A 144,179-nucleotide genomic window follows, 5' to 3' on the forward strand; every position below is an offset into this window, starting at 1 on the left:
AGGGAATCAGCAAGAAGTACAGTTGGGTTTCACCTTACTACATTTTTTCAGGCTTTGGGGAAAAAAGAGACATGAATTCAATGGCCTCTCTGTTTGCCTTTTCCCACCCCCCTGGCCCATGTCACTGATGTAATAAAAACTTAGCACCTCACTCTACAAACCTCGCCTTGCATTCAATTTTAAAAATCAATGATCTGGAAGAAACTGTAAAAATCACTTGCAATAAATTTGCAAAGGACATGCAGACTGCTGGGGCAGTAAAGAATGAGGACAGGTCACTTACACAGAGCAATCTGGATCACTTCATGAGCAGTATTTTAATGCTGGTAAAATACAGTGTATATTTCTAAGAAAAAAAAAGGTGGGATAATAAGAGGAAGATGTACTGCATTCTTGAGAAAGACTCTGAAGAGGACTTGAGCCATAAAAGTCAGCATCCAAGGCAACATTTCCACAAAAAAAAGGGATAATCCAATTTTTGAGGAAAGAGGGGAAGAAGATTCTATTCAGGGTATGAGGATCTTGTTATGTCCCTACATCACTATTGACATATGGCTTGTAAGGCAGATGTCACACTTCAAAATATTTCAATACTTGAGGAGCACAGAGAAGAATGTGAAGATTAATTAGTCTTGAATAACGTTGGTTGCCACAAGAAAGTTAAGGAATTCAGTACATCTCATCAGGGAAAAGGTTAAAAGGGACATAATCATGATTTACAACTGCACACGAGCAATTAGAAAAGCTGATACTACAGAGATCAATATAAGCAATCAAATGCATAAAAAGACCAAAATAACTTAAGGTGGAGCTAGAAATGCAAATAGAAAATCAAGTGAAAAATGTACCTGAGGTAATTAAGTACTGCAACAGGAGGTATGAGTGAATTCTCATCACTTTTAGATTTAATATTAAATGCCTTCCTAAAATATGTCTGTTCAGTTCGAAACAAAGCCACTGAATTGAACAGAGAAACTGAAATTCAGTGGCCTGTTGAACTTGCAAATAAATCCTCATTATGATGCCTTCTTGCCTTATATATTTATGAGATTTTTTGGGAAATAACAGCTAAAGGAGGCGGATTACCAAGAAGAAGGGATTCTTTTTTGCCAGGGCACAGCAACATTTCAGGCTAGATTTAAAGCTAAATAAACTGCAGCTGCATTTTGGAAAATATGCCTTTTTTTCCTTCCCTGTTTTAGCTTTCCTCCTTCTTGTTCAAGGTTGCACAATCCACTTAGTTGACTGATTTAAATACTCATGTAGTTATTTTTCAGTTTTTCTGTTCCTATTTAGACACCATTCACAAACCATCCACTTAAGTGACTTACTTATTGTAAGAATGACTAAGGTTGTTTCACAGGGAAAATGGGATGTGATTAAAAGAAGAATGCACAAGGACATTCTAGAAACGAAGGGCTCTAATCCTGCAAAAAGCTTTGTAAATGAAACCTCCCTCTCAAGCCTCATCCCAAAGAGCCAATGAACTGCTAGGGGAAATCAGCTGATACCTTTACAGCTGTGCAGCCAAGAGCTTAGCAGAAGACTGAAAACACATAAACAAATTGACCATACACACAGTATCTCCTGGAGAAATGGTTAAGCACGCAAAGCCATCTGCACTTTAGAAAAAGCAGTAATTAATGAACTGTATGCATACAGCTATGTATACTGCATATGTATCAGTTGCTGATAGGACTCTCTCAACACATATCTGAATACCAAGAGGAAAAAGATCTGCAAGCAGACCTTTGCTCTTGGATTACTTCCAGCATCTGAGATACATGCATCAACCAAGGAAAGTGTTGGTTATTTAAGCTGTGGATCCAGAACAGAATCTTTCATATGCAATGGATGCCACAGGTGCTACAGAAAATGGTGATTTGTCAGATGGAAGAATATCAGAGTTCAATATTTTCACCTGAGGTACTTGCTGTCTATTATTTCAGCAAGAACAAGCAGTGAAAAACAATCCTATGTGGTTACCAGTAACACTTCCATGTTTACAAACCAGCTCATGCAGGTAATCCCTGGTCCATTCGGACAGCACATGCACCAGAAAGAACTTTGGCAATCCCACATTACATTGACACAGCTGCTTCAGAAATTCATAAAAGTTACAGAGCTGTTCAGGACAGCACAAGAACTTTTCATAGTATATGATCTTATAACCAGTGGTTCCCAAACAGCGTGGGAGAGGTAAGAATATTTCAGGTGAAGCCAAGCAGAGAGACCAAGAAAATCAGCTTTGCAAGATCTGTGCTGTGTGTGAAATTCCTGCTTCAACTAGTCCCAAGGAGCCGCAGATGGGCTAAGCTGAGGGACTGGTAAATGGCAATGGTAACATCCCCGCTGCAGGGACACTGAGTTGCCCTGAACACTGCCAGTTTTTCAGGGACAGAGTATTGAACCTCTCTTTTCAGAAGCAGCACTGTTATTGCAGACAGAGAACTCCCCCCAGTTGCTAGTGCAATTATTTAGATGTTAGCAATAATGAATACAGCTGAGACTGCAGCTACCAGTAATGTCCTGGTTAAAAAAGAACCCAACTGTAGCCCCAATACTTATAAACTACATGCTAAAATCTACTTTTACTCAAGAGTCAAAGTAGAAGGCTGAGAAAGTTAAAATTCCAGGGGCTCTTCTAAGGTAATGATGATGTCTATAGCTGCAGCCATGATCTAGGGTCTAGCATTTGGGTGACACATTTCTGTCTAGGGATTGGTACCGGTTTGGTTTCAGCCTCACTCTGGTTAGCCACTGAAATAGGATTTCCATGGCCAGCTGAGCTGCTTTTTCTACAAGGATCAATTCTGCGAGGAGCAGCAATGGGTGTTTGAAAAGGCTGCATTTTTGTAGTTAACTTTGAGTCAAAGCAAGAACTAGAAGCAGATGTGTGCTCAGACTTCTCACCGTTTTCCTTGCCTGGCTGCTCTGTGTTCACTTGGGCTTTTGCTCTGTATGGTGATTTATCAGGAGGTGGAGGTGGAGCTCTTCTTTTCTTTCCTCTGCTGTCATTAGGACTTGTAATATCTCTTTTTGGGCTCAGATGTGTGTTCTTCTGAACAATCATCTCATGAGATCCATCAAAGAGTGAAGCCCATAAGGAAGAAACAGGCTCTTTTTGCTGGCCAAGCAGGTACTCACCATCGCTCTCTTCGATTTTTCTATGTATGATATCAACTAAGCCCTCATGTTTCACTGGAGAATCAATGCCTGTAATTTCCAGGGACAGCAATTAACTCGGATTAAAATGCTACCAATGATTTTACTGCTACCTATTTTGTTATTACTATCCAGAATACTAAACTGCATTAACTGTCTCATGAAGTCTGGACTGCTATTAAGAGTATTAATGAAGTGGAAAAGATTACATATGCTTTCAAAACAAAAACCAAGGGGTTTCTTTAACTGGCATTGAGGCAACAGGGTAGGCACTGAAATTTCTTTCCAAGCAAAAGCAGAAAAAATAATGTACTACTAGGAAAACTATATGTACTAGATAGTAAATATAGTTTGTTATATACTGCTCTGAAAATTTCATTTCAGAGAAGGCCCATGAAAGTCTACAACTAAATATTCTTCTGCTTCCAGCCTGGAGCAAATGGGACATCTTTACGTGGGTCCTTTTTCCTTTGTGTGCTTTAAGACTGTCTTGCTCCATTTCTTCTCCCCTCATATTTTCTATGTATACTGCAGCAATACTAGCCTCAAACAACAGCAGTATCTTTTCTGTTGCAGGCCACGAGTTAATGATTTTCAACACATTTTCAAACACAGGGCTTTACCTATAAACAGGAGAAAACCCTGGTGTATATTAAGAGTGAAACAGTTTGTGTTGTGCTCCTCACTGATGTACTTGAGTACCAGTAGAATTATGCTGCTGTGTTACCTTCATGAAATTTCTATACAGCTGATTTACTGCCTCACTGCTCTGTATTCATAGTCTAGATAGGACTCTCTTGACCATTCAGTGCTCTGACGCACAGTAACTGAGTGACCCACATGGCATTTTGAGCATCTTCACAGTTCCAATCTCAAGCAGCAAGCAGTCAGGCATTTATAGCTGCACAGTGTTTCTTCAGCCAATACTGCCCTGGCTCCATTAACACAAAGCAACCTACTTTTTCTAGTCTGTAAATACTATTTCTGTAATGAAACTATCACAATAATCCTGCTGCATATCATTTTGCTCTGTAAAAATAAAAGTCTCAAACACATGCTAGCTAGATTTTCTGGCATATTTCTCAACATCATTACCAAAGACCAAACAATTAGGTAAGTTATGTCAGGTAAGCCTTTAAATAGCATTAAGAACAGCAACCTGACTTCCTGCAACTAGTTATTGGTCTGCAGACTGGGCTATTTTACCTTTACATTTCCTGAGCTTTCATACTACCATGAATGTTTATTTCTAGTGACAGCTTTTTTGAATGCGTTCAAGGCTCCCTAGTTACAGTTCAGATTGCAGATTTTTTTTGGCTCAGAGTATAAAAACATATTCATTATTTGTGCTATTACAAATGCAGACTTAATATGAATTCCTTGGTATGCAATTATGTTGCTGCTTCATTGTCTGAATTGTCCTTGAAAAACTCAGTGTTTCAACATCAACACCAGAAGCTATCTGAATGCAGACAATGTTGTTTCTGTTACCCTGCAACTTGAAAAGATAAATCCCACTTACTCATATCGTGGTAGACGGAGGTTGCTTCTTTTGTCAAGAACAAAGGTGGTTTCCGTGGTGACATAATCTCAATTTTCATAAGTTCTTCACAACAGTGTTTCCACTGGCCTAAGAGAGAAAAGAGACAATGACTGGAACCTAAACACTTCAGCTTAAAAAAAAAATGAAGTTATTAGGTTGTGCTAGGAAACTATGTCCAAAGCAATGCTAAACAGTAAGCATTAACTTTTGATTTGCAGGAATGCACAAGATGTAATTTCAACTCTCCACTCATTCGCTTAGCATAAAGGTAATAAGCTACTACCTTTAAATTAAGTATTGCAGCAGCATTGTTATACCATGAAGGTAAAGTATCATCACTTGCCTTTGAGTCCCCAAGCACAGCATAAATTCATATGAAAAACACTATTTAAAGAAGTACTAATTTAAGGCAAGGGCAGCTTCATGGAGTTATTGGGGATAAGCTCCAATATACTGCAAGCTGTATGTTATACAACTATGTTACAATGTCATAGTAGAGGAATGTTCTGTCTTTACTGGAGTATAATTTGCCTTTTATCCCTTAGCAGACAAGAAAACCTCTTTTTCTATTAATAGATTTTGACCTTAAGGAAAACAAGACACAGTAAAATTACTTTGTTCATACCAATCATTCCGAGTTTTCTGAGCACATTCATTTTAAGGGAATTCTAGAAGCCGGGAAGAAAAAAAAAGGCATTTACGTGTCAAGTGATCCATTTTTTCTGAACCTAAGGAAAATGTCTCCAAAAATCCATGAGCATTCTATCTATAATGAATAAGAAGTAGTTCTTTTACCCCACTCTATGGCTGATTTAGAGATGATGCCCGAACTTTTGCTTGCTGTGTTTTTAATTGATAGACTCAGAGCTAGGAAGGACGACAAACACAAACTAGAACACTGAGTTTCCACACTTCAATTCACTAATTTTAATGGTGTGGCCTCTGACTAAAGACAGCTATTTCATTAATTCACCTGGTTCTGTTAACTGACCTGATAAAAATTACTATCAGGAACAAACTATAGCTTGTCAATGACACCATAATAACTGACAGTTGTTCTCTACTCTTAATAACGCTGTGGGTCAAACTACTAAAGCAGAGAGAAAAGCTGAAGAGAAATTAATCTATACAGTTCTTCTGACAAAGATTGGTGTTAAATAAGCAACAAAGTATACTACTTCAATACTGTTTGTATGTGAATTTCATCTCTAATGTAAGAACACTGTTGTTCCAGAGGCCAGCCAAAGGATCAGGCTATCAGTTCATCATCCCTTTTAGATCATCTGTTACCAAGCCTCATGTACAGCTTTTGCCAGCTTCATGTAATCGGTGTGTACGTGCACGGCAACTGGAGCGTGGCTAAGTGTGTACCCATGTGACAAAGGGTACCAAAACCTTAGCTTTAACAACAGCATCAAGTAATCCTATTGCAACAAACTGCAATTTAATTAACCCATAACAGTGTTGAGCAAGGAAATCCCATATACACGTGCCCACCTGCACAGGCTGGCTGAGTCTACACCCAAGCCAAGGTTCCAAATGCATACAGCATCCTCACCACTTCCTACTAAAGTTTCTGTGCCCAAAGGTTTCACACTTGCAGAATCCCATAAAAGCAACACACTGCTGGTAGGATGCCCAGGCAGATGTGGACTCCTCTTGCTACAGTTTAGGAAGAGACGGTGACTATTTAGCAGTCTGTAAAAAAAATATCCAAAACACTGCTGGAAGAGACCAAGTTCTCTGGAGACTGATGAGTACATTCTGCTTCTGTTTCCCTGCAAAAACTCAGACTGAATGAGTGGACTTTGCTTAGGTCAAATATTTGCTTTCTAACGGCTCAGACCACCACCCAATATTATCCCAAAGAATATTTTTCTTCTCATCGCTGCAAACAAAGGCTTATGAGGCAACTCCAATTCAAATTGTTCAAAGATCACTTTGATGTTACACAACACCCCACTTGGAGGGCATACTGCCAGCACTGCCTGCTTACTTACTCAGATCATAAAAGTGCTGCCAGAAAGCCTCCATCCACTTATGAAGTTCATCCCTACTGTCAGTAGTGAAAAGTTGTGTCACAGCCTCTCCAGACACAGGGTTGATAACAGAGAAGTTATTTGTTCCCCTCTTGGAGTCCTTATCCACAGCTCGAATTCTGGTTTCCTAGAAACAACAAACTCTAGTCATGAGTTCCTGCTTCAGCTCCATGCTGGTATCACCACATGGCCAACAACAGTGTAAGAGAGGCATCATTTGCCTTTTTATCTAATTCAGATTAATTTCCAATTAAAAAATAAAATGAAACCAAGAAACTAGTGTAAAGAACTGCTTATGAAAGCTTTTTTTTTAAAGCTATTAAAATAGCATAAAATATGAAAAATAAGGGAACGAAGCACAATTATTGCAGTTTAGTTCTGAACTAGCACAGAATTCTAGAATGGCTTGGTTTGGAATGGACCTTAGAGATCATGTACTCCAACCTCCCCACCATGGGCAGGGACATCTCTCAACTAGACTTGGCTGCTCAAGGCCTCAGCCAACCTGGCCTTGAAAACCCCCAGGGAGGAGGTGGCATCCACAACCTCCCTGGGCAGCCTACTCCAGAGTCCCACCACCCTTGTACTGAAGAACTTCTTCCTAAGACCCAGTTTAAACTGTTCTCCCTCATCTTCAAACCATTCCCCCTTGTCCTCTTGCAGTCACTCTCCAGCCTTCCTGTAGGATCCCTTCAGGTATTAGAAGGCAGCTCTAAGGTGCCCCCAGAGGATTCTCTTCTCTAGGCTGAGCAAGCCCAGCTCCCTCAGCCTGTGCTCGTAGTAGGATGTAAGTTCTGTGGTTCCCCTCCCTCTTCACCAGCTCATCTCACACAGCTCATTCTTCTCCACAACAGTTTAGTGAATAATCTAAAATAAGAGCATGCAGCTCCTTCGCTTTGAGCTCTTCAGCTGGAAAACCACATTGTTATAGCTACTATTTAGGTCTTCTGCTGTATTTCTGTGGGCCATTGTTTATGCAACTTATCCTAAACTTGTACCTATTTTATGTTCATCTTAGTGAATCAGGACATTCAGGGCTAATACTACAGTGACAGGCTATTTTAAAAGAAACTAGTCTACCATTAAAAGAGGATTTTGTAGCTGTTACCCATGCAGTCTGCTAGAACAAATTTCCAGCATGATAAAACCACATTTTGCTCTAACACTGAAAGAAAAATCCTATTTGTCATTTCAAAACAGACATTTTAGTTTTTCCTTCATGAAGAAGAGCTACACAGAAACAATTATATATATGTATAAAATATCAGCATTCTATCAAATCTCTTTAGCTAGTGTTAGAAAGGGTCTCAGATGAGACAGCAACACTGTTTCAGAAAAGGTTTCCCCCTTCTGTTCAGGGATGCAGACTAGATCCAGTGGTATTTTCACAGTATCTAAGTTCAGTAAGAAAAAGCACTTTCCCCTTATGAAGTGAGTTTTGTTTGTTGTTTTTTTCATGGGTAAAATACTGAAAGATTTTAGTAAAAGTGTGGTAAAACCCCACTAAAACCAATTCAGAACACAACCTGTCACCGTGGCTGCTAATCACAACTTGCTGAACAAATTAAAGTAATTAACACTATTTTATTCAAAAACTAAAAGCAGGAACCCTGGGAATACCTTTGCATGTACAACTCAACCTGACTGAACAAGCAATGGCCTATTACAACACTGCTCTTAAAAGGCCTTTTTGGCATACCCAGGAGAGCAGCACAATCCCAAATCCTGATGAGATGATGAGTTTTGGCACCAGGGAGTCAGCCAGCACCCTAGAGCTGGCCAGGACGCAGAGCCTGGCGGGACATGAGGCTGCCCAAAGCATCACAAGATACAGTGTCCTCGGGCTGGACAAGGGTACCCCTGGCACGGGGAGAGACACAGGTTTTGAAGGAAGCCAACAACCAGAGCCAGGGTGGTATGTGCATGTCTTTTGTCTGGATGGACAGAGAGTCTGATCACAAAGGTGGCCTCGGGGCCGCCTCCAAATGCACTGGGGACAGATCAACCGTGTTCCTTTTTACACAATTCAACCACGTGTCAAACATCTGCTAAAGATGTTAAACATACACATCGAGAAATTCAGTTTACACATGGGCTCTCATGGGGATAAACCTACTTCTGACACTCAGAAAACCAGAAATTACTCTACAGAACATTCCGCAGATTTTAAATGCATTACTGAAGTAACCATTTAAAATACCAACAGCTGCTTGTAGCAGATCTGATGGATATGCTCATTGAAATTCTTCTGTCTAAAAATAGGAGATGAAGTAATTCATCCGTAAGTGCTCTATATCCCATTAACTCAGGTAACCATAGATACCAGCAAAAAAATTAAATCAAATAGATTAACATTTGACAGGTAAGAACTTCAAGCATACCATACACACAAGTTTATTTAATGATGTTTGCTGTGGGTTTTATCCCACAACTGTGGCATTATTCAAAGGAGATAAATCCTCAAGTAACAATCTGTATCTGATGCTAGAATATTTAAGGAATGATACAAGATGCTATTATAGTAATGGGCTGATGAATTTAGCAAGCTTGGATGGGTTACACTACGTGTCCAGTTCTGCTTATCACCACCACCAAAAAAACATCTAAAACTTCTCCAAACAACAAGAAGAGCATTTTAAAGTACCATGTGATAATAATGCTCAGACTGTCACAGTCTTACAGACAACTGAATCGACTCTGCTACAGCTATTGGAAAATTTAGAACAACCACTGCATTGGAACACAGGAAAACGAGTAGAATTTTTGGGGAAGCTGTAGCCACCTTTACATTTTATATGCCAAAGATTGTTTGGTTTAGGTGTTTTTTGAAAGTGAGGGAAAACTTAAAGGGAAAAGAATAGAATTGTTAATTTTAAATGAAATAAATAGGAGCCTTCCTCCACAGTTTTCTCCCTGAATCAAAAGAGCCCTTTCCCTGGTAACACCTCTGAAAAGCTAATCTTTTAAGATAAAAAGAAAACAAAAATAATAGTAATTAAAAAAACCCACAACACCAAAGAAAAAAAAACTTTTTTACTGCTGAGCTACCCCATTCTCCTGCTAAGCCAACCCTGACACACTGTGGAGCACTGGTTATAAAGATTATTTTAAGACATCAAAGCAAAGTTCTTGAGAAATATATTGAACAATCTATTTGCCATTCTATTTTAAGATTAAACAAACTAAATCACAGACTGGTTTGGGTTAGAAGGGACCTTTAAAGGCCATCTAGTCCAACACACCATCCAGTCAGCAGACACATTTTTAACTGGATCAGGTTGCTCAGAGCCCCATCAAGCCTGACCTTGAGTGAGAAGCAAAGAACACTCCTAAACTCATCATGGGTACTTTTTGCATGGGCAAAGTCTCTTCAGCAAAGAGCAGCACAACGAGTAATATTCTAAAGGGGGTTTAGTTCCTTCATGTTTTTATACCAAAAAATAAACCAAGAAACACAGTAGGGAAAACAAAACAAATCTCTTGATTTCTGTTGTAACATTAATGATTCTCATACAGTGTAGTTTAGGCAAGCAGGTAAACAACAACTACATTCCAAATGATGGCTTTCAAACACGGTCAAGAACTCTGATCAATATCGTCTTGCTCCATCATATCCATAGCTGCACAGGAAGGTTGAGCAACAAAGTGCAATTTAATTAACCCATAACAGTGTTGAGCCAGGAAATCCCATACACACGTGTCCAGCTGCAAGGGCTGGCTGAATCTACACCCTAGCCAAGGTTCCAAATGCATCCAGCAACCTCACCACTTCCCACTAAAGCTTCCATGCCCAAAGGTTTCACACTTGCAGAATCTCATAAAAGCAACACACTGCTGGTAGGATGCCCAGGCAAATGTGGATTCTTCATCTTCCAGTTTAGGAAGAGATGGTGACTATTTAGCAGTCTTGAAAAACATCATCTGAAACACTGCTAGAAGAGACTGAGGGTGAACTCCCCAGTTCCCTTGAAGTTATGCTGCTGCAGCCATCACTACATTTTTTCAACTAATTTCTCAACAAGAAGTATCATTGAAGGTAACCCTCTGCAGAATGTCAGCTTGACTGTGTCCTTTCCCTCCTACTACACTGTTTAGCAACCAGGCCATGAACCCTGAGCCCATGGCTGCAAACACTTGCTTTTCTTCATCCTGTTCACAGCAATAATTAGCACAAATAGGGAGGTAGCTCTGGGCCTGCTGCACTGCATGGCACTAGAACAAAGACTGCACTGCCAAAATATGCCAGGAAGGAAATCACAGGCCTCAAGCTTCAGGTATAGATGGCACAAAAAAGGGCCAGGACAGAGTGTTCCAAATGCCGAGCAACTAACGTGAAAAGCTGGCACAGGCACCAATTTGCTAAGCTATCAGGTGTAGGCAAGACCTTTATTATTAATTTCAAACTAAAGAAAACTTGTAAAAAAATTCAGGAACTGGCCCATTAGGAGTATTTCTTGTTCAAATTGGATTCCAGCAAATTTTCTTTGCTACAGAAAATATAATTTCTCTTTTCCTACTTAGTTGTGCAATATAATACATTATAATCACATTTAGCTGGAACAATAATAGTAGCACTTGCATAATAGGAACTGCAGAACCATTCTTGCTCAACAGCAGTAGCAGTGAAGTCATCTAAAGTTGAAGTAATGACGGCTGGTCTTAATGGCCTCTTCAAGTCTCAATTCAAAAGAAATGGGAAATAAGGCTATCAAGTGTGAATATTTTCCAGAGAGTTTCTCATAAATCCAGATGATTTCTTTACTTTTCAGAAAGTATCTTTCGATTACACGTAAAAGATCAGCTTCCTATTACAAATGAAAATACCACATATGCAACCAGCACAGATTTCAGCTAAAATGTCTGGAGATGATGTTCCATCTCAACTTTCATTTTGAAATTGCTGTTTCTATAACAACATGTAGCAGACAAGCCCATGTGATTAGTTTGCTTTCATTTAATCTGCAAGAGAAATTTCATAACAAAGGAATCAAAAAATATCATCAGGCATTAAGTTATTTTCAAGACAAAATGTTTAAGGAGTAAAGTACCCAAATACATTTTAAATTCCCATTTTGTCCCTGCTTTTAATTTAGATTGAAGAAGGTTTCACTATTTCTCCAGCAGTCTAACTTTTTTTGGTTCAATGATATAAGTCACATGATCCATGTACCTTCTACATGTCAGCTTTAAAGATGCTCAGCAAACATGGACAGTCCCCCAGCAAAGCCTTATCAAGCTAAATTTTAGGTTCTAAGTGTACTGGTAATCTGGAGGAGCAAAATACCTTACTAGAATATGGTTAATTTTAAAAGAAAAGCAAAGCTAGGCTATTAACCAACAGATGTTTGAGGAAAGATATGAGCTAGCCTGATAGGACAATATATTACCCTCATGTTTTAGAATATGGATTTAGTCATAGGATCACAGAATGGGTTAGGCTTCTAAGGTTCCTTCCAACCATCTACTCCAACCTCCCCACCATGGGCAGAAGCACCTCTCAACTAGACTTGGCTGCTCAAGGCCTCAGCCAGCCTAGCCTTGAACACCCCCCAGGGAGGAGGCATGCACAACCTCCCCATGCAGCCTACTCCAGAGTCCCACCACCCTTGTACTGAAGAGCTTCTTCCTGAGATCCAGTCTAAACCTACTCTCCCTCAGCTTCAAACCATTCTCCCTTGTCCTATTGCTAGACACCCTTACGAAAAGTCCTTCTGCAGCCTTCCTGTAGGATGCCTTCAGGTATTGGAAGGCAGCTCTACGGTGCCCCTGGAGTATTCTCTTCTCTTCTCTAGGCTGAAGAAGCCCAGCTCCCTCAGCCTATCTTCACAACAGAGCCCTCTGATCACCTTTGTGGCCCTCCTCTGGACTCATTCTATAATTTAGTAAAGTTTACTATTTCTTAATAGATATTGTGAACGGCTGAAAAACATAACGATGGCAAAGGCTGACTAACACAAGTAAAAGTGACTGAAGAGGTAAGCAAGTAAACTTTCTTGAATATATAGTATATATCACAGTTGAAACATTTATTTAATGTAAATGCATAAACTAGTGGACAAAAAAAAAAAAAAAAAAAGAAAAAAAAGAGGCTTGGTTAAAAGCTACAGGAATCAATTTAATTCTTAACATACTACAAAAAGAAGTCCTAACATAAACAGATCACATTGTCACACCTAGTTTAAATGTTTGGTCTCACTCTAGGTGAGAAGGCAATCATATTTTCCAGAAACTCTAAAGCTACCAAAGCTGATATTGCTGATGTAAGGAGCAATTCTCCATTGCTCTCTGTCCCAGTCACAGCCTAGCCCCTTTCTTGTACCACACACACATCTGCATAGCCACACAGTGAACTGGGTAAGAGAATTTATTAAAGGGAACCACAGTTGAAGCAATCCTTCTCCTGACCCCAAAATGAGCTAATTTCAACCCACATCAGTTCCCTTGTCCAATTTGTCAGTCAGCTGCCCTAATGCCTGCCCTGGCATAAAGCAGCACAGCAGCCTGAACAAGTGACTGGACAAGAGGAATGCTTCTTTCAGAATTAGTGTTGGCATCATGCACTCACAGGAGTACAGCAGCAGAATGCAGATCGACCTGTGTTTAACACAGTTTCCAAATGTGTCTGTTTACTTATTTAATACCAATGCAGCTGTGCTGGATTGAAGTATGTCAATTGCAAATAACATTCAATTCCTCTGCTCATCCTTATGTGATATAACTCTTAATGACTGCGCCAAACCAGTTGTTGAAAGCATCTGCTCACTCTAATGCTCCCATTCTAGAAGGTCCATCCAATAATATTCCTAAACCAAATACTTAGATTAAAATTAAATACTTAATGTTACTTTAGCCAAATAGTAACATTTTGTGTTTTAAACTCAGCCTTTCAATCAGGTTATGAAAAGCAGCAATGTCATCCTACAGAACAGAACTTGCAAAGCTATTGTGCTCTGTACACCACAGTATTAAGAAAAGCAGCTTATTTTAAGGCACTAAAATATTTTGAACCATTTTCCAGCTTTCCCAATTAAGACTGTGGCCAAGTAACACACAAAGACAAAAAAGCTTTTGTTAAAATTCCACCTTGCTGAGGACAAAAGTCTACCAGGGAATTGCTAAGGGACTGTAAGTAATACATTTCCAAGGGCTGTCATATGGGCCTGTCATATAACAAGTTATCACTTTTCCTACAGAAAAACATCCTCCTTTTCACGTTTCTTAACCAGTCTAATGCAACAGAAGGAATTACAACCTTAAGAAATGTAATGTCCTTGCTAAAAAATTCTGTGGCTGCAAATTTCACTGGAGCAGCACAAGACACACACCAGCAAGCTTAGAGCCTGGGTGACTGTAGGTAAGTCAAAATCAGCCTCTCCCAGAATAATCAAAAACCCCAAACAAACAGGAAAAACAAGCCTCATATAAGTGATTTTACCTTGTTGATGGAAACTGTCAATGCTGGCTCCAACTTGGCCTCAATTTCTTCTGGTGAATAATAACAAAAGAGTTTGCCACCTCTTAGTATGCAATACAGCCTCCTCCAGCTAGTCAGACCTTCTAACAGTTGCTAAAGGGAAGAAACAGTCAGAAATTGCCAAACAAAATACAAATGAAGAGCGTGTTACAAGGTATGTGCAGATCATAGAATGGCTTAGTTTGGAAGGGACCTTAGAGATCATGTACTCCAACCTCCCTGCCAGACTCGATCAGCCCTATGTGATCAAAACTGGACCACACTGAATTCTTTCCTCAAGACTCTCTCTGAAGAACAGTTCTGAGTCACTGATTCTCAAAATGTTAGTAATACTTTAAGTGTCTTTTGGTGTTTTATAGTTTTCCAGATTTATTGCCGTGTGACACTAAAAATATAGAACCTGCTGGTTAATATATAGAACAGAATGCAGTCTAGGACTGAAGTCTACATTAAGAAACAAACCACCTTTAGTAGCTACAGAAATTACATGATAAGAGAAATAACAAGAGTATATCACATAGAAAATGCACAGCACAGTCAACAAATGTCAAAGACAGACATTTGTCTACAATTCCCACATTCTGAAAGGAAATTTCCGAACAGTTTTCATAAACGCATTCTAGTTTCACCACCAGTTTAACGCCTGTAATTCAGCAATCCTGACAAATGACCCAGCCTCTTTGGCCCTCTGCTACCACCTTCTTGTTTCCCTAGTTGTGCAGTGAACCAAAATAGAGAAGTAAACTGAGTTCACATGAATAATTTTTGAAGGGATATGTTTAAACATGGCTCAGTTCACCAGCCGGATTCACCATGCTGTGATATGAACTCTTGTGCTAGCACAATCAGAGGTAAATACAGGGATGAGAGTCACAGGATTATTAGGAGCACTGCTGTCAGGCATCAGCCTAAACCGATTCTGAAACAACAAATATTCTTGATCTTTATGTAACAGCCTAAATAATTCTATTGAAAAGCACGCCAAGGAAACATTCATTTTTTTCACACTTATCCACTGTTTGTAAATGCAGCTGTGAGACAGAATTTTCCCCTTGCTCTAGGCAGAACAGGTAAAAATAACAGTTCTCAAGAAACCACTTCATGTAAAAGCAAATGTTTTAACAATAGACTCTTAGTGACAGCTATTAAGAGAGGATGATGTAAGCACAAGCAAAGTCTTACCCGCTGATTAAGAAATCCTGCCATCATATCCATAGTCATGCAGGAGGGCTGAGCAACTAAACGGCAACACAGGTTTCCATACAGGGGCAGCCAGAAAGAGGATTCCTCTGGGGGGGAGGAAAGACCAGGCAAAAGAAAGATAAACACTTCATTCTGAACTACCTTGCCCTAAATATATAGTTTAGCTTTCTACATTCATTTTTACATTATAATCATGAACACAAATAAGCTTTCTTATATTTAAAGACAAGGATTTCATCCTGCAGCAGTAGACTACAAACTGATTTTTAGTCTTCAGTAAGTTTTTAAATTTAAAAAATAGTAATAATTTCCCAAAGAACTTCAAGTAAAAATGGAAATGCTGTTCTGCAAGAACAAGTTCTTCTTACATAAAACATAGCTTTTAAATCTCATTTCACAGCTAGAAACATTTTGAAAGATGAATACATTGGCTATCTTAGTATGATCCCTGAGCCCATCCCACTGTGGCACACTGCTACAGGTGAGCCTTTTATCCAGGCTTAGATTTGTATCTACTTCCATCTTCAGGACTGGAAGAGCATTTAGGATTCTGAGAAGTTTCTATCATATTGCAATATCCCTCCTCACCCAGATCTGCTATGTAATAGGGTTTCTCTTCCGTAATATGAAGCAGGTAACACAACATTCCATTGACATTAATGTGTCTTTGGTCCTGTTTTAGAAATGCTTGTAATGAACTAAAATATCCACATATGTCACTTCTGAGCAGATAGAATTAGCTAAATTAATGACAGAAAAAATAATTTGAGGAATAAATGGTATAAGTGCTAATAAAGAAAGGCTTACAAATATCAAAGATACTGAGAATTATTCATCCAACCCTTCAAGAAAGAAATGCCCCATAAATCTTAAAATCTGTACATATTCAGAATTAATGAAGTGTAAAGAATCAAATTCTCTTTGAGGTCAAGTTTACCCAAGTACGAAATAAAGTTCCCAGAAGCTTCAGTGAAATACAGTGAAAGTCCCATGTCTCAAATTCATAATTAGAAGGTGGCTTAAGGGAGGGACTACCCTTTGAGAAAATAATGGACCAAGTATCAGAAATCATAATCCTGCTACTTAAAACATTCGCTTCAGTTGCAGCATAAACATGTGTCAGCGCCTAAGCTGACTGCTGCCAACTTGTGCCACACTGCAAGCATGCATGCTTACGTCCCGTGTTAAATCTGGGCCTGAAACAACCCAATGGAATCAAAGCTATTTTTTCCTACTTTCCTTCCAACTACAGAGGAAAAAGTTTTTCTTCATTCTGACACCCTTCCTTGCTTGTAAGAAAGAGGAATAATTGTTATATAGCTACAACTCACAGAAGATTGATATGCAAATGACCGAAAAAAAAAATCATAGAAGAATCACATTTTCATCTGGACTTGAAATTTTACTCAACTTACAGTTTGTTCAGCTGTGTACAGATGCCTGTTTTAGAGAGGTTAAATATTTTATTAAAGTTGTTCTATATTAAGTATCAAGAAAAATAATCTCTTTAAGTGCTTTAGTTTACAAGACAGAGAAATGCAAAATGTTACTGGGTTTTTATTTCCTTAAATTGGTACCATATGTACTTACCATTTCCTGTAATGGTAAGGTTGTGGGTTCTGAAATTGTCCTCAGCATTCTCCAGTCCCAGTGTGGTATATGCTAGCAAACTGTACTTTGCTCCACTAAGTGTGAAAGAAAAGGCATGTTTTAAGACATTTGTATTTCATGTTGCTCAGGCAGTAACTCAAATGAGTCTAGACATGCCCGAGGTAACACATCTTGGTACAAGGGAACACCACAGAGCAAGGTAGCGCTTGTCAGTGACCACAGATTGCCATCTCACAACCTCTTCCCACAGAATTCCCCTATCTCAGGTTTTCCTGGAAAACCAACACTGCCCCAGTCTGTTATCTGCATGCTAAGTATTTATCTCCTGCCTCCACCCTGTGTGTGTCTCCAGTTCCTTCCCATTCTACAACTTCCAGGCCAATACCACAAGGCCCATCAGGTGGCTCTTTCCGTAGCCACCTCTCTTGGACCTGCCAGCCAAGAAACTTCTCTCATAGAGTCATAGAATGGCTTATGTTGGAAGGGACCTTAGCAATCATGAAATCAACAAGGTTGGAAAAGACCTCAGAGACCATCAAGTCCAACCTATTACCTAATAACTAACACCTTGTGACTAACTAAACCATGGCTTTAAGCGCCACATCCAATCCTACACTCAGCTGCTCAAGGCCTTATCCAGCCTGGCCATGAACACCCCCAGGGAGCAGGCTTTTGCCTACAATCTGGGGTCCCATTCACTGCTGAGCTAGTGGTTGTCAAACCTAGGCATAAAGGCTGTGCTATCCAACCTCTCCTCACCCTGAGTATGCTGAAAGCATCTCCCTCCTCTAGTCAGACACCAAGTAATAATTTTCTACCTTTTATTACTAGGCCTAAATCATCCAGATTTGGTAATAGGTTCAAAAATTGTAATAGGTAATAGAATGGACAACATAACCTTTATCTGAAAACACAGGTTAAAAATTAAAAGCTTTTGTATTGCTCCTCCATCTTGCTCTGCTCTCCTGCTTTGCTTCTGCAGGCTATACTTTACAAAGCAATTTTTTATATATGTGTTTTTAAATAGCATCTAATGGCTTTATTTGTCAGATGCAGAAAGATGGGCAGTAATCCCACAGTTTTGTAGCATAAAGGACCCTCACACTTATTGTGCTTACAGGTTTCAGAACGTTATGTCTTTGTTTTGGATTTTGCCTAGGGAAAAGAAAATCACATTTACAATTCAGCACAGTGCATGTGGAATGCAAGTCTTGGAATAAACTAGTATAAATTTGGTATATGTTTAACCTTTTCCCCAAAATACTCTTCAGACCAAGTAACAGATTTACAGTTCAGTAATGCAGTAAGAATTTCACCTGGCTAACAGCAGTTTAAACAAAGCTCACAAGAAAACAAACCCCTTAAAATCACTAACTACTCCCCCCAACAAGATCAGGCATAAGACCCTTAAAGCACCTTCAGGACAGCACAAGATAGCTCAGTGGTGTAAAAGGTAAGAAAACACTACTGAACTAACATCACTGAAAAATAGTTTTCTATCATAATATTTTCCAAATATTATTTTTCCTCATAGCACAGTGGGAACATATGGTTTTAAAATCTTTGTCTCTGCAGAGGAACAAGGCAGATGCCTACCTTGCCCTAAACCTAATGAAAGTGGAGGAGGAAACGTAGCAAGTTTGTTGGCTGGGAAGCCTATTACACATCTGTATCACAGGAATAACAAGAAAATTAAATGTGATATAACATTCTGGGTGAGAAATCACTGCTGTGAAACATTTCAAGAGGGCCATCAGAACAAAAACTCCTCAGCATTTGTACATATATTCCCTGCTAGACTGTTCCCTAACAAAAGATTCTCCAGTGATTATGTTCTGCCATGCAGTTGAGCAATACATTACGGTTCTATTTAAACTGCATGCAAAAGTTCAGCTTCTTCTCACAGATAAAACTTCTGCGCTGATTTTAAAGTTATTTTTTTCTAAAGTATGACTAATTACAAGAACCATGCCAAAAAAAATAGCTACTTCACTTTGAAAATATGCCTCACAGTAACATTTTCATTCTAACATACAAGTCAGTACTTTCAGCCAGCTGCAATACAATTTGGAAGTTTATCTGCAAATATTTTTCACATTTAACTGCCTAATCAGGATTGCTGGCTACATTTTGCCTCTACATTTCACAGAATTAGCCAACTACCTTAAATGGCAGTGTCTGTGTGTAACAAAGAATAATCTGCCTGCTGCATCTCATTTAGTACTTTACATATCCATAATATTTTTCCATGTAATAACTTTCTTTAAAAAAATTAATCAGCTCATCTCCACAACATGCCTGTGGCAAAGGCTTGTTGTTACATCTGTTTACTGATCAAAAGACAGATACCAAAGCTGCCACACTGGTGTGGGAAGGTATAACGATATCACCCTTTAAATCAATGTATATTAATTAATACAGCTCAGGTTTCAAAATCTGCTCTGGAATACTAATGTTAGAAACTCCAAGCTTAGTTCACTCATCCAGATACACAGAATGGAGGATTTGTGAGTAAAAAAAAAATCAATCAAATATGCTCCCTTTTCAATCAGACCTTAAATAATAGCAAGTAAAAGCAGATATAAGCTTCATGTACTTAAAAGAACCCCGCTGTAAAAGCGAGGCCATTAGATTATGTACTTCTAGCAAAATATCACTGTGAATTTACTGATTCAAACATACAACGTGGAAGCTGTGCCTCCAGCCCAGGGGAGAACAATACATAAAAGGCAATAGCAACAAGTCCATGTGCAGTCCAGTTCTGCAAGTGAATAAACATGCACTTCAGGGAGTCTCTCCAATGATTTCTCCCAAAAGCAACCTAGTTTCTCAGGAATTCAATGGTATAACTGCTCTAGTTTCTTTCTATGACAAATGTAAAAAGCAAAAAAATAAAAATTAAGAGAGAACATCTAAGCAGGCAAAAGACCAAAAGCCTGTACCAAAATGAAAAGAGAGATAATTAAGAGTAGAGAGAGTATTAGTATAACTGAAGTTAATCAACCTAAGCAACCATTTAAAGCACTTTGTCACTAGGCTTTTGCAAGAAGTTGCAAGGCTGACAGGTTCCTCACTAACCAGGGAGATTTCTAAGCCAAGACATTTGACATAAAGGGATCACAGAGTTTTTGGAAAACTGAGAACTTCACCCTTGTGTGTTCTGAAAAGAAAAAGGCCTGTACAAACGAAATCTACAGAGAAAAGGTGTTCATATAATACAGTAAGTTTCCTTTTTTGTTGCAGTTTAATTTCACCAGCTGGACTGGTAAAATTCGCTGGGAATACTTGAAAGATCTCTTGTAATCTTGCAATCTTTTCCTCTTTATAAGGGCTACATACCAAGGTCTTATTAATATAAATCCTAAGGGGAGCCTATTAAAAAAAAGACCACTTATTTTCTGCCTATAATAACCCATTTCATTCCAAGAATCTTTTTTAATCACCTAGCAAAGCCATCATTAAACACATCATTGTTCATTTAACTCTCCCAAGAAAGCAACAGTCACCCTGAGATGCTTATTTACTGTAGAAACAACAAACTTCAGGACGGAGTAAAGCTAAACACAATTACAACTGAGAAACCAAAACCAAAACCCAAGGGAAGAGGCAGCTGGTTAGATTGTCTACTGATGCTTCTTCCTTAGAAGACAGGCAATCTATATTCAAGCAAGTGTGACCAGCAAATAAGCTAGTAGTTGTATCTGAAGCAACTTGCATCTAATGACAGTGTGTCATAGCATAACTGGAGCTTGTGGAAAGCACAGCCACCTGAGATAATGCAGACTGAAAGACACGCTGTCATTAGCGGAAACACTCAGGAAAATTAGCAATAAAAGTTGCTCTGCCTCTTCTCCGGCTAAGATCTCTTGGATGTATGATTTTGATCAAAACAGTAGCATCAGCATACAGTAATATCTGTGTCACAAACACAGAATGTGCTTGAACGTTTCCTTTTAAAACCCAGGCTTTAAGGAACCCTACAGAAAGACTGGAGAGGGACTCTTCATATGGGTGTGTAGCGATAGGACAAGGGGGAATGCTTTTAAGCTGAGGAAAAGTAGGTTGAGACCGAATCTTAGGAAGAAGTTCTTCAGTACAAGAGTGGTGAGGCTCTGGAATAAGTTGCGCAGGGAGGTTGAGCACCCTGGGGGTAATTCAAGACCAGGCAGGACAAGGACTTGAGCAGATGGGTCTAGTAGAGAGCTGCCCCTGCCCATGGCAGGGAGGTTGGAGCAGATGATCGCTAAGGCCCCTTCCAACCTAAGCAATTCTGTGAAATTAGACTAACACTGCACTCAACACATGGCAAGAATCAGGCATTGATTCTTTACTGTTCCAACTGCCAAAAAAGAAAGTAATTCCTTGAAAAAAATTGCTTTCTAGAAAAAAAGATAAAATCAATACGATCAATATTTACAATTTAGGTACTTGGCCTGCTTAACTCCAGTGGAAGTAAAGTAGAGAAGGGAAATACTAGTAGGCAGTTAGCTTCATTTAAAAACGCATGGAAGACTTAGGATCACTTTTGAAAGGAAACAGGTGAATTACTGGGAATAGCATTTCTTTCCACAAATACTGAGAACCAGTAAGTAATTTTAAAATGTTCAGTACTGAAGTCAGTTAAGAAAACCTCTGTTTTTAGCTTATAACTGTAAAATGCCAGTGACAGTACAGTTTTATAGAAAAGCTAGCAAGTGGAATAGCCTCTGTAAGAACAGCAAACAGTTCTGCAGCTTCATTAGGGAAGAGACTACAAGAGAGGTTTCTCCTCTCTACATACCACACTTACTATTTTGTACAACCTGTAACTTTCAGACACATCTACCTGTTTGTCAAGTATGAGCAAAACTGGCTAGGAGGAAAAAAAAATATATGGGGGAGGGAGTAATGGGAAAGGGAAGAGCCTATGTAGATGGATAGAGGGACACAGACAGACTGATTGTGTGAGCTTGGTTTGCACCAGAGAGCAAACTAAAATATTCTAGAGTTTGTAAGTAAGAGCAGATTTACCAACTAGCTAGCTGGTAGAGCAGAAAGATACAACCTACTTGTGTGGTTTAAGATCAGAACCAGGCCCCAGGGCTGAGTGACACGATTGGAATTCACATGTAATTTCTAATGTTTTATTTAAATGATCACTTTCCTGGCAACTTCCCCAAAATCTACAATATATTTGGCTTATTTCTATTTGTAAAAATAGAAATCCAGAATATCAATATATATGGCTTACTGAATTACTGGGTCAGCAGGCAAAAAGGCTTCAGTGCTGTCTTCTTCCAGCACAGCTTTGAGTTTCTTCCCTGTAGCTTTGCTGAGGGATGTTTTAAGCTTCTTTGCTAGTTTCTTTGGAGTGTTTGTTACATATAAAGACTCCTCTGTACAGCAACTATACACTTCAACCTTCACCTGGAAATCTGGTCTTGCTTCATCACTGAAAGGAAGCAGAAAATTTTAGAGCATTTGTTAATAAACTGAGCATGCAGCCAAGGAATGCTGCTGCTACTATACATGTTAAGTAATGTCTATTTCTAATCAAGGGAAGAAATTCCATAGGATTCAAGTGAAGACATACAGTAATATGGAATTAAAGACTAGAGTACACAACAGTAACTTACTGTTGAAGTCATGAGATGGATGTTATAATTAAACCATAAACAACTGCAAACAGGAAATTCAACGTTTATGTTAAAAACTGAAAAAACCCCGTGTTATGGAAATACAGAGGCAAGACATTCAAACACACTTCAATCTGCCCTCTGCTGTTACACAAGAATCACATGATTGAAAACCTATCCATGCCTATGGCACTAAATCAGACTGAACTGTTTTAAAGATATCTTATTGCACCCCAACCCCTTCAACATTACCCCAACTCCAAAAACCTCCTAGCTCACTTAAAAACAATAAAATTTGTCATTCATAACTTAACTACCTACAGCTGCATTCTTCTGTCTGCAGCCCATGCTTTCCCTGTCTGTTTTCAGTTCTACCATTTCCCTTGTTCTCAAGCTTAGTCATCAAACCAGAAGCCTAACCTAATTTTTCAGGTACAAATAACGTCATTACACACATGCCCATAACAAAATCATCCCAGAGGCTTTTATCTTGGAAGAGACGAGGCAAGTTGCAGTGCCTTGTCTGCTTTTGTTGTAGTATTCCACAGAAAATTGTAATGGTCAAGTCTCCTATCTTTGAAGAAGCTGATTTCAAGTTTTGCCCCCGAACTTAACTTGAACAGGTGCTTAAGAAAGTTTAAAATCAGATTTAAAGCTCCATTCTCTCTCAGTCACTCAGTTTTCAGGATCTTGATTTAAAGTTTTCAGTAGTTTTAGCTTTCCAGACAGCTGTCCTCAGGAGTCTGAATCTAAGTTGCTAATATAAAAAACAAAGCAGTGGAAATAATAATAATTAACAAAAAAGCTAAGTACCTCTCAGGGAATCTCTTAAAAATCAGAAAGCTACAAAAAAGTACATGAGCACACCTTTCTACTCTTTTCCAGGTTACTTTTAAAGATAAGTGAATAATTTCCTGTCTAGTATTCTTCAACTCTATGGACAATGGCTGCATATAGATATAAACAGAGTATGAGGTGTGGGAAGAGACAGTACCCTGCTGTACAGAATAACAGGTAAAGCACCGAGTGCAACATTTGTGACTATACTTTCATAATGGTTTCAGGTTTTAGTATTCATTTAATTCTGTCCTTAAGGTATGTGTTTGTTTATCTCTTTATGTACAGGAAAAAGTTTCAGCATAATAAAAATGAAAAGTGCAGGTGGTACATCTACAACCAGCAACATACCACAAGTGGGAATCCACCAGCCACTAAAATTAACAGGACCTCTACTGATTTCATTGTCCCCAAAACTTTGTTGACCACAGCCAGTCTTATTCACAGTCTTATGCACTTTCAAAAGAAAATAGCAACATTTGTACTGCATTCAACAGAAATAAATTATACTCACAATATTGTCACATTTTCAAAGCAAATATCTGTTATTGTTTTATCCACAATAGCCACCTCTGTATCAAAAATCTCAGATCCCATTCTGAACAAACAGAACACTGCATAGCGCTGTGATCCTGGAGAGAGCCAAAGAAATGTCACATTAGCCATTAATACATCACAATACTAAATGCTTCCAGTAAAAAAAGCAGAATCATAGAATAGTTTGGGTTGGAAGGGACCTCCAAATCTCATCTAGTTCAACCTCCCTGCAGTGAGCAGGGACATCGTCCACTAGATCAGGTTGCTCAGGGCCTTGTTGAGCTTGACCTTGAATGTCTCCAGGGATAGGGCTTCAACTACCTCCCTGGGCAACCTGCTGCAGTGTTCCACCACCCTCATGGTAAAGAACTTATTGCTAACATCCAATCTAAGCCTACTCTTCTCTCATTTTAAACCATTGCCCCTCATCTTATCATTGCAGGCTTTTGTAAACAGTCCCTCTGCAGCCTTCTTGTAGGCCCCCTTTAGGTACTGGAAGAAATGGTAATTCAGATCTCCAAGGAATTACTCTCAAATTCTTCTCACCATAAATTTTCATCCAAGGATTTTATGATAACTGAAATATCAAAACTGAATAGGTAGAACAACATTCACAGAAGGGAAAAAAGCCTACTTCTGCTCAACTTTTTTTTTCTCTCTGATAATCAGGTGTAGTTTGTGCTGGCAACTTCAGAAATGTCGGCAAAAATGTAATTTGTTTAATAAAGCCAAATTTAGGAAAAAAGAAAAACACTAACATTTGATCCAAAGCCTGTATCATTTTATGAATGTACTATATAGGATTAGACTATTTTTGCATGCTTAGCCCCTTCGACCCCATTGAAAATCAAAGTGAAATCAATGCCAGGTGACAGCTGGAACGGATTTAGGGTTAATCTCCGTGACGCAGCAAAATACATGTACTTGAAGACTATCCAATAATACACTCAACACCAACAGACAACTTTCATTTAAGCTTGTCACTGGAAACATCCCCCAATATACTCTCTCAAGTGTAGACAAGACACAGAACAAGGTGTTTAATCAGAAGTGTCTCAGCTATCCATCTAATAACAACAATATTTTGTTGCTTCCTCTGGAATTCCTCCTCAGGAGAACTTTTTCAAGATTAGGAGTTAGATGTATAGAACCACAGGACTTCAAACAACCAACAACTTCAGGTTAAGAGCAGCTACACATCAAACAGTAAAATACAGAGCTACTGAAAGGTCAAAGAAGGGGCTGAAGTAAGTATGGACCTCCCCATCCAGTTTAAGTTTACAGGCATAAGCAATTGCTTATCACAGTAGTTTACGGCATCTTACATACTTTCTTTATTGCTGAAGTGATCAGAGCCTTTCCACATCAATGGTATTCGGATATCTAAAGCAAGGGGAAAAAAAAGGCAGGGAAACTAAGTTAGAGCCAATATTGTAGATCTGTGATCAAAACAAATTACAAACACACTCTCATTTCTTTTCCTAATGTTCTGGATGTAACAGGACTTCTATCCATAACAGCACAACTATTTCAATTCTATTATCTACCCATGTCAAAACAAAATTCATCAATTAGTTCAACTTCAAGTGTCATTTTCTTTCAGCATTCATGTTAGGATAAAGAATATTTTACATCTCATTTGAAAGTACCTGAGAATACATTTCAGAGTGGCAGAGTAACATAGTTCTGAGGGGTACTCTCAGAAGGCAGAGGTTCTGGGCCCATTATCATGCAGAGATGCAAACTGAAACTGCTTGCCTTGTACTGGAAACCACTCATCCAACTGCAAGAACAGAAACTTCCTGTTTTAATGGAAAGACTGGGATACTTACACTGCAAACACTTAAGTCTTGTTTTGCTAACCACAGGGAAAATATCACTTGTAATCACATTCCCAGTAAGAATTGCCTTAGCTGGCATAAAAAGAGTTTACAAATCTTTTTTGTTTTAAACTCTGAAATATCCTTCTACTTCTGAACCATAGTAAAGAGGCAATTACTGAAACATTATTTTAAGTCATGCCTGTCATTTTAATAACAGAAAAGTATTTTCTTGAACAAATTTTTCCAATTTATCTACTCAGTCCAAAACAGCACTGAGTGACATTTTCCTCCAGTTTCAAGGACTCAGCTTTAGGCATAATGTTTCTTATTAGCCCCTTGTTAAAAGACAAATGCAGTAAGGGCTTTATAAATCCAACCTTGTTTTCTCAAATGCTAGTGTTGTTTAAAAATACATGCAATATATTAAGTGACACATGATGGCAGCAGTGAACAGCACTAGCTCAATGTCCTTTGGTTCAAATCTTCAGTATCTTGTAGAAAGGAGCATTGCTGACTCTAGTGTTGATCTCTGTACGAGGCTGATGGAAAAATCCACATATAGTATGCTAAAATGAGGTATTTTGGCAACCTATTGTCATGTATTCCTACAAAGGCTTAGCCACAAAACTTTTTGTTGGTTTAAGTGAAAGTGCACATAGTCACTCTGTTTCAGAAGTTATATTACATTAATAAATGCAAATTTAAGTTAGTTTTTATCATATTATGGGACATCTTGTGATACATGCTGTTTCAATGTGAAAACCTGCAAATTTCTCTGGTTTTAAGTGTTCATAAAAAGTAATTTTCAGCAATGAAATATGTCAGGATATAGATTTAGACTGCCACAACTCCCTAAAAATCAATACATCACCATCTTCTGAAACTGCTTTTCACTTCTAAAGATGCAGAGTAGGCATTTCTAAAAGTAGTTCGTTTTTTAACATAAGGAAACAGAAACTGTTTCATTCAAACGGTTACAAAAGTCTCTCTCAAAATTGCAATAGCTATGTGTTTATCTCTGTCAGAGATAAAGAACAGAATGTCTCTTTCTTAAGAGACAAAGGTCAAAAATGTACATAAATATGCAAAAATAGTTACAATAAAAGCCTTTTTTTCACTTTTAATCATGGCAAACTCTAAGTGACAATTTTAATGTGCTGGATACGTCTTGTTACCAATTTGAGAACTAAAGATTACTTTGTATGCCCCTTTCAATATCACCCTGGCTGAAAAATTTCCACCTTAGTCAGAAAATCATCAGGATAGAGATAGCCAATGGCCTGAGCAATTCTAACATGATACTTGTAAACCAGTTCTCAATTCATTCTGGACTGAAAGAGCTGCTATTTAGCAAAAACAATTTTCACACCCCCCATTATCAGTTACCATTAGCTATAAATCTGCATGGATTCAAATTGGATATATTCAAGCAATACAATTAATCAGATTTAAAGGCAATGATTCCTTTATAAAATTACTTTCGATTATGATTATGCTTTTTGATAACACTCAATATACTGTCTTCGAGCATAAATGGCAATTTATTCACACATGTAGAGAAGAAGTAAGTAAAAATAATAGAAGTGTGAAAATCTGTGGATTAAGGAATGCACTCCCCAACACGGTCCCTGACATACAGTTGTTTTCTGTATGAGTACATTCCTCAGTACTCCTGCAGAGCTCTTCCTGAACTTTTGGTGTTTGCCACATGATCACACTTGTTTTTTGCTAATAGCCTAAGCTTCTGGCATGCACCATACCTGATGATGTCCTAATATATTTAGAAGAAGATAGATTACTTTCCCTTAAAATATCTATTCTGCATCTTCAATTCTTAAATTGCATGCCTGTCACTACACAGACCACTCGCTCCTCGTCTCCAGCCTCTCCCAGAGAATTCAGTCACGACATGTGATTCACGCTGCTTGCACTCACAACACATTCTCGAACAGGCAGGGAACCAGCATATGCACAGGTGCCTCCCAAGCATGCAGGGCAGCTCCAGCAGCAAATCCACTGACGGCTGCCATACAAGACAGAAGAAACGTAGCATGCCCCATTTGCTACACAAGGACTGGGAAAGACAGGGGAAGAATAAGAGGACATTACAGACTTGAACATAGTGCAGCTGTGGAAACAGACAGAACCTGATTTGGCATGCTAAATGGACACAGGGGAATAGGTCAGAGGGTAATGCAAAGAGGAACCAGACTGGCACATATTCATGTCATCTAAGAATCTCCCAGTCACGTATCTTGTCCAAGGGCTCCTGCCCTTGCCACGCATGAACAAACCTGTCCCCACAATCACTTCAGTTGAGAGCATCCCTGCCCATGGCAGATAGGTTGAAGTATATGATCTCTAAGGTCCTTTCCAACCTAAGCCAATCCGATTCTATGTACTCCAGTTCTCTGCTTCTCAAGCACAGAGTGGAAAATAAGGAGCTAATAACAGGTGATCTACAGAAAGCTAAAACCTCTCAGCAGAGGCCAAGAACATTTAAGCTTTCCTGCTGTAAACTGGACCAGGCTCAGCTTCCTGACACAAGTATCTAAAGAGGGGTAATGCATGGCAGCATCACAGCACTCACAAACAATTCACCATGTGTTCACAGTGAAGTAACTGAAGCCACTTTCTCTTCTTCACTTTGATCTGTATGCCATATTTCTGAGGATCATAAACCCCAGTTTGAGAAGCACTATGCTGGTAACAGGACAGACTCATTAACAGATAGCACATAATAGGAAGTGGTATATTTCAACCTCCTATTCCCTTGTCACATCAGAAGAAACTAGCTAAATATTTCATGTCCTAAACAAAATTTTCATACTAAAATTAGAGTCCTTACACAGTTCTGGTTTTCTGAAGGTAACAAACATCTTCACTGCAGATAACGATAAATCTGAAGAAAGGTGCAACCACAGCACAGACAGGCAAACAGATGCCTTTCATCCAACTACCATAAGGAGGGAAGACAGATACACAATCTGCAAACAGCTGTGCTGGCAGAAAACATTATTGAACCATGTGCTCATCACTCTTCTACTAGGAGATACCTTGCTTAAATATATGTCAAAACATGCAGAATTAACTTAAACAGTTTCAGTAGTGAGCCCTTCTACACTAGTTTATTTTTAATGAAGTTAGGGAGTACGCATAGATCTGTTACCAAACATGGAACAGCCACAATGAACGGCTACAGGAATGCTGAAGATAGTGCCACACACCACTGACAAAGGCAAACAAAATGATAAATTCAGTGCTTAAGTTTGAGAAGAGGCTAGGACACAGTGCACCAGCCCACTGGAAATCACTTTTAAGTAGTCTTGTTACTGGTTTGCACTGTTTGCTGTAGTCATGCAATCTGCATTAACTAAGTAACATTTGAATACTCCTTATAATTCTGCTCGCACTTTGTTACACACAGACTGGATGATCACATCAAAGTTTTCTTTGTGGGGAGAAAAAAAGTTATCAGCACATTTACATATATTTAGCTTTGAAATTTATTCAGTGTTCAGTGACAAACAGAAAAAAAAATATTTCCCACTGTAAAAGTACCTGAAAGTAAAATGGAAACACTAGGACAGGATCTTCAAAGGCACATGCCTGACTTAAAAGCACAAGTCCCCTTGAATCACAAGAGGATTAATGTCCTGGAGTCAGACACTTTAAAAATACCATCTTATTTGTATAACCTGACTTACAAGTTACTGTCCAGCCAATTAGCTCCTATTATTGATTACCCAGCAGCTTACTTGATATAGCAACCTTTGCTCTGCATGCCACCCAGTCTTTTGTCCCATTTTCTGAAGACCTGTCAAAGAGAAGAAAAATGAGGAGATCAGTGCACTTACAACTTTTAAAACTCAATCTTTTAAACATTAAAAACTGTCAGGATTTTTATATTATAACTAGTTTCAAATGTTTTTCTTGAAAGTTAAATTTGGTATCTCTGGTTTAAGACATGAGTCATTAGATTCTTGCAGATAATCTGGAAGGAAAGTACACCATCAATTTTCTTAATTCTCTGGAAGATTTTACTCCAAAGCTTATTTAACCTGGGTATTAAAAGACAAGGAGCTTCATCTTCCTTGTCTTTTCCAGTTCTAACAGGACTAAATACGCTATCAACTGTACTCCTTCTATGTACAGCAATGAATAAGCAACTTAATTACTGGTTCTCTTACTGGTTAGAGACTTGACTCCTCTTCTCTTAATGGACACTAATTACAAAACGTTGCACTGTTAATGATCCAAGGGCTGGAACACCTCTGCTGTGAGGACAGCCTGAGGGAGCTGGGGGTGTTCAGCCTGGAGAAGATGCCAGGGGGACCTTAGAACTGCCTTCCAGTACCTGAAGGGATCCTACAGGAAGGCTGCAGAGGGACTTTTCATAAGGATGTCTAGCAACAGGACAAGGGAGAATGGTTTGAAGCTGAGGGAGAGTAGGTTTAGATTGGATTTTAGGAAGAAGTTCTTCAGTATGAGGGTGGTGTGACTCTGGAATAGGCTGCGCAGGGAGGTTGTGAATGTCTCCTCCCTGGAGGATGCTCAAGGCCAGGCTGGTGGAGGCCTTGAGCAGACAAGTGTAATTGAGGGGCATTCCTGCCCATGGCAGGATGTTGGAGTAGGTGATCTCTAAGGTCTCTTCCAACCTAAGCCATTCTAAGATTCTATGGTAATATTGTGATTTTACACACAGACAGACCATTTGCTAAACAGCCAGAGTCATCTTCAAACTGAATCAAAACAATCTGTAGATACTGAGCAACAACAGAATGTTCTCCTTATATCTGCCACTGTCCCTAATCAAATAAGAGCCAAATGAAAATTTCTAGCTGCTGCCAACATCCTGACTTCCAGTGGCAGTCAGAGTATCTTCAGAACTCACACATTACAGATCTACATAGTAGTAGGGACAAAATTCACTTGAAAACCCCAGAATTTTCTCTCTCACTCATCATCATTTTATCTGGATTAAGCTTTAACCAACACTAAAAATACTGAAAAAAGAACTGCAAATGCACTGCCACCTATCAAAGATATGATCTAAATGGTAATGATATGACTTTATAGCATGCATCTCTTTCCAATGACCTCCACTGACATTTCGAGGGGCCCCTTAAGAGAGAACCCTAAGCAATGCATGATAGACATAAATCAGGTAAACATCACAGCTGACTATAAGAAAGCAATACAGCTCTTCAGGTGTATCTTCAAATCTCTCTGCCCTGTGATGGACATATGCCATCACTATTCTCCAGTCACTAACATCAAAGACCATGAGTTAAGTAAATCAGCACATATACATACTTGATTTTATTGCATCCTTAAAAACATTAATAAAATATGAGTCATTGTAAATGTCTTCATTTTAGCAAAAAAGGACCAATACAACTGCAATGATTACAGAATACTACACATTGTGTTAGTTTTCAGAATCAGCTTTTGCAATAGTAACTGTTATAATCAGAAAATGCAGCTCTTCAATGGACTTGTCCTGTAAGACCATGCTTCTGAAAGCAAAATGCAGCAGGAATGCTCCCTGCAGGTGCAACAAACTGGAGCTAAGCATGTATTCAGAGAGTTTCTATGCTGAAGTGCAATATAGCATTTCATTAAAGTAACAACCTGAGAGCAACAGATTGACATGGCACCCAAATGTTCCGTTAGGCACAAAAAACAGAGCATTATTCAGATAAGCTACCTATATTTTAGCTCGTTCAAGAGTTACAATGTGAGAATACTTTCAACTAAACTGAATTTTCTTCATGTCTACTGTCGTCTTTATTACTTTGCTGTAGTTATCAGAAGTGGCCGGCAGAGGGTACCAATTAACCATGATGATCCCATCATTAAAGAGACCTTAAGAACAGAAGAATGAACAACAGAAATAGGTGTATTCTGACTTGGAGAGTTTTGTTTTGTGCCTTCAGACTTGGTTAGAGAATTTTTTTATATACTAAAGGAAATCAAGAAAAAATGTTTATTGTATTGCCTGATATTCAGACATATCCAAAGAGTAAAATCTACCCACAAAAATCTGACTTCTATTTAATTTTCTAAAATAAAAAGAAGCTGCTCAAATGGCATTACAAGTAATGCTTTAAACAGAGCACATCTGTATGGGGGAAGGGTTTAAATCCACTTTCCCAGATGGGCTACTAAGAATCCACGTAAGCAAAAGCCCACTTCACAATGCTCCAGTTGAATTTGATCTGTAACTCACCGTTCTGCAGTTCTGCATGAAATCGACTCTTCCTTTTGGCTCTGAAGCTCTGCCCTGTATGCAAGTATACGAGCATTACAAACCAACAGGTTTTTAACTGCTTGCAAGAGCTGGTCTTTCTGTGTGCTCACTGCAAGTAGTCTGCAGATGCCTTCTCGCATGCGGATTTCAAAGTTAATCTTCTCTTGGATGTCACATTCCTAGACATGGGGAAAAAAAAAAAAAAGAAAAAGAAAAAACCCACATGACTAAACAAAAAGCCAAACAGTACCTTGCATTTTTAATGAGCTCTGCTTATTTCGCAGTGGCACTAGAAAATCCCAGGCTTTAACTGTATGTTGCCATTACATGGTTACTAAATGTAAAATGAGTTCTCTCCTCAGGAACAAGAGAAAAACACAAGATGTAACAGACCCACTATATCCAGTACACATGTAAACTCCAAACAAGGCAGCAACATCAACTCATCATAGCATCTGAAAGTCACTAAAAATTTAGGTGCATCAATGTGTCATTCATAGAGTAGTAACATACGGCCCCCTCATAGGGTCACTCAGAGGCCTAACTGAACAAAGCTTATAAATTCACTTGCCAGAAAGTTTACAGCTAACCCTACCCAAATAAACTCTAAACTCAGGAAAGTATCTGAAATATTTGAAAACAGAAATTCAGTCACATTGCTTCTTTGGCTATCTTAAGGGTTTAAAATAAAGTTGTTTTCACTTCTGTGACCTACCTACTAGCCGCCTTCCAGGGGGCCTACAAAGGCTGCAGAGGGACTCTTTACAAAGGCCTGTAGTGAAAGGACAAGGGGTAATGGTTTGAAACTAGAGGAGATTTACACTGGATGTTAGGAACAAGTTCTTTACCATGAGGGTGGTGGATACACTGCCCCAAGTTGTCCAGGGAGGTAGTTGTGGCCCCATCCCCAGAGATACTCAGGGTCAGGCTCAACAAGGTCCTGAGCAACCTGATCTAGTGGAGGATGTCCCTGCTTTCTGCAGAGGGGTTGGCCGAGATGACCTTTGCAGGTTCCTTCCAACCCAACCCATTCTATTATTCTATGATATAAAACCCAGATAACTCCAGGAGGAAAAAAAAAAGGAAAAGAAAAAAGAAAAGGAGACTATCCTAATACTTCACTGTTACAAGCCATGAACTTGAAAGTCAGACAGCTGTGGTGGCTTCAACACTGCACAAAGATCATGCCCAGCCTGGTGGAATTATAAACATTTCTGGGAACTCAGCGTTTTCCTACCTACTTCAGACAAAACATATGTTTGAAAATGTGTGTGATTCCTCACTTGACTTCAAAGAAGTCAATCTTTGCCAAGCCAGAAGATAATTAAGGTGAAGATCATAGACAGTTTGCTGTCTCCCAGGGGTTTGCTAGGTGCCACTGACTGATACATATTTTATTGTTATGTGGCCACCCCTGACCAAACCACATTATTTCTGACACTTAAAAACCAGTGTTGCCCCTGGTTGCAGGGCTGTATTGCAAATATATACTGCAAGTGGGTGATGACTGACATTTCTCCAACAAGAGTGTCCAAGTTACCTCCAAAACTAAAAGCATCATGAGGTTGTAGACAGACGGATGTTGGTCTCTTCTCCTAGGCAGCCAGTACCAGAACAAGAGGACACAGTCTCAGGCTGCACCAGGGGAGGTTTAGGTTGGATGTGAGGAAGAAGTTCTATACAGAGAGAGTGATTGCCCATTGGAATGGGCTGCCTGGGGAGGTGGTGGAGTTGCCGTCATTGGAGGTTTTCAGGAGACTTGATGGGGTGCTTGGTGCCGTGGGTTAGTTGTTTAGGTGGTGTTGGATTGGTTGGACGTGATGATCTTGAAGGTCTCCTCCAACCCGGTTTATTCTATTCTATTGTTTTATAGTCCATCTGAACTCAAAACAAGTGTTTTGGGGATGGATCAATAAACAATTGAGTGAAATTCATGGTACAAGAATTTGAATTTAGAAGTTCAGTATTTCTGCTGGTAGAAAAGTACTGGCAATGGCCCTGCCTTGAGCCTCTAAAGAGCACATAAAGAAGAGGGAGCTAATTTCTCCACAATCAAAGTACCTGAGAAATCCAGCATGCATGAAAGGGGTAATGAGGATAGTTTTCTCCTTTTGTTGGGGCTCACTCTGTCATTAGCTGCCTTTGCCATGAGGAAGCAGTCATAAGAGGCAGATGGAAGCTCACCACACAGCCACCATCTATTCCTTCCCATCTTTCCAGGAGTAGGTTTTATTGTTTCTAAAGACCTCATACCATAAAATAAAAGACATGTGAAGTTTCCACTACTGTTCCATCTGCTTAGAGAACATTCTTCTTCCCAAACCATCCTTTGTTGCCCTAGAGGAAAAGTAGCTTCAGTCCATAAGCCACTCCCAGCACAGCAACACGGTCAAGTTGCAGTACTGATCTACACAGCATCTGAAAGGGAGCTCAGGCACCTCAGAACACTATTATGCAAACTCCAGAGGCTACCAGAGTCCTTCAGCAGTATGAGATTCTCATTCTATTTTCCTCCTCTTCTGCAACCACATTCTTGCTAAAAGAAGACCTAGAGACATACAAAAGGTTCTTCTGCCCCATGTGAAGAGCCAGAAAGTCACTAAGCTCACATATGCAAACTTAGTCTCATTTTCCTCAGGTTGTAAAGGCGGTGAGTCACCCACCCAAGGTGATGAAAAGCCCAAGCTTGTGTGATCAGGCAAAGCAGAGGGAAAAAAATAAATTAAAAAAAAAATAAAAATCTATGTTCTACTGAATTTGCTAGTGTTTAAAACAAGTCAAAACAACAGCTGTGAGAACACAGGCAATGACTAGACACCAATGTGAAGGAGGACACTTACAAGGCGCAGAGGACTCTCCAGAAAATAAAAGCTCTCAACCTGAGGCCCCATGAGAAATGTTTAGAACATGCACAGGCTACTATAACACAGGCTTTTGGGCACCAGTGAGTTGCTTAGTGGTGAACAGCTCCCAAAGCTCCTATCAGGCATGTTTTCCATAGATGTTCCACAGGCATTCCCTACAGTGGATATACAAAGGCCTGGGACCCAGTACACCACACACTACCCCAGTTTTCCCCTTCAGGGATTTGCTTTCTAAAATTTCAACCACAACCAGTGTGGGATAAAGCAGCACACCAACACCCACATCCCCAGCACCTGCTTCTCTATCTATGTTTTCTCCTCTCCCTGAAGGCAAGAAAAAAGCAAATAGCTTTCATCAATCATCCTTTATTCTGAATCAAATTTTACACAGCTATGAAGAGCTAAGCAAGACCTACACCTGCCCCTAAGAAATAACTACTTATTCTTTGAACCTAAACTAATATATCAGCTGTTACAAAGCTGAATTTCATCTCAGAAGAGTGAAACAGTACTTCCCCTTAGCATTAGGGTAAGAGTCCTCTGCACTGACCCAGTATAGACCATGGCTCCTCTCCAGGTCTGTCACCTGCTATATAACCACAGAGAGGAAATAAACTTTCCTAGTTTGGGGCATTTGCATATATTCATATCAGGACTTTCACAACTACACAAAGGACTCAGTTTGATGCTATGTCTCAGCCAGGCTCACATTAAATATTCTGGACTAGCATTAAATGGCTGCTGAGTCTAGCTTAAATAATCACTGTATAAAACTCATCTGAAGAAATGATTTAACAGCCTGATTTGGAACATATACAGTTCTTCATGCCTACCAAAAAAATTGGTCAGCTTCTTTCCTCCCCCCAGTACCTTCTGAAAATACAAACACAGCATCTGGACTTGAAGCAATGACACAGCACTGTTTTGCCATATGGTGTCTACTAACACACTGCTTCCATTGTGGTCTCCATCCTTCCTGCACCAGTGGCAGTGTAACCCAGGCAGGATTACAAACAGCTGCTGAGGTTTTCAGCCTCACACTCAGGAACTGCCTAAACAATGCCTTCAGAAAGAGTCTTTCTATTCCCCACCCAATTATCCCTGGAACATAAGAATTTTTAAAAGATTTCTAGTTTTATACAGGCGATAAGAGTCACAACAGACAAAAAAAACCCCAACACTCCAATAATAACAGCAAAGAAAAATGACAGACACTGCTGAGGGAAGAACAGGTGGAAGTTTTACTTTAACTGATATTTTAAATACAGGCTTTCAGAAGTTTATTCCTAGGTACATTTCCAATTTATTACTGCATCTAAACCCCATAGGCCTACTTACATGTACAGTAAACATGTAGTCAGGCAGGGAGTATAGTTGTAAACCAAAGGCTGTGAAGTCACGATTGGGGGCTTCTCTAGCTAAATACAGGGAGAACGGTTTGTTGCAGCTGACGGCAGCAGCTTTACAGAGACAGCTGAATTCAACTAGCCCAGGGGTTTAAGTGATTCAAGGTTTACACAAACCTCATTAAAAGGAAACAAAAAATCAACAGCTAAGAGATTAAAGAGCGAGAAAGAATCGGGTCCACGCTCTATGACACTGAAGAGGGTGTGCAGGGAGCTCAGCGATCGGAGCACCGTCACCTTTGCGCGGGCAGCTGGGTGGCTGGACCCGGTTTCCTCCCACAGCGCGGCCGGAAGGCTGCCCGGCCGCTGAACCGGGCCGGCCCCGGCACGGCAAGCAGCAGGCTGCTGCGGGATCTGTTCCCCACCTCCACGGGCACTTCGCATGCGGAACAGGCACGCCGAGCTCGGGGTCAGTGCAGGCTCCCGCCCGCCGAGGGTCAGCTGAAGCCGGGCAGCGCTCAGCACTCTGGCCCCCGAGCAGCTGCAGAACGCTGTCCGCTCGCAGCAAGAGCGGCCGTCAGCGGCAGACACCTGCACTGGGCTGCAAGCGGCCGCATTCGCCGCCGCCGTCTCTACCCCACACCGCCTCCCCACCCGCCCGCGGCTCACCGGCTCCTGGCCACCGTCGCCCGGCACAGGCCGCGGCCGCATCCTCCTCAGGTGCGCCGCCGTTCTTTTGAACGGAAATTTTTCCCGCCCCCAGCAACGGCCGCCGCGGCTCCGCCCAATGCCCGCCCCTCCCAGGGCTCGGGAACGCCCGCGGCCGTCGGTCGGGCTGAGGCATAGCGGCTGGTGGCGGTGGGAGAGGCAGAGGCAGCTGTCCTGCTTGTCACTGAAGCCCGCGGATGGCTGTGCAGAAGCGCGGCATTAGCTGTTACTGACAGCATTATTAACTCCACGTTATCTGGCTAGAATAACGAGTGTTGAATCATAACGCCCAACACCCTTCATGGCTCCCGGTTCCTTTGTCCCCGTTCATTCATTTCCCCGCGGTGGGCCGATGCCTTTCTCTAAGATGCCCACTGTCCACAGGAGCTGGAGCAGAGGCCCGGAGCCCTCTTCCAAGGGCTGCACATTGCACACGGCTGTTCAGAAACACAGCGAACATCTTTAATAATGTCCTGGGATTTCTGCGGTTCCTTTACTTGCACATCTTTTATAGGATGGTACTGCAATACCTGTGCTAGCTATTGTGAAAAATAAACTACTGTGCAAGAGCTGTGCTAGCAGCATGTATTGTGAAAAATAAACTTATGTATTAAGATTAAATTACACTAATTATTCTTTGGATTGACTTGAGAAGAACTAGAGCCATCTCTCTGCTGCTGATAGTTCTGCAGCTCTGGCTGTCCTCATCAGATCCAACAAGTGAGCCAAAATCCATCCCTCATCCCTGATTTCTTGGCTTTTCTCTCTGAATTCTTTCTCTGCAGGTGATGGTCACAAGCACAGATCCTCATTACTTTGCACATGCTTGTCAACATTTGAAAGAAGTAAAATGTGCTGGAAGGAGTGAGATTATATACAGTGTTGCTAACAGCTTTCTACAGAAGACAGAAGTCTCCTGGCTAACATATGCTTATTTAAAATATACAGAAACGTAGTTAGAAGAGAAAATCAGAAAAGCCTTGTTGTTTCATCAGGATTTCATATAGGTGCTTGGCTCCTGACATTTACAACGTGGGCACAAATGCAGGGGATTTCCCTTCAAGAAAAATCTTGAACTTCTGCACCAAAGTGGTGCTTTCCTTGGTGGAAAGCAGAGCCCTACTTCCCTCCAAAGTTCTCAAGTCTCACCTTAAGGTAGAGACGGCAGTGGGAGTTGTTCAGCAGTTCCTGCCTCCATCTTGGGCCATGTTCCTGTGGCATTTAGGTATTCAGGAAATACCTTCATCCTGAAAGCTTCTGCGTACCGTTGTCAGGACACATGCCACAACTGGCAAGCCTCACCCTACATTACATGTCCATAGACTCACTTTCTAAGTGTAAGAGTAGGTTTGACAGAGATTGAAAGGGAAAATTCCATGTAATCTTACTGCTTCATGCATCCCATGGGGAGCCTTGTATTCCCATCTCTGCTAGAGAGCTCAGAATTTCAGACTCATCAAGAGAGAGCCACCAAAAGACAAGAGAACACAAGATGCCAAATCGAAGTGCCCTTTTGCTTCACAAGAAGGCACGTCTTAAGCTGTGGTCTGGCTGCTCTTGAATCAGTTGGGGATGGGACTACAGCCTCAAAAATCTCAAAGTACTTTTCTAGACTACAGAGAAAATTAGAAACAGGAACATTCCTGGAACTGCAACCAAACAAGTGGAAGTCTCAACTGAATTGTATTATCATTGAACCAATGACCAAAGTAAGTGAGGAGGAGATCCAGGCTCAACCAATGTCAATGGCTGAAGCTCTTTGCTGGAAATGGCAGCATAAACAAATAAGGAAAGAATCACTGTCATTCTGCCACATTAAAATTCATTCACCAGCTCACAAGATAGTGTGCTACCACAGAAAACCAATACAATGGGTCACAAAGACACACTGAAACAGTTTACACCCAGCATCATCCTAAGCAGTTCAGCACCCTAGAACAAATTCACTGTTTCAGGTTTTCCAGAAGCATCCCCTGTGGCACTACCAAGAACAGCTGTTTCAGGTGTGCACCAAAAGGGGTTTGTCAGAAGCTAGGGTGGCTATGCAGGTGTGATAAAAATCACTGCCAAAGGACAGGTTATGCCCCAACCTATTTCAGGCAATCCGCATCTCTAAAGCCATTTTTGCTTGTGGTGTAGACAGCTCCCAGGAATCTGTGGCAGCTTTCCAAGAATTTTAGATGCTAATTAGCATGGGTTTGCAGTACAGTCTGTTCAGCAAATCCTAGTCTTAATAAGTCCCAGAATGTGACTACTAATAACATAAAGAGCCCATGCCTGCAGCCCTTAGATGTTCTTACTGACATTGACTTGAATTGGAACCCTTAAGAAATCAGTGGGAGTTAAATGTGTAGACTCAGCCCTAATTAACATGAAGAGCATCTTCTCAAACTCAGTATATATCTGCTCCTGAGATGGTTCAAATGCCCAGCTTTTCCACTACATTAGAAACATGTTGCTGCAAAGTCTGGCTTTTCATGCTCTTGCACCTGCTTCTGCTTTGGTTCCCTTTCCATGCACCTCCCAGAGATGTTAATTTTTTTCTTTATAAAATCAAGCTTCACAATTCAGTTGCCCTGTCAGATGCTTAATTAAAAAAAATAAACATTTCACCGAACTTCTAGTCCTTTCTCTTAAGGGAATATGAGACTGAGGGTTTAAACAGCATTTCTGCAGGTGGTATGTGAGATGAGATGTTCTCTCCACGCTCCAAGCCTCATTGAAACTATGCTGTCCTGTGTTGCAGCATGCATACTAACTTGAGGAAGGCTTTATGCCATCTACATTTTCCAGAGATTTAGGATTCAGCTAGCAACTATTCTGATCCCTAATTTAAGAGTAATTCCAGCACACAGCTACAATTAAAAAAAAAAGGAAAGAAAAAAGAAAAAAAAAGCAGCACTGTAACTGTGTTTTCTTCTCCAGACAAGGCTCCACTGAAGAGCAAAGAAAGCTAAGGCACAACCCACAAAACAAGAAAAATCCTGCCGAGTCACTGCTGCACTAATGCAGAGGAGCCAGAATAGGGTAGGGTGAACTGTACAGGGGATCTATATCCAACCTTCAGTTTCTTAAGTGAAACATTCATTTTTTTTCAGATGAATCACACCTTCACATCATCCTTTTATTTGCCACTGTATTTGCATTGCAAAGCATTTGGCTTCCTTGTAGTATTAGGAAGACTAGATAGCAGAGGAAAGCTCGTTGTCTATCTAAATCATTCTTCTGCTGAGTGTTACATCAGCATATTATTTTAAATGCTAGGCCCATCATTTTGGTTTAGCAGGTACAAAATGTCTACACCTACTCTTGACAGCACTGCAATATTTTTCTTAATTTCTTAGTTCCCACAGCTTGCTACACCTACTCCTTGAATATCATCAGAGCATGCCAGTAGAAATCTATTCAATTCCTATTCAGATTTATCCTAAATGGAAATATACAAAGGTTTTGTAGTGGTCGTGTGGAAAAGAATTGTCAAGACTGTTTTGTAACTGGTTTCTACTTATTTCATTTTAAACTGAAAAGCAAACTGTAGCCATTGATGGCATTGATGTTGATTACCATGACATGAGATCATTATAGGTTGGTTAAAAGGGCAAAGACTATGGAATCTAGAGTCTTTACCTGACCTCTTACTGAATCCAAGGTTAAGTTAAAAGACAAAATTATTAGCCTTGGTAGCTCATCATTCCAACCTGCTGAGGTCAGTTGAAGTCTTTCCATTCACTTAGCTGAGCAGAAGGTCAATATTCGGTTCTGCAAAACAAATTAAATACCTTACTGTCATGCACTTCTGCATCAGTTTTGATTGGATAAGGTGAAAATTAATCATCTGGCCAACAACAGTAAGCTGAAGCCTAACCCTATCAAGATGAAAGCAACAGCAAGAGAAAACTTGTAGGTTCCATTTTACATGGCTGAGCAGTGTGAAGCAGGCACCTTCTCTACGTTAGTTATGGAGTCAGTCACTGAAGACGTCATCCTAAAACATGAAGGTGCCTAAAATAACTAGGATGGATCATCCTTCCCTTTCTGTGATAATTAGACACAGAGACCAGAACACCTTACAATAAACTCTTATCATTTAAAGTGTTCTCAGATTAATTTTACCCTTAAGAGTTTGCTCATCTGCTCAAGGCCTTTTAAGATTCCGCAGTCTTCTCTGAACTGTTCTAATGCTCCAAATGGCACCGAGGCCACCTCTCTGTGCAATGGTATTAACACAACACTGACATCAGGTGCTTTTTTTTAGTTATTTCACAGTCCTGTAGGATTTCTAAAAAGAAATTATGAAAGGCTGGAAAAACAAAAGGAATTGTTTTTCCTTTTCCCAGCTAGGAGTCTAGAAATTGGCTCCACCCAGTAGTCCTGATGTCAGCCCGCTCTTGAAATGTCTCCGGGTTAAATTACTGTAGCCTCTTTAAATCACCACACATGAGATAAATGCACTCTAAATACATAACAGAAATACTAAGCTACAAAATCCATCCCCATCTGAATTGGAAAAACAATTCACACCATTATGAAAAAGCAGGGGCTGAGTAGCAAAGATGAGTAACAGTTTACTTGAGGTTGGTTTGTCAGAGATTTCTATCGTCCTTCTAACTATTTCATGGCCTGTTAAATGAGCTGAGACAACACTTCATGCCACTCTTGGCATTTAAAATTATGAATTATGGTAACAATAGAGAGCACCTCCTGTTTTTACAGAGAATTGAATCTGGACGAATAAAAATAACTAGTTCTGCCTGGATGCATGCATGGCTTACACACATGCACACATTTATTTGTTTATTTTTAAAACCAATTTGAGTTTTAGGAAGCTGTTTCTAGCACTTGATTCTAACCGTCTGTTTGTACAGTGTCATCAAAATGTAATCAGGCTCTCTAAAGAAAACCAAACAAAGAGCAACTAAATTTTTCATAACAGGTTCTCTAAACAGCTAAGACAGACCCAGAGTGGAAGTTATCCCAGTCTGGTCTGGAACAGAGAGGAACACCTTTTGAAAGATAATTCCCAAATCATTTGTGCAAACAGCATTTGTGCATTAAGGCCTGCACTAGGTAGTCTGAACCGAGTTAAAATATCTGCTATCTCTCAGAATCAGAGAATCATTTAGCTTGGCAAAGACCTTCAGGATCATCAAGTCCATTAACCTTATTCTACCAAGTCCACCACTAAACCATATCCCAAAGCACCACACCTACATGGCTCTTAAACACATCTAGGGATGGTTTAAAAAATCATCCTGTTTCAATGCCTGACAACCCTTTCAGTGAAAACATTTTTCTGTTGTCCCGTCTAAACCTTCCCTGGCGCAGTTTGAGGGCATTCCCTCTTGTTCTGTCACTAATTAATTGGAAGAAGAGACTGACACCCACCTCATGACAACCTCCCTTCAGGCTGCTGTAAAGAGTGATGAGGTCTCCCCTCAGCCTCCTTTTCTTCAGAATCAACATCCCCAGTCTCCTCAGCTGCTCCTCTCTAAGACTTGATCTCTGATCTTATTCTCTCCCTTTTCAAGAATGTCTTTCCTGACCCTGCCCAGCAGCAATCTCTTCAACACTGACCACCCTACTTGCATATACAAGCATTAGATTTTGTGAGGGAAAATGGGAGCAAAAGCAAGCAACTACCTAATATGCAGACCACTTTTAATTAATTTATTTCATATTGTGCACACTCACACCTCAGCCTTATTTTTTTTTCTTAAATACTCCTGCTCTGTCATAGTCTCTTTCAGGCCTGTATCAACTTCCATCTTTAAAATACCAGCCCAGAAGGGAGCTTTGAAAGGCATGAGTGGGTTGTTGCTCCTCAGCTGCCCTTTGTGTCACTCAAAGTCCCTCTTCAAACATACATCTCTCCCCACACTTCTGGTGAGGGGCATGTTCTTTCACACACGTGTTGTTACATCTGCCTGCTACACAGACAAGGACATGCTCCTGCTGAAGTGATTTAAATGGGTGATTGGCACCAACAGGCACTGAAGCACCCAGAACTTTGTTGGCAGCTTTCATGGAGGCAGCACACACATTCCTGATCTGAACAGGTTTTTCTCATCACTGCTCCAGGCACACAAATTTTTAGGCGTTCCTTCTAAATTATCTTACTACGTGGCACTGCTAAGTTGGTGAAGAACAACTACATCTTTGACCATTTCAGAGGTGATAAATTTCATACATAATTGGCACCATACTGGTTTGTGTGCTGCCAACTGAATTTTACTGGAGTCTTCTTGGTAGCTGGCTTAGAAAGCCATCCATAGCAAACAGGCTTCTCCGGGCTACATCTCTGAGCAACCAGATTTTTTTGAAGGGATGAATCGTTCTCTTGTTGCTAGTGGTTTCCACCTGTGGGCATTTCTAAACTAAATTTATGGATCTAACCAAATAGTCTGAGTTCAGGACAAAATGTTTCACCAGAGAAGACGAAGCTGACAATGTGCCCTAACAAATCCGGAGTGGCACAACAGCTTTCATGTAAGCCTTGGAGAGAAGCATGCCGGGAAGGCCCACCTGAGTTTAACACAGGAATTACTCAGTCTGGAGATGGGAGCAAGCCTAATTTGGATGGGATCAGTTTGGGCTCTGTTCCTCCCTGTGGGAGGATCCTTGGCTGCAAACTATATACAGTTAACAGCCATCTGGGGGCAAGAAATTTCAAGAGAAGACAGAAAGCACCAAGCCACAATACTTTTTTTCCTCTTCCTTTGGTGAAGACATTCTGCCAGTTTCTAGCCTTATATGGAGCTAGAAGTGTCTAGTCACACAGCCTTCAAGACCTTCTGCCTGAAAGACAGTTGTGCATGTGAAAACATCTACTTTCAGGAATCTTTTCACATTATCAATTGTTACTTATCTTTCAAACGATAAGTTCCTGTGTTTTCACTGTAGATGTGGCAAGGGCAGGAGCATGATATTTCCCAAGGACTGCACCTTTTCCTTATTTCATTTTTCCAAGGATGCTTATCTGTTAAAATGGTGGTGTCTGTTTGTTTGCTACCTCTGTGTGTATCTTTAGTTCATTGCACTTTTTAGCCCCTGTGAATGAGATTATGTCATTGACTTCAGAGTCACCTTTTGAAAAGAGTCTGCTCGTGTGTAAAACCATTACCTGAAGCTGCTCACATGCTGATATTCAGTGCCTTCAAAGGGGTAAATATTAAAGAAAGTCCATCAAGAGCAGTGCTCATTAACAGCAAAAATTAAGCTGTCCTTTGAAGAACAATGAATTTATGCCTCACTTTCCACTACAGAAGACATTGTGTTAACACAGATATTCATCACAAAATACTCGATGTAAATAAGGACCCATGTCGGCAGCAAGCTAGCACCTATGTCTCCATTAATATGTACCATTTAGACAGGAGCAGGGCTGTGGTATGATGACTTGCTTTTGTGCTGGCCACATGTGCTCAGGTGAATTTCACCCTCTGTGTCTAACAAATTTGTGTCTTTGAGACATGCAAGCTGTGGTGGAAGAGATGAAGGACTTTGGAATGCCTGTGCAGGCATGTTGCTTCTCTTGCCCAGTTTGATCTGTTGCTTGACTGTAAAATTAATACTGGAACATTGCCAGGAAAGCTAAAACACCAGAGAGAGCCAAGCTCTTTCATCTTACTAGTGCTTAGGAAGAAGTAAGTGCTCTGTACTTTCCTTCTAAGCCTGTCCCTTTAGTGTAGATTCTGACCTCCTTCACTATACAGAAAACTTAAGTAATCCCCTTTCCAGTCATTTGGAAAACTCTGTTAGTTCCCCCACTTCAGTGTCCTGCCCAGTTGCAGGAACCTCCAGCCTACCAGTATTCTCCCAGGACAGCAACAGCTGATCCTCCAGACCTTTACACACCATGCAAAATAGAAAATGAACTGCTCCTGTGAATATCAGAAAAGAGGAGAGACTGTGAAGGAACAGAAGCAAGTTGTCCCTAAACATCCAATAAAATATTCTTTCATAGTGCATTAAGGATGAAGGTCTGAAATGTCTTCTGTGTTCCTATGGGATAGTTGGTGTCTGTCTTAGCTGTAGTGGGTGGAGGCTTTACCTGATTGGTTTGGTGTTGGTTGTTGGCATGCTCTGCTTTGTTTTCATGTTTTGTTGAATTAGGCTATATTTCAAAGGCACATTCCTGACAGCTCTGATGTGAGCTGCTATCACATGGCCTTTAGTGGATCTTTTATCTGTAAAAGAGATGTAACGTAGTTCTCCCATACTTTCCTGCTTCTGTGAAAATGCAATTCTCTCTCCTCAGCATGTGCCTTATAGCAAGACTAAATCTTTCATGTAGATGCACCAACATAACATTCCCATCTGATGGAGTAATTCCCTACTTGGTATTTGCAAACAAATATAAATATACCCTGACATTATTTTCTACCACCTGAGGAACTTTAAACAGGGGTGAAAATGATCCACCCCTGAACATGGTCACTTGCTGTGCTTTCCTTGTGATGCTAATACATCTATTCAAAGCCAAATGCAAACTCCAGAAAGGGAATACCTTTGCTTTAAAGGCAACTGGCTCTCACCTCGACAAAAGATATTGCTGCAAAGTCCCCGCAGAATAGGGAAAGGGCAAGCACAGCTCCACCTCTTCCCACAGGGCCTGGGACTGCCCTCCACACATACTTGGATACGGCAAAGAGATGAATTTGCCACCAAACACTTTTCTTTGTATGTCTCTGCCTGTGTAAATGAAAAACTTTGAAATCCCAATACATAGGATTAGACATCAAAGCAACTGATTAGTTATAGGTGGCAATTTTCAGTCCTTTTACGAACTTTTTGGTCACTTTTATTCAGTTGGGAAATCAAAGTGATTTATTTCCCTTGTAATTCCTTGAACATGGAAGGCATGTGATATGAACTTTTAAAAGCAATATTCCTTGCCATCCAGTGTCTGGTGCAGAAAGAACACTCTCAGAATGAAATAGTTTGAAATGCACCACAGAAAGCCTCTTTCCTTCCTGGTGGGTGTGGGTGCCTGTGGCAGTAAAATAAACTTTGTTGTATGTTTGATGTCTGCTGAATACATCTGCATGCAAAGCTAATACAAATCCAAGTCTAAGGCACCATTTCTGCAAAAGTCACTAAAATACCTCTTTCAAGTTTCTAAAGTCTTTCCTCAGATTTTACTACTTGCTTGTTACTTCTGCTCAATAAACAGAGAGAGGTGGATTGTGAACTGGTTGAAGTAGTTTTGGTCAATGGGACAGAGTCTAGTTGGAGGCCTGCATCAAGCAGAGTACCTCAGGAGTAAGTACTTGGACCAGTACTATGCAATATACTCATCAATGACCTGGATGAGGGCACAGAGTGCACTGTCAGCAAATTGGGAGGAGCTGCTGACACACCAGGAGGCTGTGCTGCCATTCAGGGAGACCGGGACAGGCTGCAGAGCTGGGTGGGGAGAAACTGAATCAAATACAACAAGGACAAGTGTAGAGTCTGGTATCTGGCAAAGAACAACCCCACAGACCAGTATAGGTTAGGAACTGACCTGCTGGAGAGCAGCATGGGGGAAAGGGATCTGGGATCCTGATGGAAAGAAGGATGGCCATGAGCCAGCAGTGTGCCCTTGTGGCTAATAAGGCAAATGACATCCTGGGGTGTATTAGAAGGGGTGTGGTTAGTAAGTTAGAGGTTCTTCTCCCCCACTCTACTCCACCCTGATGAGGCTGCATCTAGAATATTGTGTCTAGTTCTGGGCCCCTCAGTTAAGGACCTCAGGGAACTGCTTGAAAGAGTCCAGCACAGAGCCACAAAGATGATGAAGGTAGTGGAACATCCCCCTTATGAGGAAATGCTGAGAGAGCTGAGCCTCTTTAGCTCAGAGGAGACTGAGGGATGACCTCATCCATGTTTATAAAGATGTGAAGTGCTACTGTCAGGAGGCTGGAGCCAGGCTCTTGTCAGTGATGTCCAATGATAAGACAAGGGGCAATGGGTTCAAGTTGGAGCATGTTCTATGTGAATGTAAGGAAAAACTTTTTCACTGTGAGGGTGAGAGAGCACTGGAACAGGCTGCCCAGAGAGATTGTGGAGGCTCCTTCTCTGGAGACATTTGGGACCTGCCTGGATGTGTTCCTGTGTGACCTGCTCTAGGTGATCCTGCTCTGGCAAGAAGGTTGGACTGGATGATCCTTCGAGGTCCCTTACAACCCCTAACGTTTTGTGATTCTGTGAAATAATAAATACAGATAAGTTTCAGCAGTTCAAATAATGTGCATTTGTGGTTCATGCTCAAACACCAAAAAACCCTCATTGCTTCCCAGCATACAAATCAACTGAGCTCAACAGAGGTAGCTATTTTGGGCATAGCTTTAACAGCAGGACTGGGGGGAGCCAAACTCACAATCTCATCTGTATCCAGTGGTAACGGACGTGCAGTTCTGTGCCTCTATCTTTACATGCCCCTATACAGCTTAGTAAAACGTGCCCAACAGAAGCTCTGTGCAGATTCACATCTCCTATAAACTGGCTAGGTCACACAACAAAAAGCTGGGGGCAGAGAATGGGCCTAAAATTTATGACATACCTTTTCAAAGCAAACCAGTAAACAAACAGAGGAAATCAGAGGCTGCTGAATGAAGCTAAAGCCACAGTAGTGAATCCAGTTCCACGCCACACGAGGAAGGCCCCCACAAACATGCCAGCATGGTGAGCATGAAGGGGAAAGTGGCTGCAAGTACAACAGAAACCGACTCACCTATTTTCTTTGAATGGGATGAAAAAAGAAACCAGAAGATAAACAACTAGAGTAGCTCTGATCTTATAAACCCCATTTTTCTAGCCACCTTCAGTGAAGCAGAATTACCAGCTAAACAAAATGCTGATACATAATCTTCAGGCTTGTAGGAACTGTCAAAATAGGAAGTGGTCACTACAGGACCTAGAAGGGCAGGTAGAGATCACTAACTGAAAAATACCCCACTGAATACTATGACTATTCCACCTTCTGTGCAGCACCAAGCAGGCTGGTACATGCTGGTTTCCTTTAAGTAATTTCTATCCTGGAAATCTTATTACAAAGTGTTTCAAGAGATCTTGTAGGAAAGAGATGCACACGAACAAACTGAATAATGCCTCCCCAGCACCTGGCAAAATTTCACAGATGAGTCATACATTATGGCTGTATAAATCTGGGCTTTGTGCAAGTCACAGATTCCACACACTTCAGATCTAAATCACAGGGCCTGAAGCTCAGGCCTGTAATGTACATCCTCCACTGTAAAATGCACACTTTCTGATATCCTCTCTGAATGCCAAGAGAATGATTGAACTGCACATCCAAATAGGATCTTGAGAGTGGATAACTGAAGAGATGAGGATTTGGATCCCAGTCCAGCAAAATGAATATTTATAGTGGAAACACTGAGAAATCGTGATACAAGAATTTCTGGGGTTAAATGGTTGCTGGATTTCAGATCTAACTGACCAGAACTACATAGTTCAGGCTGTAAATCAATGGGCTCCTCCAAAGGCATCAACATTTTCTGTCTCCAAGACAACAAAGGCTCTCCTTACCATTAGCAGGAGTGGGTAGGTGGGTATCAGCTCTTCTAAATGTGGATGCATTTATGAGCATTAGCACTGAGGACCATACCCTGATATGGAGAAGAAGACAGAAAGGCAATGGGGCACAACAGAGAGAGATAATAGACAACAGTGGACAACAGTCAAGAAAAAGGGGATCAAAACAGGGTCACACACATACATGTGATTCTTACAACATTGGTCTTCTACAAAGAAATAGTTAAAACCCCCAAATTTGGAGGCAAGCATGGAACTACTCCTTCTTGACCACATTGCTGATTTTGGGTGTTGCTTGCCAACAAAAGAAGGGAAAATCACCACATTTAGACAAGGTAATACAGGACAACTAACTCATGCAAAACATTGCAGCCTGGATGGTAGCCCACACACTTTAGAGATGAACTCAAGATTGGAAATACAATTTGAGTAACTTCCTTTGATGTTCCATCTGGTAAATCATTTAGTGGGAATGTCTTAATCACATCAAAGGCATCTATCAGTGCATGCAAATGTTCTCAGTTCTTTAGGTCTCTGCCTGTATACTGCACTCAAAGAACAGCTATATTAGTACTGAATTAAACTTTACTGCAGTGCTTTCTTCCACAGTAATAAAGTCAAATCTGCAGTGTATTACCACTGTGGCCCCAAGCACTAGATTTTAGAAGAGCAATATTTCACTATTACATCAAAAAAAGGCTGCTACTGTACAATGAGCCTTGCTAGTGTTTCCAAAACAATTATAAAAATAGCTATGCATCTGTGGTGTAAAAACAAACAACAAAATCCCCCCCTCTCCCCCCCAAGCAAGCAAAAAACCCCCAAAACCCCCAAACCAAAACCACCACACAAAAAAACCCAAAACCCAACTAAACCAAACCCCGTAAAAGCACATTCTCCTGTTGAGGGGGCCCACTGGCAGCAGGCTCTAACATCAATTACACTGACATAGATCTAGGAGGGATTTAGATCTAAGAGGTTAGATTTAGACCAGCTAAGAGATAGAATTTTTTGGGTTTTTACAATGACAGAGTTGAGGCACTAGAACAGGTTGGCCAGAGAGGTAGCAGAAACTCCATCCCTGGAAATTTTGAAGGTGAGGTTGGACAGGGTTCTGAGCAACCTAATGTAATTAAAGCTGCCCCTGCTTACGGCAGGAAGGTTGGTCTAGATGAGCTCTAAAGGCCCCTTCCAAGCCAAAGCATTCTACGGATCTATGACACTCCTTCCTCATACTCAAAATGGAAATCCCATGATGCTAAATTAGGGTCATATTTACAGAAAAGAAAATAAAAAAGGAAAAGGGGAGGGGAAAAAAAGAGAGTAAATCCTTCTAGCTACTAAAGAGTTTTGTAAAACCTCACAATTCTACTCCTAGCAAGCCGTGGCAGGTTATACCTATCTGCACACGTCAATCTTACCTGGCTGCTTAGACACTTTTAACCTACCCCACATACCCTACAGCGCTCGTTACTTTCTTATGACTGCTTACAGGATCCTGCAGAACCCCAAAATGCCCATATGGCAGGTGCTGAAGGCCTGCAAGGGCAAGAGATGGCTCCCTGGGAGAACAGCCTCCCAGGCCAGGGTGGTGTCGGGTTGATGGTTGGACTTGATCTTAGACGTCCTTTCCAACCTTAACGACTCTGTGGGAAATACGAAGAACACAGGACAGGCTACCCAAGGAAGGGGTGGAGGCCCCATCTCTGGAAACATTCAAGGTCAGGCTTGAGCAACCTGATGTAAGTTGGGGATTGCCCCGTTTACTGCAGGGAGGTTAGATTCAATGACTTTTAAAGGTTCCTTTCAACCCAGCGCATTTTATAATCATATGACCTCGGCTTCCCTTAGCATATAGCTCTCGGTCCGACCCCGTCACCCTCATCCACCCCGAGCCACGCAGAGGCCACCACAGCTCGGCCGACCACAGCTCGGCCGCCCGCTCCGCTCCCCGCCCCGCCCCAGCCCCGCCCCGCGGCGGCCGGGCGGCGAGAGCGTGTGGCGGCGGCGCCGCGCTCGGCCTGATTTACGGCTGTGCTGCAAACGGCCGCCCCGCCGGGCCGCAACGGCACCGGCAACAAGTGAGGTGAGTGCGGGAGCGGCGACCTTGCGGCCGGCTGAGGCCCGAGCCGCGGCCCGGCCCCTCTCCGCTCCCGCTAGGCCCAGGCGACGGCCGAGGCGAGCGGAGTGGACCCGCGTCGCCGAGGCCCTGCGGCTGGCCGCGCCGGGCGGGTGCTTCCCCGGGCGCCGGGAAGAGATGGAGCGGTACTCCTGGTAGCCCCCGGGAAAGTTTCCCAAGTTTGCCGGCGGGCCTGCCGGGTTGCCCCGGCCCTGGGCGGGCGAGGACGCGGGCTGTTCTCTGCCAGCCAGGGCCCTGCAAGGAATGCAACAGACGGCCCGGGATGAAGGTAGGCACTCCTGGCAGGAGCCGCTCGGGAGCGTCAGTCTCCCCTTCCGCTGCCCGCGATGCGGCGACCACACCAGGTTCCGGAGCCTCTCCTCGCTGCGGGTGCACCTGGAGTACAGCCACAGCTACGAGGAGAGAAGCCTCTTGAGCAAGAGCAGCCTGTTCTCGCCCCCGAAGGACGTGGAGCTGCTCTCCCCGCCGGAGCCTACCGCCCAGGGCAGCCTGGGGAGCCCTGGCAGCGCCGTACAACAGAAGGGTTCCTACCTGAATTTCTGCGAGGCGACCTGCGAGAGCTCGAAGCGCGGGCAGCCTCTGGAGGTGGAAGCCGAGCGGCCCGGCTCCTATGTTGCGAACTATGTGTCGGCTGAGTCGCCCAGCGAGCACATACCCAAAGCCGGCCTCTCGGGCGCTGACTCCAAAACCTTCTTCGAGGCACACGTTAGAGAAAAGTTTAACAGGATGGTAGAGGCCGTGGACAAAACGATCGAGAAGCGAATCGAGAAGCTTACCAAAGAGCTGGCCCAGAAGACGGCAGAGCTGCTAGAGGTGCGGGCAGCTTTTGTGCAGCTGTCCCAGAAGAAGCAAGAGGTGCAGCGCCGGGAGCGGGCCCTGAGTAGGCAAGTGGACGTGGCGGTGGAGATGATCGCGGCCTTGAAGCAGCGCCTTAGCGAGTCCGAGGAGGAGCTTCACCGCAGAGAGGAGTAAGTGGGACGGCGAGGGCCGCTGGCTTTGTGCCGGCGGGCCAGCCCCTCTGCGAGGGGGAGAAGAGAGGGCACGGGTCGGTTGCTTGCTGATTATGAAAGGGCCTGGTGCTGACCATGTTCTGATCGCTGTATTTCTAGAGTTGCAGCCCATGGGACTGCGTTCCCCGCAAAGCAAGGGAAGCTCCTCGAACAGCTGGCTTTCGTGCTTGACTACCCCAGTGACCAACTTTTACACTCCAACACCAGTGTTGGCTTCCTGGTTTCATGGGTCTAGGGACAAGTATATGCTATCATCAGCATGTAAGCCGATTTACATGACACATCTACTCCATTATCTTTTTAAGCAGAGATGGGTGGGTAAGTGCTGGAGGAAGTATGTAAGAGCAATGAATAGCACTTCTTCGCTGAAGTCCTTCCACCATGGTCAGTAGGCTGCCTGTGGAGTGGGATAGTCACTTGTGCAGCAGCAGAGCTCTAGCAGAGACAGTACTGAAAAGGCCATGTCCAAGTAGACATTCTGGATGGACATAGAACTGTGAAAACGGGATCATTTATATGGGAATGGGAAGCAGATGCTAGAGACATTCTTAGTAATCTAAGCCATCTAAAAATATGTTCATGATGCATTCATTAAAAATGTAGTGATAGATTATGTATTATTTATATGTGAACTACTTAGTGTACTCGGCACTTGCTGAAACCTTTCAGGTTTTTCAGAGCAACATAACTTATTTTGGGGGAATGCAAATAGAGAGCCTTGGTAATGCAGTGCCTCTAAACCAATTCTTCAGCTTACAAAGGAAAGATGAGAAATTCTAGTTGCCATGACACTGATCTTAGAAGAAATAAGTAAGGTCGTGTAGGAGTTCAGTGTAGGAAGTTTGGAGGGCTTTCATCATTCCTTCCTGTAGTCTAAGGACCATAAAGAAAAGATGTCGATGGCTCCGACATCAGCAGGATTCACCTATCTTGAGGCAGTGCTGTAGATTTCCCAGAAAAAGGGAAAGCAAAGGTGGTGGTATCTGAGTCTCTGGCATGTGTATCTTCTTTGAAGGGATATTCAACAGGATCTCTTGATTTTTGAAACACCAGGTGATCTTCATGGGAGAGAAGATTTCTGCAGTGTTGATTAAGGGAGTTTGTGGAAAAAGAGTAAGGATGAGATAGAATTATCTGGGTATGATATGGGAACGACAGCAAAGGACACTCTTCTCTGAACAGAAGACAGCAAAAGCTGCAATTGAACTATATTAGGAAGAGGCTGCCTGCCCCCTTGGCAGTCTGATTACTAGCAGCATTGGCAGGCTGTGGGTCTGAGGCCAGAAGAGACTGAACACATTGCTAGGCTCAGAAAAGGGGTGGGAGCTCAAATGATGACTCTTACAACTCTAGCCACCTCTAAAGGAGGAAAATGAATGGGTAAACAGACGAGAAGTATCTCCTAAAATGGTTTTAAAGGGAAGACTGAAGGTTACTTGGTAAGAAACACTAAAGAGTCAGCTGCACAAGAGACTTCACCTGAGTATCCAGGGTATTCTTCTAGGACCATCACTAGCTTGCTTGAGCTTACTTGGAAGTAAAACCAGCAACAGAAATGATTGCACAGTAGTGTGTTAGTTCTAAAGGTAAATGTGACTACTGTATGCTTGAGGTTGAAAGAGATCAGTGCAGAGTACTGAGAGAGGAAAAGGAGACTCATGTTCTTGCATGTGCCTCTGCCTAGCCCCAAAACTTTGCCTCTTAGAAGTCAATATGAAGGTACTGTGAGGAGACTAGGAGGGTAGGAAGGGTGTAAGAATAGGTAAAGTTAATCTAGAAAAATCTGAACATCTGTTACTGTTTCCTCAGACAGTTGGACGCGATGATCTTGAAGGTCTCTTCCAACCTGGTTTATTCTATGTATGTATGTATTCCTGTGTTTCCCATCTTAGGGCATAACAAGGGATAATGCCATAGAAAAATGCACTCTATGGCTTTCCAGTTGAAATGGGATTGTGCAACTAGCAAATTGAGAAGAAGGGTAGGTATAAACAATGCTTTTTAAAAGCAGAACTAAGGGCAGGTGTTCAGATTTGAACCTCTGAAAATGCCTGGGAGACACAGCTAGCAGCAGGGAGGCCCTGAATGGTCTGCTTGGCTAGAGGGGGGAAGAAAGGATGTTCATGACTTTGGTAACAAGAGTGTAACTTGTCTGGTTTTCTCACAGACTGGTGGTAAACTCGGAGATCCTGGCTAGATAGTCTTTTATGTGTTCAAAAACTTACTTGGTGTGCTGAAACGACTTTCTCCTTCACAAAAAAATAAAAAAGGAGAATCTTAACTTTGGCTTTGATTTCTGGAAGTAGTCCAGATGATTAGAAAGCCAAACAAAAGTGCTTAATGGAAACTGCAGAAGCAGGAGTTCTCACTGCAGATTGTGGAGAGTCAAACAGAGTCCTTAGGGACTGCTCTGGTACTTGCTGACCTTCAGAAAGAAATGCTTTAATCAGTTTCTTTGGATTATTTTTTTTAATAAGCAATCTTGTGAATACAGATAACTCTTTCTAAACCCAGAACTGATCCTGAGCCACTGTAGCTGAAAAGTTGTTCCTCCTTCCAGGAAGGAAAAAGAAAACCTCATCTTCCCTGAAACCCTGCCATGTCCTGTTTCTAAGTAAAGGAAATCAGTCTTCCCTGACTTTCAGATAAAGTCACAGAAACTTTTTTGGAGGCTCTTCCAGAGAAAAAGCTGAAAACTTTTAGGGGGGGTCACTTCATGTAACTCTTGAAAAATAAGTGTTCTGATAAAGAAGTTACAGATGCTTACACTGAGCTTGTATTTGAGTACTTCTCCCTGTCCACCTACTCTGGCAGTGTTTTACATGAATGGACAATCATCATCAGTGATCAAGTTGCTCCATTACTCTGAATTTAGCACATTTTCATCTTTATAAAATGTGCCCAGATAAGCCAGGGACATATCTGGGCTGTTAGGCTAGATCTGCCTGTACATGTAGAAATGAAAGAGTTAACCAGATATGGAAGGTAAAAGAGGATGTATTTGTGGGCTTAACCATCACTCCTGACCTGTAAATTTGCTATGGAAAAAAAGAAAAAGAAAGTTAGTATTTCAGAAACTTCCTGTTTAGAAGGGTATAGAACACAGTGATGACATCCAAAGTGCAATTGTACTGTACAGGTCTGGTTTCTGGATCTGACTGTCAAGACAGTCTTGAGAAGACTGAGGGGGGATCTCATCAATGCGTATAAATATCTGAGAGGTGGGTATCAAGTGGAGGGGGCCAAGCTCTTTTCAGTGCACACTAATAAGACAAGAAACAGCAGGTTCAGGCTTGAACATAGAAGATTTCATCTCAACATGAGGAGAAACTTCTTTACAGCGAGGGTGACAGAGCACTAGAACAGGCTGCCCAGAGAGGTTGTGGAGTCTCCTTCTCTGGAGACTTTAAAAACCCACCTGGATGTGTTCCTGTGTGGACTACCCTAAGTGATCCTGCTTTGGCACGGGGAGTTGGACCCAATGCTCTCTTGAGGTCCCTTCCAACCTCTAATGTACTGTGATAGTGTGACACATAGGAAAGCTAAGGGAAAGGACAAAAAGTGCACTAACAAGAATTATTTGATTAGAAAGCCCTAAGAAGGTTTGAGGAGAGAGTAAAATTCTCTGTTTAAACATCTGTGTTTCCTTAATGAAGAGATGGAGCTCCTCTAGGCCTCACATCTTCCCTTTGTGACTAGCCAAGTGAAGATACTGCACTGCTGTGATTGTGGCAGTCCTCAGCAGAGACTGCAGAGATGGCAGACCTGAAGTCACTGTGACTTCATGGAATTTAATTTCTAGCTCTCTGTTCTACCTGTAAAAGCCTCATATGACTTGAGCATTTTCCTGGACCAAGCACATGAGATGGATGGATACATAAAAAACTGATCGAAGATCTGCATTGTCAGAAGCTGGCTTCTCTGATGGGTTCTCCAAAGCACCAGCAAATCTATAAACCCCATAACTCCATAGGGAGTAAATTCTTCTTGGAGTTGCATTGTTGTTATTCATCAAAGCATCAATTTCAAATAACAGCACTGTGAGGTTTTACTGCTGAGCAGCCATTCCTGTGAGAGGGAGGAATGTTGGTTTAGGCCAGCAGCAGGCACAGGGCTGCCCATTGGAAGAGGCTGTAGGGCCAGTAAGGCTATTTCTACAGAAATACTTGGCAGTTGATTATTTTTTATATATTTCAAATAAAGCCTATAGCAGTCCAACAAAGACAGCCATAAAGTGAAGGTATCTTTAGTTACATGTCATTTTTGTCTCCTTTCCAAAATGGCTCCACTAATATACACACAGGTACATGCTGTTACCTTAGTGCAAGGTCCTCAAAGAGATGAACTGTTTTGAGGGGTAGGACAGGTGGAGGTAACATGCTAAATGTGCTAATATATAATTGAAGTACTGTCACTGTAAGCACAGCAAAGTCTTACAGCAGACACTCGTGTGTCACCTTCATATTTAGCAAGCCAAAAGGCCAAAGCCTTTTTATTATTAGGGGGGGGGGGGGGTAGGGAAGAAAAGTGGATGTTCTAGACAAGCAAGCAGTTACCAAAGACAGGTCTTAGTTCATCAACCTGCCTCAGCTGAGCCCTGGACAGTTTTGATGAGTGATGGCTACAGGCTCATGCTCTCAGTGAAGCTGCTGAGGAGAGGCATGATCTAATTTAGAAAATTTGCCCTGAAAGGAATTACTCAATGTTTGATGAAGGAGCAGAATATATCAAATGCCACAAAACCCAAAACAGCTTCACTTTGCCTCCTTAATCTGAGCAGGAATTAATCAATCAAGCAATTGCCCCACCTTGAATAGGTGCCAGTTATTTTTTGTAATGTGGTGGGTTGAAGTTTCCCCCCATCATTAACTCTTTGCCAGGCCAACTCAGCTGGAAGCAAATGAAGCTCTATTTACAAGCAAAAACTGCACTCTACAATGGAATGCAATGAATATGTACAAAATATACAGTATTTACAATATTACATAGATCTTTACAATTAATAAGCAGCACAAGGACTCCCCTGGCCAAGGACCAGGGGCAGCTACCAGCTTCTCCCTCCCTGCCTCTCCCCTTACCCCCCTGTACAAAAGGAACAAGAGAAAGGAGCAGAGAAGTTAGACTTAGCGAAGGCCAGCCAAAGCATGCAGATTGTCTCTCCCAGGTGAAGCAAAACCAGCCAAGATCAGAAGAGAAAAAGGGGGAAGAATTGTTATGGTACAGCTCATCTTATTCCAGACATTTAGCCAATGAATTTGTTTAGAATAATCTTTGGTTTTCCTTTTTACACCCAACAGTGATTTACTTCTATTTTTTCTACTTGAAATCTGTAACTGAATTTTAAAGGCGTAGCCTAAAACCACGGCAAGCATTTGAAGTTATGGTCCTCATCTGGAAGCCACATTCAGCAGTGTCTTAAACAATTTCACTTTGTCTGCTAATAATAGAGCAACAGCATTAATGTAGTACACTGCCATATGTCTGACAGTACTTTCTGTAACCAGTCTAATGTCACTGTCAGCTCTGGCATAGTCTGGAAAGCAAGGGCTATTTCAGAATAACTGTGCTGTGTGTAGTTAATCTTGCCAGTAGCTTCACCTTGACTCTGCAATGAATGAATTATCTGTACAAGTTCAAATCTCAACAGTGGGATTAAGAGTTGGCTGTTAGAGATCACTGCAATTTATGCTTTAAAACAGCTTTCCTTACAATATTAATTTCAGTTGGTTTGATTTTGCTCTAAGTAGGATATGACCATAATTATACATTATCCTTCCACCCTCAGTTCCAGGTGGTCCCACTCAGTCTTCCCTTTCATCTTCCCACTTGAGATAGGTTCAAGTGTAGCATGACTATCCCACAGGATGGCTCTGAAATAAAGCATTTTAATATTCACAGTGCCACCCCAGTACATTCAGGGCTCAGCCCACTCAATGGGTGCAACTTGTAGGACAATAACTTTCTCTGAAGAGAGGAGGTGTGAACTTCGTAAATCCAGTATGCTCACAGTGGTGTAGGAATGTGAAACCACAAACTAATGAGGAACAGTCCTCAGCCCAAACTCTGATGGGATGATGGATAAGGTCAGTGGTGGTAATGAATGCACACATTTAAAGTATTTTTCACAAGTGAATCACTTGTGAAATTGTCACATAAATTGTTACTGTACTAGGAGTGTGCTCTCTTCAGCAAAATAAGTATTTGATGTTAGGCAGAGTTATTCTAAATGCTGTTCTCTAAAGGGGTTTGATACTTGGGTGCAGAATCCATGTAGAGCCTCATGCTTGTCTCCACCTACAGAGCAGTTGCAAGTGTTGAACTTGCAGTAAATAGTCCTCGGACCAGTATTATGCCTCTGTAGGAGGGCTTGGTTGCAGTGTGAGAAATCATTAGCCCTTCTTGTCAGTTGTTAAGGAGCTGGAGCTGTCCCAACCTTTCCCTCTATGCTGTGTGTCACATGCTTAACTGATGAAAGCCATACAAACACTAAGGGTGTCTGCATAGTCCACATGCCACCAACTGCTCCAGTAAAGAAGATCTGCAGTTCACTAGTCCTGCAAGGAGCACTGTGTAATCTAGTGGTAAAGGCAGAGGAATAAATGTTGCCTGGTCAGTCTATGATTTGTCTTGTGCTGTTTCATGACAACAGCCTCCATAAAGCCTTCAGGGTAAGTGTCAAGACAGGCTGCAGTTTTTCTGTGAGGGCAGTTAGGCTGCAATTGAAATGCAAAGCACCGAACTAGTTAAGTCTGATCAACTCTAACAGGTTGACTCCCTGGCCGAGTCCGATTAAAATGCAAGCTTTGGCAGCAAGTCCTCCGTGCCTGCAGTGAGTCCTTCCTCTGCAGTTGTTGGCACTCAGCTGAAAAAAAACAAGTTGCCTGCTGAACCGTAATAAATTTCCCCTGGACTCTAGCTCTGGGAAGAGCTCTTCTCCAGCATGCTGGCAGTACAGGCACCTCCTAGACTGCATCCCCCTTGTCTTTCCCTCTCGCTTGCCTCACCCTTTTGCCACTTCCTGGGCAACAGCAGTGATCCCTCCTCCTGAAAGCAAGACAAAGCAAGAAATCAAACTTTCTCCCTGTTGCCCAATCACAGCACTTTAACAGAGTGGTTTACAGCACAGAATACCTCAATGTTAGCGTAGTAATCTGTAAGTAAACAGATGAGATCACTCTACTATCCATTACAGAAATGTACAGAGATCCGAGCAGCACTGAGCACTATCACAGAACATGAGGGGTTGGAACAGACCTTGAATGATCATCCAGTCCAACCTCCTTACCAGAGCAGGATCACCTACAGCAGGTCACACAGGAACACATCTAGGTGGGTCCCAAATGTCTCCAGAGAAGGAGACTCCACAACCCCTCTGGGCAGCCTGTTCCAGTGCCCCATCGCTCTCACAAAGTTTTTCCTTATGTTCACATGGAACCTCCTATGCTCCATCTTGCACCTGTGGCCCCTTGTCCTATCATTGGGCATCACTGACAAGAACCTGGGTCTCTCCTCCTGACACTCACCCATCACATCTTTATAAACATGAATGAGGTCACCCCTCAGTCTTCTCTGAGCTAAAGAGACCCAGCTCCCTCAGCCTTTCCTCTCAAGGGGGATGTTCCACTCCATCTTTGTGGCTCTATGCTGGACTCTTTCGAGCAGTTCCCTAAGGTTGTTCTTGAACTGAGAGGCCCAGAAATGGACACAATATTCCAGATGTTGCATCAGGGCAGAATAGAGGGGGAGGTGGCCACCACCGTGAAAAACAGGCAAGTATCAGAGGCTTTTTGACAGGGGCAAGACCAGGACCCTTCCCACTATTTAAATGTGGCCTCTTTGCAACATTTCTGTATTGCAGAGAAGTTGTTACTTTCAACCACTTCCTGGAGGAAGCAGCAGAAAAAGAAGTGCGGGGAAAGGCCAGGCTGCAGCACTTCATTGAGAACCTCTTGCAGCGCGTGGATCTGGCAGAGAGGCAGCTAGAATACTACCAAAGTCATCAGCTGGTGTGCAACCACACTGACATCAGTGAGCACGTGGTAAGCCAGCAAAGTCCTTCCCTTCACTGTCACCCACCACCAGAGGGAAGCTACTTGATTGTTTGAATACAGTGGGTCAGGCTGATTGCTACTCCAGACAGCTCTGGATTTGTAAATGTTCCTTTAGACATGTTTCATTTATATTTCACGTGGCTGCTTCACGAGTGGAAGGAGCAAAGATCATAAAGTAGCAATAGCCAAAGATGGTAAAGGGAGAGCAGAGGATAATGAAATACTTGCCAGATACTTAAATCTTTTTTTCCCCAGCTTTGGTTATTGCTGCTGCTATCATTGCAACAAACACTTTGCTTCATGTCACATAGTGATTTGGAGGTGTTGTAGAAGATTTTCAGGGAAGATGTGGATCCATACAGAGGACATGTCAGCTCGCTGGCAAATTGGCTTGCTTTTTGGAGTTGCCTATCCCAGGATGCTTAGAGATAGTGAATGGATTCCCACAGATTAGAAACCAGACATGTCTGAACCTTGTTTTTTTCTAAATGCAGTATTTCTTTCAAAGGCTTCGTTATTGATACTTAAGCTCTGTATTTTCGCTGCAATGTGTTATATTTACATGGCAAGGGTTAGCTACATGAGTTCCAATGAACATTTCAGATTAAATTAATACCCCTTGCTGCCTGCACTAAAGAATTGCTCATCCTGGGATGTGAGAGGAAAGGCATTTGATCATACACAGCACAGAAAAGTGTGCGATGGTGGAAAGCGAAGGTTTCCATAGCCACTTGTAAGACAAAGAGCTTTAGATAAGACCTGCATAAATGTAGATGTGCTGAATGATTTCAGCACAAGACATCTCAAACAGTGTCTAAGAATACTGAGGGTGAACTGTCAAGATGGGCCTTGGCATTGAGTCACGTTCCCCGGTCTTGATGTGTTTACTGGGCTCCCTGGCTCAGCAGTGTCCCTTAGGGAAGACACTAATTTTTGAGGCAGATGCCCTGCTTTCTGAGTGACTTCAGCATTCCTCTAAGGTGATCCACAGATTCACATATTGCATCAGGTTGGGAGAGACCCTCAAAGGTCATCTTGTCCAACCCCTCTGCAGTCAATTAGATCAGGCTGCCCAGGGCCCTGTCAAGTCTGATCTCGAATCTCTCCCTCCAGAGCCTGGCCTTCAGGATGTAATTACAGAAAAACACACCATGAGATGGCTCTAGATTCCAGCCAAGACACATGACAAGCAGAGTTAGGCTGCACAAAAATCTCTCTGCAAAGCGTGGACAATACCAGGGACAGAGGGAAGGTTTGCAGGAAAATAACCATTTTCAGCTGCCAGATCTGACTAGCTTGGCTCAATGACTTCATAAAATGGCATTCAAGGGCTCAGTTTTGTAGCACTGATGGGAGATGAGTACAAAGAACCAATTTAGTACCCACACTGAGGGTACAGAGCTGACCACCCTTTCCTGACCATCTCCACTCTAAAGTTTTTCCACATTATAAACCAAAGCATTGAAAAAAATGGAGTCATGCAAAGTTGTGCTGGAACTAAGGCTATGCTGTCCCTAGCTGATCTCAGGATTTGGGTTGGAAAGAGAGAAATGTTTGTGTTCCTGCCCTCCACCATTCAGTGCTGCTGTGACCAGAGCCAAGGGCTCTTAGCTGGAGTTTTCAAGCTGCTTGTGTGGGGAAAATGTATCACTGCAAAACTGAAGGCTCTGTTAGAATGTTAATTTAATACAGCTTATTCAGGCACTGTCCTTTACTAATTATCTTGAACACAATAATTACTTTTAATTGTATCTACACTGTTTATTCTAGTGTGAAAGATGTCTGTTCAGCCCACCCTTCCTTAGCAATTTACTGTTGATGATAGTTCCATTAAAAAAATACCAGGGAAAAAAATTCAACCACTTACAACTCACAAATTTTAAAACCAGACAGAATAGGATGGAGGAATAATCTGTAAAAGGGTTGGGGTTTTTTCATTTTCTTCCATGAACAGTCTAGTTTTAACAGCAGGTGAGAATGGAGATATGATTTTGAAGACTTTAATTACTTGATAATGTAATATTAATAACTTGTTTGTCTTTTCTTTGCAGTTTACAGACATTTCATTAAATAAGAAACCCAGATGCCTGTATGTATATCTCTTTTTATTTCTCTCTCTTAAGTAACTTGACATGCCTTTATTTCTGCTTTTGTATTTCACCTTATCCAAAAGCCTGACTCAGGGTAGGTTTGGACCGGGTTCTATACCTGAGCATGAGCTGTATTTACATTATGTAATGGTGGAAAGCCATATTTCTGCTAAATCAAAGCTAAAATGCTTAGTCAATGAATGACCCTCTTCCTGCTGACTATTGTAGCCTATTGCAAAGCTATAGTAGTTGAATCTCTTTAGCAAACACAGGCCAAGTTTTGGCTGAAAATATGTTTAACATTCTGTAGGAGAGAGTCAGTTGTCACTTCCTAACTGACACTGTTGACTTCAAAATCACACGGAAGCAAACAAATGCCCTAGCAGAAAATGGGCTCCATCAACATCTCAGGTTACTCAAGCTGAGTAACTGTCCTGGGAGCAGCAGAGCAAACTGGGGGGTGGTTTCCCACATCTTTGCGACTCTCATTAGTCCCAGTGGCTGGCTCAGAGGATGATGCATGCTGCTTGGCCAAGCAACAGACAGTGCATCCTTCCTCAGGGCAACCTTTCTTAGTTGGGACACAATTTGGGGCCTTTTCCCAGTGCCACAGAGCTTGTTGCATCACCACAGGTCTGGATCTTCTGCATCCCTGCCAGATTTGTTTGTGGGTTCAAGAATTAGGGGAAGACTGAGAGACACATGAACAGATGGATGGGTTGGGAAAGAAACTAATATTACAATGTATATCCTAGTGGGTTAGGGGTGGACCTTTTCACTCTTTTGGTTGGTTTTGGTTTTCATACATATTAGTCCTAGCAGGCAACTGGCCATATTTCAGCCTCTCACAGCCACTTGTATCACAGAATTGCTGTTTTCATAGAATCCTAGAATGGCATAGGTTGCAAGGGACCTCAGAGTTCTCCTACCTCCCCACCATGGGCAGGAATACCACTGAACTAGACTCAGCTGCTCAAGGCCTTATCCAGCCTGGCTTTCAGCACTCACAGGGAGGAGGCCTCCATAGACTCCCTGGGCAGCTTATTCCAGAGTCACACCACCCTCATACAGAAAAACTTCTTCCTTCCACCTACTTTTCCTCAGCTTAAAAACATTCTCCCTTGTCCTGTTGCTAGACACCCTTATGAAAAGTCCCTCTGCAGCCTTCCTGTAGAATCCCTTCAGGCACTGGAAGGCAGCTCTAAGGTCTCTGCAGATTCATCTCCTCTAGGCTGAACACCCCCACCTCCCTCAGGCTGTCCTCAGAGTAGAGGTATTGTAACATCTTGGCCCTTGGATCATCTTTGTGGCCCTCCTCTGGATTCACTACAACAGTTCTGTGTCCTTCTTATGATGGGGACACCAGAACTGGATGCAGTATTTGAAATAGGCTCTCACCAGAGCAGAGTAAAAGCGAAGAATCACCTCTCTTGACCTGCTGGCGTTGCATTTCATGGGCATCTTCATCCATCTTAGATACCTTCTTAACCCAACTGTATAATAGGGACAGACACCCATCTTCTATACCATAAACTCATTCAATTTAAATACAGTTTAGCTCTTTTAGGCAATCCCCTCTGATCTTATTAACTTTGACCACATTCTTGTTTCATCATTCAGCAAAGCAGAGTGACTAACATCACCTGCAATAACTCCTGCATAAGCTTTGGGAATAAATGATGAGACTTTTTCAACAAACCATCTGAGAAAAAGAGAGCATTACATCTTTTAACAGCAATTAATGGGCTGCAGGAAGTGATCACAAACCAGAGAGGTCAGCACTTGTACATTTAAACCATTTCTAACCCTCAGCAAGTGGTCAGAGCCCGGGCCTGCACAGCACAGTGCCTGCAAGTTCCAGCTTGGACTTGCACAGCATTTACCCCACAAAACTTACCCAAAGTGAAGTCTGGTTGGCAAAGCTGCCAACCAGGTAAAACTGTGCTGGAAGTAAGGCTCAGATCCTGTACCATTGACCAGCTCTCTCACTACCTCCCACCAACAAAAGAAGAGGTTTTCTTTCGTGACATAAAGAGCAGGACAGGGTTTGCATTGTGTACCCTTGAACAACCACAACTCTCTCCAAAACTGGTTTTATCAAGTGTGCAATACTGTTTAATTCCCCCAAAGTAACACTACAGATATGTAATTTCCAGAAATAACAAGCTATGGAAAATAGCCCTGTGGGAACCTTTAAGAGATCAAATTGTACAGCAGCACGTGTTCTCTGCTTCAGTCACAGAAGCAGAGCAGATATGAGCTGATGCCTTACATTCCAAGTGCTGCTGTTACACTACGTGAATCTGCTGTAGAATAGTTCAAGATTATGTTAAAAGGGACTGTAATGATCTTACTTAGCTAAACTGTGGAGCTCTGGTTTCAATGTCAAATTTCAGAGCAGAGGGCATAGGTCAGCCTTTGCTGCACCAGCCACCATACTGTCATTCCACTAACCTCACCAGTTTTAGCAAATCCTGCTGGCCTTGAACCACCACAAAGAGCAAAGAATTCAGCTTACTTTGGCCTTTAAGCTTTTATAACATTCTTCTTACTGGTTTCTGTATTCCTCTTGCCCAGGGAGGTTGTGGATGCCTCCTCCCTGGGTGTGTTCAAGGCCAGGCTGGATGAGGCCTTGAGCAGCCAAGTCTGGTTGAGAGATGTCCCTGCCCATAGTGGAGTGGTTGGAGTAGATGATCTCCAAGGTCCCTTCCAACCTAAGCTATTCTATGATTCTTTGATCTTGCAACTCTGTTTTTAACTTTCAGCCTGATCCTATAAAGCAAGGCAATTTCTGTCTTCAGCACTATAGTGTCCTGTCACTCTTCCAGATTGGATAACAGTTACTAACAGTCACTGTTATGAATTTCAGGAGCCGAGGAAGTCAGCATGCTTCATATAACATCCCTGATGCAAGGCCTCATTCCTTTCAAAAAGGAAGAATCTTGTTGAAAAAAGCAAAGGATGAAAAAACCAGCTTGCAGCCAGTGAAATGCTTCCATGAACCAGTTGATTGCCCAAGAGAAATCTGGAGAGCCCAAAAGAAAGGTGAACCAGTCTCCTCTGCCAGGAAAGTGAGTGCAAAATCGAAGATGGGTAAAAAGGCAAAACCGCTATAGGAATGGTTAGCAACATATAGGAATGCAGGAGCTTGGCTTCACCAGAATGGATACTGAATGAAGTCAGCCAGCCTACTTTTTCCTGTCCATCTGGCCATGCCGAAACATCTCAGATACAATCTATAGAAATATATCCAGTATGGAAGGTTTGTATTGTCTGTATGTCATTCCCTCTTTGGGCATTGGGAGAGAAGTGACTTTGTGTTTACATGGAGGATTTTCTATGTATTTATTTGGCTTATTTTAAATTACTGCAGTTATCTTGCTGGGCAGTACTGTGGCTGTATGTTTAATTATTTTAGTGACAGCATGTGGCTTGGTAATTTATTTTCTGTTGGTGCTGTTGCTGAATTTCAGGAGAATCCATTTAATCGGCACTTCAATATTTAATTTTTCAGCTTAGGTAGGTATAAGATCAACAATTAACTGTTACTTGCACAGACATATTTAGCTGCTAAAGGTCTACCTGAGGTGCTTGAAGGCTGTTACAGCAGCAGATTGCTGCTCTGGATTTTCTGCTGGAAGCCCATTTGAGTACATTTCCATACTTTATTACATACATTAAACCATTCAGTTCTGCTGGCAGCCACATTGTCTGATGGGACAAGCTTGGGCTGCTCCAGTGTCTCAAGCTCAGCTTTCAAATTCCAGCAGCTTTATGGCTTTGCTATATGTAGCAGCCTGCCATGTCACTTAGCAAGGAGACCAGAAGCTGGTTCTGCAGCCCTGACAAGCAGAGAATGCACTGAGCTAGAGGAGAAATTCCAGTTCAAGTAAAAGGCTAAAGCAGCATGTGACATTGCATGCCACCTTGTTCTGTGCCTCTGCCTGGGTTTGGGCCTAAAATGGCTATGATCCTAACCAAAATCCTTCACACTTTTATCTCTGAAGAATATATAGGGCTGGGAGACCTCTGAATTTCAACTAAAAACCTAAGGGCAAGGAATTTAGAGAACTGCCTGTGTTTACATTGCTTTGTGCCAATTGAAAGGATCCTTATTTATCAGAGTATTTATCAAGATCATTTTCTGTGTGCAGTTTTTTGGCAACATGAATCCTCGTGCCACGTTTACAGATACGAACATCTGGTCAATGCTAACGATAAGATTTTGTTTTCTCAAAGACTGGGTGAGAGAAGTGTGTGTAGTTTGTTTTTTAAATGCTCATAGCAGATGTAAACTGTTTATGTGGAAGGTGGTTTCTACAGTCTGTGTACAAAGATTTGTGAAAAAAGCTTTTTCATTTTTTCTAACTATGACTGTAAGCAGAACTGAGTATTAAGAGACAGCCTATCCCAGTATGATTCCTGCTGCAATAAGCACCTGAGTTGCAATATTTTTAAAGCAAGAAGATGACTGCTCAGTCAGCCAGGATCAGGTAACTACAGATGTCATACATTTGTCAGTGTACAGAGCTCCCAGAAAGTAGCAGAGTGAAGAAAGAGAGTATTATTCCTGACTTTTATTTTAGGTAGTGTATATAGAACAATCAGATCTATGTTTAAAGTTTTTCAACACTGTTTCAGTAGAAAGTCACAGTGTAAAACCAATTCAGGTACTTGGGTTGTAATGACACTTTAATACTATTTAACTATGTCACAAGGCCACACTTGGTCTTATGCTAGGCATTGTGTGTGGTGAAAAGGAGTTGTTAATTGTGTTGCATGGATTCGGTTCAGACTGTGTTTTACAACAGCTTTCTTAGGCAAGCCACAAAGTAGAAACATCCTCAAGTCTTTTCCTTTTACAAAAGTTAAAAAATGATCCTTGTCAAAGATAATAAAGCTGAACCTCAGCAAGATAATATATTCATCCTTTCCTTTATCCACTGGGCACTGAAAGAATAGTTTTATTTTTAAACGCCTATCTACTCTGTCAATCACCAAAGCTAAGTGCAACTACTAGTTCACAAATGAGATGTTTATTTTATTATTTCTTGCACCAAAATCTTGACTCTAAGTTGCTCTTTTGGGGGAGGAAGTGAAAAAGTAAAGGAAGTTGCATGTTCTTAAACTGTTCAAAGCCTAAGTTACAGTTACTTCCCAAACAGACGCCAGGTTAAGTCAATTAGAAAGAAATTGGATTGTACTGTAACCCAGATAAAAGTTTTTAAAATAGAAACATTCTAATAATAAAGTTATATTTCTCAGTTACTGTGTCTGTGTAAGTCTGTAAAATGCAACATTTCTCACAAAAGCCTACCCAGCCACAGAGAAAAAGACAAGAAACAGCAGCCCTGCTTGGACTTTGGTTTAGTATTGATTTGGTTTATACTGGAGTGGATGATCTCTGTGGTCCCTTCCAACCTAAGCCAGTCTATGATTCCTCAAGTAAAACACTACCAAGTCAGTGAGGTTGGGCTGTGATCTTCCAAAACATTACAAATTAACCTGGAAGACAGCTACAGCTGTCATCTTGCCCACATAGCTTGCACGTTACCCACTTCTCTCCTACTGTGATAGTGCTCAGAAGCGATTCAAAGAACCTGCCCAAAGCGTTCTGACAAAATTGACCATGCATCTTTGGAAATTAAGTTGAAGCACAGTTACCACAGTCTGCCGTTTTAGATGGCACCTGGATAGGCTGCATGCTCACAGAAAAGTGACATTCACTAGGATCTGGATGCCCCATTCCCAGATACATTTTTTAAATCATAGTTCATCCACGCACCAAGGGCAAGTCCTGTCTGACTGACCTCCTAGCTTTCTGTGATGGTGTAAGATGTCATCTCTCTGGACTTTTGTAAAGCCTTTGACACAGTCCCCCACAACATCCTTCTCTCTATGAGATAGGGATTTGATGGGTGGACTGTCCAGCAAATGAAGAACTGGTTGGATGATCACATCCAAAGGAAGTCCACTGGGTTTGGGAGCTATGATTAAGTGGGGTGCTTTGCACCCATTATACATTGGCCTTGGACACATTGTCTAGAAATGCCTTAAGTAGAGTGACCAGAAAGCAATCGGGGCTCTCCCCATCATCTTGCTCCTGCTCCTGCCCTCGCTCCTGCTCTGGCTCCCGCCTTCATCTTGCTCACTCCACTTGGACCTGGCTTCTCCCCAGACCCTGCCTGCCTGAGGTCCTCCTCCCTGCCTGCCGTGAAACCTGCGACTTTGTGGCGGTGCTGCTGCTCACGAGTTTCCCCTCGTAGCAGCCGTGTCTACGGACACTTTGATTCTGGCAGGTCCTTTTCCTTTGGATCGTGCTGCATTATCCACAAACTGGATTATAAACCTGCGGTCTGCCACCACCAAGACCCCTAGGGACTGTCGCCAAATTCCTGCTCCGTCCTCAGGAGTAGAACCTGGCGTTCTCATTGACTCCCTAGGGTTCCTGGCTTGCCTCTGATCCTACGTGGGGTGAGGCTATTTTGTGGCTTAGCCTTTTCCACTTTCTGAATTCTCTGAATTGTACTAAAATGTTGCCCATAAGCGTCCTGGTAGAATTTGTGACCAAATAGAACCTGTCAATAATCAAGTCAGTTTTATACCCAATTTTGGGGTGGGTTGTTGGGAAAAGTAAAGATAACTACATTTGTATAAATCCTGCCTCGTTAATTCAGCCCCGATCAAATCAGTGGGGAAGGACTGTTTAGAAGTGCTTGTGGTGGTAGGACAATGGGCATTGGTTTGAAACTGGAGCAGGGTAGATTTATGTTGGACGTCAGGAGGAAGCTCTTTACTATGAGAGTGGTAAAAGACTGGGCAGCCTGACTGAATCAGAGGTGTCCCTGCTGACTGCAGGGAGGTTGGACAAAATGGTCGTTGAGGGTCCCTTCCAACCCAATGCAATCTGTGAATAACAAAAAACACCTGGGAGCAGTATGGACACTGACTGGGCTCTTACAGGTCAGCTTCCTGCTTGAAACAAAGTGTTCTGACTGACACGGAACGTTATAGGCCAGGAAAACAACAGATTAATTGAAACCTGGACCTCTAATTAAGGCTGTACACAGAAAAACACAATCATTTTGAGATGCTCCTACCAGTTAAAGAGAGTGTGTTTTTAAAGCACTTATTGGCATCTGATCCCACGCTTCTACCTCAGCAGTTAAAGCAGTCTCCACCCTCCCACAGGAGACCTGAACACATTTGTTTTGTTTCTAAGAGAACTGCTGGAAATATTCAACAGGATATTCAAAGGGATGGCCATCAATTAGAGCAGTTAGGAGGTCAAAGAAATTACCACTTCTCTCATCTCTAATAATCCTTCCAATGCCACTGGCTCTCTCAAACCACTGGAGCAAAATCCTGCTCTTCTCTCCCTTTATTCTGCGTCACCAGATAGCTGCCTCTATTCGTTCTTACCTCAGACTAATGCTGATTGTTTCCATACAGCCTGTCTGAAGTGGTTGGAGTGGACTATTTTCGTGCTCTCTGCAGTGAGCATGGGCATTATTTTGTTAATTTTTTTTATTTATTTTTTTTTTTAAGAAAAAAGTAATCCCAGAAAATGATTTCATTACATGAAACATACAACAAGCTCTTAAAAATAGATCCTGTTGTGACATGAACAAAATGTCCTTTCCCATGTTGTTGCTAATGCCACCTGCTATCTAGCCATGCTTCTTTTATTCTCATCTCTTGAATTTTCATTTGTACATCTCTTCAAGTAGAGAGAGAAACAAGCAACGAGAGTTAAATGCAGTCATTGGCTTGACAAGCCTTTTCCCCCCTCACTGCCTCTGTCCTAGCACCACCACACACTGCAGGCAGGTAAAAGTGGGCTTGAATTTTTCATAAACTTGTGGAAAAAATACATACAACAAGGTTGGGGTTCCTTACAGTATTATGAAAGAGGAAGAGGTTTTTCTGAGCTGAAAGGGAGAGAGAAAGAGGAGGAAGTCACTTTAAAAGACAAATGTGATAGGTAGGAGGAATTTGCTGTGTGCTGGTGTGAGATGAGGGAAAACCAGAGAGTGAGACATAAGGCAGCAGAGAAAAGGATGGGGGTGTTGCTGCCTGCTGTTTCTTAGAGGCTTCAACCTACAAAACATCAGGATATACATGGCCTGACACATTCCATCCTTAAACCATGCTTTAGACACATGATTTGAAGCCTAGTTACTGATTTTGAAATAATAGCCTTCAAGGCTAAGGCTCCCAAGCAATTCTCCAAACTGTCCACAGTATTTGTTCAAACCACAGTAACTGTGCTACAGGGGTGTGTCAGCAACAGAGACTTCTGTGTGCTTTTGGTACTTGGTCTCTGCTTGGTGACTGGCAGAAGCCAGCCAGGCACCAGCAGTTCTGCCTGGACTCTACCCCAGCTGACAATCAGGTGGTTCCCACAATAATACTTTCCTTTACATTACTTTGCTGTTTCTATCTGCTTCCCAATCTCCCTCCTTCTTTCTGCCAATTCAGTATGTTCATGAGCTTCTCTCATGCAACAAGCATCCTTCCTTGGCCCCAGCCTGCTAGTAAGTCACTGCATTGCACCAGTGGCTTGCAAAATGTCTTTCTTTTGGGCTGGGGGTAACTGCTGCATTAAGATGGCAGATGATCCACCTGCTTCATTTACTCCTCACCAGGTGGGCAGAGAAGATGGAGCATTATACTACACATGCACAATACTAGCATTTACTCACACCCCAGCAAAGCTCAACCTGTCTGCTTGAGCCATACTACATGTTTGGGGAGCAAAAGGTCAGTCAATAGTCTTGTGTTTAGTCCTGCTTCCAGCAGAAGTCAGGAAGTGATCATGTCTCAAGTGCAACTTGGCACTGGTGAGGCCACACCTTGAATACTCTGCTCAGTTTTGGGCCCCTTACTACAAGAAAGACACTGGAGCATGTCCAGAGAAGGGCAATGAAGCTGGTGAAGGGTCTAGAGAACAAGTCTTGTGAGAAACATCTGAGGAAACTGGGATCATTTAGTCTGGAGAAGAGGAGACTGAGGGGAGACCTCATTGCTCTCTACAACTACCTGAGGGGAGGTTGGAGTGAGGTGGGGGGGGGTCAGTCTTTCCTCCCTAGTATCAAGCAATAGGATGAGAGGAAATGGCCTCAAATCACGCCAGGGGAGGTTTAGTTTGGATAGTAGGAAAAATTAATTTACTGAAAGGGTGGTCAGGCATTGGAGCAGGCTGCCCAGTGAGGTGGTGGAGTCACCATCGCTGGAGGTGTTCAAAAAATACATCGACATGGCACTCTGGGACATGGTTTAGTGGCCATGTTGGTGTTCGGTTGATGGTTGGACTTGATGATCTTAGAGGTCTTTTCCAACACAAACAAGTCTATGTTTCTGTGTTTCTAATTGCACATTTGGGCCATACAGACAAAAGACATTGTGTGAATATACAGCTGTGTGCAGTGCAAGAGATTCTGACCTTACAGCATGCAGATCTGTGGTCAGCTTCAATTACCTGAACAATAACTCAAAGCCTCACAGGAGCTGGCTGTGCTGGGACGAAAAAAGTCCTGTCTTTCACAACTGTGTGGTGATGGTGCTGTGGTAATCTCCACTGCAGCCACCTCTCTGGGCCAGTTGGCTGCTGGGGCTTTTGCTCCTGGCATAGCATGCCACTTGTTCAGCTGGCTTTACACCACCCAGGGGGCAAACTCACCCATCACCATTCCTGCTTCTCATGCCTGTTCACAAATGGAGAGTGGACCAATAAGGAAAGGTCAAAGGTCTGTGTTTCTAAGAAGACATCTGCAGCCCATCACCCCTCAGCTGGAGAATGAGGGCAACCTTGGTCAAGCGTTCCACACTTCAGAATAATTGTCACAAGAATATTGCACATATGGCAATTGCCCTTTGTTGCAGCACAGCTTGGGAAGGCATCACAGACCTCTGCTACCAAATGAATTTCTGATCTCCCACAGCCACCACTGTTCAGGCTATTTTTGGAAAAGAGGGAGTGCTGAACATTGGTCATCTGAACACCATGCATACATGGAAACTAAATGCACATGCACACAGAGGCAAACTACAGCTCAGGTGTGCACACTAGGAAAGGGTCAAGAAAGCAACTGAAAGAAGGGTTGGTTTTGATCCAAGTTTGTTCTGGTCTGCTTTAAGGTTCTCTCACTACTAGATAGAAATCTCAATTCAAAATAATCTACCGACAAGATAGTCCCTGAATTGTATATACACCTTCCACTGAAAATCACTTTTGGCCTCAGAGAACATAAGAAATTCTTCTCCCTTGCAGAAAACAGGAAGTTCAGAAGAGATTTTAAAACTTTTCTTAATGAGATGAACAAACGGCCAGAAAAACGAAAAGATTTTGTCATGGACCAGCATCACCTCCAACCTAAAAGGCTTACTCTGAGTAACTCACCCACAAGGGAGCCTTTAATTGTTTCTGTGTCAGCCTGCTTGGCCTACCAACCATCCTGTCCAGGGTATAAACCATCTCATTTTTAGGAGGTCACCTTTAATTATCACACCCTCTGAAGCTTTGTGCAGACACCTGTTCAAGAGGAGCATGTGAAGTCACCAGTTTTGCATGCCACCAGGGTATGCCATGGTGTTCATGCCAGGCTACATTGAGGCCACCCCCAAGCAGAAGCCCTTTGTAAGGGATTAGCCTGAGGAACCCAGGGATGGATCAGACATCATCCAAAACCTGGTGACAGAAGCAAAAACAATTGGGATTTATAGGAACTAAACCCATTTCTGTGCCAAAAGCCATGACTACCCAGCTCCTTGTCTCACCTGTGGCTGCCAGCATGGCTGTGCACTTCTGGGCCTGCCTAGGCTCCCTACTGACCCTACAAAAGATTTGCTGTAATGGGGATATGTTAAAAAGCTCTATTTTACATAGCAGCTTTGAAAAGAGAGTCTTCTAAATGGAGGGACAATCTCAAAGAGCAATTCATGAGCCCATACCACCTCATCCTCCCCTTGTCCAGTCACCTGAAGGCAGAGGAGTACTTCAGCCATGCTGGGAACTCACTAGTTCAGAGAAAGGGTAGAGGGAACCCACTCCACCAGCAAACACCCTGCTGATGTGTCAAATGTTTTATCCATTAGCAAATAACGAAATTAAAAGGATAATCACAACTATAATGAAGGGCCCATAACTCCTTTGTCAGTTAATTTAATTGCCACAATAAGCACAGTGAATTGGCAGGAACAAGCTCTCTTGTAGAGTCTGCTTCTAGCTGAAGAAAATATTATCAAGCATTACCTAGATTTCCCTATTGAAGGGGGCGCTGAAGGCTGCAGGCAGAAGGCAAAAACCTCGGTCCAAATGATCTAGCAGGAACATTTCCCAGAGGACAGGCAGAAGTTTAAGTTTCCAGAAGTATAGAAGGGGAGAATAAAAAGCAATACATAATTGAGGGAGTTGAAACAGATTAACATGGCATGTGCTAATGAAGGGACCAGGACAGCAGTATCATTTCTATTCCTATCTATTCTTCTAGTGGGCTTCAGTAACTTCTTAGTTTTGTTAACCATTTGTTAACAAGGAAATCAAGGTGCCTGTCCCACCTCAATATTGTACAGCATTCCCATTTTGTAGGATATGCCATTGAAGGACTTACAAGAACCAGATTTTTTTTCTTTTATTTTAGGGATGGGGGCTTCTCTTCCTAGACATAAGCTAAAATACTTCCTGTACACAGTCAGAGTGTCCAGGAGGCAACACATGCAAGTCAGTTCAGAAGCCAGTTTGCACGAAGCAGAAACAGTTCCCTGCACAGAAGGAAACATCAGGTTGGCATAAAAGCCAGTGTGATTCCAGAGTCAGCCCAGCAAGTGTGTACCCTGTCTGTACATTCGGGGTTTAGGGGGGGGAAAAATCCTTGAAGGAGACAGAAATTGGCAGATGAAGCCAGACGGAACCATTTTGCCACTAGGTGGGGATGGCTGATAATGAATTGGTGCAGCATGGTCTCAGTCCCTGTCCCCCGCACTTCAGCAGGTCTCACTCCCCTCAGGATGCATGTCCCCCTCGGAGCTGTGAGTGTTCCACCTAAACACATTCTGTGTTTTACCAGAGACAGCCCTCTCCATCTGACCTCAGCTCGAGGTACACATTAATTAGAATACTTTACATCATTTAATTAATTAGAAACGGTGAACGAAGAAGAGACCAACAAATGGTGTGCTATTACTAGTGGTCACCTGCAACAGGATAGTAGCAATAAAGGTAGCAGCAGCAGCTGAGCCAACCCCAACCAAAAACACAAACAGAACAAAATGATGCAAGTTTATTTTTCTGACAGAGCCAACTCTTCACAGTATTTGCCACAGTCCACTCGCAAAGAGCAGAGCTCTCTGGAGCAGCGGCCAAAGGCTGAGGCACAAGACAGGTTGGTGGCACAGGGATTTCAGCACATGAAGCATTGCTGCCAGAAGAGGCCAAAGCATGCCCAGCACCCATTCCCCATCCTGTCTCCTTCTGTGAGCTTAGCAGCTTCTGCCCTTCTTATTAAGCACATGCTACTCTGCTTCTTTGTACTACTAAATAAGGAGGGGGGAGGGGGGAGGGGATGTGTTATTCTTATTATAGAAATTAAGTCTACTTGGAACAAAACTGCAATTTGCTGTTATAAACCAATGACTTTCTGAAAGACATAAGAGGACTAATGCACTCAGCAGTGGCTAACAACTACATGCCAAATGACCCTTTGCTTTTAGCATGCACCTGTTTCTTGATGCTCTGCCATGGCCTGTATCTCGGATTCTACTGAATACCATCCCGGCTGCTAAGGGTACCTCTAAAAGAGGGACTGCAGAGGGCCTGGGCCCTCTGCAGGGAGATGCCATCGCTGTGAAGGTGTGCCCCAGAGCAAAGGGTATTGCTGCCAGGGCAGAAAGGTAGGGGCAAAGGAAGGGAGAGAGGACAAATCGTGCATGAGTGGGAGCCGCAGTGGGGAGATGCCCACTGCAGTCCCATGGCTTGCAGGCTCCTGCTCAGGTCCTTGGCAATGCCACAGAATGGCTTAGGTTGGAAGGGATCTTAGAGATCATCCACTCCAACTCTCCTTGGCAGGGAAGCCTCTCAACCGGACTTGGTTGCTGAAGGCCTCATCCAACCTCACCTTGAACACCCACAGAGAGAAGGCATCCACAACCCCTCTGGGCAGCCTATTCCATAGTCCTGCCATCCCTGTACTGAAGTACTTCTTCCTGTGTTTCAGTCTAAACCTACTCTCCCTCAGCTTCAAACCATTCCCCCCCTTATGAAAAGTCCCTCTCCAGCCTTCCTGTAGGATTCCTCCATGTATTGGAAGGCAGCTCTAAGGTTGCCTTGGCGTCTTCTCTTCTCTAGGCTGAACAAGCCCAGCTCCCTCAGCCTATCGCCATAGCAGATTTGTTCCAGATGTCCAAAGCTATAGTGACTCTCATCCAGGTGAGGTATTAATGATGAATTCAATTATGCCCATCATTATTACACTGACCAGTTCAACATGTATACAAGCCCAACCATCAGCTCTTCCTGGCTCCAATAAACTTTCAGGGGGCTTTATGGTTGCAAATACGTGTTTAAAAGGTTGTAAGTTTTTTTCCAAACAACATCAGATGCCCTAAAAGTATTTTAGTCCAGCTGGCATAGGCTCCTGCTTCACTCCAGAAATTACTCCCACTCTTTCCTGGAGCATTTCAAGAGCCACCCTCCTTTTCTGTGCCTCAGTCATCAGTGTCTCAGGAAAGAGAATGGCCTGCCTGGCTGATGTGACCAGTCACCCGCGAGCAGCACCACAGAGCGTGCTGGTACCAATGCAGTACTTGCCACTCCCAGTGCAATCCAACTGCAGAAATTTGTTTTTATGAAACATTAGTCATTTTAGATAACACCAAATTGGTACATATCCCATATCCACATAAATTACCAGCTCTGAATAGATGACCCACTTTATATATAATCTTGGCACTAAATCCTGTCTATGAAATTTGAGGCAGATCAGTTTCACTTTGGCCAACTTGGAAAGAAAGAAATTAAAAACATGTTAATAAAAGGCTTTTCACTGTAACTCAGGCTGTCTTGCTCTTCTGGCAGCAATACAGGGACTAAAGTCTTCTGCAAGTGTCCTGTTTAAATTATCCACAGTTCAGTTTCCCATGGAAGTAAATTCTGGTGACAGACACAGCTTGAGCCTGTCCTTTAAGTGTTGTACTACAAGCGTGACAAGTGCCATTCTCCATGCTGCCATACTCCAAAAGCAGTACTGCAGGGCTCTGCCAAGAGATGGTTCTACCCACCACACTATGAAAGTGTGTATGGGGCAGCACACACATTTCTGAAGACCATGCTAAGAAAAGCAGCCCCTCCATACTAGGATGTACAGATCTTACAGTAAAATCCCAAAACAGTTCTGATCTCAATTAAACTACCAAATCTCTGTGGCCACAAGCCTTTGCTGCTTACCAAGCTGCTGTGTGTTGCATGGGCTGCCTTACATTTCCAAGGAGTTGTGGCAAACATGGCTGTTGTTGTTTGCTCCTTGTAGAATTTGAACTGGAGCCACACGTTTTGGCTGCACTCCTCATTTTAATACATGAGGCTTTTGAAATGAAAGTACACCACCACAGGCTAATACAAAAATTAAGTTACACTCTGAGAATTGTTACAGGTGAATCAGAACAGTAAATCTACACCACAAGTTGGCCAAAAAAAAAATCATCTGAGCACATAGCCTAAACCAATACCAGCTTGCAGCAGCAGTAAATAAAACTTAACCTTCTGGAGACCAAATGGAGACCAAACTCTAGTCCATCACCCAATCCTTTTCAAGACAGATGCTATGATCTGTGCTCCCCTGTCCTCACTGCATCCTCCTCTCTCACCTCCAGCCTCAAGACAGAGTCCCTTGGCAGTGTGAGAGTGTCCAAGGGACAGCTTTCCAACCCAGGATTCAGCCTACGTTTTAGCTGTAGTGAATTTTATTTGTTAATATTGACTTTGAACATGCACAGTAGCCTCTGAGGGAATCCATGCTTTGGTTGTAGTACCTTTTGTTGTTGTTGTTGCTTTTTGTTTGGTCTGGTTTTTTGTTAGAAAAGGATGTAGGAATTCTTCACCTGGTTTTGATCACTTTTGAATGCTGCTAGACTTTACTTCACATGGCTTAGACTGGATAGTAGAAAGAAATTCTTTACAGTGACGGTGGTGAGATACCAGAACGGGTTGCTGAGGGAGATTGTGCACACCACCTTCCTGGAGGTGTCCAAAGCCAGGTTAGATGAGGCCTTGAGCACCTGAGTCTAGCTGAGAGGTGCCCCTGCCCATGTCGGGGAGCTTGGATGATCTCCAAGGTCCCTTCCTTCCAGTCTAAGCCATTCTATGATTCCATGATCTCTGCAACTCATGCAACCCTGTTTTAAACTTTCAGCCTGTTCCTGTAAAGCAAGGCAATTTCTGTCTTCAAAAATGTATGGATTTGGACCTTCAGGAGACCTATAACTTTGCATGATTGGATAACAGTTATTAACAATCACTACTATTAATTTCAGGAGCCAAGGAAGTCCGTACACCTTGAGCAACCTGGTCTAGTGGGAGGTGTCCCTGCCCATGGCAGGGGGCTGGAACCGGATGATTTTTAAGGTCCCTGCCAACTCAAACCATTCTGTGGTTCTGTGAGCTGTCAGCAAACCTAACCTTCCCTCTTGAGCTGAGGATTCAATTCAAAACCTAACACAAATTTTTAATCAGCAACAGCGCTCATTATGCATATGTAGAAAAACTTATTTTTAATAATACACAAAAAGAGGACTGAGAGCAAAGCTTTTGATTCACTGTAACAGAACAGCATGCCTGTTTTACAAGTGTATAATTTCTGGTTGGTAAAGATTTGAGGTGAGGGAATACAAGCAGACAACTGCCAGGTAACCAGAAGGGAGAACTATACACAAGAGACAGGTCTAATGTTCAGAATACCTGTGGACATTAACAATGTAATCCTGTCACTAATCACAGCTCGTAATGAACAGTGGCAATGGGGTTCTTGGGAACTGGATGGACTCACATAGCTTGTGATTTAAAATAAATACCATAATCAGTATGAAATCCTCACAAATAAAATATGAAAGCCAGTATGAACTGCCAGTCTTTTATTGGATGGAAAGAATTATCCACAGCTATCCCAAGGCTAGTTTGGCTTTCATATACGTGTATGTAAATCATGACTCACTTTACAGCATCTTGCCTCCAACTCTTTGCAAAACATAGAGGTTTTGTTAGTGGTGTTTAAGCTAACTGCAGGTATTCTAGATTTGGGTTGTGTGGGATGGAAAGAAATACTAGCCTTTTGCTTAAAAGGAGAGAAAATGTAGATTTATATTGATACAAGGAGAACAAGGCAAGGAAGTATATATAGAGCAACCTGCATTATAAAATTCTTAATATCAAATACTAAGCAGAGAATGATGGCTATTTCTCTTCTTACAACAACAGACAGAACCAGCCCAAATTCTGCAAGGAGAATAGAATTCATCTTACCTGCAGCCCCCCTGAGAAGGCTCTGCAGGAGCCAGCCCTGCACACAACCAAGCTGATATCCTGAAGCTGCAGGCTGCCTACAGACCCACAGTATTTTAAGTTGCATGCTTAGACTCCTGTCTTATGGCAGCACTCTTTCTGCTTACCCTGACTTTGTACCTGATAGCCTGTAGCAGTGACAGAGTGTTGGGGAGCCTGGCTCCTGCCACTCAGCCCCTCTCACAAGTCACAGTGGTTCTCTGTTTCACTTTCCCCACTTGTGTCAGAATGATGATTACTGCTGTGAACACCTTCAGCCCTTCTGAGGGAGGCTGCTACATCACTGTTGCACAGTATTAGCTAAGCCTCACCGCTCTGTGGCAGAGTCCAGGTGAGCAGTTTGTCCATTTTACAAACAGCCATTGAGATGCTATACAGTAAATTCGCACAAGAATGGATAAAGTATATGATTCATTCTCAGTTTCCTCCCTTAGCAGCTACCCAATGCTCATGGGAGTACAGAGGGCCCATCCTAACAGCTGCCTTACATTTTAAGTATGCTCACTCGTTTTAAAGACATTTATAACACTCTGTTAAACACCGTGTGCATTTTCAACTTCTAAGGCTGACATCAATTCCAGTGCTCCGCAGCAACCCGCCAACAGCTGGCAGCGAGCTGGCTCCTGCCTCTGCCAAAGAGGATTAACACCGAATAATGTTGACTGGAGGTAGGAGACCTAATTCTATTTCTAGCTGCACTGATATAAAATTGGAGTGAGTAATGCTGTCTGCAAAAGATGGATGCTTTTGTACAGGAACAGCGAGGTATCATACCCCTGTACTCCGCACTGGTGAGGCCACACCGCGAGTATTGTGTTCAGTTCTGGGCTGCTCACTATAGGAAGAACCTTGAGGTGCTGAATCATGCCCAGAGAAGGGCAACAAGGCTGGTGAAGGGCCTGGAACACACAATGTGTGAGGAGTGCCTGAGGGAGCTGGGGTTGTTAGTCAAAGAAGAGAAGGCTGAGGGGAGACTTCAACCTCCCTTCAGGTAGGTGTAGAGAGCAATGGAGCGAGGAGGGGGCAATCTCTTCTCTGAGATGGCAAGTGACAGGATTAGAAGCTTGGTTACAAGCTGTACCAAGGAAGGTTCAGGCTGGATACTAGGAAATATTTTTTCACTGAAAGGGTTACCAAACATTGGAATAGTCTGCCCAGAGCAGTGGTGGAGTCACCATGCCTGGAGGTGTTCAAGCAACATGTAGACCTGGTGCTCAGGCACATGGTTTAGTGTTGACCCTTCAGTGCTGGATCAAAGGCTAGACTGGATGATCTTGGAGGCCTCTTCCACCCAGATATATTCTGTGACTGCAGCTGGAGAGCATTTGGCTTAGATGAACTGTTGGTGGTTTTTTTTTCAAGGGTATGTGTTTGGAAACTAATGGAAATGTTAAATTTGCTGTAAAGATTTCCAATGAAAAAGTAACATTGCCTGCAATAATCTTAGCTGCTGTGAATATATGTAATTAGGACAAATTTAAATTTGTTTAATAGTTACTCAAAAAGGTTATTTGCAATCTGTAAAGTAATATGCCCCTAAGTGTTCTGGGTAGCATTTGATTTCATTAGCAGCAAAACAGGCAAAATATATTGCAAGCTGAAATCCCTCTAACAAAAGCTCTCCTAACCCCTTACACCACAATAGTTGCAGTAGAAAAAGGCCTCTGAGGGGTTTGTTTGGATTAGGTTGGTTCTTTTTATTTGTTTTTACAGAACAGGAGACATTTCCCAGTCTACTGTGTATCATTTCTCTTTATGCAAACACACAAAAGGACATTCACAACTACTGGAGCAATCACAAATGTACCAAAAAGCCTACCCAAAAGCTTGCAGTAGCTGTAAGGGCTGCACAGAGCCTCCCTCACTCTCACTTGCTCTCCATCAGCAGAGCCCTTCTTCACACACTTTCTGAAGTCAAAAGTGCAAGGAGGCCAATCACCCTGAAGCTTCACCCCACCAAAACCCAGCTGCACAAACCCTATCAGAGGGCAAGAAGGGTATACAGGATGTGGGAAGGAGCAGGACTCTCAGGAGTCTGAGCAGGTCACCCTGGCTTCCCTGGCACATTCAGACCACAAAGCATCATCTCTCCCCATTTAAAGCATCTCCATTGGACAGAAGAGCTGTGTCAAGAGCAGGGATGAGGCTAGGATGACCAGTTCAGAGGCAGCAGCTGATGGGGTCAGCATCTCCAGTCACCTGGAATACCCTCTCCCCTTCAGTACCTTTGTGGGGCTTACAAAAGAAAACACTGCTTTCTGAATTTGCTTAAACTGCTCCAAATTGAGAGCTTGTCTTCAGTAGTCCCTGGCCTGCTGGGAGAAGCCATATTCCTCCCAAGCACTTCCCTGACTTTCATCTTTTCCCATGGCAGCACAAGGCACCAGTAGCAATGCTGACTCTATGGGCGAGACTGGGACTGTAGGAATGGCCACCAGGTTACAAATTCAGTCTGTTTGCCAGACACACAGCAAGAGAGGAGCTGGTATACAGGCTGACAGTGCAGAGGAAAGGACTGCAGGTCCTCCCTCTCCAGGCTCTCTGCTGAGGTAGTGGCTGTCCTCTAGTAGCTCAGCTTTTAAGACAAATCAGAACCAGATGAGTGTCAGTCTGGACCTGAAGAGGCAAACTGACTTGCCTGTAGACCAGTGAATGATTTGGTGATGCTTCACAGTGACCTTTCACTACTGGTAACCTAAATAGTTGCTTCAGTTTGTTTTTACCAGTCACTAGTAGGCTCAAGGATGTAACAGATTATGGGGCAGACTTGGACAGAGTATCCAATGCCAGGACCTCATTGCAAGCCAAGAGTGCAGCCTCACAGACCTGTCACCAATGTGCTGACCCTGGCACTCTGAGTGTCTACCATGAAGTGTGGGATGTGGAATCTTGTCTTCCCCACCCAAAATACTTTCAGCATCAGGAAATTAATAAAATGACTATAATAAAAGAACACACAAAGGACTACAAATATCCCCTTTGTTGTATCTGATTTGGATCTGGAGTGTTTCCCAGCTTTAGTCTAGCCACTTGATAATCTGAAGTGGGGAATGCTACATAAATTACTCATTATTCCCACCAGATGAGCTGTCAAAGGCTGCGGAAACTAGTTCATGTTCACTTCACCTCTCTGCTGTTACTTACTTTCCGCTCTATTAAAGTCTGTGGTTAAACACTTTTGTCTCAAGACTCTAAGAGAGAGAAAGAAAGAAGGAAATAAATAAAGCAGCTCTCCACCAGCATCCTGGAATTTTACTTTTAAACAAAAATCCATAAGGACACAATAAAAGCCAAAGCAATCGTTCTTTCACTGTGAGCTCATCACTACACCCCAGAGCCGGCAAACAGCCTTGGCAGCCTCGCTGACTGCCTACAATTGCTACCAGTACAGATACAGTTGTCCAGCCCAGGGACTCAGAAAAACACAGCATAAACTCCCCTCTTCACCTGAGAAGAGTAAAGGCAGCTCTGGGGCAGAGATTATGCATTTCTTGAGCTGCAGCTACTTGCATTTATTTTCAATGCAAACCACAAATGTCAGATTATTGCACAAATACCAAGAGCTCCTGCTTTGTGGCAGCTGCATCATCTGCTTGGTACACCTAGGAGTGCCAGCCTGCAGGTCAGTCAGCCCAGAACTTGGCACCACAACCAAGGTAACACCTCAGATGCATTTGTCTATATTAATCCTCAACATTTTCAGTGAGTCACTAGAACCTGTCTGACCCTTATCCCTAAGGTCTCCTGATTGTTGTTGCTGCAGTCAGCACAAGTGGCAGAGTGCTACTGCTCTTGAAAAGGATGTTTTTACATATGGCTCTGCCCCAAACACCTGGAAGTACTTGTAGCCCTGGAAAGGCAAGCCCAATACTGGGTGGCCCTGAAAAGCCAAATGTCATTTCAAGTTTGCAAATGCTTTCTGTCATCGCTGTGGGGCCAGAACAAAGCCCAGGAGCGAGCCACTCCTAGAACTAGGAGAAACAAAGTTCAAACCCAGAATGAAATCAGGCACCTCAAGTCCCTCTAGCATTATCATGATGCTTCTGGCACGATGCTGCCTGGCACACCTTGGCACAAGATGCTGCTAGGTTTATGTGCTGTACAACATCAGGAAACACCTTCCATTTTTCTGCATTGGCAGCACAACACAATACTGTCCAATGACATGTCCCAGGCCCTGCAGCAAAGGGCATTTGGCATAGTGAGACACCACAGCAGATTCTTCAGCCAGGAAGCAGCCAATGTCCCAGGGCTCAACAAGGAGCCTCAACAAGGCTGGGGAAATCAACCCAGGACTGAATCCCTCAGGACAGTAGGAGTAACAAGAAGACATCTAAACCAGGAGGGAGCCCTGCTTCTCCTTATCTCACCAGCACAACAGTTATAAAAACATCAAGGGAGGGCTGGGGCTGCACTGCTGTTTTTCTCAGTACAGAAGCTGCAGCCAAGTGCTACAGCACTTTGCTTTAACTCCACCGTGAGCTGGCTGTGTGCATGACAGCTCCCAACTATGCAGGATCGAAGAGAAATAAGGTTGGAAAGGCCCCACAGAGGTCATTTACTCCTGTCCCTCATTCCCAGGGCAGGATAAACTTTCCCCTCGTCATTCTTGGCAGACTTAGAGAATAAAGAAACTAAACTTCAGGGACTTGGGGCAGGCTAAGTGTAACTACAAAAGGGTAGTCTCAACAGGAATAAGGCTGAATGTGGTAACTTCAGAAAACCATGCCACAAAAACAGTGTCAGGAGCTCTTAATTATTTTTCACAATAAACAAATCTGGAAGCTTCAAAACCCAGGGAATGGGTTGAGAACTATTTCATAATCCTTAGTTATCTACATAGCCAACCAGTGTGGAAATGCATCACATCACATCCTAATAAGCAGTATGCAAATATTTTTGTAATCTAGTGCTAATGACACCAAATATTATTAATATGTCATTTGGCAGACTATTGTAAAAATAATATTTAACAATGTATTAACGGAATCTCTAGCAAGTGATGTATTTAGCTAATTGCAGGCAATTAAATTAGAATTAAAAAGGGGATGTTTCATAATCATCCTTGCTTTTCACTAAAAATCTAAGCAGGAAATTCAATAAATGAAAGCTGCTGGAAAATCACGAGAGGCATCAAGTGCTGGAGGATTAATATAGTGCAAAGCATCATATGTTGTTCATCTAACTTTATTGAAAACCATGCCAAATCTAAATCTTTGGACATTTTATACTGAGCTGAACTTCACCCCTTTGTGAGCTTGTTGTTTGCTGTTGTTGGGGGTTTTTTATTCCCTGCCCTAGCTATTGTATCCCCCAAATACATACATGCATACATAGAATAAACCAGGTTGGAAGAGACCTTCAAGATCATCATGTCCAACCCATCAACCAATCCAACACCACCCAAGCAACTAACCCACGGCACCAAGCACCCCATCAAGTCTTCTCCTGAAAACCTCCAATGATGGTGACTCCACCACCTCCCCAGGCAGCCCATTCCAATGGGCAATCACTCTCTCTGTATAGAACTTTTTCCTAACATCTAGCCTGAACCTCCCCTGGCGCAGCCTGAGACTGTGTCCTCTTGTTCTGGTGCTGGCTGCCTGGGAGAAGAGACCAACATCCGTCTGTCTACAACCTCCCTTCAGGTAGTTGTAGAGAGTAATAAGGTCACCCCTGAGTCTCCTCTTCTCCAGGCTTAGCAACCCCAGCTCCCTCAGCCCCTCCTCGTAGGGCTTATGTTCCAAACCCCTCACCAACTTTGTTGCTCTTCTCTGGACATACAGAGCTGTTCCATCATTGTATCTGGAAATGCAGAAAGGAAAAAGGGGGGGCAGGGGGAGGGGGTGGCACAGGGGCAGAAATTCATACACATGTGATGAAATGCATGTGCCTGAACGGTGGAGGGAATGCAGGCCCAGTACTGTGCTTCACACTGAAGCACTTCTCCCTGCAGTGCATGTGCACTCCCTGCACTTCTGTCAGGAACTGGTAACACAGGTGGGCAAAGCACAAGTGTTAGAAACTGCAGCATGGTTTCTGTCAGGAGTTTGTCCTTTGCTGCACTAGTGGTAGTTAACCATCTCAGTGAATAATAAACGCCTGGATGTGTTTGTGCTTTTGGAGAGAAGCACTGGGAACTCACCCTTGGACAGATCCCTTTTGCAGTTACTCATTTCATCGATTTCCCTGCCAGCATTACTTCAACTCTGTGCACACAACTGTTCTTGCAGTACTTGTAACTCAGTAACATGGACTTGAGCGTACAAGGCTGGCCACAAAGGATACAAACGAACTATTTATCCGAACATTAGAAACCAGACAAACCCAGCTCCTCGTACAGCGTGTCTTCATTTTCTCTCTTGCTTTGGGAAACATGCAGATCTCTCTGAATGCAGAGTATGTATCTGACCCTGCCTACAGGGGCTGAGCTTTGCAGTTCGCTTTCTCACACACAAGCTCCTGCTGCAGTCACAAGAGGTATCAGTGCTGCCTGCAAAGGAAGCCAGAACAACCCTACACACCACACATTCTAGATTGTATACTTGCAACATAAAGGTTTGGCAACAGGTCAGGACTCTTTCCTGGTGACCCTAGCTGTTGTTTCTACTATTTCATGCAAGCATCCATATAAGCTGAAAGCTTTGGTAACACATTTTGACTATTTTATGGATGTCCCTCTTTGCATCTACAGAGATCCACAGCCTTCCCTTACCCCTGAACTAACTGCTGAAGAAGCTGAGTTTGCTGGTATTTGATAACCCAGCTTCTGCCCCCCCGAGATTCCTCCTCAGACCTAAGGAGCAGCAGAAATATATGCCAAATGATCTGCTTGTCTGCTTACAAATCCTTAATTCCACCCCAAAGTCACTGAAGACCTTCTCTGGCTTGCTATCTGCCAAAGGAATGGAGAGTGATGAGGAGGTGGGACGGGCATTTACAGAGCAGGAGCCTGCAGAGGAGGTGTCTTGCTACCCCTGTTTCCATCGATGACTGCCAAGACAGGGGGCTCAGGACCGTGGATGTGGGATCCCATGGTGCCAGGAAATTAATAAAGATGGGGAGCACCTCTCGGGCATTGTCCTGCACTGCAGGGAAAGCTTAAGGAGCCCTTATTTCTAGTAGTAAAATCTTTATCTGGACATCAGGGACCTGCACCTGCACCTTGATGCTCATAGCTAGGCTGTTTTCATTTCCAGCCTAGTGGGCATACCAGAGAGTGAAGTTAAAGAACAGATTTCCTACTTAAAACAAAGAAACTTTGCTTTCATACACAGTTACAGAGCAGGACCTGCTGGAGACAGAGGAAAGCTCCCATTTGCCTTACTGGCGCTGGCTAGAGCTCTCAGTACCTCCTGCCATCCCCCAACTCACCAGTGCATTCTTCAACATCTTTCCACTCAACAGTGGCAACTCAATGAAGTACTGCCACAATTTAAATAGTTATTTGCATTTCATTAACAATGACAACATTTATTTTAATACAGTTAAATCAGAGTAGCATTTAATTTAATTTTAACAAGATAGTTATTAAGCTAACCAAATATCAATTGATTGTTGAAGAAACCACATTGTGAAACAAATAAGTTGCTAAATAAATCTTGTTGCCAGGCCATTAATGCAAAATCACATAAATAATAAATGTCTAATTAGGTTCTCTCTAATGAAGAGCTCCAACTGTTCATTGACATGCTCTGGGAAGACCTTCCCAGGCTGGCTGTTAGGGGAGAGGGGCCTGATAAAAGTGCTCAGACTGGCCCAGGCTGGGCAGTTTGGTTTAAGGAAGAACTCAGCCTTCCATGTGCTGCCCAGCTGGGACAGCTTTGCTCCACACCCTTCTGGGTGCTGGGTGCTCAGAGACTCAAAGCTCCTCACACTCGTGCACGGGTGCGATGCCACCAGTCAGAGCGCAGGGCCATGCCACCAGCGGCTGCTCCTCTCAGTACCATGGGACTGCACGGTGTGGGGGCCCATCTCCCCAGAAAGGGCCACATCTTAACTCTGTCCTTTTCACCACAAGCAGTTAACCATGCTTTCCTGTAAATCACCCTGTGTCTGCAGTACCAAAACCCAGCCACTTACAACAGGGATACATTTCCATTCCTAGTGCTGCTAAGGACTTGTAATTTTCATCCATTTGTATGCGTGGATATCATTTTTAAGGGGTTTATTTGTTTGCTTATTTGACACAGATCTCTTAGGAGGACTTATTTTCATAGCTTTCCTGACCATCTGCTCTGTCCAGCTGCACAAAAAATCTCACCAAGGCAACTCAGAATCAAGCTACAAGTTCTGCTTAACACATATTATATGCAGGCTTGATTTAAAGCCAAAAAGTGATGGAAAATCCACTGAATCCCTACACAAGTTGCTCTGATAGTTAACTGCCCACTGTGAAAAATGTATGCAGCCTTCTGAGCCTGAATTGGTCTTGCTTTAACATTTATTCACAGACTATTCCCATGCCTTCTTCTGATAGGTTAAAAAAAAATCACCAAGAATCAGAAATAAATTATTTGGTCCTGCAAGTGCCAGAGAATGAAGGTATAAATGAACTGAGAACAAACCAAAGAGGTTTGGTGGCCCTTTTATTGCCAGCCCCAACAATCCCTCAGGCTCTGCCTCCCAGGGGTGGAAGCAGAGCCTGCCACTGAAGAATCACAGAATCACAGAATCCCTAAGGTTGGAAGAGCTGGGAAAGCCTCCAGAAAGCACCTCCACCTGAATCGAATTGCAGAGGTGGCACCAAAGGACTGTCACTTCCTTTGGGTGGGCACTGGCAGCAGGGGACAAGAGGTGGGAAGGGACATATGGAAGCCTGGACTCAGACATGCACACCCCCTTACCCCCTCCAAGGCCTGGGGAAGCTTTTCTGGATGAACTGTGATCCAAAGTAAACCATATTACATTAGTCATGCCCATTAGATAACCTGGACCTACACAACTAAATTCTTGCAGTAAATGTGGCTATAGTTCACATCAAGACATGAGGGCTCATACAGCTACAAGCACACTTCTACTAAGTCAAAACAACCTGTGCAGGGGATCAGACAATGATACAGGCTGATTTTGCACAATTTTGCTGTATTACTCTGAGGCCACAAAGCCACTACAGCCCATGACAGTAGTATCCCATCTCTGCATGACCCTGCCATGTGGTGTTCAGCAACAAACCTGAATCTCTCCACCCTGCTTGCTTGCACAGATCAAGCAGGCCTTGAGCAGAGCCTGAGGCAACACAGCATACACACCCCTAATCACAATAAAAGCAGTGACTTGGGTTTGTGGTGTTACTTACACAGATCAGAAGCTGTAATTTCTAAGAGGGAAGCAGGTGTTTTGGAACATGATCTGTTTTTCCAAGAGGATGTGATAAATACTCTTCCACTAATTATTTTGCATCAAACCATACAGAAATCACCGCTAAAGAGAACTTCTCAACTTGAAAGATGCTCAGGACTTACAACAAACTTCAGGCTTGATGGTGATCATAGGGTAGGATGGGTGATGGCAGCAAGGGATCCATCCTGCCTCAGATGAATCCCTACAGCTTCACTTGTAGCCAGCATATGGTGAACCACACTTTCTTCACCTATGCTGTTTTCCAAACAAAACAACTTAAACACATCTGGGAAGAAAACTAGGCAATTACACTGCTCAATACCTTGAGCAGTATAAGCAAAACAGCTGTTGAAGACTACCTGAAATAGAGAGGATGCACATAGGGACAGACACCACTGCACACTGGGGAGAAAAGGTTCAGCCATTGAGCCAAAGGACGTATGTCAATCCTTTCACAACCAGAAGGTCCTCCTTTTCTTAGGCCACAGACAGCCATTACCCCTGAAATGACCAGCATGCAATAGGTTAAAGCAATTATGCTGAAAGGGGAGAGCACCTGCACTGCAAATATTGTTAGAACATCACAAAAGGGTAAATTATTAACTCCTCCTAATTAGGTGCCACTCCCGTCGCACCTCAAAGCCGAGCCATCAGGCACAGAAGTGTAACAATGCAATCTCCTCACCACATGACTAAGCAGGCCCCTACTAACACCACCCATCCACCTGCCCTTTTGGCCACAGCAGATGAAAATTCACTTTCCCTGTTTACCATGTTGTGATAAACCTCCAACGGAAATGTTTTTTCCTGTAAGTGACAGCACTCCGTGGAAACACCCACAAGCCCCTGCCCTGGCCTCTGTGCCAGCCACAGGAGATCCCTGCCCGTGCCAGTCTGTGAGGGCTCATGCTGTCCCTCAGAGCTGCAGTTACAGAGGGACTATGGTCAATAGCCACCACCAGCACATGAACCGTCTTCTTTCTCGCAAGGAAGCAAAAAAGCAAAAGCCTGAGTTGATGGTAACGGGAATCTTCACATAATCCTCTCCCATCTCACCTGCTCCCCTTTGCTTGCCTGTGCTTCTCTGCTGTATGACCATCTCTATCATCTAGCACTCAGAAGCAACGTGCCAGACAGCACAAGGACTTGCCTATTCCTTTCCATCCCTGGCGCAGGCACACCTCTTCTCCCTGCCCCAAAGGGCACAGCAGCCACCACACAGGGGAAAGGCCAGATCCTGCTCGACGCAGAGCAGGAGGAGAAAGGTGAGACCCTCAGCCTCGGCAGGAAATGCACCCTGCCCTTGTGCACAGCAGGAGGCAAGGCTGTGCCTTTAGGAGCCATAACTGATAACCACCTTACCATTTAATAACTGACGGTGTGTCATGAAAGAAACTCTGTAAGCTGATGGCACCACATCATGACTTAGGATCTTCTTTCCCAGGTTTCCCTTTACAGAGCTTACTAAAACCTGCTTGGCACAGCATTTCAGCTTCCAGGTACAAATAGTTTGGAAAAAGGGGGAAAGTAAAGCAAAGCACAGCAAGCGTGCAACAACCTTATTGTGAGCTCAGAAGATGTTAAATGAATTAATTTCATTCATTCTTAAATTTGACTGGCAAGATTTAATGGTTCACATTGAAAGCATGAATAACTATTTTGTTCTGTGAATGACTATAGTTTAGTGACTCTTGATGTCAGTGTATCTTGCCCAGGGTAAAGCTCACTATATGAATAATTCACTGCTGGGCGGACGGAATGAATGGGGTCATGCTCACAGACAGGATGCCAACTATGGTTATTTGACGTGACAGGGCACATTCAATGCTGACAAAGGACAATAGCTAATTTACAGTGTGGTACTGAGGCTCAGTCATTCTCCTTAAGATCTTTATAGAAAGCGTGGCACTTTTTGTCATGTACTCCACATTAAGATGGATTCTGTGTGCCAAAAAACACTGAAGCATAGCTCACTTTTTTAAATGTTCAGAAGTTTAAAGAGGAGGGGGGAGGGGGGGAAAAATCTACCTTCCTGTCTTGTTTGGCTGAAACATTGCTCCAAAGAAAATGTGTTTAAGAGCAACTTAAAAACAATTGGAGGAATGCATCTATATATCACTTGAGCATCTTGTCATAGATGCAGTAGTTGATAGCTGATAGGACCTCTCCTCGATAGGAACGGATCTGGCAGCTTCTCACAGAACAGGGTCTCAGACTGGACACAGCAGCTCTTTTACCTTAGCTTTTATTTCCAAAGCCAAGAGAGAAGAGACTGGGCAAAGTTTCTGCACCAAATTATTTACACAGAGCAATCGGAGCAGGACATTTTTCCAGCCTTCTTAAAAAGCTGTTGCTTTAATGCAAGCCATTTGTAATCTGGAAAGACAGGATGCAGTTCAGCTTGATCTGACAAATGGGCCACAAAAGTTTACTTATGCATAATAATGATACATTCATCTTCATTTTACACTTCTCAACTGCATGCTTATTGCTAACATCTGTGTTGCTGAACAGACTGGCATTACAACTCATTTATATGGTTTAAAAATAGCGATAGACAAAAGAAGGGAAGCGGAGAGGTGCAAGGCGTTTTTTCTTTCCACGTCATAAATACCGAGTCTCATCTTTGAGCGCTTTTCCATACCCTGCTGTGTGCAGAAGTAACTTCGTGGGTAACTTCCAAACCATTGACACAGCACAAACCTTGTGTGCATCCATACCTCACTGAAAATACACCTAATACTTAGAAAAAAAGGCTAAAGGAAAGATCACTAAAAGGCAGCTTCAATTTTCCCTCCATGTCACACAAGCCTTACCCTCAAGTCGTGGGAGAGGCCACTGCTCCATAGGCCGGTGGCTTCCTTCAGACAGCAGCTGCCTGGCTGTCCTCAGATCACCAGGAAAGCAGCTCAGTTCTGAATACCATCTCCCCAAATTCAAACGTTTTCTCACCTTATAAAAAAAATGGTATGCTTTTTCTCAAAGTGTAGTGTGCTGGAGACTGTGCCTACCTCTGAAATGAGCCTGCCTGAATTTGCCTGGGTTTCATCCCTCCCGGTGCTGGATGATTTGGCATAACTCCTGCCTGAAATGCAGTTTGCATGGTTAGCAGTGAATTGAGATATTTCTCCTTGGCTCCCAGATCTGTCAGGTATTGCATGTATTTGCTTTTTAACCAGATGGCACTTCTGCTTTGTAGCTGCACATGAAACATTGAATTTCTGCGCTCGCATTTGCCAAGCATATAACATCCCTGAGGATCCTGGATCAAGGTTAGCATCCTAAAAAAAAATCTCCAAAGCAGTCTTAAGATGGTTTCTCCCCTTGGCCACCCAGGTATTGTTTGACTGTCTTTATTTAAGCAGCCTTCATAGTCACGTGGAACATACCAATGACGCTCCAGACAGGCTGAGGGACAGCTGGGCGTGAGCATTTGAAGCCTTTGGCACAAAATGCTTCATATCTAAGCTCTGTAATCTTGCTCATGGTTGGCGGTTTTAGTGTATCTCAATATTTACAGTAAAATTAGCATGACTGTGTATTCATGCCAAGCTAGCAGGAGACAAGAAATCGTATTTAATCTCAATGCATCTCTCTTTCTAATAGCACTCATGTGCTGCCCTGACATAGTACTCACAGTAACATGCACTGAGATGGCTGAGATCACAAGGTAAGCAACGTAAAATATCCCCAGTAGCCTACAAATGCTTCCACCGACATGATTCCCTATTTCAAAAACACTGGTCAGACTTCTCACATCAACCTTTCTACAAAGCATTTCATTTCATCACCTCTTTGCTTAACTGTTTCTAAGAATTTAGCACCACACTGAAGGCCATCTCTGCCTGGAAGAGCAATGCTTCGAGTCTCACAACATTGTGCTGCTCACTGCAGAAGTTACCTGCCAAATAACAGTCACGCTTTGTACCTGCCTCATGCAGATGTAGTCCCTTCTCTTCCTCTACTAGCACCATGTGAATCACCAAGAAACTTGGATAAATTTGGCCAAGTGAATTTCAAATCCCAAGAGCTGCCAAACGGAATTCATATTTTCACCTGTGGGTACTCTGGAGATTGCTTTTGTGCTTTGATGCTCAGCTCACAGACAGGGGAAAGCTGAGTACCACACAGAAGCTACTGCAGCAGTTTCCTCCCTATACATCTGCTCCAGAGGCATGGAGAACCTTCCCTCAGGCTGGACCCATGACCATCCCAGCTGCACACTTGTGTTTGACATGACTACATTATGCTCACATATTTCAATTAAAATTACAAGAATAAAGAAATAGATTAATTATTAGGAAAGGTAAGAAGTGGGAGCCTACTTTTCAGATACCCATTTCAGCACCTTCACACGTCTCAGGCACAGGGTCAGAAAAAGAAGTAATCCATTCCCACACTTGGAATGTCATTGCCCACCCTTCTGGCTCCAGCTCTGGGTGCAGCAAGATGGGTGCCTGGTCACTTGTACCACACCATGGGGAGAAGCACAGAGAGACGCACCGTGCAGGAGCACACCAAGGACTGCAGGCACCTGTCGCAGCCAAGGGGCTAGCTCTGTCTACACCACGAGGGTTGAATGGTGCAGCAAAGTAGGGTATGTGACTGCACTGAGAGGAACAGCTGAATGACATTTGCCCACTGTAACCTCCCTATAAATATGCTCTGCCAATATGGCCCACATGTGAAACAGCTGAACAAGTGCAGCACGTTGTGGCATTTATGCAATGGCATAAGAGAGTACACAAGGAGAATCAACTTCTCTTTAGATACTTCGAAAAGAAAAGCCTGCACTGCCATGAAGCCTACAACTGAGAATCTATTAGCCTGAGGTATGTCTTCCATCCCAGTTAGCTGATTGCTACAGACTAAAGAATACTTGCTAAATGTTTTTTCCTTTTGCATGTTCGGAATGTTTGTTTTGTGTAGACATTTGCCCAATTTCAGATAATTTCATGTGCGCAATGTCTACATAAGTCAGTGTGTAGGACTATGACAAGATAAAAATAAAGTGTTGCAGGAGCTGCTTCCTAACCTGGAGGACATTCCATGGAGAAGACTTGTGCCTTGGTGTATGAATGCTATTGACAAAGCTTTACCGCAAGCACCAGATCTGGATTTTGTTTGCTACGATTTCTAGGAGGTGCACAAGCCGTCGTGCACAGAAAATCCCTTTCATTGGCCAACGACGACAGCTACAGAGCTCTTTGCTGCTTTCTTTGTCATCTCTCTGATTTCAGGTACATTACTGATGAATAAGATCCTATAATAAAATACAAAGATTACAGTAATTGGGCATGTTAAATATTGGTGATGCAGTGGGCCTCTGGATTGCTAAGTAGTAATTCAACAGCACCCTCTTGAAGGAGCAGCACGCTGAACTACGCTATTCCCTGCTGCTTCCAACTCCTACCGACACTCATAACTATCTCCTAGGAAGCACAGTTGGATGAAATGCAAAGAAAAAGGTAGGAGAATGCACCTTGCCATCCATGGACTCTCAAGAGCCAATCAGCTAAAGGCCATTTGGGACAGAAAAGCACAGCTATTAGCTTATTTCATAGACCACACTGTCATGGGTGGGTTGACATTTTTGGAAAACATGGATGCAAAGTGCATGCTCTTATTTAAGCTGGGGCTTTTCTCACCAAATTACCAAAGGACACCACCTTTTCCATATGTGGCTTCATCAGGTCTATGCAAATAGATAGACAAACCTGAACTGGCTTAGTTTGGAAGCTTGATGATGGCCAGAGCAAGCTCAGAGCTGGTTACCACCTGTCTCACTCACAGCAAAATGCTGCAGGAGGTAGTATCAGCAGCCACTTGGCCCTCTGGCATAGCTACACCAAATAATTGTTGGCAAACCCAGCTGGTGCCTTCCTAACTCCAGCTCACAGCTTATCCATTTGTTGGAAATTCAAGTCCAGCTACAATCACTGCAATAGTATCAGGCTCCAATCTGGGGATCAGACAAGATCTTTTAGAGTTTCCAATCCACTCAGAAGCTCCTCTAAGTAATAAAGGGCAGAGCATCTGACATGTGCTGTCTGTTTTACTCGATAGAAAACTCACAGGGTGACTAAATTAAAAACACAGTACTCTGAGAATTCCTCCTCTCTGATGCTTGCATGACATTGACCTGTTAACTGTATCATTGCCCACATCAAGGGAAAGATCCCAGACTAAGCAGGAGCCACATACCTGGGTTTGGATAGAGGGATCCCCAGGCAACCTGCAGCATCCCCTCCTTAATGCCAAGCCCCATGGAGGAGTTTGGCTTTACCTGCTAGTAAAGCACACAAAGATGTGCCCTTTTGCACACCCCTATCCTGGCACTAGGATGCCTCCAGTGGCCAGGGCTGCAATTATGAGGTCTCTTCCAGCCTTGGTGATTCTGTGATAATCCTCCTCCTGCTTCAGGCCCTTCTCCTGCCTGAAGCAAAATGCCAAAACAAACATGCTAGATAGAGAGGCGTTTCTCAGACTATTACAGAGTTTATTTTAACAGATGACTTATCTCTGTGGAGTAAGGTATGTGGGATACAGAGACATACTTCACACTTTTAGGAAGCTTAGAAAATTGTGATACTTCTAGGAATACAAATGACATTGGATTAAGTATATTGAAGGATCTCTATTACCACCCCCTTTAATTTCCTTGCACCTGGATTTCAACCCAGTTTCTATATTAAGTACCCTTTACACAGCTAACTGAAAGAAACCTTCAATTGTGTTCATGAATATGGATAGTTTCTGGTTTCTGTTGTACAGGATTTTGTTTGCATAGGCAATGGGAAGTTTGTTGTGGTTCGCATACAGAGAAAATATTTCAGCTGTAAACACCAGTTGGTGAAGTTGTGCATCACTCATTCAGTACAGTCTTTGGGTGCAATGGTTATGTTTAAGCACCCGCAAGCTCTCTCAGGCAACTCTACCAGCCAGATTCCCATTATTTTTTCTATTGAACAGGAGGTAAGCGATCAGCTGTAGAAGGAACATTTGCAAGTGTGAAAGCAAAGGAAACTGTGGGGGAGGCAGAAGGCGGGAGGATGACAAGCGCTGCGCTGAAGATCTCAGCAAAATATTGTTACTAGACAGGATTTCTCGCAACAAAATGATTCAAACAGAAGGGACACATCAGAGAGGACACTGGCAAAGCTGCAATCTACAGGAGCGGAGCACAAAGATGTTATTTGGACTATTCAGAAATACCACGTGATGGACGATCCTGAAGATCATGGTCTATTTTTCAACAGACACCCACACATCAAAATACAGCCTACATTTGGTGAAATCTGATAATCTAATTCTTGTCACTTGCAACTACTGAAGTTCAGGAGCTCAAATAATATTTGGTTAACTAAGTGCTACTTATTCCTACAAAAATCCTTTCAGAATTTTGCCACTTTCAGAGCAAAATTCGAGGTCTGCAAACACAGAGAGACGACACTAAACTGCTGCATCTTACAGCCATAGCCAGAGATCAACTATACTGAAAATAGAACAAGCCTCTGGAGAAGCCTGAAGGAGAAAAGGCAGCCAGCATTGTTGCCTCCTACAAAGGAGGGATGCAACATTAAGAAAGAAGTTGGAATGTTACATGGGTTGAAATTTGTGGAAGATGGGAAAAAGTATTCTCCAAAGGATGTATTTTTGGAGCTGCTGTGGGAAATCTCTCTGCAGGCAGATCTTGCTGTGGGGGAAGCTCACACCCTGCTGTGAGGGAGGACTGGCCCATTTGGAGCTCAGGATAAACACTTGGCAGGAAAACAAGCTCCATCAAGGATCTGTACAGGACTGGGCATGTCAGTCCTGCAAAGTTTAACACATATGCTAAGCTTTCCGCACATGAATGTTCCCACTCTAATTCATGGGTGTAAGCATATGTGTGTGCATAGAATCAGGACCTCAGTGCCTTTCTTCTCTGGATCATATGGAAGGTTTTCTGACTGTAAACGTGCAGGAAGGGTTTTGAACAGAGTTAACTGAACAGCCTGTGATGCAGGCCAGAGCATTTTGAGACCAGTAGCTAGTCAGAAATATGAGTGTTCCATATGCCTTAGTGCTATGAGATTCCCTCACCAGCAGTGTCCTGACAGCCAGAACTACTGGGTTTACTTTTTATTTTTTTAATTACTGCTAAAGCAGTTTCTCATCTGCTTAAATGTACCTTTACATGATGGTGAATTACCATTCAGCTACAGGTGAGGCTGTGGCACATGAAAGTCACATAAAACTAAACTGAATTATTATTGATTTTATTATAATTTTCTCTAGATTACTGAAGATTGTCCACACTTTCAAGGGAGTTTTTGCCTATGCGTTCTTTACTAAGTCTAGTTCACTAAAGCCTTGACCAGATTTATGTCACTATCAGTGCTCTCATCAAGGGGATTCAGGACTTTTGAAATCATGGATCATTACATGTATTATGGGGTTTGTATTAGTATTTTTCCAATAATGACATTAGCCTGTCTAATCCCATTTTGCTATACCCTGCATGAGCTGCTGCTGAGCTGCTGGAACTTGCATTTGGAAGCAAAATTATTAAATGAGGTGTGATTAGAGCAGTCAGCTCTTCAAGCAGCGATGGTCTTGATATTCAGATCAAATACTTGTCCATAGATCACCAACAACTTAGCATGCAAAGTATTCTTTGATAAAGGTATATGACCAATGTGGTGTCTGCAATCATGAACAGAAAAGCTGTTCAACACAGAGCAGGAACTAGTCTTTCTAGGTCTCGGCTGACTGCCTTAACCAAGAACATTTCTCCTGTGGTGGGAAACTGAAGTCTCTTCACGAGTCACTGTTGCCTTTTCCTAATCAAAGAGAGGAGGGGAAGAGAAATTTGAGGCTTGGTTTCTAACGATGATTTGATCGAACCAAGAGTAAATCAAAGGGAAGATGAAAAGAATTCCTGAGAAAGCATTTATAAACCCACAGGACTGAATGACAAGCGTCCAAGATTGCTAACAGAGCTGAGAGAGGGAAGTGTGATACCTCGAGCAGAGATTTTTGAAAGTTCATGGTGAACAGATGAGGTGCCAGAGGATTTCAGAGCCACAAAATACAGCACTCAACTGAGTTATAAAAGGGGCATCCAGGAATTTACTAACCAATTCATTTAACTTCAATAGTGAGTAAACTATGCAAGGAGTCATAAAGGAGCCATTATGAAAACTTAGAGCAACTCAGAACCATAAATAATTGGTTGGGAAAGGGCTTTAAGAGGTCATCTAGTAATCTCATCAGAAATCTCATAAGAGTAAACATTCAGAAAAATATGGTATTTGGATATACACATTTCAGATGGCCCTCTCTGTACATCCAAGGAGAGTATTGAGCTGTTGCTTAGGGAGAGGGAACATTCCTTGAACAGAGCCCATTTTAAATCAGGGACTTTCTTGCCTGTTCTGCAGTTTTGCATCAGTATTAAGCAAAACTCCCCAGAGGTGACAGGAGAAATCAGAGCAGCTGGCACAGGAAAGGAAAGCTGTTAAACCCAGTGATCCTCTTTTTCAAATCAATATACCCTGGACAGAGGTCCCAGTAACAGATCATCGTGTCAGGGTGAACCCTGATAACACAAGCAGCTAGGAAGGAGCTGGCAGGGAAAGCACTCTGGTGAAGGGGAACTGGAGAAGAAAGCCTCTCCTGCTGACCACTGCAGGGCAACAGCCTGTCTTGCTTGAGAAGCAGGAGAGGCTATGGGCAGCAACAGGGGTTATGCCTCTGAAACTCCCACCCAAGCCCCAGGCAGGTGTGAGGAGCTGGACATAGAGGGGCACATTCAGAGGTCACCACTCCCTTGCCTTGAACTAGGCATTTCCTAAGCTACCTGGAACAATGGCTGGATGTCCTCACAGCTCTGATAGCGAGGACAGTACCCACCACCTAGGGATGGGCATCATAGAGACATCTAGGGCACCCAACAGCAACCATCCAAGATCTAACACCACCGTGGGGTAGGCAGCCAGGGGAGGTCTGCCATTGATGGGGATGTGGGCAAAAGCTACTTATCTTTAAGCCTTGAAAGGGTCTTTATCCTTTAATTTGAAATCTTTATAACGTTTATTTCAACTCTTGCTTCTGTGAATTTTTGGATAGTTTAAATCCTTCAATGCAATGTTAAATGATAACTTTTAGGTGCCAAATACTATATGGAGTTTAGTGGAGTAATTGAAGAGATCCAGTGAAACACTAAACACTGCTTCAATTAGGAATCCAGGGTGGGGCTTCTGGCAGTCACCCTAAAATGCCGAACTGCAACCTGACCTTGACTGAAAACCACCAACCCTGAAACACCAGACTGATGGTGTGGTACAAGAGCTTTACCTCTGAGGTGAAATCCTGCATCTTTCCTTCTTCTCAGACACAGCTGCTGACCAAATCTGACCAGACAACCTGCCCGAATTCCAAATAAAAGAGTCATCTGTGATTGCAAAACTTATCGAGGACTCTGCCCAGACAGACACATGTGCATTTCCCCCTTCAATATAAAATTACATCAAACCATTTTCAAAGGAATGAGAAGAAGGAAAAAAAGAAGTTTACTCATCATTAGCTGCAGATAGTAATAACCAAAAGCACAATAACCAAACGACGTGAGGAAACCACATACAGCCAAACTCCGATGCAGAATGAGAGGAGCACCAATTATGTGCAACAGAGCTCTTATTATGCAGCATTCCGATTACCTTAAATTATATTTTTTAACAGACATCCATTTTTTTATTTTTGCTTCTAAAACAGGTGAAGGCCTTTTCAAGTATTGACGTCAGCTAGCCTCATCAATTGTTCCCATAATAGCTCCACTACCACTACAGCCTCAGACACCGTGAAAGAGCTAAGTACTCCGCGCACAAAGGGGATTGAGTTTGGTCATTGCTGCCGCATGCATGCATGGCCTAGTCTTTTACAGCATGGTAATTGATATTGATTTTGTGTGGTAGATGTCCCTCTCTCCAGGCACTGGTCTTTATTTAAAAAAAAAAGACATCATGATCCAGCTTGAAAATAAATCTCTCTTTTTTTTCCCCCTCTTTAAAAAATGCAGTAAATTTAGCACTCAATTAGATGCACTGGATGGACCCCATGGCAGACATCCAGAACAGTCCACAGGAGAGCAAGTCTCCTTGTGGGCTTGCCTGTGCTTTTGGAGAGTCCCACGGGACCAGCACAATATGCAGCTCTCTTTGATGTAAGAGACCCCACCACTCAGAGTCCAGGCAACAAGAGTTGGACAACTTGGACTGGAGGCCACCATCTCTTTCAGGCACCTGCTGGCAATATGGCTAGCAGATAGAGGCCTCCAGTCACAGCCAACACAGCTGTGTCCCAGACCACCCTCCCCCATTATTTCCTGTCTGGTCTTTCCTTTATGTTTTGCCCTTTAATTATTACTGGAGTCCTGGATTGCACTATTTATTTATTGTTGTTATTGTTTTGGTTTTTAAAAGACAGCCACAACTTGGGTATGTGTTGGGGGCAGGGTGAACATTACCATGAATGCCTGATGACAGTTCAGTGGAAAACTTCAAGCTATGCCAGGCTAAACAAGGAAGGCCACAAGAGCTGTAGAGGCCATCAGAGTCCAAGGGAGCACTTGAACTTGCTGGAGAAAGCAAGGGATATCTACTGAAAAACTGAAATGATGCTTTTGCTTCCTTCCTGCTCATCTGATAAAGCCAACCAGGGTTTTACTTCCAGGTGTGAAGAAGGTTTTTACCAACAGGAACTTTCACATGGCATCACAGAGGAAGGACTGAATGCTGTTGGTGAGTTGGCCATCCTCAAAGTCTCAAATACCAGCAGTGTGGGGAGCTAAGGCCCCACAGCATTGTGCAGCCCAGCAGCTTCCCAAGGCTGTGCTGAAACCTAAACCTTTGGATTCATTCACTCCTCTTCTATGCCTTGAGAAGGATTTCAGGTTCTCTGAAACATCTTCCCTGGCTGCAGATTTCAAGTGCCCTTGATTCAGTCTTTGTTTAGACATTGTGTTCATTTATTACAAGTACCTTTCAAGAGCACAAGCATACCTGTTTTAGCTAACTGATGGATGAACACCAATGTCAGAGACTCAGATGGCAGCTTCTACCCAAGTCTTGTGAACAAGATTAGGAACAAGTGTTTTTTAAGTTTCATGGAAACACACTCTCCTATATAATGTCCAGCAACTCTTACTGCAGCCTGGGCTAAAAATACTACAAGTACAGTTTCAGGCTTTTGTCATTCCTACTGCCCACAGGATCAGGATGTGCAGAGGCAGAAGATCAGAGGATATAAAAAGTTCATTCTGTAGTCTGTCTTTTTTACATTCTTAAAGTGACCCCAAACAGTGTAAGCTTTGCCTTTTTCCTGACCCTCCTCTGCCTGACAGGAAGCAGGAGCCAGAGCCCAGACTGTCGTTTTGATGTTGCTTCCCTGTGACTCTGACAGCTGTCCTGGTTCCTGGGACAACAAATTGGCCATGCCTCCCCATTCCTGCCCAACAATCCTACAGTATTTGTGTACCAAGCTCAGCAGCAGGGTCACTGGCAGCTGAGGCCCATGGCAGCCCTCACCCAACTCTTGCTGGTACCCTGTCTTCTGCCAGAGTGAGGCCAATGCAAAATAGACTCCCAGCTGTCCCTGGAGGCATCAACATAAACTGTGTCCCACAGCATGAAGAGTAGGGCAAACTGGACCTGTTGCATATTCCCAGGGTCGTTCAGATTTAGGTCCAGGAATTAACTGAGCCTAGCTCCTCTGAGAAGGCTCTAAAGGTAGATTTTACATCTTTCTGCTCATTTTTCTCGTTTTAAGATTAAAAGCATTGATTTCTGAAATCTTGCTGATAACCCCAAAGCCCTAACCCAAGTGGTGGTGCAATTTGGAATGAGGTGGTGACCATATATAAAAGATGAAGAAGATACAGAGGTTTCATTTCCTACACATTAATTCTCTACAAGCTGTGTAAACTTTCCTTAGTATAAACACTGTCTTTACAAACAAAGATGTCAGGGTTTTCCCCCTTTCAATTATTTAGAGACAAAACAGCAATGTGATTTTGCTGTCTAGGCACTCCAGCCAGCACCAGCAGATCGAGAGCCCTCTCGCTGCCTTCCGCAGTGCACTTCCTCATGCTTCTGACTATAAAACCAATGTAAATAAACTTGCAGAGAAACAAGCTTTGCAGTCAGGCATTACTAAGCAGTTTCAAGTTTCTACACTAGATTGACACTAGTTTGTACTTACTCCCAATTAAATGCCACACTCTCTCCCTACAAATGGCCAACACACTGTAAAGCCAACAACTGCCTATGGCAGTACTACAGTGTCATGGTTACTCCCATCACTTTCCCATGCCCTGACTTTGTGAAGGATCAAAATTCAGCTCTAAAAATGTATCAAACTAATTCTGAAAAAGAGAGATTTCCACCTAACCAGTTTGGTCCATCTCTGGTCTATGTGTTTGCTCTCTGCTGCCTGCATGTGTAGTGTGCCCTAGTCTACTGCAGAGGCAGGGAGAGGAGCTGCTGATTTGCTTTATCCTTGCTGCTGCCTTTTAGGTCTGATAGAGCCTCCTGGGAGGAGAGTGGAGTCATCCCTTCTTGAAGATCTCAGGGCACCCTCAGTTTGGAGAGGGAGCCGAGATGACTGCAATGCCCAGCAGGGCTTGGCATGCCTCGCAATAGGAGCGAGGAGCACCCTGGAGCCAGATTTGGTGGCAATGGAAAGAGGGCAGCTTGGCTGGGGACACGGGGTGAGTAGGCTGGAACACACAAGATTCGGTAACAAGAGTAGGGGAAGGACCTGCCCTCCAGGGAGACCAGGAAAAATGTGGTTTATTTTAACCTGAGATTTTTTTTTATGCTTTGGAAAGTTACCCTGTTGGAGTCTGTTTTCTGAGAAATGTGGTGCCAGAGAGTGCCTGGGAGTCTCCTCATGTGCTCACTTTGGGGTCCACCAAAGGGCCTGGCTCAAAGGTCCATTAGGCATGGCTTAGCCAAATAGACAAGCAAGTAGTTAGGGACAAATATAAAAGTACCATGAGAAAGTACTAGTATCATCCTTTCCACATATTCCAGAGCACTTAATTCCCACTCTCAGTGAGCTGCACAGAAGAAAAATTTGAAATGTTATTTGTTTTCTAATAGAATAAACCAGGTTGGAAGAGACCAAGATCATCACGTCCAACCCATCATCCAACGCCATCTAATCAACTAAACCATGGCACCAAGCACCCTATCAAGTCTCCTCCTAAACACCTCCAATGATGGTGACTCTACCACCTCCCCAGGCAGCACATTCCAATGGGCATTGGCCCACTTCTCAAGCCTGTCAAGATCCTTCTGGATATCTAGACCCCTTTCCTCTAGCGAGTCCACCACACCACCCAGCTCGGTGTCGGCCGCAAACTTGCTGAGACAATGTAGTTTGCATTGGTAATAAAAGGACTAGAAAAATATTCTGTCAGTACAGCCTTCTGTACTTACCCAAAACCAACCTCACTGGAAAATACTGTTACCCAGTTCTCTCTGTTGATGGTGTGTATTTGTCACTCCTGACAGCCTCAGGTGAGGGCAGGGCTACCTCCTGTCTCACCGCTCTCTGCAGCCATTGCTTCCCAGAACAGATACAAACAATACACAACTAAGAATCCACGACTCAGCTGTTTGGGTTTTTTCCTCTCCTTATCTCTCCCCAGTGACTAATACCTGTTTCTGACAGTACCAGTGATCTGACTTTCCAGCTTTCACTGGAAAAAAACCAAAAAGAAAACAGCCAGCAGCAGGGAGAATAGATGCCTGAACACTGCTGCTCCTTAAGTGAATAAAACCAAGTATGTATTGAAACCTGATTTCTCATTTTCTGTTATTTGGTACTTTATCATTTGAGTTCTGTTTTCCATCCTGATTTGTTACTACAAGATAAAGCAATTATGTGCTCAAACATGCACTGTAAAACTCCAGCCTGTGAAACCACAGACAGGGCTCTGCTGCTGATACAGTGGCTAAAAAAACAGATCTATTGTGTGATGCTTGATGAGAGAAGTGATCTCTGTTCCGCCGCTTCCAAAATCTCCTCAGAGTGGCAGAGCACCCAAATCAGGGACACACCACTGCCAGGTCTGTTGCAGAGGGCAGGGAGCCACCCAGCACCATGGGGATAAATGCAATCCAGACCAAAGAGGGGCCACAGGCAAGAATAGGAAGGTGATGGTAACCTGTAAGGAAACCAGGTGAGAAGGAGGACAGCAAACCTTTCTCTCAGGAGCTGCAGAGAGTTTTTACTTGAGAAATGGAGAAGCAAAATCACTACTCAGATGTGCCACACGATCCCAACTTGCAGCTGACCTGGTGCTGGGATGCAGTACTTGGGATTCCATCATCCTGCAGGGAGCCCTGCCTGCAGCAGGTTACAAGGGAGACAGCACCCTGCCACCCACAAGCTCCTCACCCCCAGTGCTGGGGCCAGCCAGAAGGAGAGCCGGCCAGTGGCCACTCACGAGCACATCTCATATTGCCTTAAATATTATGTTCCTACACAATGTTTGTTCAGTATGAAATAAACCTGCTGGAGGAAATGAACAGGATTTTGCTTTTAAAAGTATTGTGTCAGGTAAATTAAAAGTTCTACCACATATGTTACTCAGCTCTTCAGAGAGTGCTTGGGTTTCATTTCTGCTATAATTGTATCAGCATCTTAATTCAAACTTCTCTTTGGCTCTCCTGCTACTTAATTTATTATCCTTTGCAGTCATATATTGACCCATCTACAGTGCTCTGCTGGCTGCTGAACCTCTGGAAACACATCACAAGGTGTGAGAGTCACCTATGGTTCTTGTCAGCAATTTTTACTGGCATAGCAAATACTGTGTTTAGGATCCATTACTTCAGTGATTGCTCTTTTCCAGCTTAGTTGCTGAGCACAGATAGTAGAACTGAAGACTTCTCTGGTGGAAAAGCAGACATTTGTCAAGTTTTAACACAATCTGACTCAAAGGTGGCTTGCAGAAAGCAAGGAACTATTGTCTAGTTATTAGTACAATAAAGGCAAATATAAACCTGATTGTCATTCAGGAAGCAGCAAGTCATTAGGTGCTGCAGCAACCCAGTGAGTGATATCAGATCAGCTCCCCTAGCACTGGTGCTGGGGTGAAAGTTGCTCAGCCTATTTGTCATTGACATTCTTTATTCTGTGTCATTAATGGTGGAATATGTGAATTTGACAGCAATCTGTGAGAGACAAGAAACTAAGAGATATATTGGATGCAGCAGCCATACATGATAAATGCAGATGATTTAAACAACTCAGATTTCTCAGAACAAAGAGAGATACAATTTCATGATAGGAGGGAGCAGAAGTCAGACTACACCTGGGGCAGATATTTGCAGAGGGCAAGTAAGCAAGGCTCACTTCTACAGGGCAGGACTGGAAAGAGGAGGGTAGTGGCCTGTGAGTGTTGTCACAGCCATCACACTCTCACAGATACACCAACTTCAAGAGGATGATTCTTGACTGCAGCTGAAGTTACGAAAAGTCAAAGAAAACTGAATTTTCTAGCTTCAGGGAAAAGTTTTAATTGCCCAGAGCCACATCGCCTGGCTGCTGCTCCTTCTGCCCTCCAAGGAGGAAAGGGACTGTGTTTTGGGAGGGTGAGTATCTTCCCCTACTCATAGCCACTCTCACGTGCTCCCTGACCCCATCTCACATGGCAGCTGATACGCTGTCTCTCTACAGTGCAAGCACTGCCTAAGTGGGCAGCCAATGTACAGCTCTTCCACTTGGGCATTTCCCTGTATTCACTGGTGTTTAAAACCAGACATAAACACACTCTTAAGAGTAATTATTGATCCCACAGTCTCATTACAGCTGCCTTTACTCCCCCTGCAGTGACTATGAGCAGACAGAGTGTTTTAAACAGCAGGGTTGTGTCTGTATGTCTGCTAAGTGACATATTTAAATGAGTTAACTAGTACCTGCAAGGAGATGCATTTTTCAGCAGTGGCTTTCCCCCACCTTCTTCTTAGTATCATAGCATCAGTCAGGGTTGGAAGGGACCACAAGGATCATCTAATTCCAATACCCCTGCCGTGGGCAGGGACACCCCATAGTAGCTCAGGCTGGCCAGAGCCTCATCCTCCCTCTTCAGCACAGAGAATGATGGCAGGCAGAGCAGAGCTCTTCCCTCTAGCACAAGCAGGCTGGGAGAAATTCTGTATCTCCTCTCTGGTGGACCTCCCCTGCATCTCATTCTTCTCCACACCTCCTCCTGCCTCCTTAGCCTTGGCATGCTTCATATGTGTGGAAGCCCCTACACAGTGGGAAGGGCTGCAGTGGTCAGGATAAATATTTTGTTCTCCTCAATGCTTGAGACAGTTTTTTTTCTGGCCTGGGATAATACTGGGATCTCTGGAGGGTGAACTATCACTTAATTACAAAATTCAGAACAACTTTAACATAGCTTACATTTGGAACCAAAGCTGGTTACCCAAAAATCAGTCTTCATCCTTTTAAATATACAACTGGCTGAAGCTGGGGGGAGCTGTCACAAGAAGATCAGAAGCATCCTCCATTTAAATGCTTTGAGAGACCTGGCTGTCACACCTGAAATAAAAAAGGCTCCCAAGAGCCAGAGTTGTGCCATAAAACCAGCCATCTTACAAAATGCACAGGGAGATATTAAGAGTTAACAGCTCCAGGGAACCAGCAGATGTTAAAGACAGTAATTAATTCAGTCTGAAATAGGAGAGCCCTGTCAACAGAGAACCCCTGTCCTGTAAGCAGGGGACAGAGATTGCCCTGATGAGGTGTCCAAGAAAACGCTTTTCATCAAGAGAGGATGCACAAGAACTAAGAGTGGGTGAGAACATCATTCAGGAAAGAAGCTCATCTCGAACTGATTTGCAACCACTTAGAGGTGAAAATCACAACTGGAAAGAGAGAAATGTAGTCTCAGGTCAAACAACTGTAAGGGACCCAGCACTGAGGTTTCACAAAGGGTACAAGCCCAAATAACAAAGAGGCTAGGGGGGCAATGTCTTCAGCAGCGATTCTCAGGGCCTGAGGCAGGAAGACAGAGGGCCCCAGTAGACTGCCCACAGCACAGGCAGGCACTGCCTACAGCTGCCCATCATCTGGTGTCAAAATGGCTACTGCTCCAACTCAGTCCTGTCCACAAGAGGAGAGTCATGCCCTGAACTAACTTGTGCCAATGTCACTGACCATGGGGAAAGCAAGCAGGAAAGTTCCCAGGGGTCTGTGCTGAAAGGCAGGTGGGAAAACTGGGAACAGACCCTGCGCGAGTTCTTGAGGGCAAACTCACAGTAACAAAAGATCTCAAGAGGATCTTGTGGAAAAAATAAGGAGCCCTTCCAGGAGCCCTCCTCCCCCCTCAATTCCAGCAGTTTCCAGATGGGAAACTGAAATGAAACTTTTTCTGAAATGCTCAGAAACCTTTTGAACCTCATTAGTTTTCATTTCATATGGCTCTGCACAGAAAAAGTACATAAACCTGCAGGCCTCTTAGATGAAATGATGTAACATCCAGATTTTATCTCTTGGAGTGGGGAGGGGAACATTCATCTCAGTAGCATTTTAACAAAAGAAGTCATTTTATGCAGCCTTCACAATACTTTCTTATTTCAGGGGTCATGGGAGCTGCATAACACCAGGTCTTCACAGCCTCAGAAACCCAATTACTTAATTTTGAGGAAACAATACCTGCATGCAATTAAGCTCTTAACTTTACTCGTGCAAGCACTTTGAATTAGTGCATGGAGAATACTTACAGACTTTCAATTGCACATGTGTAAGTTTTGGCAGGGCTGAGCCCTTAACCATGTTAATCACAAAGCCTTGCTTGCTTTGTTTTCAGCAGCAAACCTAGAAAAACTATAAATACACTACCCACTTTGAAAATCCTGTAAAATCAATTTTGGAGACTTCAAGGAAATCAAAGGAAATGTGGTAAAATTAAAATGCTCCCACTTAAATAACATTTTATTTCCCTTCCAGTAACATACAATATTTAACTAAGAGTTTTAATACATTCAGTAAAATATGAGCATATTATTAACCTCTTCAAAATGATACAATTTACTGTAAAGTCATTACCATTCTGTTCACTCATGTCTGGCCTCTTTGTTTCAAGTCTGTTTTCCCAGCTTATAGTATCAGGTCAACAGACTCTAACATAAATGAGTAATGCGTCTGGAATTTTTCCTTGCAACACCAAACCTCAGACCAAATGCAAGCAGAAAGGCCATGCTGTGAATAGGATGGGAAGCAGCTTCACTTGTACCTCTTCTCTCCATTCTCTGTCCTGTCCCACTTTTCTTTGCAAGAGACTCCTACAGGGGCTGCTGTCTGTCTCTGACTTCATTTCCTCCTCTCCCAGATCTCAGAAACAGCATCTGGACTTTTGGAAGTCCAAACCCATCCTTTCTCAGGCTCTAGTAGACAAAAATATTGCCATGCTTCCTGTGTCCTTTTTCAAAACCTGAAATAGTGACCTTGGAAGTCCTGAGGCAAATGTGTTTCTGCAAGGTGGGACAGATGTGCTGAGATAAAAGCAGAATAGAATTAACCTGGTTGGAAAAGACCTTTGAGATCATTGAGTCCAACCTATCATCCAACACCACCTAATCAACTAAACCATGCAACCAAGCACCTTATCAAGTCTCCTGAACACCTCCAATGATGGTGACTCCACCACCTCCTCAGGCAGCACATTCCAATGGGCAATCACTCTCTCTGTGTAGAATTTCTTCCTAACATCCAGCCTGAAACTCCCCTGACACAGCTTGACACTGTGTCCTCTTGTTCTGGTGGTGGTTGCCTGGGAGAAGAGACCAACCCCCACCTGGCTATAACCTCCCTTCAGGTAGTTGTAGCCTCTCCTCATAAGGCTTGTGTTCCAAACCCCTCATCAGCTTTGTTGCCCTCCTCTGGACATGTTTCAGCAACTCAACATCTTTCCTAAACTGAGGGGCCCAGAACTGGACACAGGACTCAAGGTGCAGCCTAACCAGTGCTGAGTACAGGGACAGAAGCAGCCATGGTCATTTCTGAGGTGCTGTCTGAGGTTAACTGGGTGAGGCAGCGATGTGTCCTGCTTCTTGCTATTGCCCAAGATGGAAGTGAGCACTCTGCAATCAGCAGACCTTTATTGATGGTGCTGAATGCGTCCGGGTGCACAAGAGGAATGTTGGTCTCTTTCCTCAGCACTTTAAATTTCTATAGCCTTCAGGTTTGGGGGGAAATTCTGAAACTTTCTGTTAGTAAATGTAGAGTTTTTTATAGATATTAGCAAATAAAACCCAAGTTGTGTGAAATATGTCAGTTCTATTTTTGCCAGCTAAAATATAACAGGAAATTGTATGCTTAACATGTGGCAAACTGCAAAACTGAACCACAGATATTTAACCACTATTATTAAGAACGGTAAATAAGGCTGTGAAGGTGAAAGGGATTATGCTGCTGGATATTTCCTTTTATGTGAATTCCAGTGATGGTGTTGCTTTGCATTGGAAGGGGAATAGAAGATCCTCCCAAAAATCTCAAAGAACAGAACTGCATTCTTACAATTCAGTCATGTATCTATCTAGTCCCTAAATACACTGATGGGAAAACAAATATATTCTGGCACTCAAATTAAAGAAATAGTTTCTGAATACATTAATTTCAGAAATGTACAAATAGCTGTGATAGAAAGGACATGAATGTGTGTCTCAAACCGAAAAAAGAAAACACCCAACATCATCAAAAAAGCACCACAAGCTATTTTAAGTAATGCCTGGAATCTGGATGGGCCAAAGCCTGTCCCACCCCAGATCTGAATCACAGGCACAGGTCTCCTCTGGAAAGCCCTGTGCAGTAATGTCAGCTCTGCTGAGGTGTAAGCCAGTGAAGAGCTCTGTGAGGGGTGTTTGGCCACCACCATGCTGAGAAGGTGGGACTGTGTGGGTTCCAAGGAAGCCTGCCCAGCTGCCTCCTTTGTCAGAGTAACTCTACAAGCTGGGAGTCTTAAAAACGCTGATGCAAGTATTTTTATTTATCAGAAGAGAAGGGTGTTGAAAGCTTTCTGTTTGTTCTTAAAAAGCACTCATTTTCATAAACAGCCAGTCCTCTTTCAAAACCTCTGAGGCTCAGGCTAAATACTTTTTGTACGAACTTCTTCTGCAGAAAATCATGCAGTTATTTCAGTGGCTAAATCTCCCCTATCCAGTCACCAGTCCTGCTAACGCCTCTGTGGAACACATCACACCCCACACCCTGAGAGAGCACCCAGCCACTCAACCCTTCCACTGTGCTTCACAAATGGAACAAATTAAGAGCATATACTATTTGTACTTAACAGTTCAATCAACCCAGTGTCCCAAATGAAGGGAGTCCCACTCTTAGAGCCTCTGCCAAAAAGTCATGGTATGATGTAGAGCAACAGAGGAGAATTTCTTTAAGAGTTTCAGTTTTCTAAAGAAAGAATTCTCAGCAAAACCAGGGTTTCAGGCAGCAACCTTAAGAGGAGGCAGATGGGAGAAAGTACATACCTATAGTCATATATAAAGATTTTCCCTCCAAACCTCTATTACCATAACCACTGCAGAGGGATGGAGCGATGCTGAGTGCCAACAGTACAGAGGTGGTAAGCATGAGGGGGGATGTGGCTGCCCCTCACAGCCAACCTCCAGCCTTTGTTGGTTTGGCATTAAGCTCACATTCAAAGCAACAATCATACAAAATAACTTAACAGTGAGAAAAAAAGGAGTGCCTAGAAACCTGTCAGCCACCATTGATGCCAGCACCCCAGCTAGCCCCCAGCCCATGGTGTTGCCAAGCCTGCAGATACCTGTGCCTGGCTGGGACAGTGGCTCTGTCCCCAAAATACACCTGGGGAAAGGCTCCCAACATACTTAGGGTTGAAGGCTACTTATCTAATTTCTTTTCAGACTCAGAATTTGTGACTCACGGGCAGGCATCTATTTTTAGGGAAGGCTTTAGCCAGTTCCAGATGGAAGCACAACAGACTGTGGCCTCCCACAATCACAGCCACTTTTACAGCCCAGCCCCTGACATGGGCTCAAAGCTTTGCCTGGTGCAACTCATACTCAGGCTATTACCATGTAGTACTGCCATTACATATTACAACCTGCATGTCCCCTGTCACACAGGTTATTTTGACCTATGTCAGAAGTTCACCTTGGCTTTGCACTCTTTTCTCTCTCCTTGCCCCCTCAAAAACAAGCTGGGAATCTTTCCCAAACCATCCTGTCACCATGCACAGTGTCTTCCAACGTGGACTGTCTGATATCCTCTGAGTCAGCTACGTCGGATGAGCCAGAGCTGGCCTGGAGCTGGGCCAAAACTTTTCCCTTCAGTTTTGTTGCACAACATGATCTAAATAACTGGTCCCATCTAATTTGTTTCCTTCGTGTGTCTAAGGAAACTGTATTTCACTTCATGAGGTCTCAAGTTAGGAAAACATGGTAAGGTCAGCATCCAAAACCAATTCAGACAGCAACACAAACAAACATTGATTGGAAAAAGAGACACATTCAAGGAAATACATTTGAAAAAACAAAACCAAAAAAGCAAGAAACAGCACAATAAAAAAATCCAAGCCCAAACTTCTGTGAATAGACTAGCTATCACTTCCCTTAGCATCCTGCTCTGGAATTTAAGTTTCATCAGTTTCCATGAAAAATATGAACAAAGCAATCTATAACCAAGGAATGAGGTCTTCCTCGACTCTGGAACCTTCTCCTTCTTGCAAATTTGGCAAGATAGTCTTTTACAAAAACTGGTTTTAAAAAAATTCAATGTTTTAACTGAAATTAAACCAGTACACCACTGAAAGTCTTTAAAGTGAACAGAGCCAAAATGTTTGGCAGTCATAGCAGAGCTGACATTAGGAAGTGGTCCAGTGTGCAATTTCTGTTCTCTAAACAGACACCACCTCTTCAGAGAAGTCAGTGTATTTCAAGCATTCCTGGTGTACACCGTTAAAGAGCTAGAGTGTGGCCTAAACATGAATCCAATGACACACACTTTTGATTCAAAAATGAAATCAACTTTTACCTCTAGGATCTGATTTTAAGACACCAAATCAATTTTCTTTCTGGCTCAAAATTGAGTCAAAAGGGTTTTTAAATGCATGCATGTATGCATACATGTGTACGTTTACTTTCTAGAATTCTCTTCATATTCTAGCCATGTTCTGCACTTGGGGGAGGGGGGACACAACAAATAATGTCATTGGTTTATATTATATTAGAAAGGGGGATCTATGGTGCAATTCTGGTAACGAGAGGATCTGCTGCTGTGTTTGCAAACATCCCTGAAATCACTCCCAAACACAGATTTGTTTTCTACCAGAAGGCCTCAGCTGTGCCATGTGCATCTGCTATGTGGTAAGCACACCTATCTCCAGTAGCAAAAACTAGTGTCCACCTGACAAAAACACAGAGAAACACCAGTTTGCTGCCATCACACCTGGCATCTCTTCAGACTTTCTGGAGTGTTTTTCTCTGATTTTTGGCTCTTCAGTCCTGCCCAGTACACAACTGCTCCATGATGTGGCAGGAGAATCATGTTACTGACCTGCACACGGGGACACAGAGCTGCTGCCTGATGAAGGCACCATGTACATTGTCCCCATGCTACATTCCAGGCTACAGGGCAGCTCAGCTCTGCCACAGAGGACCTGATAATAGCCTCTTAAATTGCCTTTTCATATTTTATGCTCTTTTTCAGGACACCCTTTGGAAACTGCTAATCAAGGGACAGATTGTGGTCCTAAACTGTTGTCACTGGTGTGAGGAAGATGGCATAGCCAAGAAGAGATGCTCTACTGGTACAGAGCTGGATTAGCACCCTCTGTGAAACCTTTCTGATGCACAATGATGTGCACAGGTGGAGCACACCTTCCTCGTCTAGACCAGCCTTGTGATGACTCACATGGAGTCAGTGAAAGCCACTATGACTTTATGAAGGCTTCAGACCACCTTATGTTATCAGCCAGGCAACAGTCCAGGCTGATGCAACACAGAGGCTTGCTGCTTGTCCCCCTTTTTCTGTGCTGACTTGACAGCTCTCATGTGGGCTGCCCTAGGAGGCACAGGTATGATCCTCATTGAGGCATAGAAAGTTCCATGTAAACATGAGATTATTTTTTTTACTGTGAGGGTGCCAGAACACTGGAACAGGTTACCCAGGAGGGTTGTGGACTCTCCCTCTCTGGAGATATTCAAAACTAGCTTTCCACCCTGGTGTGGAATCTGTTGGCTTGGAAGGGATCTCAAAAGATCAGCAAATCCAGATCCTGTGTGATCTGGTATAGATGATTCTGCTCTGGCAGGGTGGTTGGACTTGATGATCGTTTGAGGTCCCTTCCAAGCCCTACCATTCTGCAATTCTGTGATTCATTCTCCAAGATTACAGCTGCACCCCAAGCACCAGGGTAAGAGGCTTCCATCCAACACAGATCTTCCACTGGTGACCAGAAAGGGAAGAAAGTCTAGCAGCAAATCATCTGACCAGGAATTTCAAAACCAAACAGATTCCACACCAGGGTGGAGAGCTAGTTTTCAGTCTGACTAGTCCTCTTATTTATTTGTTTAAGGGCTACCTCAGCAGCAAGTGGGGAACAATTCCTTCCCCATGCAGGAGTGTGCTGCCAAGTGCCTCTAACTTGCACAAACATTTCCTGGTTCCCTCCATCCTCGAACACTAGCAAGAGGCCTATTCAGTGCCTCACAGGAAACAGCAAGATCTTTCATACCTCAAAGGCATAATTTAAATATAGGAAATAAATTTACCTTTTCACTGAAAACCCCACTTTGAATGTAGCCAATGGAACATATTTCCACATAAACTGGTGATAAATGGAGAGGAGGAACTCACAAAGAAAGAGAAGTGCTAATTTGCCTGTGCCCAAATCAAAGCAGCTGCCAGCTGCAAGCGCTGGGGCAGCAGCACGCGCAGGAGCACATTGTTCAGGTGGAGTTCCTATCGCAAAAATAAAAGCTTGCACATGGCGAAAATGAGGTACGAAATCTTACCTTCTCTTCCTCATTAGCACAGTGGGACAATAATATCAGAGGTGTTAACTGGCAGGTGTGTTCGTAGATAATCACTCTAGCCTGTTGCACATTGCAGCAGAGCGAACAGAAATCAGGTTTAAAAGCTATCATGCACCAGGTTGCCTTTCACCGAGATTGGGACCTATGGCCATAATGTATTAATGTGGATAATACGTATTGTTCAACAGCTCTGTAATGCCTTTTCTCTTGCAGGGGCACAATATGATTTCTAGAGGTCAGGTTCAGTCCAGAATAAAGGGCAGGGCTGGTAAAGTCACTACAACTTGAAGTATCAGGTTCACTGTACGTGGCAGCAGTCAGTACTAGTGGGCAGCAGGTCTGGCTTGCACCCTCAGGGATTCCTAACATCTCCAACTGCACTGAAAGCACACATATGCTGCCAGGTCCAGGACCTTGTGCCCCAACAGCAGAAGTGAAGCGAGAAACAGTTTCCGAGAGACCTTTCCAGGATTGCAGTCTTTCAAAACCTTAGCCTCCAACAGATCTATGAGGATCCAGTGCAATCAAGAGAGGGGACCACTGATCTCACTGTTCTTGGTAACCTGTCTCAAAGGCCGACCCATTTGTTTTTCCTCTGGATGAATCACTTTTCAGACAGCTCCTGAAACACTAATCTGTCTTGTTTACACAAACAAGCCTGGAATTTACCAATTTATAACAATAACAAGAGATTAACAAGTTCAGTGATCAGCCCTAGAAATAATCAGCTACATCAACCATGGCTTTTCCTCTGTCACCCATTTGTGGCCAAAATGTGTCTACTCCAAGCAGTAAATACCAGCCCAGTAGACACTGCCATGATCAGGCTTAATTCAAACTATCTTTTTTACAAGGAATCCCTTTTTGTTCTTCCTTTCTTAAGACATTGTTTGTTTGCTTTTCTTTAAACAGGAAATAATCCACAATATTCTTTTACTAAATCAAAGGCTATTGCTCCTAAAACCTACATGCTCACCATAAAGGGTACAGAGTGCTTCACCTAAGAGATCTCTTGCTGGTTGTGTTTTTTGTTGCAGATCTGTGTAATAAACCAGGTCTTCAGAAGATGTAAAGGAAATTATTGCCAAATTGGCAGGCCCCTACACTAGTACCAGAAGAGAATCTGACTCCAGAGCTTTAAAGAAAATTGGAGGAGACAGAGGACATTACCCTGGATTTCTAAAAGCCCACAACTGGATCAAATTGATGCAGCAGGCTGCTGCTCTGGCTGAGATTGGTCACTGCTCTCAACAGGAGCTGAACTGAAGCCTTTGCCCTCTCCTTCAGGTTTTGACTGAAAGAGGTATGTTTTCAATCAGGGTGGGATGGGAAAAATTAAGAGCCTTTTAGGAATGGCATATCCTGAGTTTCCAGAAGCTGTCTAGGTCAGCCCAAAGTCTAGCCAGTTAGTGTGCACAGCCCCAGTATTTACACTGACAGTGGAAGCAGCCCTGGAACAGCTGCAAGCCATTAGGGCTCTGACCCTCTCACATCAAAGCCCTGTAGTGCAGGATGCTCCCCCATTCATGCTGCACACTGTGGCAGCAAATACTCACTTCCACAAGAAAACAGACAGGGTAAGCTACTTAATTATGGCTAATTAATATCCTACCAAACTCTTTTTTTAAAGGTGTGCTTTGCAATATCTGTCATCTGAAACAGGAGGAAACATCTACCTTCTCTGCAGCATGTTGAATGTAAAGGTTTTCTGTTTCCATGCTTTATGTACATATATATTTTCTGGACACTGTTAGAGCAGAGTAAAACAAGGCTTGGAAAAACCATACTGTGCTGGGCTACTGCCCTCAGCTATGAGATCCATCACCAACAACTCCCATTCATCTTCATGCACTCTTACCCTCCCAAAAGAAGTGGCCCCTAAGACTGTGTTCACTCTTGGTAAACGTCTGCCCAGACCAAAACTCCAGCCTCAGCTCAACCACACACTGGGACCTCTGCCTCCTTCCCTATCCTCACTGTGACTTTCTTTCCACAAACCCTACCCTAGTGTTACCAAAACAGGACACTCAGTACAGCCTGGCCAGCCACAGCCCAGACTGGCCCCAGGGCCAGGAAACTCATACCTTGCCACTGGCCACAAACCAAGCTGTGGCCAGCAGCAAGAGCTCCTCATGACCACACTGCTACAAAAAAGCCTACATGCCTCTGCACACTGCATGACGTAGGCACCTCTGGAGTAAAACCTATGAACCAGGCCTGGCATTCACCCATCATCTTTCTCCCTCTTCTAGCTGTGCAAAGCAAGGGAAGTATTGTAATGAATTCTCTCAGCATGAGTGGATCCTGGGCTGACACAGAAAGGATTTGAGGTTATTGCCTCATCATAATCCTGGCACAAGGAGCGTACAGCAAGGTGTTTTAGGAACAGAAATGTTAGAAGGAAAATAGAAACCAGCAGCCCTGCTGGCACAACAGAAGGCATCAAATGCCAAGTTTCTTCATATTTACAGATACAGGCAGTTTATGGGTCAATGAGAGAAAAAGACTCAATAACAAAGTCATTAATTTATAATCTTTGAGACTAACAGAAAGAATGATCAGACCATAGCAGTGAAACCATGCTTTCCTCTCCTTGGCCTTATTTGCAGATTTCCTTTCCCGCCTTTTCTCACTTACAGACTTTTTAACCAACATTCACATCTGAACTCTCTCACAGAGAAAATCTGAAACATAAGTTAATAAAAACACCCCAAGTTGAACAATACAACAGCCCTGGACTCTGGCTGAGCCAGCAATCAGTCAGTCTACACTTTGCTGTGTTCCTTGATGGGCTGAGAATAGACACCCATACAGGTGTTATTCTTTGCCCTTCCTGATACAGGCTTGAGTAATGAAAATGGAAACAGCACATAAAGCAACTCTGGCTATTCTGATGACTGAATTGAAAAATTTTCCTCCAAGGGATTTGATAATTAAAAAAGCAGATTAGAAAAACAAGTGGCATAAAATATAACTGTAATCTCTCTGAGACTAGAAAATGTATTACACTGACTAATAAGCAACAGGAAGAGACTTTACATTTCCCTTTACACTTACTTTTCCAGTTATGTAGTTACAGACAAAATTACTACGAGGTTATTTTATTTCTGGACTCCAAATTGAGAAGACAGAAAACAAAAGAATGTAGAGAGTTTGAACAGGAGGCTAAAATACAGGCATTGTTCAGGAAAAGATGCCCACTTGCAAGTGGCAAGAAAGGCCATCATCTGATGGGAGCTGTTGCAGAGGCACCCAGATAAACAGGCAGCAAGAGCCACCTGAAAACGTGGATTTATGGCAACTACTTAGCACTCTTTTCAACATAGTAAAAATAGAGGTTCAGATGCCAGCTGGGAGTATACTGCTGCACAACCAGTCAAGATACCTAGAGAGAGATGAACCAAAATATGCTGTCTAGAGAGAGATTAATCAAAATTGTACTCACTCAGAAAGGGAGTATCTCCCACTTGGGGGAGGGTGAAGGCTCCTTGGATGACATCCCAGTCCAACGGGAGAGTACCCAACTGCCAGCCCACTTGCTGTGTGAAGATCAACTCCAAGCATCTCCGTAACAAAACTTCATTTATACCCTAAGTGGAGAGTGCACTGTGGTCAGTTTCCAACTAGCCAGAGGGCTAAGTCTTCTCCAAACAATCTAAAAGGAGGGTAGGAGTTTCTGGGCCCTGACTTGACAATTAATACCTGTGAGCTGTCCAGCTGATCTTTATCAGCTCCTAGCAAGCCTCAGCCCTGGGTCAGGTGGCTATATTTGTCAGGATGGCTGTGCCTGAAGCTCCTTGTAATTTGTTATTCCCCTTCAAGGACGTGATTTGTGAGGTTTACCAGCACAGAGGCACAGCTCGTGTAACAAATGAGCAAGAGAGCTATGTAATACACAGGTCACACCTGCTGGAGTTATCTATCCTTTGACCTTTGGTTTTCTGAACTTCCCCAAGTCTCTGAAAGGACCTAGATCCCTGCTCAATTTTACCCCAAAGTTCAAATCTCTTAAAACAACACACATCTCACCCAAATGTCACTGGAACAACAAGTAGTAAGTGCCCCAGCTAAGCAGTTCATTCTGGTACTGAAATAGCAAAAGGCAACACCTAAAAACCCAACAAAAGCACTCATGAACACTTGGGAGTCTGAGTTGCCCCCAGTGCTAATTGGAGCTATAGCTGCTCTCAATGAATTACTCACCACCAAATGCCAGTGGAAATAGTGCAAGGCCAACACTAGTGGGTAAGCAGCATATGGTGTGTCACACAGGAGGAGTGCTGGACTGGATCCGTCCAGCCTAGCTTGTGTGTTCAGTGTGAATTCCTTGTACATTACATGGCAGGCTTTCTCTGAGCCCAGCAGGTTCAGAGGAAAGTGGAAAATGCTGTAATCCATTTTTTAAATTAGTTGTATTAATTTCATGCAATAGATTGCAAAGAATACATGTCACTGTGTCACATGTCTGCAAAGTGAAAGCTGGTTTCAGATTCAAACCAGACCGCCTGGCTGAATCAAAACCCATCTGTAGTTTCAGCATTAGTGAAAAGGACAACTGATTTGTCACTTGGTAGATTATTCTAGTGGTTTACAGTTGATATGGGGATTTTACATGCCAGTGATGGACTGTTTAGGTCCTGCTGCTCATGAGGTTTGAGCTTTTGGATGTATTAAGCAGGAAATTTCTGAGTCCTGATCATTTCTACCCATTTTTCACCAAAACAAATGATAACCAGATCAATATTACTTGGTTTGACACTGTCATAGGCAAACCTCATTCAGGATGCAGTTTGCCTGTTTGAGCTTTGCATGAAGGATAGAAAAATACAAACAGGTAGAAACAAAGGGACCATAGCTTTTCAAGCTGGGAGGCAAGACAGGTGGGGCTGACAGTACCTTGGAGGATAGGTCTCGAAATATCAATTTCACTTCTGGTAGAGCAGAACACAGCTGAGACTCAACACCAGCACTAACCCCCGGAGATGCCACTTGGCTCTGAACTGTTTTTTCCCTGCATACCTACCCAGCATGAACAAGAATCATAGAATCATATAATGCTTTGGGTTGGAAGTGACCTCCACATCTAGGTCATCTAGTCCAACCCCCCTGCAGTGAACAGGGACATCCTCCATTAGATCAGGTTTCCCAGAGACCTGTCAAGCCTGATCTTGAATATCTCCAAGGATGGGGCCTCAACTATGTCCCTGGGCAACCTGTTCCAGGGTTCCACTTCCCTCATGGCAAAGAACTTCTTCCTAAAGTTCAGCCTAAATTTACTTTTCTCTAATTGCCTCTCATTCTATCCCTACAGGCCTTTGTAAATAGTCCCTTTTGAGTCTTCTTGTAGGCCCCCTTCAGGTACTGGAAGGCCGCAAGTAGGCCTCCCTGGAGCCTTCTCTTCTCCAGGCTGCACAACCCCAGCTCCCTCAGCCTGTCCTCTTAGCAGAGCTGTTCCAGCCCCCTGATTGTTTTCATGGCCCTCTTCTGGACATACTCCATCAGGTCCATGTCCTTCTTCTGCTCAGGGCACCAGAGCTGGACACAGTACTCCAGGTGAGGTCTTGCCAGAGCAGAGTAGGGTGGTAGAATCACCTCTCTCTCAGGCATTCCCACCATGGACTTCTGCATCAGTGCAAGGTTATTGGTTTGCTTTTGATGAAAGATGTTTCCATTTTTCCCACACACTTCACTTTGATGTCTTTTATATATATACCCTGAGCTTGCACTTGACAAAAGAATAAATACAGCCTCCTTTTCATTCACATTTCAGTTGTGAAGCATTTAGTTCAGGACCCTTTGCAATATGACTTAGCAAGAGAGAAGTTTAAGTAATAAGGAAAACACTGAAGATGTTAAAAGTGCATATTGTTGTCTTGCACAGAGCCATTTCCCTTAGTAAAATTCTGTGTTATGTTGAAAGAAACAGAGCTGAATCATAGTCTCTTACAGTGTTATCTTCTACACACACAGCACTTAACGTCCCCTAATGTTCCCACAGTGTGAGCTCAGAGAAAGGTTGAAATGGCTGAATTATTATCCTGCTTTTGACTAGACTGAAAGTAAGACAGTGAGACTGGTGACTGACAGCAGTCAGTATATCTGGATCCACTGCAGTGGATCAGGTTTAGGGACCACCTCCCCCTGTGTTATACTAACACCTCTCTTCATATTGGCAACTTATTACATACCCTACAAACTAGAGGATCCCACATGTAGGAAAAAAATTACTTAGTGCCACAAGACAGAGCTACTGAAGGCATTTTGGCCCACTTTGTGTCACTAAACTCATTAAATTTATTTATTTATTAAAGAGTCTCATCTCAAGTGTATCACCAACACAATAATGCACAGCCACCAGTAATGGGCAGGCCTACTCCACGGGCTTTCTTAACTCAGTTTGGCCATTTAGAAATGGTTTCATGTACAGTATGCATGGTCTCAGCTCTAAGGCCTTCTTTTTTTCCTCAAAACACAAATGCCTGTGTTTGAAAAATGAAAATAAGTAACATAACAAAGCTGTGTTAATATTAGAAGGAGCTGTGCATCAGCAGTTCATATTGAATGGATATCAGCATTATGTTCACTGGTGCTAGGATACCATGGTGATGGGCCCTGAAGAATTACCAAAAATAGATTAAATGCATGTGGCAAGTGATAATAAGCACAAAATGTTTTCCATACAGAAAGAATGCCGCAGGAAAGCAGAATAACACATTCTATAAATCAGCTCAACAGATCAACAACTTCCAGGCAGAATACCCAGGGATCTGTATGCGCTGTCAGAGTTGAACTCCTAAGCCCCAAATTGCCAAGAAACCAAATTTGGCAATAGTGTCTGCACCTAAAGAAATTCATACCGAGGAGACTGGCACAGGATCTGCTGTTGCTAGCAAAAAATGTATGAAAGGAGCTGAGAGGTTCAGATTTAAAGTAAGAGACATTAATCACTGGGTAACACCTACCACAGTAACTGTGTCTTTCCAAGCTGCCAGAGTCTCATCCCTTTTTCTATTGAGTCTAAATATTAAAAATGTCATTCTCTGAAGCTGTGCTGAGCCAGGCTGCTTGTTTGCTGCTGAACACAACAAATCACTCGAAAGAGTCTCACTGAAGCTGCCCACTGATTCAGCAGGGCACTTGTACATGGAATTAGAGACACGTGCAAGCACCAACAGCTCTCGTGCACGAACGGCAGGCAATGGCTCACCCCATTTTCTCATTAGCAGCCTCTGTGTTGCCTTACCACAAAGGATGTGACATCAAAGGGCCACGACACATCTGAAATTGCCCCCCAACTTGCTCACAACTGTCACCAGCACTTTGCCCAAACCATCCCTTATGGAGAAATATGCACAGCAAAACCATTTGTTTATGAAAACAACATTAACTGAGATGAGTTACCACTACCAAGGTGACTCACTGGATATAGACATGCATATAAATATTTGGTTTGATGCTTCAGATGTTAAACTGACATCAATACGAAGTGATTAGAGTTTCTGAAGCAAAATTTCTTATGCTTCACAGCTTGCAAGTGCTCCCACTGAAGGATGGGTCACCAGAAACACGTGCCAGAAAGCCATATCCCATCACACAGCAACACACCAGAGGCATTCAGAGGAAAGCAGGAGGAGCTGCCGGACAAGCACTGGAACAAAAGATGTTGAGTGTGGCTGTTTGAGAAGGATACATGCCAGATTTCCATGGCTTTGGAACATTAGTGTTACTGGAGTCAGTACAAAATACTCAGTGCCACCCAGCCAGAGCAGCTCTTCTGAGGCAAACAGCAGCAGAGTCCTCCTGAGGTTGGTAGATTTTTTAATATGCAGGAACAACAGAGAGATCTAATTGCCAAGTCTGTTACTAGGTGACGAGTCCTGACAAATTATACTGGGTGGTATTTTGATATATTGGTCTATGCCACAAATTCTGCACCAAAAATCCACCTTCCAACATCTCCTCCCTTTGCATGCTTGGATGCCTGAGAAACAGGGCCTCTAGCGCCATGTACACTGAAAGAAATCTTCTGAAGACCAACAGAGTAAGGACTGACCCTCTCAGGCTTTTCTGTAGGAAATGAAGAAGAAACATGAAAATTGCTAAGGTGTTCTCTCCAAAATTCTTTCCACCTCCTGCTAGCAAACAAGAGAAGAGACTACAGGATGTCTAGCAAAAACCCAAACCAACCAAACAAAAAAGCACAAAAAACCCCACACGAAACAAAACAAAAACCCAAACAAACCCACAAAACAAAACCAAACCAACAACAAAAGAACAAAACCAAACAACCCATGAACTATCCCAAAGCCAGGGAATCATTTGGAAAATTAATCCCAGTAAAAAGATGGTCTACCACACTGCACATATCTTTTTGAAGCATGGAAACATTCAGAGGGTAAGCATCTCCGCTCCTTGTGCTTTGCTTAAGCACTTCAGCTGTTAGCCAGGAGAGGTTTTATTTGCTTTTAAGTAGTTTAAAACCAAAAGCTGATTGGAATAATGGTGCAAAGCTTCTGCATGGTTTACAGATCCCACTTGGTCCTGAGGACAGTGTCTTTCCCAACAGCCCTCACACCTCAGTGTAACCAGGTATTAGAATATCAGCATGAGATCTCAGACCTTGTGGCCACCAGAGAGCTGCTGGGATTGGTCTGGCTTCAGTAGCGTTCCGAGGACCCCTACAAGAGCAAATGCCCACTGCAACACTGGCCAGCTTTACTGGGCAGTAAGTGTGGACTGGGTATCTGTGAACTTGAGCCACACTGCAGAAATTCTCAGGTGACTTCTTAAACCAACTTCACGGTCCCTTAATGGCATAGGAACAGCAGGATGGATGCTGGATATTTAACAACATGAAAAACTACAGCAGAAACATATATGTGGTATTAAAGATAAGAAATGAGCAAAGAGGAAGACTGACTTTACTGTTCATCTCCATCTTAGCTATAACATAAAGCACAAAATAGCTTAGATATAGTTAAAAAGCACAAAATAGTGTTAATTATTACAATACTGCACATTTTAACCTGGAAGTGTGCTGACAAACCAAACTGCTGGTGCTTGCTGAGCTTTCCCTCAAAGAGCAAGGCAAGAGCCTTCTAGCAAAGGGTTTGCAAGGAAAATCCCACTACCTACATTCCAGCAGTGGCCTCTCCTCGGTGTCCAGAGCAACTAAACCAAGACCTAAAATTTCAGACGGTTTCTATTCTTTCTAGTATATCAGATCCCACAACGTGTAGGGATCCAAAAGCAAAGAGCTTTCTCAGGCTGAGCTACTGCGCGTACAAGCAGGAAACGTTGTTCTTTGGCATTACTGTGAATGTTACACCGATCCTGACCCTTCCGCAGCTGAAAGCAGCCCGTCCCTTGCACCCAGGCTGACGCCGTAAGCCGGTGGGGGGTGGGGGGGGTGGGTAAGCATTACGGTGGAGCACCGCCCGCCGCTGCCTTAACGGGAGCAAGAAGGCGCCGCGGCCCCGGCAGCCAACGCGGTGCGGCGGGTCCGCCTGCGCGGCGCCGAGAGAGGGCGCTGGCGCTTCAGGCAGTGCTGGGCTGGGGCTCCGCGGGCGTCTCTCGGGACACCGACGGCCCCGCGAGGAGGAGGGCTGGCCCGCTCCGGCAGCACTCTGCCCGCTCCGCACAGAGGGGCCCGAGGTCAGGCGCGGTGCGCACAGCTCCTAAGAGCTCCTAAGCTCTCGATGAAGAGCAAGATCCCTGTGGAAGGAGCTAGAGGTGGGAAAGTGGAAGTCAGAGAAGCAGCTTTGCTTTTTTAAGAAGTAGTTATATACACAAACGTCTTTCAGGCCTTTGAAGGGCTCAATTCTCATAGGAAATTGCCCATATTGTGAAAAAAAAGTAAGTAAACATGCAAGATGTATAGGAAAACACAACCAAAATTAAAGCCATTTTCAAAGCACAGTAGTTCACCACGTGTTTACATCTAGTCTGGGGACACTGAAAACAGCTTCAGAAATGTCTCATCTTGTCTGATGTGCTCTCCCATGACAGGGAAGCTGTTGGCCAGCTTGACCTGGTCAAAGCTCTTGCTCTAGCCGAGAGGATTCAGAGAAGGCAGCTCCTCTGGCAGTACCTCCTGCCACCGCAGCTCAGAGTCATCGGGTTCCAAACTACACTCCATTGACATCATCACCCATATGGAGACAAGGGACACCCCACTAGAGACTTCCCAGCCATGCTGCAGAGTTTACAAAAGATTCACCTTTTATATTGGGTTGGTCTCTTTGGTTTCACACGAAGCAAAGTTAATTAGTCTCTATTCCACCTAGTCCTGAAATGCACCTCTCCTCTCTCACCCAAGCAATTACTCTGGAGTAATTCAGTACATCAAAAAACCTGATTTTGTAAAGTCCTGCTAACTGAAGAGAAGTCTTGTCTCCATACACTGACATTACTACTTCTTGGTATTTCATATAAAAAGCATTGTTCTGCTGTGTTGTCCATTTTGCAGTTAGGGCTTCTCCTGAATGTAGATCACAGAGGCAAGACTGTATCTCACATTAGCAAATACTATGCAGATGAACTGAGGGCTGATTCCAGTAGCCTCTAATAGTTCCTTCTAAGCTTTTCCAGCAAACATCTTTAGACCACAGCCTAAACAAAATGGTATGATGGGTTTCAAGTTAATTTTGGCCTGAAATATATTGCTGATATGGTTACCAGAGCAGGGTCAGGTTTATACCTCAGTTTCAAAAATTAAGGCTTCTGTCACCAGAACAGAAGTTGCAAGACCAAAATCACTGAATAGTCTTGAATGTCCCCCAAGGTGAGCCTGTACTCATCTCCTGACTCTGTGGCCTCAGACATATTCCTAAAATGATTCCGGATTAGGCATAGTGCTGGAATTTGGTCAAGGAGAGCCAGCACCCTTACCAAATTTTATATGTCCTCATGGAAAAGTGGAGGATGGGTGTCAGTAAACTCTCCCTCAAATGTTTGGCCTGAAACACATTTCTACTTCACGGCCTACATTAGCATGAGGGATCCCAGAAGTAGAGGCTGAAGGAGCATGACCAACTTGACAGTTATTAGTAGAATCAAACATCTTCTGCTTCATTTTGGCATCAGCTGCCCTCCTCACCTACCAGGATAAGACTCAGGTTCCCCATAACAAGTTACAGACAAGTTGGACACCTGAAATTGTTCCTGAGCTTCCCATGCCCTGAAGAGGTAACCTTGGAGAAGTAACAGTCAACTCCAGGTACCAGTGGCTTCTACTAAAGCAGAGATACTTCGCCAGCCTGTGGGCCTCCTGCAGGTAGGCAGAAGTTGAAAGGATCATATAAAGCTGAAGATGGCCTTCAGTGGACTAAAACACTTTCCACCTAATATTGGCCTGAAATGAACTGTCTGTTGTCAGTCTCTCAGATTTACACCTCCTGATGATTACATGCAGCAGAGCCATGATTATTCCTCCAAGACCTCGGAAGTAAGCTAAATTTTCCAGTAAAGGTGAGCTCATAATCTTCCATCCACATAAGGCTTAAGTTCAGCAGAAAAGAAACCATGGAACTCAAATTATAAAATATTTTGGCAAGCCATGGCCATCATGGCACATGGCCATCACCTGCAAATTCAAAGGACTTCTTAACTGTAAGGACATCTTAACTGTGGTCTGAAGCAAGTTTCAGGGTGATGTTCAGAAGTGTAGGACTATGGGTCTCCAGCAGAGAAGTTGTAGAGTCAGGGTCACTACAGACTATAGGAAAAGCTGAGGGAGTTACATTGATAATGGTTCATGGAGACTACAGTTATTCCTTTGATGGGAAGGGCATTTTGCCCTGTAGTTCAGTCCAAAAGACTGGGCAGAGGCAGAAGGCAGAATCGGGACTGCAAGTAGGTTTTTACACCTGTAGAGACAGTAGAGGGCTGTCCCTCTGCATATAATGAAACACCTTCCCTGTTCCTAGTTGTCCTAACTCATGAGTCTGTCATTCATGCTGGGTCAGCCATCTCTAGGCTAGAGACTGCAGAAACAGAGAGTTTCACTCTAGGCTCATGGGGGTTTGCTAATCATTGACAGGAATAAACATCAGTTGCTGCTTCTTAACCTTGAGGCAGAGGGACCTTGTGAAAACAAGGCCACGGGGCAGAATTAAGAACATTTCCACACTAGTGGGCCTTGCCATTGTCTTACTCCATTATCACTCCTTATCCCATCGATGGAGGACCCAAAGATGAAGCAGCTCCTACACAGCCAGGTTGCCCTTAATCTTTTACTCCAGCCTGAACCACAGACTATATGCAGTCCAGACTATACAAAACTCAATCTCTGCTGGCAGCAGAGTTTATTACAGCAATTCAGGTTCAGTAAGATAACTGCAGAGGAAGGGAGGATGTAGAGAGGTTTGATCTGGAGAGTAGAAAAGTACCAGTAAGGGGGAAAAGCCCAGGAGGGAATGAGCTCAGTATTTCCCAGGCATTATCAGCAAGCCTGATAAAAAAGGGAAAAAAAGGGAGAAAAAAAAAAAAAGAAAAAAAAAGGAAAAAAGGAAAAAAAAGGGAAAAAAAGGGAAAAAAAGGAAAAAAAAGGAAAGTAAGATTTGATTCCAGGATATGCATGAAAGACTGGATATGAGGACTGAAAGGAACAGAAAATGCAGGAGCAGGTTGATTTGTTTAAAAAAAAAAAAAGGCAAGAGGAAGGGCAAGAACAAGGACTATATCTGTCACTTCTCTCTCCCCACCCACTCTGAGATGCTTCAAAAGTGATCTGGAAAGAGAGGGGAAAAAAATGACTGTCAGATATTACTGTTCCAGCCACTGAGTCATGGCAGGAAACTACTGATACTGTAAACCAGTGCTGTAAGGTCAGAGACTAGATGAGTTTTACCAAGGCTTGATGCAAAAGGAACAAATACTCAGTGGTGAGGATTTGTCCCTTTTGTAACTCTTGATGTTACCATAGAACAATTTCACCGAGCATGTTCCAAAAAATCTGCCTTTGTATTAACATTTCACACCAGTGCAGACAGTTGTTTCGTTCCTCTCTTCCTGCTTTTATTGCAATAGATACTTATTTAAGAGAAAGGCATGGAGAAAGAGCAGAGAAATCCACCAGGCTTTAGGGTGCTATGGATGCTTGGGCTGCTCTAGCTCTTATACCATCCATTGGTCATTGACACGTCACCATCTGTGCAGTCCTTTAAGACAGTCACAACCATTCTCATGAGTGAAGTACACGTGCAAAGGGTGGAATTACTTCCACCAGGTTGGCACAGCCATCCTTATTCCCACAGGAACACAGCAAGGCAAAAAAAAGGATTTGCTGTTGCAGACAGGGCAGCAGTCTCCTCCCAGCCTCCTAGGAGAGCACCCTTACACTCCCTGCACAGCTCAGACCCAGCAGCCCAGACAGAAAGACTCAGCCATGTTTCAGGGACTTTTATTCCCCTCCAGAAGCTGACTGGGATTTCCAGCTACCAACCCAGAAGCAGGTGCTGGCCATACAGAGGAATTAAAGTTGTCAATTGATAAGCCCTTTGGGAAATGCCACCCAGCCACAAAGTGCTGGAGAAAGTGAAACAGCAGACACTGGGGATTCAGAGGTAAAAGGGGAAGGAGCAACATAGCATGGGACATGGATTCTTGGGGAACTGTTAGCTGGGCCCTACTATTTGTTAATTAAAGTTTTTAATTACCTGCTTCAGTTGCTTCTGTTGCCAAGGCATACCCACTATGGCTTTGGAACCACCCATCACAGTGGGCACACTTCAAGGGCTAAGGCATGGGATGATTTTGTGCATCTGCTACAATAACCCACTATGCAGCCCATTGAGCAACTTTCCATCTTGGTCATCTTAAACTAATTGCTTCCATAAGTTCCGAAGGTCTCTATCCAGCTCATGTGAGTCAGAGCACCAAGCCTCATACAGCCTCAGCTGAGTATAGTTCAGCAGAAGGACATGTTCTCAAGAGCAATGCAATGCTAGTGATTCCTGCCAAATTAAGGAAGTCAGTCATACCAGGGAAAGACACTGGTGACCCTGGAAACCTGTTCCCTTCTTCCTTCACCACGAAAACAAAACAAAACAGAACTTGGCACATCAGGAAGGAGGCATTTAGTCCAGTAATGCATAGATTCACAGAATGGTTTGGGTTGGAGGGCTCCTTGATGATCATTTAGGTCCAATCCCCCTGCCCATGGCAGGGACACATTCCACTAGACCAGATTGCTCAAGACCTCATCCACCCTAGCCTTAGATATCTCCGGGGAGCACGAACAAGGGGATGCAGCAAAGCTGTAGGGCAACATCCTGCAGTCCCATAATAAACTGGGAAGTCATGGCTGGAGGGTATACACCTTGTGGCACACTATGGGCAAGTACAGACAGGCACCTGCTGTTGACAGAAGCTCTGAAGAGCCTCAAGTGTGGAATCCCTCCACCTTTTGCTGACAGTAGCTTTAAAGGCTGCTTAATAGCTTTGCTGTTTTAACAACTAAAATACTGTATGACGTCACAGAAATTAGCTAGATGCTGTATGCAGTGTGTCACCATAACATACAGTATGGCTGAACTCCAGAACATTCCTGACAGAGAGCACTGGTGTAACTAACTAATTAAATACTATCTATTCCCTTCTCATCTGGGCCAGCAAGTACCAATAAATTTGATGACAAAATAACGATTTCCAGCAGGGGAATGATACTTTTCTCAGTTTCCACACCAAAAGCAGACATGGAAAAGGGCAAAGAATATAATGACTCAGTATCACAGGGCAGAGACTAATTAGGTGCAGATCAGGAGCAAGCAGTGGTCTCTGGAAGAAGGTGCTTTCATGAGCAGAGCATAATCTTACTCATCATCTGTCTTGATCAACCGCAGGGGTTTCCATGAAACAAATACTAAGGCTGCCTTACTGTCACAAACTGAAAAGAAAAGAAAGCAAACAAAACAACTTTGAAGGGTTTTTGTTTGTCATAAAAGAAATACCTCTCTTTGGGACATTCCCTATTCTTTTCTTCCAGCATCCAGTTTATCCTGGCAGGGAGGAAGCCCCACATAGTAACCAAAATCTCACTGTACAGCAGGAATGCTTATCGGTCAGTGCCTCCAACAGCTCTCTTGGGTCACTGAGGACAGATAATAAAAATATTAAGAATATGAAGCCAGCACCATCAATGCAAATGAGCTACAGGGGCATGTCAGCAACTGCTTCTTTCAACACATGCTGTTACCCTTGGTGCTTTTAAGCACCTGTCCTTTCACTGGGCAAAAATACTACCAAAATATTTTATCTAATTAGTCATTACTTAGTTCAGATGACTATTTATTAGTTATTGACTAGGCCAGCGGAGGGCCACAAAGATGGTTCAAAGGCTGGAACACTTCTATTGTGAGGACAGGCTGAGGGAGCTGGAGCTTTTCAGCCCTAGAGAGGAGAAGACTCTTGGGAGACCTTACAGCTGTCTTCCAATACCTGAAAGGATCCTACAGGAAGGCTGCAGAGGGACTTTTCCTAAGTCTGTCTTGCAACAGGACAAGGCAGAATGGCTTGGATCCGAGAGGGAGTAGGTTTAGACTGGATCTTAGAAAGAAGTTTTTCAGTATGAGGGTACTGAGACTCTGGTATAGGCTGCCCTGGGAGGTTGTGGATGCTTCCTGCGTTGGGGGTGTTCAAGGCCAAGCTGGATGAGGCCTTGAGCAGCCAAGTCTAGTTGAAAGGCATCTCTGCCCATGGTGGGGAGGCTGGAAGAGATATCTTTATGATCCCTTGCAGCCTAAGCCATCTGTCATTTTGTGATTATCACATTATCCCACCAGCACAGTGCATTTTATTCCTGCTGCAACAAACCTGACATTGCTCTGGGTTTATCAGAAAAGTACACAGTGAATAGACTGGAAGATAATTCTTGTCTGATCAATTATTTAGCTGATATTTCTAGGAGTGTATTGGGAAATGCTGACAAAACCAAAATCTGAGACTTCTAGTAAACCTGCCTGTTCTTAATGGGACTCACTGGCTTGCCTCCTAGCAATTTTTTATTGGCTTTTTTTCTTCTGAAAAATCTATTGTTGCTTAAGGAAACTTAAATGCTCGAAAGCCCCCAAATTGATTGGTTTATTTTTTAACTAAAATAGCAAGTGCATTTTTCAGGAGCTGATGTATGCCCATTCATATTGAGAAAGGCTTCACATTTATCTTTAGTTTTGCAGGGCTGATGGAATGCACTTATTTTCTGAATTTGAAAGTCTTCATTCCTCAGGATAAAATGAAAGTTGGAGAGAGCAGACTGGGAGTCCTGCTGCTATACTCTGGGCTGGGACTGCAGCAGGGTCTGTCAGGCTGCCCTGAACTGAGACAAACCGGTCTGTCTGTTGAGCATTAACCTCACCATTGGCACAGGTGCCTCAGCACAGCTCCCTGATCTCACACAGACGAGGAGGAACTCCCTCCTGAGATAACACTCGAGTGAGCACTGCTGCTTTTAAAACACATGACAAACAGAAGTAACTGTGTGCCCTGTAAAATATTTCAAGGGGGTTCAAAAATCACCCCATTATTTGGTGACCACGGGTGACAGACACCACCCACTCACCCTAGCTGAGATCTGGGCCATGCCATCAAGGTGACAGAGAGATGTGGCCCTTCATCTCTCTTCTTGCCTTGCTGGCCTGTCATTACAGCATTTCCTTAAGGCAGTAGGAACTCTGGCATCCCACAAATCCTCCTCTCCTAGGCAACAAGCTGATTGACTCTCTATTTCCTACATTTCTTATTTTTTCCCATTCATTCTTAACTGCATAACTGGTAGTTCCATCCTCCAGTTTTCTGCTTCTGCAGCTTATGATCTTTTGAAGCAGCCAAATAGATTTAGGAACTTAAATCTCCCTGCAGCAGTGGTTGGCCAGGCTTTTGCCAAAATCAGTCAGGCTAGGGAAGGCACAGAAAGCTGTGTCACTCTGACACAGCAGTCTGGATGACCCTCATGAGTGTTCACCCAAGATGAGAAGGTGTGTGGCAGTCTGGCAGCATGAAAATAGGGATGAATGGGGACAGCTCCCTTAATTTCTATTGAAGGTATCATTCATGGTCAGTTAAACTTGTTTCACAGCATGTCTAATACAATGTGATGACTGCATGAATGCTGTCCCCACTAGTGACCTCAGCCTCTTGTCTAGGGCAAGAAATCTACCAGCTAACTCCCAGATACCACCTCAGATAGAGTCAGACACAACTCCACAATCTCCAAGCTCATTCCACTCTTGTGGCAGCCACAGAAATTACTATGGGGAAAACCAATGAATGTGAGAGGCACGTTCTCTCTCTACAGTTCTTCACCAGAAACAAGAGACATAAGATACCAAGGGGCTTTCTTGGGTCTTGCAGCAACCTCCCACAACCCACCCCTGATAGCCAAGCTGTCACCCACACACCTCTGAACTACTCACTGATCTTAGGCATGATACCTCTATGAGGCTCCAACCAATGGATACAGTTGAATTACACAGATACACTCAAATTCATTACAACTTGAAGAATGGCAGTTCTAACTTCAAATTTCCAGGCTTTTCTCTATCTTCCACTGGCAAGGCCACTGTACTCTCCTCGTACACACGAGGGAATTTTCCCAAATAGTATCTGGGGAAAAGAGTATCTACAGCCTCTCTGTGGGCCAGCAGAAACCCAGGAAGAGGTTTAGTTGCCTACACAATTTGTCCAACACAATTTAGCTACCTCTGGACATCTGCAATGCCTGCATAGGGCTGAGACCATGGCACAGGACACTTGGGAGACTGCTGCTCCTCTGCAGCCATAGCTGATGTTTAGGCACCACATATGTGGGCACCTCAAATGGCACTAGTCCTCTACATTTATGCACCTGATTTGTTCCTGTGAAAACTGAAATAAAAGCAACTGGAAAAGCTGCTAACCACAAGAACTCAAGTTATAGCTCTCCTGTCTGCATTCTTACAATTACAGTTTAGGGTTTGACATGTGAATATCATGATCTGATAACAATTACCAGGGAAATGCCAACCTAAAGGGCAGTGACACACCCTCCCTGCTCTGTTTACAAATGTCATGGTCATATGAGACACTAGTCAAGCTCATCAGCAGACTAAAAATAAACCATAATAGGATATGTTGATAAATATTTACTTCAAAACTGTATAGCCTTTTACATGACTAATTTTAATGTGATTTCAGACTGAGAAGAAAACAACCAGTGCTGATTGCATGCTAACTGTACTGGGCAAAGTGAAACAGGTAACTGGCATCAACCCTGGCATTTCATTCTCCTGTTAGAAAATGTTACAAGGTACTTCAGTCAATGCCATTATTTTTTTTAATACACTAGCAAGTACTAGCTGAGGACACAATTATAAGGCCCACATGTATCATCCTGGAAGAGGAGCAGCTATTTGCAAGCAACAGAGTTCATCCTTTCAGGTCTGTGTGGGCTGGTTTCATGCACCAGCCAACACAGCCCATACCACAGAGAGATTAGAAAACATCTGCCTGGACCTTTAAGAGGATTTTATTCCCAGTTAGATCACCATCAAGCCATTTTCACAATAGCATCTGCCACTGAGTTGTTGCTAATTAGAGTCCTCCACTCCAGCAAGGGAGGAAGATGTGGCAGCAAAGGTGGCATTCTTTTTTTTTAATGGCCCCAAAAGCCCCAGTAAGGATTGCAGCACTTTGTGGCCTACATCATGCTTGTCACAGGGCAGAGGCAGGGAATCTGCATATCACAGTGTGTTGCAATCACTGTGGAAAATTTTCTTGCTTCCTCTCCACTCCTGTCCAGAGATTTAAGGTAAGATGGGAAAGCAGCTGAAGTTTTTAGGACAACCCATTTGGGGACCCAGCAGCAATGCTCCTTCCATGTGTTCAATGGCCTCAGTCGGTCTTTGGGTGCTTTAATGCTTTCTCTGCAGGTATCACTTCTCTAACTGTTGTGAGTGGCATAAAGGAAAATCACTGAAGATCCTGAACAGTTTGGATGGCATCATAATAAGGACCACACAACAGACAATGTAGTGAAGGATCTACTGAAGTAAATGGCTTTTTGTTGGGAGAGAGAGAGAACTGGGAGAAATCACTTGGGGAAGTGGATTCACAGCTCTATGAAAGTTTATGGAATGACTACAGAAAGCCTCAGATCCCTATTAATTCCACTTTATTGGCTTTTGCCTGGAAATGAGAGGAAATGGTGTACAGATGGGAAGAGCTGGGTCAACGATAATTGTTACAGTATCGCAGTACAACTAACGTTGGAAGAGACCTCGAGGATCATCGAGTCCAACCTGCAACCAATTCATTGTTACCTCTGCTCTCCTAGAAAAAAGCTCACAAATCCATTCCAAAGTATAAAAATGGCAGCTCCATTGTTCAGGAGAGCTGGAATAGATGTCTGGTAGCAAGTAACACTGAGGGTGAAGTACTGTTCCACCTTCTTGGTGAGTTCAAGCACTATCTGCTTCCTTTCTGTGTCTTGCAAGGTAGCTGTGTTTCCTAAGGCAGTAAGGCACTAAGTATGCAGAAAGAACCGTAAGGGTCAGACAGGAAGTAACTCATTCTTACCACAATTGATAGGAATTACGAAACTAATGTTTTGGGGTTTTGAGAACCCTGCTGAATTTAATGCCTACATTGCTCTTAAATCCTTATATCTTGGTTGACTGCAAATTTCCAATGTCAGCAGGAAACACTGGCCAGAGTTTAAACTACCTGAGCAGAGTCCCATGTGCCCACATGGATTTTAGGCACATGAAATAACCTTTAAAAATCTGGTCCATTCCTTGAGCTGAAGGCTCATGTTCTTAAATGAGTCTCATAACCAAAACAGCCATTGTAACAAATGCACAAGCATCTCCTTTCCTTGATGTGGGCGGTTTTGATGCCTGCTCTGAATATAAGAAGCAATGTCCTGTAGAACATGAAATTTAGGAAGATGAGTAATGTATGAAGTGTGGAGGCAGTGACAGATGATCTGCATATTATGTGCTTTTATTTAATAATTTAGAATTAGATATCAGGTCCCCCCAAACTGCCCCTCAGCCTAACAATTAGATGTTGGCTAATTTCTTGTTAGTGCCATTCTTTTATAATAACAAACTGTTCCCAAAGCCTCACATACAGAGAGTTAGACAATCAAAGTACTGTGTGTGATTTTCCACTTAATTCATTCAGTTTGCTGCAATTAAAACAATACAATTCAAAGCCTTGTGTGTTTCTCTGAAAAAATACAAAACTGTAGTTGTTACTATTAATATATACAACCTACCGCAAAGAGTTAACAAAGTCCCTTTGTCTGCCCTGTTGTAGAGTAATTCTCTTATCCTTTTCTGTAGATGCCCTGGCAGTCATCAATATTTCTTTCAGTCACTGTGCTTCAAAAGACACACACTTCTCATTCAGCTGCACAGAGAGAAAAGGAATTCAGTGGGCCAGATTCCCTCAGTGGTCTGATCCATTCACTGCAGCTACCAAGAAAGGAATCTAGGTGAAGGTGCAGGAGTCTCATCAAGAACAGAATCAAGCCTATTTAGAAGAGATTGCCATTTTCTTTGTCAATAATCAAATTTCCATTCAGATTTTACCTAGATGTTTTACCTACATACTTCAGATTTCCAGAAAAGCAGTGTCTTCCTGACTTCTGATCTCTATTCACCCACTTAATATAAACAACACAACAAGTTTTCACATCACATTGTTTTATGGGACTTCACCGATAAAACCTGATGACAATCTAATCAACATTATACCAGTTTCAGAGGTGCAAAAGAGAACAAAGGCTGTATCATGCTCCACAAGAAAGTGACCTAAAGCCATCTTATCAGAGCAGCTGTGACTGCCTCCCATACCATCAAGCTCCACCAATACTGGGCAGATTTCCATCAGCCAAGAACTCAGAGTCTGCAGTGTTCAGAGAAAAGCAACATCCCCGTAGTCCCAGGATGCATTGTGTTTGTGCAAGTCTCAGAATGTTTCTTGAGCTTCTGAGAGCAAGGTACACACTCTCCCTCGTCTTAAAACCATTCTCCCTTGTCCTATTGCTAGACACCCTTATGAAAAGACCCTCTGCAGCCTTCCTGTAGGATCCCTTCAGGTACTGGAAGGCTGCTCTGAGGTTTCCCCAGAGTCTTCTCTAGGCGGAAAAGCTCCAGCTCCTCAGCCACCTCACAGCAGAGGTGTTCCAGCCCTTGGACTGTCTTTATGGCCCTCCCCTCTGGAATTGCTACAATAGCTCTGTGTCCTTCTTATGATGGAGACACCAGAATTGGACATGGCATTCAAGGTGAGGCCTCACAAGAGCAGAGTTATTCCAGAGTTATTAAAAGAAATGCTAGTATCATGCTCCTGATATATGACTTTATGCTTGAAGAATCTTGTAGTTTGTGTATAATCTGGGTGAAAGAAATGTAGCTGAAAGATCACATCTCCAATTACTGATGAATGTTTCCAGTAAGTATATAAAAAAAAACCCCAGCCATCTCTGCTTGGCACATGTTCTTTCCAAATGTGTTTTCTTAGCTTAGGACACTATAATGGAGATGACCCTAGGCATATAGCAACTGTATGTGCTCTGTAATAAACATACTTCCATAAGGCATTTCAGGGAAATTAGATTGCTAACAAACATTCTATAAACTTACCATCAGTATATATCTGGGATCATATTATTACAGTAAACTATATACAGTAAGGCACTGTCCATGAAAGCAAAGAGATCTTTCGTATCACTTCAGTAAACTGACATTATTAACTGACCTGTAAATACCAGTAACATTTTCATTATCATCTACACTTAACCTTCTTTATGCTTTCAAATGCCCTTATGTCCAACACCTGAAAACATGCAATTCAGTTCCACAGAGTAACTCCAAAAATCACATCAAGGAAGTTCTTTATTGGTTTCTCTCAATGACTTCCAGATTAAATCTGCTCTTCTATAAACACAGTAAAGGCTTTCTGTGTCTAGTCTAAAAACACACGGTTGAAGTTAGTAGATCTTTTCAATCCAGCAACAAAGGACCATGTGACTGGAACACAGCTAATAACTCTGTTGATGTCACACACACCAGAACAAAAAGCAGCACCAAGACCCTTAGTATCAGAATGATAAAACCATATTTAAGAACTAAAAGAGCACACAAAAGGAATAGGTTTGTATATGAAAGTATCTACCTTTTACCTCATCACCTTCCAGACATTTGGCTTCATTAAACTTCCAAGCATCAGCGCAAGAATGAGCACAAATGCCAGAATGCCAAGGTAAGGAAGAGGCAGACCTTGTAAATCTGTTCACAGTAACATTCCAGGTTGGTGCTAAAATAAGAGTTATGAGCTATGGTTATTGCAAGTAAATATAAGAATATCTATACTCAGTTCAGGACTTCTTTAGTCATCATCTACTCGAGAAGAAAGGAAGAAACTATAGCTTGTGTGGAACATTCATCTTTCTCAGCAAAAAAGAACAAACTCTGGCCTTTCTCCAGTTCAAATCAAGGAGAGTTAGATGTGCAAATCCCTGTGGTGACATTTATTCACTCTAACATGGCTGCACTTACCCACACTGAAAGCTGCCAGATCAAAAGCAGCTGGCTCAAGCCTCTGCAAGAAGAAAGGTTTCACAACAAAATACTCTTCAAACAGAGGTGCACAAAGTTACTATCTCTCCTTGTAACAAAATCTTTCTTTCTTAAGAGTTTTCTAGAAGACATGATCTATACCAGTCACACCAGAACAGCAATAGAAACTTAGAGTGACCTCTCAGGCCTGTGAATAGTTTGTTACGATTAAGTGTTCTCCAGGCCTTCTAGAACAGGGAAACAAAGAAGAGCAAAAGAAACCCTAAAGTTCTCCATAACCTCAGCATTTCCATCTAGTGTTTCTAACCTTGGTTACTGATCACAGAATCACAGAATGTTGAGGTTTGGAAGGGACATTGAAAGATCACCAAGTCTAACCCCTGTGCTAGAGCAGGACCACCTAGAGCATGTCACACAGGAACACATCCAAGTGGGTTTTCAATGTCTCCAGTGAACTACACAGAGAATCACTGAATAGTAACAAATCAGAGCAGCTAATGAAATTAAACTAAGCTGGACAACATTTCTATATTGAACAAAATAGATTCTTCCCTCAAATAGCAATGACAAGACAAGAGCAGACAGAACAGCAGATGTGTGGTGACATAGACCTTCATCTGGGAAGGCAAATGGGCAGGCCTTGGCAGTTATGTAATCTCTGTGGTTTGGTCCTGGAGGTTGTGGCTTCAGCCCCAGGTCCCAGCTCCTTACCACAAACCACCAGAGACCTGTCTGAGTAAACTAAATGCAAGACCAGCTCCTTCTCAGTGAGGCTCAGATATAAGTATCATCCATGCAAAAGGCCTCCAGCTTAAGCATCCTGCCATAGGCGTGGTTATTCCCCACAGTACTACATCACCACAAATCAGCTGGAGCATGAGATAGCTGAGACCCATTCAGCTTGACAACCAGAGAAAATCCCCTGACCACCTCCCATCCCCACAGTCTGCCTGTCTTGTCAGACACTCCCTTGGGAATGCAACTCAGCTCCCTTCTCTGAATCAGACCCAGAGGACAGTAGATTACTTAATATTGCCTGTATTCCAGGAGTATCCTGGGAACCCTCATCACGGTCTTTGGCCATGCTCTGATAGGCACTTTGCATGTACTAGGCAATAGGCAGTCTCTGCCCATCAGGGATATTCTAGGGAATGCCTGCCCACTTGCAGCAGTTCCTGCAGAGCAGTAGCTTTTTATTCACTCCATGGTCTAGGATGTCATCCCTAACACCCGAATGCAGCTAACTCAGCCTCTGCTTCTGAGCACTAGGAATGAAGCAAACCTTCATGAGCACCAGCAGTGAGAGCCAACCAACTTGTTGATGCTGGAGTTAGATAGAGGAAAGCCACATGCGGGGCAGCCCCTGCTTTGCATTTTGGTGCAGATGTACACAGGGAAAGGAGCAAGGGCACAGCTGAGACAGTGGGAAGCTTGGAGAGGAGGGTGTCTGTTACTTAAAATCACTCTAAAGCACATTACAAATCTGTTAAATCACTGTGGCTTACCCTGTATTTCAGAGTAAATTAGTAACTTTTCAGAGGGAGTAAAGAAACTACCACTCCACTTTTAAATAATGAAAATGCTAAAAAACCTACACTTAACAGCTCTCAAACTGCAGCAAGTCACCCACCAACACCCACTCCTCTTGTCAGCAGGCTTTTTTCAGCTTTGCCTATTATTTGTGTCAAGCAATGTTTAATGTTTGCTGCGTTTATCTGTTCAACTTTGAGGAACCCCAAGTGTTACATTATGTACATGTGCCACTGACCTCCTTCCCTGTGGCATTTTGATCTAAATAAGTAACAAACACAGAGTTTCCAAAATTATTTGGATTCACTGTCTCTGAGTGCATAGCTGTAAAAAATCTGCTTTAAGATTAACATCCAATTTTATTCATGCCTGAGGCTTCACCACAGCATCTATTTTTGTAAGACTAACAGCAAGATCCCAGTTCTCCAGAAATGTAAAGAGTAACAGCCAATTGTACAAGGAAGATGTTTCCTAACTTGCCCTGCTCACATCCAGGAAGGTACATTTTTCTCCTAGCCCTTTCTGCGGTGGGTGAAATTTCTATTTGCATTTTAGCACCCACAGTATGCAGCTTGTGTATTAGTTCTTCTGCCTCCCATTAGATGAAATGCATTTCTGATGAAACTGTGGGTGCGAAGAAATACTCACACGAATCTCGCATGTGCAAAGCATCCCCTGCAAGGCAGCTTTTACTTTGGAAGAGTCAAGGAACCGCCATCTTCCTCGACTTTGCACAACAGCATTTTCAATCATCTAACTTGAAAATACAAGGACAGAAAATGAGCACTTGGTATTTCAGCTAATCCAGCTGAAATTAATATACATAAAAACACTTCTTTCTGAACATGGCAAATGGGAGGACAAAATAAAGGCTATTTTTAACCTAAACCGCAGAATAAAGGTTGTTGTAAATAGTGCCTTTGGTATTCGTCAATCAAACTTATTGCATTGCTGTCAACTTTGACTCCTTCTTTAGTTCCAAACAGTTTTGCTCCATCCTAGTCAGATCTGTACAAATCAACTGTGTCTTGCAAACACGCACTAACCACTGGAAAGTGAAATTAATAAAGTGTGAGAAAAGCTCATTCATAAAGCTGATACTCCTGTGCCCAACAACTCTGGGTTTCTCCCCTCCAGCTAGCTGTTTGAGATAGGCAGGCAAAGTGGTAGAAGATTATCAAATTGCAACTGTCATTCCTGACAAAATGCATCTCAATACTGGAAGGAATTTTAGGTTTTAAGCTAAAATACCACCCCAAAGGGTTCCTCAGAGCCTGTCAATATCGGTACCTTGGATGGAAAGCTACCACTGAGTGCAGTGTGTCCAACATATAGAACCTGCCACGAAATGAAGTTCTTCATAAGAAAGCTCATCTCAGTCATGGTTGGTAACAATAACAGGGAGACAAGATGAGACCATCAGTCTCAATTGTGAAGACAATGTTTTCCTCCCATATTATTCTGTCTGTCATGTTCCCTTCAGGTTCCAAAGGAATCCCTGTCTCATACATCATTATTTCCCACAAAGCTTGAAAGCCTTCAGGGGGGGTTTCTTCCTGCCCACTGTACCAGCCTTGATGTCTGAGTACCTTCAGATCAGTGACAGAGGCCTCTGCCACCAATAAAGGGGAGCATCTGCATACCAATTAAACTGCTGAGCGCTGAAGAGTTAAAAAAAAAGAGGAGAGAGAGAGAGGGGAAAAGCCTTGAAAGTAAATCTGAGCCAAGTTCTAATTAATGCCCTGGGCCCTGATTCACCACAGCACTTAGGCATGTATTTAACTTTAAGCATGTATTTAGTTCCATTGAAGTCAGAAAACAGCATTGAAGAGGCAAACTACATTAGCACAATTTAATACTCTTTGGGCTAATTAATCAGCCATAAAAATTAACTATGAGAACTGTATTCCTTATTTCCCTTGCTGTGATATTCCCAGATAAAAATACTTGGATGTGGCTGGAATAAACAAAAAGCACTATCTTGTTTGGCTGTCATGAGTTTCTTGGCCCTACAACTGTGAAGGCCAGTCCCTAAGAGAAGCTAAAGCAAATGAGCTCTCTCCATATCACAGCCTAATGTCTGTATCTTCTATGTGGTGGCAGCATGCAGGCATAAAATCACAGCCCTTGTCCTGAGAAGTAGTAATCTAAGAAACTAAAAGCATTATCAACAGATGAGCAAGGCCAGCAGGCAACGGATGGCACATGAGAAGTACCTTTCCTTTTCTCTATAAAGAGGCATTTGTTCACTGCAGTGCATCAGTGTTAGGTGTGATTAGAAGTGGCAAGGAAGGGCAGCCAACAGGCCTAGGTAAGTGAGAGGTGCTGAGGGCAGAGGTGAGCTTGGAGACAGAACAGGTGAGGTTACCAAGAGAGGCACCGACAGGCAGAGCTGGGATGAGAGGAGCAGTGCTGGTGTCTAAATGGTAGACAAACTGGAATCTGGTCCAGCCCCAAATGTAGGTGAGGGTTAAATTCTCCTCAGTTTCATTTCAGTGAGACCAGGCACGGTAACAAAAAACAAACAAAAAAAGCTCAGAGTGCAATCTCCAAATAGCTGAGTAGTCCCAGATACATCAAAACCTTTCCTCCACTTGGTAAGCACAGCATGGTGAACAGCTACCAAAACTGCACCAACAATGTGCAGGCTAGATTTGGCCTGAACTTTGGTTTCCAAAGTCCCAATACAACCAATTTTTGAGCTCCTGTTGGTTTCACAAAGGCATGTGTATGACTAACCATTCCATACATCAGGATGCAAGGAGGAAAGCTGCTTGAGAAGGGTCTTCTTGCTAGGGTTTCGGCAAAAATGGAACCACGGCAAGTTTGCCAAAATACCACTAATGCTGTAGAGGCAGCTATAAAAGCCAGGAAATCGATGCAGGGGATGTAAGCTCCTGGCTAACAATGCTTCTTTATCTCATCCACTATGAAAACAAAAAGGAACAATACCACCCCCCAAATTAGAATACCAGGAGCATAGAAGAAAGTACCAGTGAGCTCTTCATATTAACTTTGGATTTCCTTGCTTTCATTGACTTAAGAGCTATGTTGTTACTCTTTTGGGTTTTTTAATTGCAGATACTAAAAATTCTTTTATCTTCCAAAGTCCTCAAAGTCTGTTATATAAATACGTAATTAAAGCCTCTTTCAACTGGGTATAATTTACTCTATAGTTTACAACAGCTGCACTAGAGCTATTACAGTTTATCATTTAAAAGCCTAATTAGAGGCTTCTTAATTAGTGGATCCTTCAGTTACTAGACTGTGACTGTGTAAAAGATGCTTGGCAGCTATCACATGTAACAAATTGGCATGAGATGTTTGTGTGAAAACAGGGTGTGCACAAGTCCAGAAACACTGCATTGTGCCTGCAGGTCAGTGCAGCTGACCATACAGACCTCCATGGTACACCTGCACTCTCCTCTCTTGAGTGCTTGGTTGGCCTGTGTGCAGCTTCTCCTTCACACACACATTGCTGGGAGCTGCCAGCACGTCTCGAAGCGGTCTGCCTAGATGAGCTGACCTGCTACAGCAGTCCACTCTGGTGTGACCATTCTTGTGTTCACAACACAATCAGAGGATGGGCCTGTGCCCACTGACTGCTCTGCCTGGCTCTCACACGGCTTGTCAAACACTTTCTCCAGCCAACAGCTCCTTGCTGCTGCAGCTCTCTCCCACAGGAGCTCTGCACCAGGCTGGATTCAGTGAGCAGTTCCTCTGAGGAACCAAAAGCACTTGCATCACTAGAAGGAAGAAGGGAACCAATTACTGCCTCTCTTTTTATAGCCACTGACACGTATTTCTTGTTAATCACCACTGAGTTAGCAGTCAGTTACTGAGACTTTATGTACAATATTTGCCCAGAGAAAGTACTGTAACTCCTTCATCTTTCCCCCTAGAGTGGCACAGTGCTGGGGAGCAGCTGGTGGAGCTATAGCTAGTCTTAATAGGAATTGGTCACTGAAATGAGCCTCGTACCAGCATGGGGCTCACAGGACCCACTGCTCAGCAAGCAAAGAGCTTGTCCAGACCATACTCTGGAGGACTGGCGGGATCTGGTGAAGTTTTCACCCACTTGTAACACAGTAGCTGTGTTACACAGGGTGAGATTCAGGGCCTGACAGCATTTGGGAGCATTGCTTTGAAGGATGCAATGACAAAATCATGAGTTTTTATTGACTGCAGGATAATATAAATCAGGTATTGAAAACCTGTATCATTAGTGCTATTGCTTTCCAGTGGTAGATGGCTGCAGTAATGGATTGGCCTCTTCATCTCATCTTCCCACTGGAAAGCAACATATACAGGACTGATCAATAACCTGATCTAAGTTACTTGTAGACATGTCAGGTGCAAATATCTACCCTTTTTTCAAAGGTTTTAAAGATCAACCCTTTTTTGCAGAATTTAGGTCAAGCAACAAATTGGTCTGGCTAAATTCTCACTGTGGCAGAGAACAGCATCACCAGACCCACCTACCTTGTCACAAGGAAGTAAAACAGGAATAGACAGGAAATAACTTTGTTATATGTATGTATTACTTTGCAGGGTCAGTATCTCGAGATGTTCCTTTGCAACAGGATACATTTCCATTTGCAAGGCATTTTCTGTAGCATCTACATTTCTGAGGGCCCTCTGTTTGACAGGAAATAACTAGATGATTTCATTGTGGGGTCTTGCCTCTACTTTCTACAACTGAAATCCTAAAATATCTTCAAAACAAATACCAAAATCCACTGCCATTACTAGGGCCAGGATTTCGTCCTATTGTGTCACAACATACTACCCAGTTAATTTAGTGTTGCCAAATCTGAAGTCAACAGAAACCCTAAAGACCACAGTCTTGTCTCCATACAGATCAGTGAAGAGGCTAGAGAGGCATTTAAGGGGCTGCTCTGTAGAAAGATGGCATCATGCTCAGTCCATCATGTGTTTCTTCTGCTTGGCCCATTCCCCATCGCTTGCACACACACACACAGGATATATACAAGAAGACCATAAAGCAGGTCAGAGGGGAGCTGATGCACAGTTATTTCACAGTGTTTTGTTACAGCCTCCAAGGATATCCATGGACACACAAAGAAGTAGATGTACACCGAGTCAGAGAATCCTAGAATGCCGGGTTGGAAGGGACCTCAAGGATTGCCTGTTCCAACCTTTCTTGGGAAAAGCAGAGTCTAGGCAAGACGTCCCAGCACCCTGTCCAGCTGAAGTGTTTAGTGTTGGTGAATCCACCACTTCCCTGTGGAGATTATTCCAATGTCTGATTGTCTATGTTGTGAAAAATTTTCCTCATGTCTTATTAGAATCACCCCAGGAGTAACTTGTGCCCAGGATGACACTTGAGTTGAGGGAGCTGTACACCAAGTCCTGCTGTGCCACTGACATCAAGGTAGTCTTTTTGGGGAAGAACAGACAAACATTACCCAGAGCTTTCTGACAGGCAGAATGTCATCTTCCAAAAACCCTTATGGCAAGCTGCCTACAGACTCAACCAAGAGCTTCGCAGGGACATCTTATTCCCTTGAGCTGACCTTCCTAGAAAGTTTTGCACTCCCAAGTTCTTGAAATCTTTGCACCCAAAATCAAGCACCAAGGTTGTTATTGTACAACACTTACATCACATGGCCTTCGTGGTACTAATTTCTACATTCTTCAGTAAATTCAGTGGCATCCAAAGTGATGTCATGGAAATGATCTGATTTCGTTTTGCATTGACTTCTGTGGCACAAGAGCAGGGATGGACTTTCAGAGTAGTGGCTGGGTACACCCACAGAGGAGGTGAAGGCTGAAGACAGAGAAAATATGCCAGTATGCTTTATTTTTAATTACTTCTACACAATTTGTCTGCTGGCTGCAAACTAGCACCATGAATCTTGTCTTTGCAGTGGAGCAGACATACTGCATCCCACCATGGAAAACACAGGGAGAGCAGAGTGGCCAGAGCAGCCAGCTGTTGAATGAAGGGAAGGACCCTCTGGAGCACAGGGCCTGCAGAAGCTGGAAGACCATGACACTGTCACAGCTCTCACCACTGCAGGTCCTTCAGCACCATAGTGAGGGATTCAATCACCCATGCTCAGCTCTCACCACCATCTCAGCTAGCTGTACAGGCTGGCAGCTGACCTGCTCCAGCCCTGGGGCTGCTGCCAAAACTCTTGGGTTCAGAAGAAAGAAAGAGATTCCTCTGGCAATCAAGAGATCCCTTTTCATGGAGCCAGGATCATGGTTTATAATTCTGTGTAGTCCTCTGCTGTGCTCCTCATTAAAGAAAAAAAAAAGAAAGAGAGAGAGAGAGAAAAGAAAACACACCAGAAGAGCTTGGTGTCTTCCTTCAAAACTTCTCTATTTCACTAACTTACTCTAACCTTCATCACAGCTCTTTCCTTGTCAGCGCTATAGCCCTGCCCACGCACAAATGCACTGGTTGAAGGTAGGAACTGGAACCTCTCCGTTAAAGGAACAAGCAGGCATCCCTGCGACTGACACAGCTGCTATTTGCATGTAAAAGGGGAAAAGACAGTGCATGACTGAGCCCAAATTAGCATGAGCAAAGCCTCCCACTGCATTTGCAAACTACAGCTAGCACAGTGGTGCTAATAGAGGTGCACACTTTCCTCAGCTACAAGGAGACTTGGCTAACGGTGCTTCGAGAATTTAGCATGGTATGAACTTTTCCCCGTTTTCCTAATATTTACAGAGTGCTAGAAAAAGGCAACTATTGTGGATGCAGGATGAACTGAATATGCCCAGGTTTAATTTCACCTCTACTTTCATCTTGATTCCTGAAGCTAGCTCAGCGAAAGCCGTATTTTCTAAGGTCTCCATCACTCCTGTACCCCTAGATTTTTCATATCCAGAAGTACTCACTGTGCTCAGTGCATCTAAGAAGAATAACCAAACCTGCATTTGGCAGGGCAAATGCAGATCTAGCACTCTCTGTATCATTTCCATCTTTAGAGAAATGAGGACCGTTAACCTCTTTTTCACCATCAACTCTTTCTAAGGGATACTGTGGGGATTCATGTCTTCCAAGTCTTCCTGGAGACACACACTTCATAAACTGTAAGATTTCCAGATTTTAACACAATTTTTGTCTTTTTCTCTGGCTATGTACACACATACCTAAGCATCCACGCTTGTGCACAGGCTTACTGAGTCATAAAAAGAGGATTAGATGTCTCAGTAGACTATTTAAGGAGTGTAATTTTATTTAGAACTGTCCCTCCAACCAAACTGTATTTTGAGGTCTTGTTGCAGAAAAGTTATA

The 144,179-nt window shown here is 43.0% G+C and overlaps 2 protein-coding genes across 2 annotated transcripts; one reads left to right on the forward strand and one right to left on the reverse strand.

Moving 5' to 3' along the window:
* Positions 1-2,552: 2,552 nt before the first annotated feature.
* Positions 2,553-48,632, reverse strand: RTKN2 (rhotekin 2). Its single transcript, XM_009906102.2, has 12 exons — positions 48,551-48,632; positions 32,080-32,279; positions 29,606-29,664; positions 25,354-25,407; positions 24,002-24,119; positions 22,266-22,466; positions 17,015-17,109; positions 15,404-15,510; positions 14,183-14,314; positions 6,709-6,874; positions 4,688-4,795; positions 2,553-3,216 (listed from the first exon to the last, which is right to left on the reverse strand). Exons 1-12 carry the CDS (start codon positions 48,599-48,601, stop codon positions 2,663-2,665), a joined length of 1,845 nt encoding a protein of 614 aa, XP_009904404.2. The 5' UTR covers positions 48,602-48,632; the 3' UTR covers positions 2,553-2,662.
* A 1,931-nt stretch (positions 48,633-50,563) lies between these two features.
* On the forward strand, positions 50,564-65,995 carry ZNF365 (zinc finger protein 365). Its single transcript, XM_009906103.2, has 4 exons — positions 50,564-51,664; positions 59,565-59,745; positions 61,809-61,846; positions 64,717-65,995. Exons 1-4 carry the CDS (start codon positions 50,940-50,942, stop codon positions 64,961-64,963), a joined length of 1,191 nt encoding a protein of 396 aa, XP_009904405.2. The 5' UTR covers positions 50,564-50,939; the 3' UTR covers positions 64,964-65,995.
* Positions 65,996-144,179: the final 78,184 nt, after the last annotated feature.

Source organism: Dryobates pubescens, chromosome 30, assembly GCF_014839835.1.
Source record: "Dryobates pubescens isolate bDryPub1 chromosome 30, bDryPub1.pri, whole genome shotgun sequence".
Lineage (NCBI taxonomy): Eukaryota > Metazoa > Chordata > Aves > Piciformes > Picidae > Dryobates > Dryobates pubescens.

Bases quoted from the DNA above. Each gene is read 5' to 3' on its own strand.
- RTKN2 (XM_009906102.2), bottom strand. From the start codon at position 48,601: ATGCATCCACATTTAGAAGAGCTGATACCCACCTACCCACTCCTGCTA. The intron at 22,467-24,001 runs GTGAGTATAATT...GCTTCCTTTCAG, and splicing joins TTTGAAAATGTGACAATATT to TGATGAAGCAAGACCAGATT. The intron at 15,511-17,014 runs GTAAGTACATAT...CCTCCCCCCCAG, and splicing joins CCTTACCATTACAGGAAATG to AGGAATCCTCTTTCTGGCTG.
- ZNF365 (XM_009906103.2), top strand. From the start codon at position 50,940: ATGCAACAGACGGCCCGGGATGAAGGTAGGCACTCCTGGCAGGAGCCG. The intron at 51,665-59,564 runs GTAAGTGGGACG...TCTGTATTGCAG, and splicing joins GAGCTTCACCGCAGAGAGGA to AGAAGTTGTTACTTTCAACC. The intron at 61,847-64,716 runs GTATGTATATCT...TATGAATTTCAG, and splicing joins AATAAGAAACCCAGATGCCT to GAGCCGAGGAAGTCAGCATG.